General features: G+C 38.0%; 2 protein-coding genes across 3 annotated transcripts in view; both read right to left on the bottom strand.

Moving 5' to 3' along the window:
- Positions 1-17,696, bottom strand: part of LOC308242002 (uncharacterized protein) — a gene marked incomplete at its 3' end in the record, with an annotated part of 37,782 nt that extends 20,086 nt beyond the window's left edge. Inside the window, exons 1-6 of the mRNA XM_080655762.1 lie at positions 16,931-17,696; positions 9,858-10,006; positions 6,291-6,422; positions 5,805-5,892; positions 5,128-5,347; positions 3,331-3,604 (exon numbers count right to left, since the gene is read on the bottom strand). Coding sequence (XP_080511888.1) covers positions 3,331-3,604; positions 5,128-5,347; positions 5,805-5,892; positions 6,291-6,422; positions 9,858-10,006; positions 16,931-17,654 — 1,587 coding nt within the window. The 5' untranslated portion in view covers positions 17,655-17,696. The remainder of the gene's footprint in view (positions 1-3,330; positions 3,605-5,127; positions 5,348-5,804; positions 5,893-6,290; positions 6,423-9,857; positions 10,007-16,930) is intronic.
- Positions 17,697-67,560: 49,864 nt separating this feature from the next.
- Positions 67,561-124,137, bottom strand: LOC308246326 (sulfotransferase 1B1). Of its 2 annotated transcripts, XM_080664485.1 has the most exons (9): positions 123,838-124,137; positions 123,429-123,557; positions 120,042-120,139; positions 118,468-118,594; positions 117,537-117,631; positions 112,132-112,312; positions 102,545-102,659; positions 80,625-80,670; positions 67,561-68,854 (listed from the first exon to the last, which is right to left on the bottom strand). In XM_080664485.1, the coding sequence occupies exons 1-7, from the start codon at positions 123,983-123,985 to the stop codon at positions 102,547-102,549; spliced, it is 891 nt and encodes a 296-aa protein (XP_080520611.1). In that variant the 5' UTR covers positions 123,986-124,137; the 3' UTR covers positions 67,561-68,854; positions 80,625-80,670; positions 102,545-102,546. The 2 variants fall into 2 exon arrangements, with proteins under 2 accessions (XP_080520611.1, XP_080520612.1); XM_080664486.1 differs by lacking the exons at positions 67,561-68,854; positions 80,625-80,670 and having other exon boundaries at positions 102,428-102,659; positions 112,196-112,312.
- Between the last annotated feature and the right edge of the window lie 20,042 nt (positions 124,138-144,179).

Genomic DNA, 144,179 nt, shown 5'->3' with positions numbered 1-144,179 from the left:
CCCGCTGTCTTGTAGTACTTTCGCCAACCTCATAAACCATGGGTATGAAGTCTTAGTAAAAATCCTGGTATTGATATCAACATGACCAAGAAACATATTTTTAGTCAAAGAAATGAACAAAATCTAATATCCATACAATTTGCTGATTTTACCAAGTTCCCCATTAGCTAATGAAAACTGTTCAGGGTTTTAGCTGAGATAATCCCCTATGTATTTTAAGTGCTATATTAAAGGATGCAGTGTATGCTTAAAATCATGGCCTAATATATGATGCCTTTGGTACTTTAGTTTGAATACATGGGTTCAAGGGATTGAAAGAGAATGGGCCCTCTAACAAGTATGCTTCACCATTCCCCTTAGACAAGTATTTTTCATTTTATTTTTTTTATTACAACTTGGAGTTAGGCAGTTTGGAAGCTGCATTTTTCAAGAGGAATTATTCCACCAACAGACATGGCCATGATTTACTTAGATAGGACCTGTGAATGCTACTTGATTATTTTGAGCTCTTCTGCTGTGTTACTCTACTGGCTGTGGTGATTTATCTAAAATACCAAAGATAAACTAGGCCACTGACACATGATAAAATGTAGGCAAAATTATGTCTCCATATGCAGCACATTATTACTTAATACTCTGATGTCCAATATAAAAGTTAATGGAAAGCTCTGGCAAATCATTCAGACAGTATATATTATCACATTGATTTGGAATGGATGAAGATTTGGATCATTTTGTCAGGTAAAGGACCCTGACCAGAGGTGATGCTGCCATAGGATAAGGGTCACATGGAATGTATATGAACAAAATAAGTAAAAGTATTAAATCCAGGCTCCTGAGCATCTCTGAGTCCTGAGAATGTTAAGAATTGTGCAGAGTACTCTGGGATATGGCACATGGTTTCTGCTTTGTTAGGGATGAGAGTTTCCTCATCTGAACATTTTTATGAATGACTGGTATGGAAAAGTCCATTCTAAGACTTTTCTTCTTTTTAAATATATGCTGAGGTTATACTAACTAATGAAATTGGTATCACCCAGGAATTTTTGGCAGCTGGCTTCTGATGCTATTCAGGAAAAGAAAAAAATCTTCAGATAATCAGAGAAGGGAGGCAGGGAATCATGTGAGCAGTGGATATTGAGCACAGGCAAGTCTCCTATGCAATGGTAGTCTGTATCAGAAACCAAGCAGATGCCTGAATTTGGGTAGAGCTCAGCACTATGGATGACCAGCCCTCTTCTCATTGCTTCTTAGCTATTCACTGCATTCTAATTACAGGAAATAAACTGGGCATAGAGCAAAATAAATAAATAAATAAATAAATAATAAAGTTATTCTCAAAACATAATGAAAATCAAAATACATCAATATAAATCACCCTTTAAAAATGTCAGCTTATAATAAATGCAATTTTAGCATTCACAAATATATTGTAGAATTTATTTGGATTTTCAGTAGTGAACATATTCGAGAATACTTACATGCTTTCATGATACAGTTATTTTTAAATTGAAAGTAATTTTTAATATACCATGTTAAAATGAACAAGTATTTCAAAATTATCAGTAGGCCAGTGGATGTCATTTATCTCCTTAACTATATATCAAACACTGAAATTAAATCTTTAGTTATACATGTAATATATACTAATAAAAGGGTAATATGCCAATTGCTCAGGTTGCCCTCACAGTAACAACTGAACAGCAGGCTGCATGGGGCAACAAAGCCGGCAGGGGGGTTAGTGAGGGATGACCAAAAGACTGAACAGCAGGCTGCATGGAGTGACCAGGCTGGCAGGGGGTTAGTGAGGGATGACCAAACGACTGAACAACAGTCTGTGTGGGGCGACCAGGCTGGCAGGGGGGCAGTTGGGGACAATAAGGCCAGTGGGGGGGCAGTTTGGGGTGACCAGGCCAGCAGGGGGACAGTTGAGGGCAATCAGGCCGGCAGGGGTGCAGTAAGGCATGACCAGGCCAGCGGGGGGGGGGGGCAGTTAGGGGCAATCAGGCTGGCAGGCAGAGGCGGTTAGGGGTGATCAGGCTGGCAGGGGGGGCAGTTAGGGGTGATCAGGCAGGCAGGCAGGCAGGTGAGTAGTTAGGAGCCAGCGGTCCCGGATTGTCAGAGGGGTCCCGAATTGGAGAGGGTGCAGGCTGGGCTGAGGGGACTCTCCCCCCCCCCCCCCCGCCATGCACAAATTTCATGCTCAGGGCCTCTAGTTAAGTTTATAAAGGGTAAAGAAAGTTCAGTCTTTAATCTATTTGTTAAATGAATGCAAAGCCGATTCAAATATGAACATTTGCCTTTAATTAGTTTTTTGCATTGATAAATATCTACTATAACATTTTTGTTCAATGAGATCTTCTAGTATCTTCTTGGCATAACAATTAATTGATGAATTTAAATTTGCAGATGATAGAGACTAAAACATAATATAATGATCTTACATTCCAAGTAAATGTTTGTTTTGTTGACAAAACTAAACCTTTGGTTATAGTAATTATACTAGTAGATTATGAGCATTAGTGATTTTTAAATATAATAAATTGACATTTCACTTGTTTATTAATTGTACTGTTAATTAAAAATTTTATAAAATTATTAAATTATCCATATTTAGTATTAGTATTTCCTCTAAAAGTGATCTGCTTACCTTTAACATATTGCTACATTCTGTCCTTGAGAAAATATGACTAATTGATCTTTTTGAGGCCCTTGCACTAGAAGGTACCTAATATACTTATTGACTAAAGGTGGAATATGAGCCATGATTATGCATGTGTTCAGTGGAAAGTTGTAGAACTATCTTAGCGTGCTGTGCCATCCCAGTTATTATCATTTCATTCTCTGACTCTAGTAACATTGGGAAAGCAGAAAAAAAAATCATACTATTCTTATAACATACTAATCTTCTATGATGTTTCCCTGATTTGTATGTTCTAGGTGAATTTGTGAATTTTATTCTTTCATGTTCCCTATATCCATCAAATTTAGCTCTCATTTTGTGTATTCCCCAGGATTTAGCATATTAGTCATTTAGGATTAAAAAATAAAGATAATATTGTGTATAGAATCTATATAAAACTATTATTGTCCCTATGTCAGGAAAGTGAGAGAAAGAGGATAAAGTAATCTGGCAAAAGACAAAGGAAGAACAGGACATGCTCACTAGTAATGGTATTGTCAAATTCTAGGCTTTATCTGTAGGCTAAGGTAGAGGAATGAAAATTTTTGAAGACATGATGGAGATAATATGTTTTCATGAAGGTCATTGTGGCTAAACTGAACAGCATTGCCCATTCAGACCTTTACCACCCTTAGAATGATCTATTCCCTCTTTTTCTTCTTTCCTGTTCTACCAAATTTTCGACAAGAAAATAAACAACATTTTGTGACCAAAAATATAGCAGTTGCCACACAGGCCAGCAGGAACCCAATCACATCCAGAGAGTGGTACTGGAACCAGGTGAGGTTGTGAGAAGCTGGCCGCAGGTGTTTGGCTCCTTTGTGGCGCATGACAAACTCGATCCAGAAGACCGCGCGATCCAGAGGTTTTACAGGTTGATCGTGATGAATGCTTGATAACCTCATAGCATTCTCTTTGTAACTGGTAGACAAAGACAGACAGAAATTAGAGCTTTGTTTTCATTGAAGTTGTAAGTATATGATACCTTTACATAACATGTTATCCATAGATGTGTTGAGGAAACATTTCATTCTTGTGACACGAACTTTGCTGATTGAATGGTATTTTAAGAGTTGTAAAGGGGAGGGTATGGAAGAAATAAAATTTTGACACAATGTAAATTGTTTTACATTTGGTCAAATGTAAACATATGAAAAAGGAATAAGCCTCATTTTTTTTTTCTCAAGAGGGAAATTTAATATTGTTTGAAGTGTGATTTTTAAGGACTCCTCTAAGGCCAAGATTGTGGCTAAGCCATATTATGGGAAAATATCTATTAAAAATCATAAGCATGGACCCTAATGTCTGACTAGTTAATAAGGACAGGCACAAAAAATTGCCAGTGAACATAGATTAGTTATTTTTGCAGACTCTGAGATTCCTCCATTGCACATACTTGTGTGTTTGTGATGCAAAGGAAATTGTCTCTATTGGCAATGTCAAAATTGGATGAAGGTATTAGGGTCATTTTAGAAATGGCAAGGAGATGGAATTTGAGTTTTCAAGGTAAATAAAAATAACTTGCTAGAATTTGAGCCCCTAACTATTGTGGAATCACAGTAATCAATGTTATAGAGCTAATATCTCTAATGGTTTCTCAGAACAATAATGGGTGTAGATATGTAGTTGAGTGAGAAGTTGTGTTTTCACTTGACATTTGGTGGCTGAGACAGAATTAGTAAATTTAAAACACATAGTTAAAAATTAGCACAAAAATAAATAAAACAAAAAATACAATCAACACTATATATACATATATCAATTCTTAACTTTGATAAAATCTTTCAGAGAAAAAAAACTAAGATATAACTATATGTATCTACAGTTAAATATAGGTAATATATTCATTTTAATTTATCTTTAGCTAAAATAGGTAAAATTTAAAGTTTTGTTTAAAAATTCATATAATCTATATTTATAAAGTTATTAACTATTCTAGCTCTCCTTGCTGTATATATGCATATGCTAATGGTGGTATGCATTCAGTGTTAATGATGGTTATTTTTGAGGGATTAATATTTGGCAAATTGTCACTTCTATTTTTATACTTACTGAACACTTATAATATAAAGAAGATATATTTATAAAGGTAAGCAGATGAGCCCTGTCCAGCGTGGTTCAGTTGGTTGGGTGTTCCTGTGTACCTAAAGGTTGCTGATTCATTTCCTCATCAGGTGCCTCAAAATATCTGATAATTTTTATCATTAACATTTTTTTTGAAAAACACAAGTTGATCAGACATTTGAAATCTGAGGATTTTTTGCAATTTTAGCAAATCACTTCATCAATTTGGGGAATGAAATAGTAAAATGGTGTTTGTATTAGTCATCTTATGGTTATTATTTAAAAGTACATCAATTACAAACACATGGTACATTGGACATTCTTGAATACGATGGGTAATGTAACCAATGGTAAGCCTTTCAAGGCTATATAGTACTTACGAAGGTTCATAAATGACTGTTTTCAAGGCATCACGCAAGTCTGCACTTGTCATTGTGTCTATGTTCACCTCCACAGCTGCTCCTTTGGCCTTCATGTGAGCAATGTTATCATGCTGATCAGCAAACATGGGAACTCCCACCATAGGGACCCCATGATAAATACCTTCATAGATCCCATTTGTTCCACCGTGAGTGATAAAAGCTTTTGCTTTGGGATGACCTAGTTTGAGGGTTGGGTGAGAAGCAGATGAGGATTTCATTATATGTTAACAGAATTTCAGAGAGAGATGGAGAAAAACTACAGGATAAATCAGTGAAGAAGGCAGTATTTTCTATAGAAGCTGAACACAGGGTTTATTGCTATCTCAGAAAACTGTGACCATAGGAAATGGCAAATTCACTCCTTCTGCATTGTCTGGAAAGACTTTAGAAGGAGGTGATATCTGAACTGAGGTTGAAATTTGAGAACTCAGGAGAGTCTTAACTGAAGATTCTCCTTTGTGAACCAGGTGAAGCAGGAATCTCTCAATGGCCAATTGCTTCATTATTTCTACTCTATAATGGGCAGCAAAATGTGAAATTTTTAAATTATTAAATGTTGATTGAATTTAGCTGTTATCAGTTACTTAACTTGTTCGTCATCCAACTGTACAGCTTCCCCCCCCCCTCAATCTTACCAAGAAGATCATTCTGGGGGATCCAGTCATAGAGCCGAGTATTGGCTGCTAATGTGGCTGGCTTCTTTCCTTTGTATCTCCATAATACCTGTGGAAGACAGTGCATTAATTTTATAAGTAAGAATGCACAATTAAGGAATTTTAGGGCTGTAGACTTATTTAAAAATCATGTAGTCCATTTTATGTGATATTTAAGAGGGGTACAAAAGGGGTAGTTTGCAAACATTGATTGTATTTCCTTGAAAATAACTTTACAAAAAGATGTACTGTATTTCCATAGTATTACAAAGGCTCAGTTGGCAAATGATCAAATGGGCCCAAATACAACATTTTAATGTTTTGAGAAATTTGTACTTAAAGATGGTGTCAATTATGCTCAATGTATAATGAGTTTCAGCTTTCACCTGGAAAGAGCACTATTGGTTAGCTACACTTTCTCTCCAATTGGCAAGGTGGCTGCTAACTAGGATCGTGGGTTGTACTAACCTTCTGTGGAATCTGAGCAAGGGCTGAGGCAATGAGATTGGCTTTTTCTTCCGTGAGGTTTTTGACCATTGACCCCAGAGAGAACACTACAATACCATGTTCACCTGAACTTTGGACAAATTCTTCCATTTCCTGTAGAGATAAAGTTCTCTCCATTATGAAAGTACAGGACCACTAGAAAAAAAAAATCACTTACATCTTATATAATAAAAGCATAGTATGCAAATTGTCCCCTCTACTGGGAGTTGTCTGGAAGTTTGACCAGGGGGTGGGGTTGGTCAGGGGAAGGGAGGGAGGCCCCGGCTGGCTGTGGCCACTGCGGGAAGGGAGGGAGACCCTGGCCGGTGGTGGTGGTGGCAGTGGCAGGCAGCAGGGAGAAGGGAGGGAGTACCTAGCCAGCAGCCAGCAGCTGCTTGGGACCCTACCAGTGCATGAATTTTATGCACTGGGTCTCTAGTTTCTAAATAGGCAGGGTCAAGAGCAGCGTCAGAGATATTGTTAGACCGGTTAGGTATTCTACCACATAGAACCATCTAGTCTCTTTAAGAGAAAAACTGTTTCTGAAAACTATGGCTTAAATATATGAGTGATTACAACTAAAGGCATGGAGTCAAACGATTATCCTATAGAATAAAAGGCTAATATGCAAATAGACCAAATGGTGGAACAACCTAACCATCAAACAACTGAACAGCCAGTCGCTATGATGTGTGCTGCAGGGGGCATGCAGAACATGGCGGTCATCAGCTGCAGGGGGTTGGTGAAGCAGGTGAGCTGGGGTGCCAGATCAATGTGGGGCGCCAGTCACTGTCATCGGGGCGAGCCTCTGGTGGTTATTGAAAATTATTTGCTCCCCACGCTGTGGTCCCACTGGGTGCTTGCACCTGCCAGCGCCAGAGGTGCTGCTTGCAGCCTCTGACAGTGCTCGGCGCCAGCCCCCATCGCTCAGCACCATCAACGGGTGTGAGCAGCAGCTGCTGGCCCCGATCACCCCTCAGAGCTTCTCAACCTCCCCCTGCTCTTGAAGGCAATAGGGGCAGCAGTCCCCACTCACACCCGCTGACGGTTTAGGTCCTGCTCCCACCCTCTGCTGGCATTGGCCCCAATTGCTCTGTGCCATCAGTGGTGGGAGCAGGGCCCGTGCTGTCAGTGCATGGGAGCGGTGGTGGGAGAGGGATTGCCGGCAGACAAGGGACCAGGGGCCGCAGCAGGAGAGGCCAGGCGGGGCCTCAGAGGATGGGCTGAGACCCTCCCTTATGCCCACCACAGCCTTATAGCCCACAGTTCCTTTCAAGGTACACCAATTCATGCAATGGGCCCCTAGTACCAAATAAATAGATAATAAGAGGCAAATCTTCCCATGGTATGTGAAACTGTTACTCCCAAAACTTAATTTTATGAACCAACAGAGTTGTTTGCAAACTCATAAAAATATTTCTTGGAGGGAAGCCCCTAAAAAGGGGTTTAGAACTAAGCTTTAAAATTTTTCAGCATGCCAGTTTACAGGCAATAAATTATTAATGACTTCATTGAACTTTCTGTTAGTTTAGGATATTTGTCTGATATTTATTCTTTCCCTAATTTGTAGGGCTAAATAGAACTTTTAAAAAAGGGATATATAATAATTTGTTTAAAAAGTGACAACACAGTCAAACACCTGCTATAATCATGATAAATTTATGAAACAGTGATTCACTCTCTTTCTATAAGAATTTGACACTAACTGCATGCCATTAATTTGAGCCTTAGCACAGAAGTAAAATATAAATTTCTCTGCAAAATAGAATTCATTGCTTACAGCTGTTCAGATTGAACACTGCAATGTCTTGGATTGGGGTTTTGCACATTGTAATCTATGTGAATGTCATCCTCTAGAGATGATCATGCATTTTCTTTGTAATTATTTGTGGTTGTCCTGTGATCACTGATGTTTCTCAGTATCAGGCTAGTAAAATTACCAGGGGAAAGATGATGCCACAAAAGTAGATTGCTATTTTTAGCTTAGGTAAACTTAGGAGAATATCTCTGAAGTCCCAAGAATTGGTGTTTTAACATTTTGATTCATCTTCCTAAACATATGATTGAATAAAAAATATATATACAGTACACACACACAAGCACACACACAAGCACACACACAAACACACACACAAACACACACACATATTAAGACTTACATAGCTAACTGTCTGATTTGGATTCTTGATTTTACTGTCTCTCATTGCTTTTTTATTCTGTGTATTCAGTGATTGGTTTAATTCTTTTTTTCAGAGATATAAGCCATAATTGGTATTCATGTTGCTCAAATATCTATATTAATAATTGGGTTTGAAATGGAAAAATTCTTCCCTCTTGTAAAACATATCTGAGTTGGTTTTATGAAATTGTAATAAACAAAATAGTGTGTCAAGGTGTAATGCAGTAAGCCACAGAATGTGTCATGTCTCTTACTCTACTTTTATTTAGATATTGGTTAACTCTCTCCTGTAATAACACTCAATAGAGTTTTCCTGAAGCTGTAACTGGTTGGTAAGAAAACCATATTCAGAATCCGGAAATGATATTTTAAAGTTAAATATGCACCTTAGCCGAAGCAGAAATCAAGAACTCCACTGGGAACACCATTTCACCTGCAGCCTTCAGCAGAGATTGTTTTGTTTACCTACAACCCAAGCAAATGAGTGTTTCCTCACTCCCTATTGATAAAGATAGTTAAATACAAGATAGTCATTACTCTGCTTACCTATTATTCTCCTTTGTTTCCCACTATTGTTTTCTTCCAACATTTCTGGCAGTCCAGATTTATTCTTGTATAACTTTGGAATGTGTTACACAATTTCCTTTTTTACTCAAAAAACAAATGACCAAAACACTGACATCATGGTCTTAAAAAACCAAACCAACATTTGACTTCTACTTAATGTTGATGACTTCCAATCTATTTCTAATGCTCTCTGCTGGGACAGAAACCTTGTGTTACTCATACAACTTCTAGAAATCTACATCTGAAAATTACTTTGGCTCCTTAAAGTGAATTTGAACTCATAATTGTCATCTCAAAATAGTGTTTCATTAATTGTTTCTTATTTCAGCAAAGGCCACTGCTATCCAAGAAGCCATGTTTTCTGGCAATATTTACTTCTACTGACCAAATCCTGTGGAATCTACCCAACAGTTCTCACAAAAGCCTATTTATCACTCAAACAACCATAGTAAGTGTCCCTATTCATAATTCCATCGTGCCTGTTAGGAAGACTACAGCAGTCTCCTTAGTGACTTTCAAGTCTTTAGTTTCCTGTTTCTTCAATCTAGTACCCACGCTATAGACCCACTGATATTTTTAACATGCTCTTTAAATTACTTCATTCTTCAGCTTAAATATCAAAGTAAAGTCCAAACCAAAAAGTAATATCACTCATAAGGGATCCCTATGACTTGGAAAATTGATTTTGAGTAGCAAACGGAAGATACCCAGCAGCACATCTCTGTTATTTAGACTGTGAACTTTAGAGGGAAATCAGAATTTTTATCATATGGTACACAAAATCCTCACTATAATAGACATACCTTAGGTAACGGTTTGGCAGGTTTACAATGCAATCCTCCTACAAACTCAAAATTAGGTAAGTATGGACGAGGAAATTCAAAATCCCAATATGTCCTCATTAGCCAAATTTCTGCTTTCCCCATAGTTTCACATAATGTAGTGGGTCTTCCTGGAGAAAATAAAGTTAGGAGGATGTTATTAGCATATATGTTTGTTAGGAAAATAAATGTACCACTACTTTTCTGATGTGCTATTACGGAAGAAAGAGAAATCTAGGCCCTCTAGATTACTTATTATGTCTAAATTTTAAAAGGAAAGGTAATTTAAAGTAATATGGAAGGGAGGGAGAGAAGGAGGAAGAGATATTTGGATAGTGAAAGAACAATAATGTGTAAAATAATACATTCAATAAAATAAATTTCATAAAATCAAATAAGAATTAATAAAATAAATACACAAAAATTAAATTCATAAAAAATTTAACCACAACTCCAAGTACTAATGAATTTTATATTCACTGTTTCCCTCCAATTAAATGGCAGATGATACATTAACCCCATCATATTAGTACCAAATCACATCTCAATAGTTTTCTAATTTTCTGTCAGGAATATATTTCCACCTTCTAGATTCTTATACTTTCTTGTTCATTCATACTGTTGAAGAATCCCACCAATATCAGTTTACCTTATCTTCCTGAGACCAATCCAATCAACTTCAATCCATTCATCCTTTTTTTCTCGGTAGGAATTCCCTGAGTAATTCATACCCAGTATGACTCCTTTTAGAATGTGAAGTATACATTACACATTACCAATATCACACGTTTATTTTAGTGTTGCCTTTAAATGGGACAGAGTCTAAGTATTAATTTTAGAAGATTTGTTGGAGGAGTATTGGAAAATTACCAACTCAACCATTTTTATACACAGAAAACATCTTTTGTATCTAAGGAAAGAAAATTCTCCTTTCAGATGACAATCCTCATTTCTTGAGGATTCTAATAGAAATTAGTGATCATATACACCCCAGGTTAGGTAGCCCCTTTTAAGTCATTATTTTGTAGTATCTGAATATGTGTCTCAGGTTGTATAATCAGATGCTCTAATTTGATAATGAAGAAGCATTGCACAAAGACACTCAGCTTGAAGTTGGCAGAAATTAGATGAGAATACCACCTCAAAGCTTCTATGCTAAAATGTTAAGCCCTTTAGAAGTCTTGTTCCATTTGTGTGATATCCTGCCTTGATTATCAACTCTCTAGATAAAATTATTGTGCATACTCTATAGACCACATTTTAAGAAAGATATAATTTAAAGTATTCACTGAAATTCTGTATCTGCAGCAGTGATACACAGTATCAAATCTAAAGCCAATCAAAAGCAAAGAGAATGAAATTGAGCAAAAGTATGAAGAAGTTCATAAATAATGTCATAAGACATTTTATATGTCATACTGAGAAATTATGAAACAAAAATATAGAATGAAAATTCACCACCAATCTTTTCCCCATCATTATATTATACAAAATGAGTTATGAACACAGTGGAAAATTGTGAAAATAACATAATTAATAAGTGGGCTGTTAAATTTCAGTTATCATGTCAATATTGTTATTGTTTGAATATATTTTTATTATTTTTAAAATATATTTTTATTGATTTCAGAGAGGAAGGGAGAGGGAGAGGGAGAAAGAGAAACAGCAATGACGAAAGAGAATCATTGATCAGCTGCCTCCTGCACGCTCCCCACTGGGGACAGAGTCTGTAACCCGGGCATGTGCTCTGACTAGGAATTGATCTGGAACTGTGACCTCCTGGTTCATAGGTCAAAGCTCAATCACTTAGCCACACTAGCCAGAAGAATATATTGTTTTAATCCTACATTTGAGTCTACTGAAATGATTTTTTAAAGAATTCTTAGAGGTAGCCTGAATTTATGGCAAAATGGCTCATGTAGATGAGATGTACAGGTGAGAATTTCAGTGGGAGACAGTTACCAATTTCTCAGAAGTAAGTCATGTTAGCTGGGTTGATATTGTGAGAAAACTTTTCCAGGTTCCCTAAGTTATTAATTTGTTTCCAAAAACATGAGAGTAAATTAATGTATATAATTTCTGAATCACTGTTTAAAAATTAATACTTTACATTTATATTTACTTATAAATAAACTAGAGGCCCGGTACACGAAATTCGTGATGGGGTCGGGGGGGGGGGGGGGAGCGGTTGTCCCTCAGCCCAGCCTGCACCCTCTCCAATCTGGGACCCCTAGAGGGGTGTCTGACTGCCCATTTAGGCCCAATCCCAGTTGGACATCCCTCTCACAATCCAGGACTGCTGGCTCCCAACTGCTCACCTGCCTGCCTTCCTGATTGCCCCTAACCGCTTCTGCCTGCCAGCCTGATTGATGCCTAACTGCTCCCCTGCCAGCCTGTTTTCTCCTACCTGCCCTTCCCTGCAGGCCTGGTCACAACTACCTGACCTCCCCTGCTGGCCTGGTACCCCCCAACTGCTCTCCCCTGCAGACCCAGTCACCCCCAACTTCCCTCCTCTGCTGGCCTGGTCACCCCTAACTGCCCTTCCCTGCAGGCTTGATTGCCCCCAACTGCCCTCCCTTGCAGGCCTGGTCCCTCCCAACTGCCCTTCCCTGCTGGCCATCTTGTGGTGGCCATCTTGTGTCCACATGGGGCAGGATCTTTGACCACATGGGGGCAGCCATCTTGTGTGTTGGAGTGATGGTCAATCTGCATATTACTCTTTTATTAGATAGGATAGAGGCCTGGTACATGGGTGGGGGCCAGCTGGTTTGCCCTGAAGAGTGTCCCGGATCAGGGTGGGGGTTCCCTTGGGGTGTGGGGCGGCCTGGGCGAGGGGCCTGTGGTGGTTTGCAGGCTGGCCACACCCCCTGGAGACCCAAGCAGAGGCCCTGGGATCTGGGATTTATTTATCTTCTACAATTGAAACTTTGTAGCCTGGAGTGGAGCCAAGCCTTCTGCTCGCTCTGTGGCGGCAGTCATTTCTGTTGGGCTTTATTTATCTTCTATCATTGAAACTTTGTAGCCTTGAGTGGAGGCCTAGGCAGACAAGGGCAGGCGGAAAGCTTGGCTTCCTCCATTGCCAGGGAAACCCAAGCCTCCCTCCTGCTCTCTGTGGCTGCAGCCGTCTTGGTTGGGTTTATTTGCATATTCCCTCCTGATTGGCTGATGGGTGTGGCTGGTGGGCATGGCTTGTGGGTGTAGCAGAGGTTTGGTCAGTTTGCATATTACTCTTTTATTAGATAGGATAAATTAATCAATATTTATAAAACAATTTTTGTGAAGGTCAAGATATTTCCCATATACCCTTGTTTTGGCAATTATGCATAAGGTTGCTATAACCATACATTTGCTAGTTTTTGTTTGAACATAAGTTTTCAACTCCTTTACGTAAATACAAGGAGCACAGTAGAATGGTAAGAGTATGTTTAATTTTGTAAGAAACCTCCTAAGTGTTGTCTAAAGTGGCTGTACAATTTTGCATTTCTACTCATGAAAAATGAGAGTCTTTGTTCCATAACTCACCAGCATTGGGTGTTATCTGTGTTCTACATTTTGGTCATTCTAAAAATGTGTAGTGGTATCTCATTTAAATTTGCCTCATGAAAAATGATATGGAGCATTTTTAATATGCTTATCTATTTGCCAACTGTATATGTTCTTTAGCGAGGTATCTGTTAATGTATTTGGTCCATTTTAAAATTAGGTTTTCTTATTGTTGAGTTTAAGAAATATTTTGCATAAGAGTCCTTTATCAGACACTAGAGGCCCAGTGCATGAAATTCGTGCATGGGGGAGGGGGTGTCCCTCAGCCCAACCTGCACCCTTTCCAATCTGGGACCCCTCGGGGGATGTCTGACTGCCTGTTTAGGCCCAATCCAGGCAGTTGGACATCCCTTTCACAATCTAGGACTGCTGGCTCCCAACTGCTCACCTGCCTGCCTGATTGCCCCTAACCGCTTCTGCCTGCCAGCCTGATCACCCCCTAACCACTCCCCTGCCAGCCTGATCAACGCCTAACTGCTCCCCTGCCAGCCCGATCATCCCCAACTGCCTGCCCCTAACAACCCGGTCACCCCCAAATGCCCTCCCCTGCATATTCCCTCTTTATTAGATAGGATTTTTTCTTTAGCATATTGGACAGCCCTAACTGGTTTGGCTCAGTGGATGGAGCATTGGCCTGCAGACTCAAGGGTCCCAGGTTTGATTCAGACTCAAGGGTCCCAGGTTTGATTCCGGTCAAGGGCATGTACCTTGGTTGGGGGCACATACCCAGTGGGGAGTGTGCAGGAGGCAGCCGATCGATGTTTCTCTCTCATAGATGTTTCTAGCTCTCTATCCCTTTCCCTTCCTCTCTGTAAAAAATCAATAAAATATATATTTTTAAAAAAGAAACATTTAAGATTCCTCCATATCTGCCTGGCTGGTGTGACTCAGTGGTTGAGACCCCAGGCTACCACTGCTGGAAGGGGATTGCACCCTGGCCAGGCTGAGACCCCAGCCCTGGCTGCCATCTCAGCCCAGCCAGGCTGAGACCCCAGCCCAAGCTGCTGCCGCTGGCTAGGGATCACAACGCGGGGGTGTGCACCCCGGTCAGGCTGAGACCCCACCCAGGCTGCCACTGCGGCCAGGGAATCGTGTGGCTTGGGCGTGAGGCCCTGCCGGCCAGAGACCCCAGCCCAGCCTGTGGCCGGGGATCACGCTTGGTTTCTGGCGCCTCCCGGCCAGACACCCCGGGCTGCCACGGCTGGGCAGGGATAGCCACTTGGGGGCGGGCGCCTCCCAGCCGGACACCCCAGACTGCCACCACTGGGCAGACTGGGGACTCCGGCGGGGCTAAGAGGACTGGGCACCGCCATCTTGTGGCTATGGGCGCTGCCATTTTGTCACAGATTGACGGTTAATTTGCCTATTACTCTTTTATTAGATAGGATGTTTTTTGCAAATATTATCTCCCAGTTTGTGTCTTATCTTTTCATTTTCTTGTCATTGACTTTCACAAAATAGAACTTTTAAATTTTAACAAAGTCCAGCTTATTCATTGTCTTTGATGTTGTATCTAAAAGTCCTTGCCATACCCAAGATCATCTAGGTTTTCTCCTATGTTTTCTAGGAGTTTTATAGTTTTGAATTTTACATTTCTATAGATACTACATTTTTGAGTTAAATTTTGTGAGGCTTAAAAGGTTTGTGTTTAGATTTATTTATTTTTGCATGTGGATGTCCAGTTGTTCCAGCATTGCTTTTAAAAAGACTATCTGTCTATTTCATTGCCTTTGTTTCTTTGACAATAATTAATTGACTGTCTTGTGTGTTTTTCTATTCCATAGATCTCTTCTGTTTCATTGATCTTTTTTGTCTATTTTTTTGCTAATACCACACTGTCTTGATTACTCTAGTTTTATAGTATGTCTTGAAATTGGATAGTGATCTCCTCCAACTTTGTTTTTCTCTTTAAATATTGTGTTGGCTATTTGGAATATTTTGCCTTGCCATTAAACTTTAGAGTCAATTTGTTAATATCCATGTAATAACTTGCTGGAATTTTTATCAGGATTTTATTGATTTTTGGATCAAGTTGGGAGGAACTGACAATATTGAGTCTTTCTATCCATGGACATGGAATATCTGTCCATTTATTTAGTGTTTTAATTTTGCTCATCAGAGTTTTATAATTTTCCTCATATAGATCTTTATTTTATTTTGGGGGGTACTATTATAAATGATAGTGTTTTTAACTTCAAATTCCAGTTGTTCATTACTGGTGTATAAGAAAGTGGTTGAGTTTTCCATATTAATCTCATATACTGTAACCCTGCTATGATTTCTTATTAGTTCCAGGAAGGTTTTTTTGGTCCATTCTTTTATATTTTCTATATAAAGTCATGTGTCTCTTAATGATGGGAATATGTTCTGAGAAATGTATAGTTAGGCTATTGCTCATTGTGCGAACATCATGGAGCATACTTACACAAATCTAGATGGTATAGCCTCCTACACACTTAGACTACATGGCATAGTTTATTGCTCCTAGGGTACAAACCTGTAAAGCATATGTCCATAATTTATTTATATGCACAAATACTGTAGGCAGTTGTAACAAAATGGCAGGTATTTGTGCATCTAAATAAATCTAAACATACAAAAGGTAATGCATTCATATGGCATAAAATATTAAAAGATGGTATACCTGTTTAGGGTTCTTACCATGAAAGGAGCTTGCAGGACTGGAAATTGCTCATTGAGCCAGTGGTGAGTGAATGTGAAGGCCCGAGGCATTACTGTACACTATTGTAGACTTTATAAACACTGTACACTTAACCTATGCTAAATGTATGAAAATATTTTTCTTTAATAATACATTTACCTTACTTTAACTGCTTTACTTTATAAACTTTTTAATGTTTTCAACTTCTTTATTCTTTTGTAATAACAGCTTAAAACAAATACTTTGTACAGCTATAGAAAAATAATCTTTTTTATATACTTATTCTGTAAGCTTTTTATATTTAAGTTTGTTTTAACTTTCTAAGCTTTCTTGTTATAAACTAAGACAAACACATACATTAGCTTAGGCCTACAAGGGGCAAGATGATGAATATCACTATCTTCCATCTTCACATCTTGTCTGACTGGAAGTTCTTCAAGGGCAATACATGTATGGAACATTGTCTTGGAAATTTTATGTCTACCACCTAAATGTGATTCCCTTAACACTTTAGTATTTAGTTTTTTTAAATGTTATATAAATACAAGTATAGATTTGGAGTGACATTAATTATTATGTTTCATATTTTATTTTGTTTCTATAGCAATCTACTCAATATCAAAGTATCTTACAAAATGACTAGATGACTGTAAAGAAAAAAGTAACCGTACCAAAATATTTCTCACTTCCCCTTCCCCATTAATACTGATAACAGTTTATTGCTATAAATTATAGACTTTTAAATAGAAACTAAAGTTTTAAAATATAGTCCTTTCATTTTCCTAGACTATTCTTAAACTTCCCAAGTTTCTTTTAATAACTACTTTAGAATGAAAAGCACACCTCTTACCTAATGCTTCACTGTAAAACTGGTTCCAAAGCTGAGTGTCATATGGCTCGAGCCAGAAGTCAAAGAAAAGGGAAAGCATTACATTTTTTATTCTTTCCAGGAAGGTCATTCTGTCTGTAAGTCCTCCCATAACAACAGGGACATAGGAAGGTGGAACTGGAAGTTTCCCACAGTATTTCTCCACAGTGCCACCCATAAAGAACCTCAGCGTGTACACAAAAGGGACTTCCAGCAACTCAGCAATCAGCTCTCCACAGGGCATCACAGGGTCTATAACCATTACATCGTAGTTGGTTTCCCGGAGTTTCTTCATGATTGACTGGTTGTAGACTACACTCTCACACAGAAATTTTAAATGTCCAGTTACTTGAAGAAGAAATTCTTGCAGTTTTCTTGCTGACTGCCAGCGTGACAATGTTGGCATGACGTTAGTAGCTAAGTCTAAGAAGTCATTTAGTGTATTTGTAGTAAAATCTCCCTTCTGAGGTATAGGGATCACCTCGAAGTTCAGTGTGGAAGGCTTACGGTAGTCAATGATGAGAGAATCTGGAGAAACCAACACAGTCACCTCATGTCCCCTGTCTGTGAGGGTCTCCAGAATGATCTTTAGATTGAGCCAATGGCTCATGTCACAGGGCCACACCAGGACCTTCCCACAGGATCCAGAGCCAGTGCAGTAGAGCTGCAGCAGCAGAACCGCTGAAATCCATTTCTCAGACAGCATGGCAGAGTTCTTTCACCCACTGCGCTGCTGCTGTTGAATATTTGCTGGGCACAGAGGTGAAGTGCCAATTTAAACATAAAGTTAAAAATTAATTGCTCTGGTGACTGACAGATGCACAGAACTTTGCCAGTGTTGTTGACTGGGCCCAGTACTACATGATACTTGTTCAGGAGAAGATCTGAAATATTTAAATATTTTGTAGGATATGTTTGCAGTATTCTAGCAGTTTGTTTTAAATATGTTAAAATAGAAAAATATTTTTAATTGGCAATTTTTAAAATATAGTAGAATAATCCATGTGAGTGGATCTAGTAAATAACGTGGTATATCTTATGGAACAAGATGATTGGTAATTTGGGGAAACATACAGTATAGGTTTTGTCATAAAGATGATTACATGCTGATATTACTAGTATGTGGATAAGACATATATAATATAACTAGAGGCCTGGTGCACAAATTCATGCACATTGAAAGGAAATTAATTAGAAGAAATATTTTAGAGGCTGGGGAGGGGCCATGGGAGGGCTCCTGATTGGACAGACCCCAGCAGCAAGCTAACCTACCACTTGGAGCGTCTGCCCCCTGGTGGTCAGTGTGCATAATAGTGACTGGTTGAGCGAACGGTTGACCGACCAGTTGGACACTTAGCATATTAGGCTTTTATATATATAGGTAACAGGAAGAATATACTAAATATTATACAAAGGTATAGTGTTTCAAGGCACCAGAAGATGCTGTCACTCCAATGTGAAGAAAATTAGAGGTTCAGGTTGGAAAAGGCATTTCAGCTGAGCCCAGATGCCAGGGTGAGAGGAGGGTTCTGAAGGTAAATGGAGGAAGAAGAATGACTATTTGGAAATCATGGCCACTTAAGTAAACATCACTTCAGTATGTTTACAGGTGAGGTTAACACAGAGCAGTGCAGAAAAAAACAAACATTAATTTTTTTCATATTGAATTTATTAGGGTGACACTGGTTCTTAAAATTATATAGGTTTGCGGCATATGATTCTGTAGCACAGCATCTGTGTATTGTATTATGTGTTCACCACCCTAAGTCAAATCTCCTTCCATCAACATTTATCCCCTTTTTACCCTCTTCTACCTCCCTCCACCTACCTTTCCCTATGATAATCACCATACTGTGAGCTTTCTCTTTTTTTGCTTAATCCCTTTACCTTTATCATCCAGTCCCTCAAAACCCTTTCCCTCTGAGAGCTGTTAGTATGTTCTCTGTATCTATAAGCCTCTTTCTATTTTGTTTGTTAGGTTATTTTGTTCATTGGATTTCAATGTAAGTAAAATCATATGGTACTTGTCTTTTTCTGACTGGCTTATTTCACTGAGCATAATATTCTTCAGGTACATCCATACTGTTACAAAAGGTAAGATTTCCTCCTTTTTTTTTTTTTTTTTTTTTTTTTTTTTTTTTTTTTTTTTACAGCTGAGTAATGTTGCATTGTGTAAATGCACCACAGATTTTTATCTACTTATCTGATGGGCACTTGGGCTGTTTCCAAATCTTGGCTATTGAAATAATACTGGAATGAACATAGGGATGCATATATTCTTTCAAATTAGTGTTTCTGGATTCTTTGGATATACACTGAGTGGCCAGATTATTATGATCTCTGAATGCATAATAATCTGGCCACTCAGTGTGTGTGTGTGTGTGTGTGTGTGTGTGTGTGTGTGTGTGTGTGTATGAATTCGTGCATGGGTGGGGTCCGGCCAGCCTGGCCAGGGGGAGGGGACATGGGCAGTTGCCTGGCCTGCCTGCTGGTCAAACTCCTGGTCGATTGGACAATTTGCATATTAGCCTTTTATTATATAGGCTATACACTGAGTGGCCAGGTTATTATGCGTTCAGAGATCATAATAATCTGGCCACTCAGTGTATACCTAGAAGTGAATCACTGGGTCATAAGTTCAATTTTTAATGTTTTGGAGGAAACTCCATATTGCTTTCCACAGTAGCTGTACCAATCTGCATTCCCACCAACAGTCACGAGGGCTCCCTTTTCTTCACATGCTCGCCAACACGCTGTTTGTTGATTTATTGAAGATAGCTATTCTGACAGGTGTGAGGTGATATTTCATTGTGGTTTTAATTTGCATTTGCTTGATGATTACTGATGTTGAGCATATGTTGGCCATTTGTATGTCATCTTTGGAGAAGTTTCTCTTCAGGTCCTTTGCACATTTTCTAATTGGATTGTTTGTTTTTTAGTGTTGAGTTTTATAGGTTCTTTATAAATTTTTATGGTAATGACTCTAGCAAAATTATGAAACTCTAAAAAAGGAATAGCTATGGGAAGAGTTTTTGACCTGCAGTGTGTGAGTTAGTGATTGCACAAGTCTGTGGAGATAACAATCCGGCCCATGAACACTTCAATCTCGGGAGAGAGGGAGGGTGGTTAATTTAGAAATATAGATTTTTGTGTCCATCCATCCATCCATTCAACCCAATTTGTCTCCAAATCCTTGAATATGTTATACCTTCAAGAACAATTTTAGCATAAGTATGTGCCAGATTCTATACAATGCACAGGATATAAAGAGATAAGTAAGATACAATTCCAATTCAAAAGGAGTTTACAGATTATTGCAAAAAATGTCAGTTAAACCAACACTTACTGTACACCTATAAGGGAGGTGGATCATAGATGGTAAGGATGAACTAAGGAGGGACAAAGCTTATGAAGAAAGTTGTTTGGTGGAGGAAGGAAATGAAGAAATAATACTTTTAAGTCTCTAAGAATGATATTTAGCTGGTTGAAAAGTATCGTTTGGAAGTAAAGGATAATATTAATGTTTCTGTGTTCTAAGTGCGACATATTATATCTAGGGTTATAAAATCATATTCAAATCATATTCAATTTGAAAGTGACATATTATTGAAATTTCAAATTCCTTGAGAATGTTTCTATTATGCTGAAAAACAAAAATCCAGAGTAGATTTGTTTAGAAGTTGCAAAGATAAATCTAGGGTCAGTAACCGGAGAGATTTACTCTTTTGCATAATAAGGCATTGCATAAGTTCTGGTGGTAACTGATAGAAAGCAGAGTTCAAACAAGCCTCAGAAACAGAAAGATACAACAGGGCCATAAATCCACTAGAAGAAAGTTGAGGTAATGTTATAATCTTAGAGGATGAAAGTCCGTTTGTTCAAGATAAGTAACCCAGAAATGATAAGAAAAAAAAAAGACTGATAAACTTATCTACTCACTATAAAACAAGGTGCATGATACATTAGAAATAGCACAAACAAAGCTGGAGAACAATGACATATAAATACAGCTCAGATATTGACCTCAAAATGAATGTATTATTGGATAAATATCTCTAAGTTATTTTATTATATAAGGAAACTAAGAACTCAGGTTTCATAGAGAATTCCTTTGCATAAATTTAGAGCTATAGACATGTTTTTATTTATGTCCAATGGAAATATTTAAAATTCTGGATGAAATATAAAATTGTAAGAAAGTAAAAAATCAGACTTATTAAACAAAGTAAAAACAGGAATTCTCAAGTACATACTTTTACCAAAAGTGGACTTGTTTCATTGAATAATACACAGTATGTGTCAGGAGTGAGAAAGTAGGGAAATCTGAACACTTGCCAGTCTCCCCAGCCCACACATGCTAGATTCATGTAATGCTAGATTCCCAAGATCTGTCCTCGCCTGTACAAATGAATTCCTTAACACAGAAGTTACAGCAAGGAAAATTGCTGGGTTTCACTTGGCATTCTTTCCTTAGAATTCTTAACACAGTCAGCCATCATATGGATTTCCAATTTACAGTCAAACTAGAAAAGCCTCTTTGAAGAAATTCTGACCCTGGGCTTCAAAGGCTTCTCCCAGAAAAAGTTCCAAGTTGAATAAGCAGCTCCCTTTTACAAGGAAACAGGGCTTCATAACTGAGAACCAACATAGCGACAGGCACCAGAAATATTGACACAACCATTTGAAATATTATTTGCAAGGTTCAGCCTTGGGCAAACTATGGCCCGCGGGCTGGATCCGGCTGTTCTATCCGGTTCTCTTGCTCTCCCCTCCACTCCTTTACTTTGAATTTATATTTGTTCACACAAACACTCCATCCATGCTTTTGTTCTGGCCCTCTGGTCCAGTTTAAGAACCCATTGTGGCCCTCGAGTCAAAAAGTTTGCCCACCCCTGGATAGTCAGTGGTTGAAGTAGTTCATTACTGGAGTATTATTAGATAACATAATATTTTTTCCTAGAAAAATATTTTTCTAGAAGGTAATCTTTTAAATGGCGCTTTGAAAGATGTTGGGAATATAGATATTTGATCCGTTTGACTTTTCAGAAAAGTAACAGTTTCTTGAAGACTGAAAAATGATGTATATTGAAAGTGCATATATATAATAATAAAAGTATAATGTGCTAATTAGACCAATCTGGACAACCTTCCTGATGAAGCTGGGGCTGCAAGGAAAGCCCAGGTCCTGGGTGCCAGTGGCCAGAGGGAAGCCTGGGTCCCGGGTGCCAGAGGGAAGCTGGTGCCGGCAGCCGGAGGAAGGAAGGCCTACTCTTACATGAATTTCGTGCATTGGGCCTCTAGTGTTGGTAATGGGACATGCTACACCTATAAAAATGAACTACAGAGGAAAGCATTTATTTATTACTCAAGAGAAGTCTTGGGGAATAAATGTCTCCAAAAAAAGAAGCTTCTTCTTTGCTAAGCAGAGAATTTTTATATGCTTATATTTGTTATGTTAAGAAATATCTGGGTCTAATATTTATAGGCAAAATGTGTTGGAGAGAACATTTTTCTGTATAATAAGACTGGTGCCCAACAACTTTGACATATAATGAATCAAGGCTGATGTTATAAATGGATTTGCCAGAGGTTTTCTGATCTGGCTAGCCACATTAATACTGAGAAGTTTTTCCAAACTGGATGTTATATCATCCAGTAGCTTGATATTAGTCCTGGTGGGAGAGTTTACACCACAGGTAGAGGTAAATGCTACCAAAGTGTTATTTCATTCTCTTGTTAGACATTGATAGCATGTCACTGGATACTAACATGCAGAAAAGAGAGTGCATAAATAGAAGACAAAGCAAGGTAGAGTCCTAGGACTTAACAAATAGAGTAAATCAAAACTAGAAGTCTTTTTATTAGTTTTCCATCATTGAATGGCAGATTACCCAAAATCTTAGTGTCTTAAAACAATACATTCCTATTGAGCTCATAGTTCTGCTCACAATTCTGACGTACATTAAGCAGAGCTGTTCTGTGCTGATCTAGTTCATGGTCAGATAAATATGGGCCAGCTGATCATAGAGGACAGCAGTTAGCAAAAGGCTAGCTGATCTTAGAGGACATCATTTATATGTTTTGCAGTAATCTGGTTAATATCTTTGTGGGTGAATATCTTGGGATTATGTGTCCCTCACCATTTATCATGCCACTTAAGTTAAATCACAAGACAAAAGGTTCACAAAGCAGTGAGAATAAGATTATATATTCCCAGAACATCAAATTATACATTCTTCTCCAGTGTGTATGGAACATTCTCAAGGATAGACCACATATTGGGTCACAAAATTAGCCTTACCACTCTTATTCAATATAGTCGGGAAGTCCTAGCCAGTGCAATCAGACAAAAGAAATAAATAAAAGATATCCAAATTGGGAAGTAAAAGTGTTACCTTTTGCAGATGACATGATTCTATATATAGAAAACCCTAAACACCAAAAATCTATTAGTAACGATAAACAAATACGGTAAAGTTGCAGGATACAAAATCAATACACAAAAATCCACTGCTTTCCTATATACTAACAACAAAACTTGAGAAAAATAAATGAAAAACAGCAACCGCTTTTGCAATTGACTTTTCAGAAATATTTTTAAAAGTAAGTTTCCCTGAAGACTGAAAAATGATGTATATTGAAAGTGCATATCTATAATAATAAAAGTATAATATGCTAATTAGACTGGTCTGGACAACCTTTCTGATGAAGCTGGGGCTGCAAGACACACAGATCAATGGAATATAATTGAGAGCCCAGAACCAAAAGAATAAAATACCTGGGAATAAATTTAACAAAAGATGTGAAAGATCTGCTATATACTGAAGGCTACAAAGTATTATTAAAAGAGGTTGAAAAAGACACAACAAAATAAGATATTTCATATTCATTCTTAAAATGGCCATATTACCCAAAGCAATATACAGATTTAATGCAATCTCCATCAAAATTCCAGTGTCATTTTTTAAAGAAATAGAACAAAAAGTCATCAGATTTGTATGGAACCACAAAAGACCCCAAATAAACAAAGAAATCCTGAGAAAAAAGAATAAAGCTGGAGGTATCATACTACCTGGCTTCAAATTATACTACAAAGCTATAGTAATAAAACAACATGGTATCGGCAGAAAAACAGACACACAGATCAGTGGAATAGAATTGAGAGCCCAGAAATAAAATCACATGTATATGGGAAAATAATTTTTGACAACTATCCAAAAACACACAATGGAGAAAAGAAAGCCTCTTCAATAACTGGTGCTAGGAAAATTTGAAAGCCAAATGCAAAAGAATGAAATTATTACAGTTTGTATCCATGTACAAAAATTAATTCAAAATGGATCAAAGATGTAAATATAGGATCTGAAATAATAAAGTGCATAGAAAAAAACATAGGTACTAAACTTATGGACCTTGGTCATAGAGAACATTTTATGAATTTTACCCCAAAGGGAAGTAAAGGCAAAAATGAATAAATGGGATTATATCAAACTTAAAAGCTTCTGCACAGCAAAAGAAACTGACAACAAAACAAAAAGATAACTGATCAAATGGGAGATGATACTTGCAAACAATAGCTTTGACAAAGGGTTAATATCCAAAATATATACAGTTAAATAAGTCCTCTCTTAACATCATCAGTAGGTTCTTGGAAACAGTGAGTTTAATTTCAATGACATATAATAAAACCAATTTACCATAGGCTAATTGACATAAATAGTAGTTCTGTGCATATTTCTGGTCACAGAAGCATCAAAAACTTCCAAATGAAGACCCAAAATGCTTCTAATCCTATAGAATAAAGAAGTAATATGCAAATTGACTGTCACACCCTCACAAGATGGCTGCCTACGACCAGGCTGGCAGGGGGGTAGTGAGGGATGACCAAATGACTGAACAAGCAGGCTGCGTGGGGTGACCAGGTCAGCAGGGGGTGGGGGGAGTAAGGGCAACCAGGCTGGCAGGGGGGTGCAGTTGGGGGCGACCAGCCTGGCAGGGTGGGCAGTTGGGGGTGATTAGGCTGGCAGAGGGGCAGTTGGGGGCAACCAGGCCTGCAGGGGAAGGGCAGTTAGGAGTGACCAGGCCCGCGGGGGGGTGCAAGCAGGCCAGAAGGGGGGCAGTTGGGGCAGTTGGGGACAAATAGGCAGGCAGGCAGGTGAGCGATTAGGAGCCAGCGGTCCAGGATTGTGAGAGGGATGTCTGACTTCCAGTTTAGGCCCAATCCCCTAAACTGGAAGTTGGACATCCCCCAAGGGGTCCCGGATTGGAGAGGGTGTAGGCTGGGCTGAGGGGACCCCCCTGCCCTGTGCACGAATTTCATGCACCAGGCCTCTAGTATTACATATTGAGTTAAATGTGAGCTATATGTATATTTAAGAAATATTAATAAAAGCAAGTAAGATAATTATTTCAACCTACTTATTCCAGCTCAGGCTCATGGTGGCTGGTGCTCACCCCAGCAGCTCAGGGCATAGGGCAGGAACCCATTCTGGACAAAGGAGGTCACTCCATCAGAGGATGCACACACACACACACACACACACACACACACACACACACACACACACACACATCTACCTCTCTTAGACTGGGACAATTCACCTAATGTGCACATCTTTGGTGCAAACAGCAACCCCTGCTGGGAATGTATAATTTTTCTCTCATTGATTATGACAAAACAAAATTGAAGGAAACAACATTATTCAAGAACCTGCTGTATTTCTAAATTGCTATGGCAACGTAAACAGGCAGGAGAGGCCAAAAGCACCTGGGCCTGGGCCTTTCATGCTTTTCCTGAGGATGCAACCTTGTATAAGGCAGAGCAAAGTTCTGCACCCAGGACCAACCATGCACTCCTCTATGAGAACTCAGACAGCTTGTACCAAATATTTTAAAAGATTTTAAATGTGCAAAACAAACTGTGTCACAAGGATGTCACAGCAGTATCCTCAGGAAAGTTGGATGAGAGAATTCTCACAGGACACACTAGAGTACCACACAAAGGGCGGGCAGCCTTGCTTCTTTCTCTTCCTTATGTGTGACTTCTAAAATTAAAATTCTGGACATTCTGGAGCGGCTTACTCCTGGGAACCATACATTTCTTTATGTAGAAGATGAACTATTCTCGGTTCTTATCTTGTTCAATGACATATTTCATGAGCACAGCAATTAATCTTTGAGTTTCTAATGCATTGTGTCTAAAAGGCAGATAATGATCATTCTTGGATGTTTTTGTTGTGGATTAGCAACATCTGCAATGTACCTATCAAAGTGCTTGGTACCAAGCAGGTGTTTTTATTAAGAGTGTCTATTTATTGTTAACAATAAAGATGGCACAGTTAGCAAAGGCATTAATTACCTGCAGAATCACTAAAGAGAGAACTATATCAGAGATTCTTGATGGTTCACAAACTGAACATGAATGACAATGTAATTATGTCACTTTTACAATTAAATTGATGAAAGGATGCATTAAAAAGCCAACAAAATAAAAATAGAAATGAATAAGAATGAAAACTAAGATATTAGTTTTCAGGAGTTACTCAGTATCTGAAAAAGTCTGGAGAGTAGTTTTGTCAGAGAGGGATCCAAGAGATTGATAGTCACAGAGGTATATACCTTTGTCAAAATAAACCACACTGTAAACTTTATGTACTTTTTTTTAGCCATAGGTCAATTATCCCTTAATAATAAAAAATGGGATGCCACTATACATCAACAGTGTGGTTACATTTTATAAAAAGGAAAAAATATCTAAGTTTTAGTAAGAATGGAGAAAAAGTGGAATTCCAGTGGATCACTGGTAGGGTTATTAATTGATACAAGCACTTGTGAAACTAGATGTTAGCAGTACCTACTAAAGCTAAACATTGGCATATGCTATGGCCTAGAAATTTCACTCTTATAAATAAACCCAACAGTATGGCACACGTATATTTACCAAAAGACATGTACAAGAATGTTTTTAGCATTGTTTATCATAAATAGCTAACACCAGATAGTTTACATGGCCATCAACAGTAGAATGTATAAGTAAAATGTGGTGTATTAATTCAATAGAATCTATATAATTGTGTGAATTAACAAATTATAATTATATGCAACAGATATAATAAACAAATATATTATTATATTTACTATAATTAGACAAATATTGTAAACATGATGTTAAAAGAAGCAAGATGGGACTTATAATGGGAGTACACAATGTGTGGTTCATTAATGCAAAATTTAAAATCAGGCAAAAATACTCTGTGGTGTTAGAAGTCAAGAAAGTGTTCACACCTAGATGTAGGGGTTGGTATGAACAATGAAGAGGAGTTATGGGTTGTAAAATATTTTGTTTCTGGATTTGGATGCTGGTTGCATGGGTGGGTTCACATTGTAAAACTTCAATGAGCTGTAAATGTTCAATTTATGTTTTACTTCAAAAGAAAGTTTACAGAAAATTTAAGAACACCTCACAGCACTGACCACAGGAAAGCTTTATATGAGAAGAAATTAGAAGACTCATATGACAGAAGATGAACAGAGAGATCCAAGTTTTCCAGAAAAAAAAGATGGGAGGTCGGGAATGGGGCTTAGAATGGGAGTGGAACACATTAAAAACTAAGAAACAAATACTGGGCTCCAAAGGGAAGCGAGAGGTCACATATAAATAACGTTGGGCGTAATCTAGCCCAGTTCCAGGCAAATGGGTTCAGGGGAAAATGTTTAGAGGCTTTTTTGTTTCCATGGGCTGGAACAGGCAGCATTACGTCTAGGAAACTTATCTAACACAGATGGAAAGAGGGGGCAGCACAGAGCCAACATGGTACTGACAGGTAAAAGTAGGCTACGCTGGCCAAGTGCTGGGCTTTCTGCTCTCCTGATCTGTAGTGCACCTGGAAAGAGAGAAGACTGGGAAACCAAGACACAGGCAAAGTGGGGCCATCCAAGTTGCCTTACCTGTTTAGCTATTTTCACTACAGTGTTCAAGCCCTTGCCTTACTGTAGGCACAGCACAGGCTAGTCCCAAATCCTATGCACATAAGAATTATCTGTATGTTGTATGGGATATCTCTCAATTCAAGGGTCAGGGGAGAGATCAGTGCAATCTGAAAGTGCCCCATGGAACACTGCACCTGGGTGAGCTTTATCAATAGATTCATTCCTGAAAATGAATAGCAGTGATTGTCATATTTTCCATACATGCCTGTTCCATTAAATGTTAGAAGCATATTTAAAATTGAATTGATGATGATTTTTATTTGCTTCACCAATAACATTTAGGACTTCCTCCCTGGTAAATAAAACAGGATTTTTAACTAGTGCAGTTAGATATTTCCTTATTATTTCTTTCTCTTTCCTTCAATATAGATATTTGGGGTTTTTCTTTACCACTGTTAATCATACTGTTTTTATGGTTTATTTTCTCCATAGAAGTGAAGCACAACTATTGAAATGGAAACTGCACAGAAATTTTCCATGTTATTAAATCTCTTGTATTCAAAGATAATATTAAATATCAGGTACCCCTCCTATTTCATGATCAATTTACAGTTATCAGGTGTCATTAATAATTTAAAAATATAATTAAAAACAAAAGACAAATTGGATTATACCAGTTCTTCCTGACAATATATTTCAAATAGGTTTAGTAACATGAGGAGCATGAAGGATTTAAGTAAATAATATACTGAACTTCTCAACCTGTGGGATTTCTGAAATAGATTATCCTGTGAAAATGAGAAGTTGGGAACATGCTTTCTCACGCATTATATAATTTGTCCTGGTCTTGCCTGAGATCACACAGTTAGCAGGTTGAACTTGAACTAAGAATCTTATGTGCTTTTCAAGACCCTTCACAATTTTACCTTTTTTTATATATATATTTTATTGATTTTTTACAGAGAGGAAGGGAGAAGGAGAGGGAGAGGAATAGAGAGTTAGAAACATCAATGAGAGAGAAACATCGATCAGCTGCCTCCTGCACACTCCCTACTGGGGGTGTGCCCGCAACCAAGGTACATGCCCTTGACTGGAATCGAACCTGGGACCCTTCAGTCCATAGGCTGATGCTCTATCCACTGAGCCAAACCAGTTAGGGCCACAATCTTACCTTTTGTAATCCCATTATTTAAGGTATCTAGACCATTAGCTTATTCAGTACCTGCAATAGTCAGTATGTGATATATATATATAGGTGGTGATAATTATTATTGAACACATTTTGGATGTCTTAGAAAATAATCATGTGACTAACATCTAAATTTACAGAAAAATACATTTTTGAGGCATATGAAATTTGGAATTAAGAAATAAAGAAAATATAGTTAAGTTGCATTATAAAGAATATTAAAACAAAATTTTACTTTCAAAATTCTAATTACCATATATTCAAAAGTATATGCAGATTTTAGTTAACTTGCATATGTCTTATTTATATGTGTGATATGTTCAATATTCTCCCTCTAGACCAATTCTGTGAAGAATTTCAAAAGTTTAAGTGATGGAAAATTGGATGAAGTATATTCTAACATCAAGGAAAGAAAAAAATACACATATGCAAATCCTACTTGTGAAGGACACGATTAATGTTAAATTACAGTAAAAATGTTACTGCATCTATAGCTTGCACAGGTCTTTGTACTTGTTCTTATCTATGCCTGAGAGCTTTTCCTCCAGGGAGCCTTTGGCTGTCACCCTCACTGCCCTAGGGTCTTTGTTCAAAAACCCTTTCATTTGAGACCTTTCCTGACCATCCTATTTAAAAGTGTAATCCTGCTCCTAGAATAATCCAGTTTTTCAGGTCTACCATAGAGCATATATTACACTTTAACTTTCTATATATTTTTTCATATTTATTTTATTTATAATTTGTCTCCTCTTATTAGAATGTAAGCTTATGGGAATAGAGATTTTGATTTGTTTGCTAACTCTTGTATTCCCAGTACACAGAAGAGTTTTAAATACTGGGATGTTGTTCAATAAATACTTTTTTACACAAAGAAAGCAAGGTAGAAAGGAAGAAAAGATGGAAAGAAGGATGGAAGGAAGAATGGAAGGAAGGAAGGAAGGAAGGAAGGAAAGAGGAAGAACAAGGAAGGAAGGAAGGAAGGAAAAAAATGAAGAAAGAGAGGGAGAAAGGAAAAGAAATCGAGGGAGAGAGGAAGGCCAAAAGTTGTATAACATAACAATATTCAAATATGGCCTTTGTAAGAAAGTACCATTGATTGAATCAACTATTAATTCCTGCTGTTAATTAACACTTGGAATACTGTTGATAGATCTAGAGGGAAAATATGCAGGGAAGAATAAATTGGAAAAATAAAGGGAAGAAGGCTCATAAAGAACAGAAAGAGAAGTAAATAAGCAGTCAGAACTGGCCTTGGCAGTTTGCATTACTTTGCTTGATCCTCATAAGGAATCTGCGAAGCAAGGAAAGTTGAGACTTGCCAAAGTAAACTGAAAAATTAAGTTGAAGACACCTTTATCCCCAAAACTCAGGGGAGTCTAAGGATGGAGAAATAGTGAGAGGCAGAGAAGGGTATAAACCCAAGTTTTAAAAGTTTTCTGCAAAGAAAAGAATGACGAACCAGGAAGGGAAAATAAATCACGTATCACTTCAAAATGTTTGCCAAAGTATTTTCTTGCAGTGTCATAATTTATCCTAGTAAAGGTATTTCCATTGATATTTGAAGATTGATTTACACATTGAAAAGCTGTTTCTTAAATAGGCACAATATTATTTGCATATACATATTAATACCACCATTTCATTTTTAAGGAATGTACCCAAAAATAATGACCAGTTATTTGTATGAAGATATCACACTAATAAAAGAGTAAGATGCTAATTGACCGTACCTTTGCAACACCCACCAGCCAATCAGGAGTGAGTATGCAAACTAACCCAACAAAGATGGCGGGTTAATTTGCACACGCAGGTGCCGAGTGGCCAGGGGCAGGGTGGGATGCTTGCGTTCTGCACCACCCCAGCCTCTCCGGGCCTCTGGGCAGCATGGGAAGGCGGAAAGGCGTCTCTGGGCCTGAGCGAAAAGGCTGCTCTGGCCAGAGTGAAGGCTATGCCAGCAGCCAGGGGAAGGAAGGCCCATTCTTGCACCAATCTTCGTGCATGGGGCCTCTAGTAATAAGTATATTTTCTTCAGTTTGGTATATGCAGTGTGATGAAAACCTTTTACTGTATTTACAAAAAGAATAAATAAGGTATGAAGAGTCATTAATAAGAGGACATTGTAGAGACTTACCTAGAACTTTGCTGTAATACACATTCCATTCTCCCCAGTAGGACTGAAATATATAGTCTTGCAGAGGATAAGATATGGCATTTTTAACCCTTTCAACAAAGGTCATCTGGTCGGTGAGCTCTGACAAGGCTGCAGGTACATAGGAGGCAGGTGCAGGGATTTTCCCACAGTGTCTCTCTACTGTTGAGGCTGGAGAGAACCTCAATGTGTACATAAATGGGATTCCTAATTTGAGAGCAACCAGGTCCCCACAGATGGTTACTGGGTCGGCTACTAACACATCAAAACTACCTTTCTGAAGTCTTGACATTAACTTGGGGTTATTTAATACTCCATCACAGATTTGTATGTTAATTTGAAAAAAAGTATCTAGGAGTTTTCCTAGTTCTTTGTAGAAAGTCCAGAGTGTGAGAGGAGTTGGTCTATGGTTTAGCCACAGCATGATCATATGTTCAATTAAGGAATCTATATTGTTCTTCGTGAAGGAAACAGGTATCACCTCAAAATTCAAAGGAGAATCAGGATTGGAGTTGATGAATAAAGTTGCTGATGAAGCCAGTACGGTCACACTGTGATTTCTTTGAATTAACTCTTCTAGAATGATCTTAATATTTAACCAATGGCTACCATCCGTTGGCCAAATTAACACATTTCCACTTAAAACAATTTCAGTCAAAGTCAAATTAAAAACCAGCAGGAAGCCAAACTTCTTAGGCATGGTGATAGCCATTATGGAAACCAATCTACTGTAGTCCTTTCCAGGTGAAAATAAATTTTGAAAGTATATTTATGTAAGTTTTTTTCAAATAAAATAATATCTTATGTAACAGCTACACTTATTCAAAGGTCAATTGATCTACAGATGAAAAGGAAAACAATGTAATTAAAATTCTTATATGCATTAATATGATTATTTCAACAACAAAAACAAAATATGGTCCTATTTTAAAGAAAAAAAAAGGCAAGCAGGTTATAAACCTAGTATCTGTATACTCTGTGATAATAACTATTATTTATAAAATGTATCTCCAATTTAATATATCCTTCCAAAATCAGGTTAAATGAAAAGTAGCACTTCTTATTGCTAAAGCCACTTGGTCAAAACATATAGCACCTTCAAATTGTATGTCTTTATTATAAGATATTTTTACATACAAAACAGATTAGCCATAGAAAATTTGCACCAATTAGAATATTGTCCTTATTCTTTAAATCAAGTTTTCATTTTAATTTCTGTCTGTTTACTTTAAAGGGAATAAAATAGAAATAACTCATATTTAATCATATTTGGTATATAACACTGAAGAACATTTAGTTCATCTATATAAAATCACCTTAGAACAAAATTTCTTAAACTGCTTATAATGCTATTAGTTTGAATCAAGAATCCCTAAAATAACATTTTTGTATGGAAGTTCTTTCTTACATACTTTCCACCCAAAGACATGCTCTGACTTCAAGGTCTCTTCCTCCTGTGCTTCCGAAGCATTGCACAGGACGGCTAGGATTTCCTCGCGCTGATTTTTGTCTCATTGCCTCTCAGATTTGGAGGTGGCCCTAGAGGTCACAAAAGCTTGGAAATCAGCCTTCATACTGTTTTAGGAATATGAGTTGTCAACTCCTTAGTGACTTCAGAGTTTTAGCCTCACATCAGTACTTCAATTTTATTTGGCTTGATTGGCATTTATTTAATTCTTTTGAATGCTTAAATTTATATATATATATATATATATATATATATATATATATATATATATATATATATAGAGAGAGAGAGAGAGAGAGAGAGAGAGAGAGAGAGAGAAAGAAAGAGAGAGAGAATCTTTCTAGAGCTTTCATTTTAGCCCCAGGTGTGCCATCAAATGCTTCACCACCTTCTTGATTATAACATCAAGCAAGTTACTCAGCTTTCTTATTACAAAATGGGAGGGAATGATGGTGCCTATTTTCCTATAGTTGTGAAGACTGAATGAAATAATGCATACAAATTATTCAAAACAGCATCTGTGTGCCATAAATGTTAGTAATATAGAATATTGTAGGAAGAGAATTTTACATTACAAATCAACAATTTAACCCGATCTCATCACCTCCTTTCATTCCTCTCACTGGAGTACCCAAGTTTTGGTGCCAAGGGGAAGCAGAGTTTGCCACCCTAAAATATGCCTTCTGGGATATGAATAATTTTAAGCTGGATATTTTCAAGAAATGAAAGACTGAAGAAAAAACTTTGATTTTCTTCCCAAGTGCCTAAAGAATTAGATAGAGGACCTGTTCCAGGCAGGGAGGCATCATCACCAATAACTATGTAGTTTAATATGACTAGTGTTTGGTAGACAGGGAGGAACCTAGCAAGGCACCTTTGATCAAAGTCTTCTCTGTGTCTTATTGTTCAAGATGGCCCAGCAAACATTTATTTACCAAAAATTTGCTTTTCTATCTCCATGTGAATTGCCTCCTACTCTTTGAAGTCCCAAACTACACAACCCTTTTTACCTTAGCTCAACATGGCATGTATGCCCAACTGCCTGATCTGTCCTGGGTTTCATATTCTATGGAACCCCCATATGTTTGTACATAATAATTTTGGTCATTTTCTACTGTTAATCTGTCTTGTGTTAATTTGATTATTAGTCCACTCTTTTATTTAGGTCACTTTGACCTTTTATTTTTAGGTTAATAATAAGAAATTCAAGATTATACCCACAAAAATTATAACCTCCATTCTCTTTCATTAAGTGGGAGAGGAAAAAAAAAAAGAGTGACAGTTCTCTCTGGGAATTGTGCATGACCCAGAACAAATTCCGTCTTGGATGTCATGCCTGTGGCGGTTATCCAGCTCATGGATCATTGTGGAAAAGGTAATGCTACCAACACTTACTTGAAAAGTTCTGAAAAAATCAAGATTAAGTTAAATTTAAAAATAGAGGAAGAAAGGAAAGAAGGAAGGAAGGAGGAGCACAATGGAAAAACTAGAAGGAAAGGGGGAAAAAAAGAAAGAAAAAGGAAGATCCAAGCCAAAATATATTATTCTTTAGGGAAAAAGACTCCAATACATTTTTTCTCCTTTAATATGTTCAGTATAGTCCTGGCCAGGTGGTTCAGTTGGTTGGAGCATCTTCCTGTACTCCAAAAGGTGGCAGGTTCGAGACCCCATCAGGGCGCATGCTGGAGGCTAAAGATTGGTGTTTCTCTCTTACATTGGTGTTCTCTCTCTCTCTATCCCTTTCTCTCTCTAAAAAAAAAAAATCAATAACATTTTAAATAAATAAATAAAATGTTCACTCTACTGTAAATAAAGATACATATACACACTCAAATTTGTTTAATTTCTATCACTTTATTTTATGTTAATTACCTGTGGTCTATGACTATTTAGTTCATGCAAAGATCTAAATATTATGGTCAAAATTTTTTTCTTTTTTGAAGATCTGTTTTTTTCCCTATTTAAATTAATATATTTGCAAGATAATTTATTGTTATTAAAAATGATATTGTTCTCAGAAATCATTTAATTATTTATAATACTACATTAGGTATTTATAAAATTTTAACATATAGAGATTACTCAAACAAATAAAAACCTGTTTGTTTTTATAGAGGACAAAGTATAAAACTGTTGGTAGCAAAAGGTAATGTTTATGGATTATAAATATTTTTTACTGTCATTAAAATGCTACATTATTCTTCCTTAAATGTTCCCCTAATTTTTGTGGCTTTTTTTTTGTTGTTAATACAAACATAGAAATAAAATTTACCTGGTTCAACTTTAAACAAATATGTTGAAATCTGCAGCAGGTTTTTCTTTCTTTTAAAGAAAAGCTTACTTAAGACTCAAAATCTATCCTCAGGCAAATTTCTCCAGGCAACAGAATCACCTGGAGACCTGTGGTTAAGGGAATAGCAAGTTCCCTAGTGATAACATGGCCCAATTAAATTCCATTCAGCAAAATAAAGTAGATGAGAAATAGAACTGCCGATTTCAAAGGCTAAATACACTGAAAGGAAGAAGAAAGTACCCAAGAAAGTTTAAACCAAAAATATTCTAAATAATTGTTAGATTTGTACCTGAAATTTTAAAAGGAGAGAAAAAATTTTCTAGAAGCTTTGGTGTCAGAAAGACTTCAGTTTGAAAACTATTTTCTCAAACTGGTAGCTATATACTTTTATTTTAACATGTTTGATATTTCTAAGCCTCAACATTTTTATCTGTAATAGTAGTTTTTTCTTCACAAATTTATTGTAAGGATAAAGAGATATAATACACATGAAGCACTTATTACGATGTCTGTGGCACAGGATGCAATCAACAAATATTAACTGCTATTGCTATAATGATATCCAGGAGTCTGAGCCTAATACCCATGACTTGAAATAAAAAGTAATTTGACATTATAGTATCCAATTCCTAGCAATTAGCAAAGATTAAGGACTCATTTTGAGGTTCTCATTGCATTGCACTGCAGAAACGTTCTGTTTATTTACTCAAGTGTGACAACCTGAGACCTGAGTGCATATGGATTCTTTGCAATGAATTTGATTAGCGCAGTCAAGCTAAAGTAAAAGTAAATTCATATTACAAATTGGAAATGTTATTTTTACACATGAGTTCTATTTATCATTCACATTTATCACATGTACAAAGACTTGCACAAAAATAAATTACTCTGCCAAGTCAGTACTACTGCTTCTTACCTGGTGTTTTGAGTATGAGTGTTCATATCCCTGGGCATCAATAAGAATGTGTTTTAGTAAAACGAACTTAAATAGTCATGCTAAGTCAGAAAAGTATAATTTGATTAGAAACATGATATTATCAAAATCAGAGTGTTAGGAACATTTTTAGAAATCTTCATTACATTCCCATGAACAAATTGTTAAGGAGTATTAGTCTCGTGTGAAGGTGTGAAGACTTGAAGAACAGTGGGACCCAGTGGTTTTATTACCAGCATTAACTCACAAGCACAATACAATGGAACCTGTGATACTGAGACTGCCAGCATGGGGAAGGTTTATCTGGGTATAATCTCACCAGAATGAATAGGAGCAGTGTAATCATGATAGTCATTACTTCAAGGTTGAGAAGGAGCAATTGATAAAAGTTTAGATAATGAGATAAAAATGGGGACATATCTAGTGAGCAAGGAAGTCTCCACTTACCTTCCTCTATTTTATGAACTGAGACACTGCACAGACTCAGATGTCACTGTTAGTTTACTGCATGCATGAGGAAATTCAAGGGTTTTTGAAATACTAACAACTTCATTGCCTCATAAAATGACAATTTCGCCATCCTCTATTTTTCACTTTTAGCCTCATAATGTTAACTATTTACTGCTATCATCATAGGATAGTTTATAACCCTCATAGTAGCTATGCTTATTCTCTCTGATTGACAGGATAAATAGGTCTCTGTTTACATTTCCAAGAGAAAATTAATTTTTTAATTTGGGGCCAACTATTTAACATATCCAGAGAAGGTGATGCAGCAACTATAACTAACACTAAGACACTCCTTACCAATAAACTCATGCCTATATGGTCAATTCATTTATGAAAACGAATCCAAGAATATACAATGGGTAAAGGAAGTTTCTTTAATAAATGGTGTTGGGAAAACTGGACAACCATATGCCAAAGAATAAAACTGAACACTATCTTACACCAAACACAAAAATTAACTCAAAATGGATAAAGACCTAATTATAAGTCCTGAAACCATAAAATCCCTTGAAGAAAACATAGGCAGTAAGCTTCTTGACATTGGTCTTAATGATGACTTTTATGGGATTTGAAACCAAGAGCAAAGACAATAAAAGCAAATATAAACAGTGGGACGACATAAAACTTAAAAAGCATCAGCACAACAAAGGAAACCATCAACAAATGAAAAGGCAACCTACTGAATGGGAGAAAATATTTGCCAATCATAAGGTGTTAATATGCAAAACATATAAACACTCATTAACAAAAATATGTGATTAAAAATGGGCAGAAGATTTGATACTTTTCTAAAGAAGATATACAAATGGCCAACTGGTACATGAAAAGGTGCTCAACATCACTAATCATCAGGAAAATGCAAATTAAAACCACATGAGATATCACCTCACACCTGTTATAAAATAGGTAAGTGTTGATGAGAATATGGAGAAAAGGGAACCCTTGTGCACTGTTGGTGGGGGATGTATATGGGTATAGCACCTTTGGAAGACAGTACAATCGTGTATCACTTAAGGATGGGTATACATTCTGAAAAATGCACTGTAGGCAATTTTGTTGTTATGCAAACACCATAAGGTACATTTAAACAAACATAGATGGTGTAGCCTACTACACACCTAGGTTATACAGTACAACCTATTGCTCCTAGGCTACAAGCATATACAGCATGTTACAGACTGAATATTGTAGGTAATTATAAAACAATGGTAAGTATTTGTGTAGCTAAATATATATCTAAACAGAAAAGGTACAGTGAAAACACAGAAGGAAAGATTAAAAAAGATGATACACTGGTATAGGGCACTCACAATTAATGGAGCTTGCAGCTCTGGAAGCTCTTCTGGGTGACTCAGTGAGTGAGTGGTTAGTGAGTGTGAAGGCCTAGGAAATTTCTGTACACTACTGTGAATTTTTAGATGCTACACTTTGGCTACACTAAATTTATTAAAAAAAAAAGTGAGATTAAATCAAGCATAAGAGAAAATGATGCAATCAAGAGACACAGTAACATAAGGTGTATGAGGCTGCTGCTAGTGTAACATGGCATACTGTTTTACAGCAAGCTTTTTTAAAAAATTCATTTTTTTTTAGAGAGAGAGAGAAACATCCATTTGTTGTTCCACTTATTTCTGCATTCATTGGTTGCTTCTTGTATGTCCCTGATGTGGATCTGAACTCGCAAGCTTGGCTTATCAAGTCCATGCCCTAACCCAGTGGTTGGCAAACTGTGGCTCACGAGCCACATGCAGCTCTTTGGCTCCTTGAGTGTGGCTCTTCCACAAAATACCACGTGCGGGCATGCACGTACAGTGTGATTAAAACTTCGTGGCCCATGCGTGAAAGTCGGTTTTCGGCTCTCAAAAGAGATTTCAATCATTGTACTGTTGATATTTGGCTCTGTTGACTAATGAGTTTGCCTACCACTTCCCTAACCACCTGAACTACCTGACCAGGGCACAAGCTTTTTAAAAAATAAGTAGAAAGAGTACACTCTAAAATAACAATTAAAAGTAATAGTTGTGTAAATGTATAAACCAGTAACAGAGTTCATTATTATCAAGTATCATGAATTGTACATGATTTTCTGTGCTATACTTTTACATGACTATCAGCACAGTAGGCTTGTTTACACCAGCATGACCACAAACACAGGAGTATTGCATTGTGCTGCAACATTACAGTATCTACTACTGTCATCACTAGGTGATAGAAAATGTTCAGCTCCGTTATAATCTAATGAGACCACACTCATATATGTGGTTCATTTTTGATTAAAACATTATTATGTACTGCACTTTAAAGAGATTACTGAAAAAGTTAAAAATAGCAATTTATAACAATCCATCAATTCCACTTCTAGAGTATACTTCCAAAAAAAAGAAAATAACTGTTTCAAAGAAATGTCTGGACCACTATGATCACAGCCTATTATTTACAATAGCCAAGACATGGAAACAACCCAATGTCCAATGATGGGTGAATAGATAATGAAAATGTGGTTTATATATACAGTGAGATATTCAGCCCTAAAAAAAGAAAATCCTATCATTTGCAACAACATGGATGGAACTTGAGGGCATTATGCTAAGTGAAATAAATCAAACAATGAAAGACAAATACCATGTGATTTCACTTATTTGTGGAAGCTTCAAAAAAAAAAAAAACACAAAACAAAACAAAAAAAAAAACCCATAAAAACAAAAATACCCAAATTCATAGATACAGAGAACAGATTGGTATTTGCCAGAGGTGGGAGTAGGGGGTGGACAAAATGGGTGAAAGGAGTCAAAACATACAAACTTGCAGTTATAAAATAAATAAGTTATGGGAATATAATGTATAGCATGGTTACTAGTTAGTAATACTGTATTGTATATTTGAAAGTTGCTAAGAGAGTAAATCTTAAAAGTTCTCATCTTAAGGGAAAAACTTATAACTATGTGTGGTAATGAATGTTAACTAGACTTATTTTGGTGATCATTTTTTTTTGCAATATATACGAACTAGAGGCCCGATGCATGAAATTCATGAAAGAGTAGGCCTTCCTTCCGTAGGCTGCTGGCACTGGCTTCTTTCTGGCACCCGGGACCCGGGCTTCTTTCCCAGCCCTGGCTTCATCTGGAAGGTCATCCAGAAGGACCCCCACTCTAATTAGCATATTACACTTTTATTATTGTAGATATCAAATTATTATGTTATATACCTGACACTACTACATGTCAATTATATCTCAATTTAAAAATAAATAATTCAATCTCCTTCTCATCCCTTATAACACTCTCACCAATTAGTTATCAGTTTGTTTTAATTTTACCTGATAAACAACAAATACTAATTGAACAGTTTTTTCTTCTAAAAATCTTTTTGGTTAACTAATATAGTACTTTCAATAGTAGCCTTGTTTGAGATGGGATAAATAAGTGTAGGTACAAAGAACCTTAATTACTTTTTATGGTCACACATGTAAGCAGAAATTGTTTTTCAAGAGCCTGCTATGTATTCCCATCTACATAATTTTTCTAGTTCATAAGCTACTTCAGTAGTACATGCTTTCCCCAGATGTTTCCTGGAGTGATGCAGTAGCCTACAGTCTAATATTTGTCCACTCTAGGTCCACATCTGTCCATGTGTTTTATATAAGACTAGAGGACTGGTGCATTAATTCGTGCACCAGTGGGGTCCCTCAGGTTGGCCTGTGGGATCAGGCCGAAACCGGCTCTCCAACATCCCCCAAGGGGTCCAAGGATTGCGAGAGGGTGCAGGCCAGGCCAAGCAACCCCACCGGTGCATGATCAGGGCCAGGGAGGGATGCGGAAGGTTGGCCAGCTGGGGAGGGACCACGGGAGGGCTCCAGGGTGTGTCCAGCCCATCTTGCTCAGTCCTGGTGGGCCAGACCCCAGCAGCAAGCTAACCTACTAGTTGGAGCATCTGCCCCCTGGTGGTCAGTGCACGTCATAGTGAGCGGTTGAGTGGCCTTAGCATATCATTAGCATGTTATGCTTTGATTGGTTGAATGGACGACTGGACACTTAGCATATTAGGCTTTTATTATATAGGATGCAATCTAGTCATAAAACATCCCTTCAGATTATTCCCAGTTACTTGTTGGATACAAATCAAGATGCTCAGCATGACATACAAGATGCTTTGAAAAGCATCATGTCATATTAGATCCAGAGACATAGCAGTATCGAACAGACTGTCAAACCTCAGAAGAAAGGTAGGGGAGGGTGGACGGGTGGGAAGAGATCAAACAATTAACTTGTATGCATATAAGAATAACCAATGGACACAGACAATAAGGGGGTAAAGGCCTGGGCTGGGGGGCAGGGACAGGCTGGGAGAGGTCAATGGGGGAAAAAGGGGGACATATGTAATACTTTCAACAATAAAGAATTTTTAAAAAGGAAAATATTTATGTAATTCATTCATTCTTGTCATCTTCAAAGTTTTTTCCCATACCTCTGCACCTTATACTTTGACCTTCCTAAATACAGACTCGTTAATAATACCCACCACACATGTGCTATTTCTAGATTCCACAATATTAGGCACACTGTTTTTATCCCCACAGACTTCATTTTCAGAAAAATTCATATTTACTGTTTAAAAATTTCCTTGTGTATCATCTCAACTCTGAAGTTTTTCAGAGTACCACTCTGTCCGGTCATATACTGCCTAGCTCCTTTATACCGTTACTGTTATTTATATATATTTTCATTATCCATGCCATTCATATTGTAAATATTCCCTTTCATGTCTAATTTCTCTGTTTGACTGTGAAATCCTTTAAGCCAGGAACTTCATGTTAGTCTTTGTTGTAGCTCCCTATCCAAGAGAGTGCCTGCTAAGCAGTAGGAAGTCTATGAGCAATGATCAAAGATTATTCATATACATATGTGTTTTTATTTTTTTAAAATATATTTTATTGATTTTTTAACAGAGAGGAAGGGAGAAGGATAGAGAGTTAGAAACATCGATGAGAGAGAAACATCGATCAGCTGCCTCCTGCACACCCCTACTGGGGATGTGCCCGCAACCAAGGTACATGCCCTTGACCCGAATTGAACTTGGGACCTTTCAGTCCGCAGGCCAACGCTCTATCCACTGAGCCAAACCGGTTAGGGCTACATGTGTGTTTTTAAACACACACACAGACACAAAGGTCTATTTAATAATGGGCTTGCAGAAAGTTTAATCTTTTTCAGCTCCCTCCTCCCCCCTACACACACCACTGAAGTTTCTAGGTGATTTCTATTTTCAATGTAATATGTAAATGGAATCAAGTCCTAATTTAAAAATTGTATTTGTCTCTGGATGTTATGCATAAAAATATGTAGTTGGTATCTTCACATCCATAAAATCAGAAAACAACAAACTATAGTTCCAAATCATATTGCATTTTATGTCCTTTCCTGTTATCAAATGGTAATAGTAGATAGTTATCAATATGTATGACTAAAAATTATCATGGGAAATAAAAAAGAGCTCCGTTTGTTTTAATTTAAATAATACAAACAAAGTTACTTACCCAAAGCTTCACTATAATAGGCATCCCATGATTTCCAAAGAATATCAAACATGTAGTCCTGTAGATGGTAGGAGATGAAATTTCTTATTCTCTCAGTAAAAGACATCTGGTCGGTGAGTTCTGATAAAACAGCAGGAACATAGGAAGGAGGGTATGGTGTCTTCCCACAGCGTTTTTCCACTGTCGATGCTGGAGAAAACCTCAAGGAGTACATAAATGGAATGCCAAGTTTTAAAGCTATTATATCACCACAAGGAAATACTGGATCTGATACCAGGACCTCAAATTTGCTTTTCTTCAGCTTTTCCATCAGCTTTTGGTTTTTGAGAACACCATCACACATTTCTCTATTCAGCACAAGAAAGCTCTTGAAGCTTAAGTCAATCTCCTGATAGAATCTCCAAATGGTTGAAGGAGTTGGTTTATTTCCCATCCATGCAAAAATAAAATTCTTGACTACTTCTTCCATTTTTTCTTTCTCAAAGGACACCTTATATATTTCATATGTCAAAGATGGGTTAGAGGTGGGCTTGATGTAAAGTGCACCAGAAGAAACTAGGACAGTCACATTATGCTGTTTGTTAATCAGCTCATCTATAATTATCTTGATATTTAGCCAATGACTACCTTCCATCGGCCAAATCAGAACATTCCCACCAAGAGTGATTCCCAGAAGACTTATCTGAAGAGACAACAGCAGAATGGATTTTTCTAACATGATGTGGCTTGACATAGAAAATTTGATGTAGGTGTAACGCAGACAAATTTTTCTGCTTCTAAAACAAAAAGGAAAGACAAATTATTTTTCAACTTGATTCAAACCAGTGATACCCTTAAAATCTTTCTCTCTACCAAATGTTACTTGTCATGGTAGCTTCATATTTTATGATAATTGCAGGTTTAGGGGAAACATGTGTTGTACCTGTCAACTTGTTGCTTTAGCTTCAGTTATGATTCTTTTTCTTAAACTTGATCCTTCAACCCTTTCTTTGCATCTCATAATTGTTAAATTCTTACTATTCTATTTCTTGAAGCCACTGTATATCTGAACTCTACACTCAGACCTGGGAACTAATACTTCAGATGTGACATGAAATATAGAGATGCAAACTCTATAGTTAGCTTAGAACATAGAGATGCTAATACATTTAATACATTTTATATCATGGCATTAGCAAAAATTATTATTTTTTAAATATATCTTTATTGTTGAAAGAATTACAGATGTCCCTTTTGTCCCCCCAATTGACCCCCTCCCCTCTACTCCTGCCCCTTCCCCCCAGGCCTACCACAGTATTGCCTGTGTCTATGGGTTATGCATAAATGCATATAAGTTCTTTGGTTAATTTCTACTCCCTTTCCCTGCCCCCCTGCCCCCCACCCCGTCCCTTCCCTCTGACATTTGTCAGTCTGTTCCATGCTTCATGTCTCTGAATCTATTTTGTTCATCAATTTATTTTGTTCATTTATTTCATTCACTAGAGGCCTGGTATATGAAATTCGTGCACGGGGGAGGGGGAGGGGGGGTGGTCCCTCAGCCCAGCCTGCACCCTCTCCAATCTGGGATATCCCTCTCACAATCCAGGATTTCTGGCTCCCAACCGTTCACCTGCCTGCCTGCCTGATTGCCCCTAACCACTTCTGCCTGCCAGCCTGATCACCCCCTAACCACTCCCCTGCCAACCTGATCGATGCCTAACTGCTCCCCTGCAGGCCCAATTGCCCCTAACTGCCCACTCCTGCTGGCCCGGTCACCCCTAATTGCCCTCCCTTGCCAGCCTGGTCATCCCTAACTGCCCTCTCCTGCTGGCCTGGATGTCCCCAATGGCCCTCTCCTGCAGGTCTGGTCCCCCCAACTGCCCTCCCCTGCAGGCCTGGTCCTGCCAACTGCCCTCCCCTGCAGGCCTGGTCCCCCCAACTGCCCTCCCCTGCAGGCCTGGTTGCCCCTAACTGCCCTCCCCTGCCAGCCCGATCACCCCTAACTACCCTTCCCTGCTGGCCTGTTCACCCCTAACTGACCTCCCCTGCAGGCCTGGTCCCCCCCCGCAACTGCCCTCCCCTGCAGTCCTGGTCCCTCCCAACTGCCCTCCCCTGCTGGCCATCTTGTGGTGGCCATCTTGTGTCCATATGGGGGCGGCCATCTCGTGTGTTGGAGTGATGGTCAATTTGCATATTACCTCTTTATTATATAAGATAAGTGATATCATGTGATTGCTGTCTTTCTCTGGCTTATTTTGCTTAGCATAATACTCTCCAGGTCCTATTATTGTATTTACCAGTTATTAATAGATAAGATTATTACAAAGAGAAGACTTAAAATGTGAAGTACAAACACAGTAAGTATAATATTTATTACTACTTTATCTTAATAAATCACTGAGAAAAAATGGCAACTAAGCAAATAAATTGTACGAGTACTTATGCCTGAGATGATGGGTAATGTTACTAGTAAATAAGAGTTCTTAGAAGAGAATTGCTAAGTCAAGCATGCTTCTGTGGGAAGTGATGCTCAAAAGGCTAGCTAGACTGTGTGAATAACAACATCTTTACATTTAGACCCAGCCTTTCATAATTGCTAATATTTGTTAATTCTCACTACCTATCAGGCATTGTGCAACGTGTTGTACATATGTTAATGTCATTTACTTTGCATTTAAAAAAAGATCCAATAAGCTACAAACGATAATTATTTCCACATCAAAGAAGAAAACATTGGTCAGAAAAGCTGAGTAACTTGGCAAGTTCATAGAACAAAATAAGAAAGGAACTGATGGTAGCTGCCTTAAGGCTCTTTGGCTCCAAAGCCTATTGTGTTGAGAAAATTTATACAAATGTAGCCATTTCAAAAACAGAGCCCACCATCCCTTGCACATCTTGTTCCTTGTACATTTCAAATGATTGAACTTAGCAAAATAACCTTTGGACTTGAGCCAAACCAACATTGTCTTAAAAAGAATTGTTTATAAAGTTAACTGGAAAGCAGATCTCCTCACCACAAGCACTGATGATTTTGACATTTTTAATCAGCAACCAGTCATGTATAATTAAAAAGTAATTTAGCTTGTTAGCATCAATAGAAATTCCTTTACTCTATTTATGTAATTATTTCCCTTCCCTTTCTCATAAAAACCGTTTTCCTTCACCCCCATAATTGGGACACAATTTGGGTTCCTTCCTGAATATATCCCCATGAATTTCAGTTTGTTTTGACCTCAGATAAATGCTTTTTGCCTCACTTTGGCCTTTATTTTTCAAGTTATCAGCGTTAACCACCAGGACAGAGTGCCCCATTAGAGTGTATCATGTCACGTTATCAACTACAAGGCAAATCTTCATTAGAGACATGGTATTTGATACTCATCTAGGTTCCTTTCTATCTGCTAGATGGGATGCTGCCCGAATCATGAATTGTTGAATAAAGCCAGTAAGACCTTTAAAATTTACACAGTTGAAGTTTGTTTTTTAACAGAAGTATCTGGACATGAGTGATAAGCAGTGTGTACAAAGGAAACTTTGTACAGTGTGTTACACAAACTTTTTGATTTAAAAATAAATCTCAGTAATTGTGACTTTGAGAAAAACAACTTTGGAGAAAAAGTCACTTTGCTTTTTTTCAGTTACTGCTTAGGCAATTTATAGTATGACTGGAGGCCCGGTGCATGAAATTTGTGCATGTGGGGGGGTGTCCCTCAACCCGGCCTGCACCCTCTCCAATCTGGGACACCTTGGGGGAATGTCTGACTGCTGGTTTAGGCTTGATCCCTGCCTGATTGCCCCTAACCACTTCTGCCTGCCAGTCTGATCATCCCCTAATCTCTCCCTTGCTGGCCTGATTGCCCCCAACTGCCCTCCCCTGCCAGCCTGATTGCCCACAACTGCCCTCCCCTGCCACAACCCATCTCCACCACACGAGGCAGTAGAGACGCCGGGACTGACCTCCTCCATGCCGTGCAGACCCCCAGGCCTCACCGCGTGGAGCGGCCACCAGGCCCCACCTCCACTATGCACGTGGCCATCTTGTGGTGGCCATCTTGTGACGACGTTGAGTGAGGGCGTGATGCCACCTAAGCTTTTATTATATAGGAGTAGAGGCCCGGTGCATGAAATTAGTGCACTCGGGAGGGTGTCCTTCATCCTGGCCTGCACCCTCTTGCAGTGCAGGAGCCCTCGGAGATGTCCGACTGATGGCTTAGGCCTGCTCCACATCAGCTGTCAGTCGGACATCCTTAGTGCTGCTTGGAGGAAGGAGAGGCTCCCACCACCACCACTGCACTCACCAGCCGTTAGCCTGGCTTCTGGCTGAGCAGTGCTCCCCCTGTGGGAGCACACTGACCACCAGGGGACAGCTCCTGCATTGAGCGTCTGTCCCCTGGTGGTCAGTGAGAGTCATAGTGACCAGTCATTCTGCCATTGGGCCCAAACTGGCTCTCCGACATCCCCTGAGGGGTCCTGGATTGTGAGAGGGCACAGGCCAGGCTGAGGAACCCCACCGGTGCATGATTGGGGCGGCTGGGGAGGGATGCGGGAGGTTGGCCAGCCGGGAGGGACTATGGGAGGGCTCCAGGGTGTGTCTGGCCCTTCTTGCTCAGTCCCAATTGGCTGGACCCCAGCAGCAAGCTAACCTACCAGTTGGAGCGTCTGCCCCCTGGTAGTCAGTGCACATCATAGCTAGCGGTTGAGCGACCTTTGCATATCATTAGCATATTATGCTTTGATTGGTTGAATGGATGACTGGACAACCCAACACTTAGCATATTAGGCTTTTATTATATAGGATAACCCTACTTACACCTAGAGTATGGACATCTAGATACGAAGTTGAGCTTAAGATACCCACCATAAGTTCCACTTTATTTTTCACAGGGTATCTTTAAAAATGACCAGTTCAAGCTAAGCCTGGGAAAAATTAGTGACCTCCACCGTAACCATTTTATAAGTTGTATGTGCTTCTTACCCTGTCCTCTATCTCCTGCTGGTTTGTAACCTAGGACTGGAGACTGTCCTTCCCCTAGCTTAAGTGTGCACCTTTACTTCTGGGATCTGTAAGTAATAAATCTTGTGACTCTATTTCCATTGTGTGGAAATTTCTATTGAAACTGCACCTTCAATCAAAACAACTCCTAGGATTTTAATTCCCACGCACACACTCACCCCACTGTGCCTCCTCATTCAGCAAGTCATCATCTTCATATTTAATTCTATACATCAACTCTGGCTTCACAACACAATTGGTGGCCAGGAGGGTGGGATTGTGGGCACAGATTGTACCCTTATACAATGCCTTTGACCTGCATGTGACTTACTACCTTTCTGGGAAGGAACCATTGCTTTCTGGAGATCTGTGGCATTGCATTACACTCTGCTTATTGCTGCTTCCAATGTTGCCCTGAATGTCCACCCTAATATGTGGGTGCTGTTAAAGACTCCCTTGCAACCAAAATGCCACCAGGTGTGGATACTATCCAGGCAATTCAAGCCCTCTATCTTAAATGGGAGCAATGTCATGATTGCTTAAAAACCATCCATCCTGCCCAACAGTCACCAATATCCTGACCTCTGAGCACTGGCCATTACATTATCCTAATTTCAACTCTATTTGTCTCATAGCCTTAGGCAGTTCAAACCCATCCCTGCTGATACAGGGCCAAGCATTAAAGCAGGGGTCCTCAAACTACGGCCCGTGGGCCACATGCGGCCCACCGAGGACATTTATCTAGCCCGCCGGGTATTTTTGCCACCACTGTCTGTCCTGCTTAGCAGCCGACTCGTCCCGGGCCCGCAGTGCGCATGTGTGGAATGTGCGCCGCACTCTCCGACTCCCCTCCTTCTCTCTGTCTCTCTACTCTTCCTCTCAGTCTCGGGCATGATTGGACGAGTCACGAGCTTGCCTGTGCAGAGCCTGCTGCTGCCTGAGGACCGAGGTAAGAACAAGTTAGGATTTATTTATTTTTTTTTGAAGTTAGGAGGTCTATTTTTTTATTTTTTTTATTTTGCAGTTAGTAGGGCCTTTTTTTTGAGGTTAAGGGGGGCCTTTTTTTCTGAAGTTAGGAGGTCTTTTTTTTTTGTTTTTGCAGATGGGGGCGCCTTTTTTTGAAGTTAGGAGAGCCTTTTTTTTAAAGTTGGTTAGTTGGTTGGGGGTGGTTTCTATGGGGGCTGCATCACAGTGATAACACAAATAGTCAGCACTCAGTGCTAATGCAAATTGTCAGTGCTCAGAGGTAATGCAAATTGTCAGTGCTCAGAGGTAATGCAAAAGGTCAGTGCTCAGTGGTAATGATAATTGTAAGTGCTCAGTGTTAATGCAAATGGTCAGCGCTCAGTATTAATGTAAATTGTCAGCGGTCAGTGTTATCACAAATGGTCAGTGCTCAGTGTTATCGCATGGGGGCTCCAAACTGGTAATCTGCCTAGGGCCCCATGGGAACTTAATCCGGCTCTGCAGACAGCAGAGGAGTAGGAAACCCAATTTAATTGACAGTAAGTGCATTTATATTTTGATCGCTATTCAGTTGTGTATGATGTTGTATGTTGTGTGCTGTGTAAGCCCCGGTTCACACTGTTGCGATCTCTGAGCAGTGCAAGTTCAGCCATATGCTTGTATGGCTGAACTCGCATTAGATTCGGAAGAAAAAAGGCATACGTGCCTTCTTTTTTCCTGCAGTGGAATTTGATTGCATGGGTCTTCTCACCCATGCGATCAGATTCCTGTGCGAGTTCACAGATCGCAGTGCGGTTCGCACAGGGTAGTGTGAACTGGAAAGGTGGTGGAGGAACCGGCTCTGTAATCGTGCCGGTTCCTGCACCGCACCAGTGTGAGCCTGAGGTAAAAGTGGAGTTCCACCAATATGGGCACTGGTGAGGCTGAAATGATGTGGACTGGCAAGGCTGCATTGATGGACACTGATCAGACTGCATTGATGGTCAGTGCAGTCTATATGTCTCTGTGTGGGCAAAGTTATTGCTGGTATATTGTTTTTGTAGCGCTGTATATGTATATTGGTATTTTACTAATAGCAATTTGGAATCCCTAGGAAACAATGATATCAAGAAAGAGAAAAATTGACTCGGAGTGTAGGATATTCAAAGAACAGTGGACTTATGATTACTTTTTCATGCAGTACAAGGAAAGAGCTGTGTGTTTGATATGCCAGAATATAGTGTCTGTGTTCAAAGAATACAATTTGCATCGACACTATCAAACTCAACATAAAGATAAATATGATTGTTTGGCCGGAGAAGTGAGAAAAGATAAAATATTAAAACTGAAAAGCACATTGACAACTTAGCAAAATACTTTTGTGAAGCAGAAACAGCTAAATATTTCATCACTGTGAGCAAGTTTTCAAGTTGCCAAGCTAATAGTGTGCACTGGCAGACCATTTGTGGAGGGAGAATTTGTTAAAGAATGCCTTCTTTCTGTTGCCAAAGAGATGTGTCCAGAGAAGGCCAATTTATTTAGTACAGTGAGTCTTTCAGGACCTATAATTACACGAAGGATTGAAGAAGTGGGAGACAATTTGCATCAGCATTTGCAAAACTCCACAAAAAAAACTTTCCTGTTTTTCCTTGGCACTTGACGAAAGTAATGATGTTTGTGATTCTGCACAACTTCTAATTTTTATTCGTGGGACGAATGACTATTTTGAAGTCACAGAAGAGCTTGCTGCACTGCAAAGCATCAAAGGAACAACTACAGGAGAGGAAATCTATGAAAAGGTTTGCCAAACTGTGAATGGTTTGGAGCTGGACTGGGCTAAACTAGCCAGTTGGACAACTGATGGTGCTCCTAGCATGGTGGGGTCTAAGAAAGGAGTAATTGCTCGCATTAACCAAGAGATGGACAAACATAACCATTCTCATCCAATAGCCATACACTGCCTCATCCACCAACAAGCGCTGTGTAGTAAATGACTGAAGTGGGACTCTGTTATGAAAATTGTGGTATCTTGTGTTAACTTCCTTAAGCTAATGCACTAAACCACAGACAATTTCAGGAATTTCTGCTGAGGCTAAATGTTGCCTATGAAGATGTTCTGTACCACAAAGAAGTCCGTTGGCTGAGTCGAGGGAGAGTTTTGAAACATTTCTTTTATTTATTTATTTATTTATTTATTTATTTATTTATTTATTTATTTTTTAAATAAATCTTTATTCAGATTATTACAATTGTTTCTCCTTTTCCCCCCCATAGCTCCCCTCCACCCGGTTCCCACCCCACCTTCTGCCCTTACCTCCACCCCACTGTCCTCATCCATAGGTGTATGATTTTTGTCCAGTCTCTTCCTGAACCCCCCCATACCCCTTTCCCCCTGAGAATTATCAGTCCACTCCCTTTCTATGCCCCTGATTCTATTATATTCACCAGATTATTCTGTTCCTCAGGTTTTTAATTCACTTGATTTTTAGGTTCACTTGTTGATAGATAGGTATTTGTTGTTCATAATTTTTCCCTTTACTTTTTTTTCTTCCTCTTCTTTAAGAATACCTTTCAGCATTTAATATAATACTGGTTTGGTGGTGATGAACTCCTTTAGCTTTTTCTTATCTGTGAAGATCTTTATCTGCCCTTCAATTCTGAATGATAGCTTTGCTGGGTAGAGTAATCTTGGTTGTAGGTTCTTGCTATTCATCACTTTGAATATTTCTTGCCACTCCCGTCTGGCCTGCATAGTTTCTGTTGAGAAATCAGCTGACAATCGTATGGGTGTTCCCTTGTAGGTAATTAACTGTTTTTTTCTTGCTGCTTTTAATATTCTCTCTTTGTCTTTTGCTCTTGGCATTTTAATTATGATGTGTCTTGGTGTGGTCCTCTTTGAATTCCTTTTGTTTGGGGTTCTATGCACTTCCTGGACTTGTAAGTCTATTTCTTTCACCAGGTGGGGGAAGTTTTCGGTCATTATTTCTTCAAATAGGTTTTCAGTATCTTGCTCTCTCTCTTCTTCTGGCACCCCCATAATTCTGATATTGGTACGCTTGAAGTTGTCCCAGAGTCTTCTTACACTATCTTCAACTTTTTGGATTTTTTTTTCTTTTTGCTTTTTCGGTTGAGTGTTTTTTGCTTCTTTGCATTTCAATTCTTTGACTTGATTCTTGTGTTCCTCTAGTCTGTTGTTGGGTCTCCGTATAATATTTTTTATTTCAGTCAGTGTATGTTTAATTTCTAGTTGGTCCTTTTTCATATCTTTGAGGGTATCGTTATATTTATCGGCCTTTTCTAGGATATTCTTGAAAAGCCTTATAACCGTGGTTTTGAATTCTATATCCAGTCATTTGCTTTCCTCCATTTCTTTCGTTTGTGATCTGTTTCTTTGATGCCGCATTTTCATTGCTTCCCTGAGTTGGTAGGGTAGATTTGTGTGCTAGGTTTCCTATATGGCCCAGTGGGTCGGCCTCCTCAGTTAACCTGAGGTGGACACTCTTGGTGCACCCCTTTGTGGACTGTGTGTAGTTAAGTCTTGATTGTTGTTGGTATCACTGGGAGGAATTGACCTCCAGGCCAGTTGGCTGTAAGGATCAACTGTATCTACGCTGGGAGAAGTTCAGTGCTGGAGACAGCCTTATAGGATTAGACTTGCCAAATTGCAATAGCCTTGCTCAGCTTGGATGGGGTGGAGTCTCAGGGCGAAGCAGACAGTCTTGGCTTCCAGTCAGCCTTGCCCTTGCGCGAGTGTGCGCCTGCAGACCTCTGCCTTCCCCGGCTCCCGAGTCTCCGCCCGAGAGTCCAGATTCTCCCCACAAGAGCATGGGTCCCCAGGGGCTCGCCTGGAACTGGGGTTCAGTGCAGTCAGAACTGGGGCTCAGTGCAGCCAGGAGCTCCTGACTCCCTTCCACTAGGGAAAGCCTATGGCAACCTCCGCAGCCTTTGTGCACACTGGCATGCGCGTGCCTGCAGACCTCTGCCTTCCCCAGCTCCCGAGTCTCTGCCCAAGAGTCCAGATTCCCCCCTGTAAGAGCGCGGGTCCCCAGGGGCTCACCTGGAACTGGGGTTCAGTGCAGTCAGAATTGGGGTTCAGTGCAGTCAGGAGCTTCGGACTCCCTTCTGCTAGGGAAAGCCTGTGGCAACCTCCACAGCCTTTGTGCACACTGGCGCGTGCGCCTCCAGAACCCTGCCTGCTGGGGCTCCCCCGGGTCTCCCCTGGGTATCCAAGTCTCCTGGTGCCTTTCTCTCTACCTGACAGTCCAGACTCCCCCTGTGTGAGCCTGGGTCCACGGGGTTTCGCCCGGGACTGGGGTTCAGTGCAGTCAGAACTGGGGTTCAGTGCGGTCAGGGGCTTCCTTTCCCCTTCTGCCAGAGAAAGTCAGCCAGGCTCTCAGCCACCCTTCCTCTCTACGCGCACAAAGACCCTTTGCCGTACCTCCAATTCTCTGTGAGCTTTTCTCTTTCCTTCTAGTTGTAGAATTTTCACTCAGCCAGCTTTCCTGTGGTTCTGGATGGTGTCCGTTCTGTCTTTTAGTTGTAGTTTTGAAATTGTTGTGTGAGGCAGCAGTTTAGGTGCTTACCTATGCCGCCATCTTGGTTTCTCCTCAGTTTTGAAACATTTCTATGACTTACTTCCACAGATTACAGCTTTTCTGCTTTCAAAAAACAAAGAAGTACCAGAGCTCAATGATGCAGAATGGAAATGGCACCTTGCCTTTCTGACAGATGTAACAGAGCTACTCAACAGTTTCAATGTGCAACTTCAAGGAAAGGGGAAGCTCATCTGTGATATGCAATCGCATGTGAAAGCATTTGAAGTAAAATTAGGCCTCCTCATCAAACAAGTGAAGGAGGAAAATTTCTGCCATCTCCCCACAACTCAAAATCTGTTAGCGGAAAAACCATTGGTTGCATTCCCAAACAAAACGTGTGGATTCACTGGAAAAGTTGTAAAAGGAGTTCCAATTTAGATTTAAAGAGCTTCATCTCCATGAACAGGACATAAAGCTTTTCTGTAACCCATATTCTATTGACATTGAAAATGTGGATACAATTTACCAAATGGAACTGGCTGAACTGCAGAATTATGGCTCTCTGAAAGACGCATTCAAGTCAAGCAGCCTTCCTAATTTCTATGCATCTCTCCCCTCTGAGACATATCCTAATCTCAGGAACCATGCACTCAAAATGGCAACCATCTTTGGCAGCACTTATGTCTGTGAACAGACTTTTTCTAGAATGAAACATCTGAAATCTCCAACCAGATCTAGACTAACTGATCCACACTTGCATCACTTGTTACGACTAGCAGTGACAAATATGGAACCGGACATTGACCATCTCATTTGCCAAAAGCAGGCCCATAGTTCGCATTGAAATACTGGTAACTTTGTTGACTTAACTTTACTTGTTCTTCATTTTAAATATTGTATTTGTTCCCGTTTTTTTTTTTTTTTACTTCAAAATAAGATATGTGCAGTGTGCATAGGAATTTGTTCATAGTTTTTTTTTTTTAAACTATAGTCTGGCCCTCCAACGGTCTGAGGGACAGTGAACTGGCCCCCTGTTTAAAAAGTTTGAGGACCCCTGCATTAAAGTGTCAGGAGCACAGAATTACATTTGTTTTAAACCAAAGATGCACATGTGTCTCCAACCAGAACTATTTATGGATAGAGATCTCCTATGCCTTGGAGGAAGGCATCACCCAATTATTTGCAAGGTGCACCTTTGAGGACCCCAAAATTTACTGAAGCTTTTGGGATACCAGTAAATGATGTCAAAATTCAAGCAAACCTAATGAGAGCGTCCCAAATCTATTAGATCCCATTAGACCGCTTGGGCCTTCAGTTGCCCTCCTGGGATGGCTCTCACCACCTACAGCAACACTGGAGATGGCAATGCCCCAGCCCATGACATCAGGGGACAACCTCATCCTAAATGCTGCCTCGAAAACCTTTGACAGAGGTGTCAGCAAGGAAGACTAAATTCCCTGCTGATGACCCTGTGAGTGGCATTTTGTGGAGTTAACTATGTGTTTACCCCAGAGCTCCCTTGCCTACTATAATGCGTGCTGCTGCTCGAGTCTGAGGTTATCTGCCAAGCTGTTTTCCATTTCACCTTTGAGCTCTGGAAAGCCAGGATATGTGTCAAGTCTCACAACTTTAAGGGGCCCCAAAACACTTAGTTGCTTGCTTCATCACACCCGTTGGATTGGCCCGCATTATGCATCCTCCTGGGAGTTTGTGAATTTAATTTTTGTTGGGAAAACCCTTCCCTGACTGTGGATGCTGCTACCACAAAGCCCTCCACCTACAACTCTCCAGGACTATACCACCTCACGGCACCCTTCCCCCCAATCACTGCTCAGCGCTCCACAATCTTTGCTTCTGTTTAAGACTTCAATAGGTGTTGTTTTTTTAAATTGATTTCAGAGAGGAAGGGAGATGGGGAGAGAGATAGAAACATCAATGATAGGAGAGAATCTTTGATCAGCTGCCTCCTACACACCCCACACTGGGGATTAAGCCCATAACCCGTGCCCTGACCAGGAATTGAACCTGTGACCTCCTGGTTCAATCATTGAGCCACACTAACTGGGGGAGACTCCAATAGTCTTAATAAGTTTATACAATGGGCAGAAACCAGAGCTTATTTTGGGGTGCCTATTCAATTGCTGGGATCAATAAAAGCTGTTTCCCAAGTTAGTGGCCTACCTTGCTGATTTATTTTATTTATTTATTTTTTAAATTTTATTTTTTTAAAATACATTTTTATTGATTTCAGAGAGGAAGGAAGAGGGAGAGAGAGATAGAAACATCAATGATGAGAGAGAATCATTGATTGGCTGGCTCCTGCATGCCCCCCACAGGGGATTGAGCCCGCAACCCGGGCATGAGCCCTTGACTGAAATCAAACCTGGGACCCTTCAGTCCACAGGCCGATGCTCTATCCACCGAGCCAAACTGGCTAGGGCCCAGCTGATTTATTGACCCTGTCCCCATTTGCCCAATAGAAAGCACCCACGTTACCCTGTAATTTGCCTTATGCTCTCTATGGTGTTCAATAGTTTCCATGCAGGACACTTGTCGTACAATAAGTGGCACCTGGCAGGAGCCTCAAGATGCCCTTAAGAATCCTCCATATCTGCCCAGGCACCAACAGCACATGAATATGACCTACACCTTGACCAAAAAAGCACAATTCCTGTGGACTTGGGCCCTGTGGCCCAGCCACCTGGAGAGAACCCTAATTTATTCTGGCTTCCCTGAGCACACAGTTGATGTCCATCCTGAGCCCAGTGCCTTGGGGCCACACACATACCTGGCTCTCCAAATGTGCACTTCTAACCTCAACCAATGCCTTTTACTCTGTGCTGGCCCCTTGGGAAGTACTGTCTGTCCAAACTATGTACTTTAGTCTCCCTGGGACTACCCTTACAAATCACTGAGCAGGACACACAATTGTCTCCCTTTCTGCCCTCTCAAGTCAAAATTATGCAGTATCCATCCCTGTTATTTTGGGACTAGAGTAGGTGCTAACACACTTGGAATGCAGCCACAAATCATTAAAGCAAGCATCATTCTGTCAGCCATCCTGGCTGAACACATTGGGCTGTTACATAAGAGTGTTAATGCAACGATAACATGATTTTTTAGTATAAATAGTTCGGGATAACTGTTTAGATTTAGATTACTTATTAGATAAAACAAAAAGTGTATGTGCTTATAAAGGGAACCACCTATTACATGGATATTAATAGTTCTGACAAATGTATACACATATACAAAAGTTGGCCCCATAAGTACAAGTGCTACATAATCTCACCCATATTTTAAATTAAATATCTACCTTACCATAACCCAAGGGCTTTGATTTAATTTATTGGCTGAACCCCAACAAAAAGGATGCGGCTGATGGCTAAGAACAGGTTTTCAAACTCTCATTTGCCTATGGATAGTGGTGATTGTTATTTTTGCTTTTTTCACATATTGCAAAACCTTGTCCCTGGCTTTAATATCCCCACTGTCCAGACTGTGAGTTTCCCTGAAGATTAGTGGCTAGGCATCATGGAGTCAATTGCCATGAAAGTCATCTTTTGAGAAAGAACAACTTTCTTTTTTTGCCTAGGCATTTTACAGTCTGAACCCAACTCACCTCCAGAATCTGGACATTTAGATAAGTGCTCGCCATAAATTCCATTTTACTTTTCCCGGGGCACCTTCTAAAATAAATGCTCAGAGTTAAGCCTGGGAAAAGTTAGGGATCTCCACCCCAGCCACCTTATAACTCATAGGTGCTTGCTAGCCTGGTTCTGTCTCCTGCTGGCGTGTGATCTGGAATGGAGGACTACCTTTCCCTGGCTCACTTGTGACCTCCACTTCTGGTATCTGTAAGTAATAAATCATATGGCTCTATTTCCACTGTGTCAGTGTGTTAAACATGCACCTTCAATCCAAATTACCCAATGGATTTCATCTCCCCAAAGTGGGAGTTTGAATGCTGAAGGTGCTAGCTGCCAGCCCTGTGGGTGGCTTGTGTTTCCTCATTCGGCAGGGAGGGCATGATTTGCATTCTTGATTCAGTGCACCAGCTCCAGCTTCCCAGCACAGTAATGTGACCAGTCTTAAGCGATTTCTCAAACTGCTCAGGTAAATTTTAGATCTGTGTTCCTAAATTTAAAATTAAATTAAAATAAATAAATTATAAAATTAAATGAAGAGATTGTTGACCATAAAGATTTAAAAAGGTTGTAAACAAAAGACTTATCCAAAATGAAGGCCCAAAGTTGTGATTTTACTTATTCTGAGCTTAACATCAGTGAAAGACTAATTTCTTTCTGGAAAATTTTGAGAAACTACACCTAAAATTACACCTAAAGGTGTGTTCAAAGAAAAATGAATATATTTGAAAAGAAGCTAGTATATACAAATGTTTTTATCACAGATGATAGTAAAATATGTGCTGTAATTAATTGTACAAAAAGGCAGCAAGCTTAGTTCTTATTAATACCACAATAGGTTATTGATGCTACAACAGTATTTTCTTGAGAAACTTTAAATTTCCTATTTTTAATAAATAAATTTAATTTTGAATAAAACTCATTTATATATAAAACATATACATTTAAAATATATAAAGTTAAAAATATAAATATAAATAATCCATTACAGAATATTAAAGAAAGAAAATATCCAGAAAGGACATCTTGCTTCCTGTACTTGTGCTCTTTTGAAGACCATTGTTACTTGTAAGAATCATTTTTGCCTTCACCATACATTAGTATAAGTCTTATTTCCTATTTCATGTGTGCCTAGTGAAGGAACAAATGATCTTTCCACTAGTAGGAAATAGAGGCAATAGATAAACTTTTAAAGGGTCCAATGAACTCACACTTAGAAAAACTCTCAATTTATTCCTCTATAATACTTCCCTCAATATCTATACAGTCATTATGAAGTGTAACTCCTGGGAGGAAAAATCCCCCAAATTATTTCAAAATAGAACTAACAACTTTTCGAAGGGAAGTAATAAAAAAACCCAAAAGTTAACCCACAACCTTGTAATGGTTGATATTGCTATTAGAAGAAAATATAAAATACATCCAAATGTTTATTACACAGTGCTTTTATATAGCTTATACACTGATTTAAATTTCTTACCTCGAGTTTACAGCTGGACCTTTAAAAGCAATCGTTTGCCATTAGGTACCTGAGCATAAATAACCCCTGGCTGGGCAAGTGTGGTATAAGAAATATGATCTTAAGTAAACAGACTTGTTTACTCTTAGCATTCCTCGTGAATTACAGTATTAAGCAGATTAAGCTTTGTTAAAGGTATATCCTTCAACGGCTTTCCTGGCAAGTATTTGCATTAAATATTGCCTTTGCTATCATGGTCTCCGCTGCTCCCATCAACCAAGAATGTCAGATGTATCTGAAATAAAGACTGGTAATGATTAATAATCTTGGCTTATTATTAAGAAATATGTAAACTTAATATATCTCAAACTAATACAACATAAATTATTATTATTATTGATTATAAAAATAAATTTTAAAAAATCAAAGTGTCTTTTTTTCTGAGTCCTATAATGATGAGAGTTGGTTGTGTTAATTCAAATGTAGACACCACAGCAGCATTGAATTGCACTGAATAATGAAGAAATATCTCTGAAAAATCTTGTTTTTTAAAAAATTTTAATGTATTTTAAAAGATACTAATTTAGATAATTAAATATGTGTTTTAAAGTTTTATATTTTCATTATGCAACATCTCCATGAATGATAATTATCATTATGTTTCTTTGTACAACCATTTTAAAGGCGGAAAAAAGAAATAAAGTTAGTATGTCTTTTGCCATAGAGTTCCCAAACTGTCATATTTAGTAATAACTAAGTACTGGAATAGAACATAACCATTTATTGTATTAACTGGCAAACAAATGTGACAATAATTTCAGACAGATTTTAAGTGGTGGCTGAGAATCTTGAGGGACATCTCAGCAGCAAAGGTCCCCCTTAAGTAGTGTGGGGCCTCAACCCAGTGCTGGACTCCCAAGTCTGGAGCACTGGAGCCAGGAAGAGGAGCATACATAACATCTGGCTGTGAAAATCAGTGGAGATTCTGCTTGTCACAGAGAGACAGGAGTCTGCTAAAAACCCAGGCACCTTCTATAAGGGCCAACACACAAAATCTGTTTTGTAGCCACTTACCCTGGACTCCATCAGAGGGAGCATGGCTTAGAGTGGACAAAGATTGTGCAAAGAGAGACTGGGTTGTGTGGCTCCGATGAGAGAGCTGAAGGGACAGTGGCCAGGGTTCCTGTGCTGAGTCCCTCACACACTGCCCACAGCCACCATATTTTCTGGGTCAAGCACTCCCCTCCATATTGCATCAGCCTGGAGGAACTCCTGACTCCCTGTTGCTCTGCCTAGCCAAGATCATGCACTGTGGGGGGAGTCTGATGCCTGAGCCCACAGTATAGACTTTTTTGAAAGGCTCTTGAGGGTGAACGCAGAGGGTATCAAAGACTAAGTTTTATGGTTCTGGGGTGGGACCATTTCCCCCCCACTTACCTGCCAGAGCAGCAGCGACCCAGTCTGTATACCACAGCAGCACTGTCTCACCACAAGATAAACACTAGCTTCACTCTCTTGACTCCCGGTGGCCCCTCCCTGCTAGACTTGCACTCAGAAATATTATTAGCTGGCTGTGGCCAGCCTAAGCCCACAGTGCAAAATCGTTTGGAAGACTCTTGAGCAGATCTGTGCAGACTCTGGGAAAGACAAAGTTGTGTGGCTCTTGGGTAAGGGTCATATTTCCCTCACATGTCCAATCAACACCCCATTTCTGTGCAAAGCCCTCCCTTCACATGGTTAAATCTTGGTCTGTTTGTGATTGATAAACACTGCTGGCCTCTTCCTGATGACTTTCTGAGACCCAGTCCAACCACAGAGGTCTGTGGGCACCCAACTGGTGGCAGCTGGCCTTGGTGTGCCCTTAGACTATTGCTGAGTATCTGCAGACTCAGGACTGGCAGGGATCTGTATCAATCTGGTGAACACAATTCACACCTACTTGGTGACTCATTGAGAACCTGTCCTCACTTAACTTGTGTACTACCACCAGAGGCTCTTTCAATGATGGAGCCTGTCAGCTAATAGATAGAGGCGGATTTTGGGGGCCTTGGGCCTTTTGTTGACCTGCCCCCATGCTCAGTGCTGGTGGAAACTGGCCTCGGTGTATAACTTGGCCATTGCCATGCATACCCATGCCCAGCAGAAGCACCCACAAACTGTGGATCACTTAGTAGCTCCAAACAGGTGGCCCAGGGCCAGACACAGGCAATGCCTGACATTGAATACACTAGAGTTCCTTTCAAATGGCCCCAGAACCAACACACTGGTGGCAGGATTCAGACCACATCAGAGCATGACCCAAATAGATCTATAAGCTGCACAAACAAAAGTAGATCTCAGCAGGCACCAGAACCTGCTGGAGTGAATTCTGATTTCTTGGATTAGCCTCTGCACAACAACTCACAGTGTGGTTAGGGTTGATTCTCATATTCAGCTAGTCAGAGAGGCAACCTCATCCATGGATAGGCCAGCAGATAAAACTACAACAGGAGGGTTCACATAACCCACACAAGGGACATTCCAGGAGACTATGCCACCAAAGCCCACAGACACATACTACATAAAGACAACACCAAGACTGGAGACATAGCATATCTACCCAATACACAGAAGCAAATATAGAGAAGCAATCAAAAATAAGAAGACAAAGAAAATTCTCCAAATAAAAGAACAGGAGAAAGACCCCAAAATAAACAAAATAAAATGTAGGCAAGCAAGCTACCAGACATAAGAGTTCAAAAAATTGTTATAAGGATGCTCAAGGAAATTAAAAGAAGGATGGATGAAATCAGTGAGAATTTAAACAAAGAGAAAGTAAATATAAAAAGCACATAAAATCCATAAAAGAGAACCAGTCAGACATGAAGAATAGAATATCTAAAATGAAGAACACAGTAGAAGGACTCAACAGCAAGCTAGATGAAAGAGAGGATCCAATTAGTGATTTTGAAGACAAGGTAGAAGAAAACACCCAATCAGAATAACAAAAAGAAAAAAATATTTTTTAAAAAAAATGAGAATAGTCTAGGGACATTTGGGACAACATGAAGCATAACAGGCACATCATAGGAGTAACAGAATGAGAAATGAGAGAGCAAGAGATGGAGAACCTATTTGAAAAAATAATGATTGAAAACTTTACAAACCTGGTGAAGGAAAAGAACACAAAAATCCAAGAAGAGCAAAGAGTTCCAAACAAGAATCCAAAGAGCCCACATCAAGATACATCATGAGGCAAAGAAGCATTGAACAGACTGTCAAACTACAGTGGGAAGGCGGGGGAGGGGGGTGGGCTGTAAGAGATCAACCAAAGGACTTGTATGCATGCATATAAGCATAACCAATGGATACAAGACACTGGGGGTGGGGCAGGTAAAGGCATGTACTGGGGACTAGGGGAGGCCGGGGGGAGGTCAATGGGGAAAAAAAAGGAGACATATGTACTACTATTTGTAATACTTTAAACAATAAAAAAAATAAAATGCTCCATAATCAATAGGAAATAAATAATTAAATAAATGTATTCACCACCACCCCCCCCCCCCAAAAAAAAGATACATCATGATTTGCAGGAAGTCACTGCTTTCCCAATATTGTCATAAGAGTGCACCAAGGAACACGGAAGGCTGCTGGACCTTGGGCATTAGCAGGCTGTTACTAAGCACTGATTGTTCTGTGTTGAGATAGTGGTGGCTCGAAGCAGTTTCCTGACCTAATAGCCTCAAAGTAAATGTTTACTGGACCTTAATGATATTTACTGATCTTTATTGACCTTAGAGATGGTCTGTCTGCTACCTGTTTGCTGTGCTTTATTGAGGGCAAGATGTGTCTCTAAAACTGAATAAAAAGCAGATAAGACCAGGTTTCAGTGTACCTCTCCAAGAGAGAGGTCTCCACCTGGCCCCCTATGCCTTCTAAATTCATGCCTTCTTCAGATCCTGAACCCCTGCCGCAAAAGGTTGTGGCATTCTGGCACCATGAACAGGAATCTGGAGGAGAAGATTTACCTGAGAGAAAAACAAAGTAAAGAAGGAAAAGTGGAAATTCACTGGAAAGGTGGGAAGTTGACCATGCACAAAGTCTGTGCCAGCTTCAGAGTCATGACAGTAAGTGGATGAGGAATGTTTTGATTCAGCCAGGTTATTATGGGGAAGAATTTGACTAAAAGGCAAAAATATCATTGTAAATTTTTAGCTTGCATACTCAAGGATAAAGAAATTAAGGTCTCAAAAGGTACTCTCTTAAATCAGGCTCAAGGAAAACGAGTTCCCTTGTCATTTTTAACTATGTGGGCTCTTGTTCGAACTGCATTATGCCCACTTCGTATTGAGGATCAAAAGTCTGTAATACCTAAGGCCCCGGATCCTTCACCTCTAGTGTGGGAAGGCTCAACAGCTAGTGAAAATGGGGCTAACAGTCCTTTTACAAAAGGACTCTTCAATGCTTTGTCTGAAAATTACCATATGATGCCTTGGGACTGGCATATTTTAGCTAAAACGACTTTAGATACCAGTCAGTGCTATGGAGAGCAGAATAGGATAAGATCTGTGAACAACAGGCAGAGATCTAGGCCACATTCTTGCTGTAAGTCCCAGACAATGTAAAACATCTGAAAGATCCATGAAAAGAATTCTGATTTATTAAGTCTTGTCTATGTTTTATGCACGCTTGTCTGTTGATTGTTGTTTTATCTGTGTTTTTTTTTTTGTTTGGTTTAATTTGTTTATTAAACATGCCTTTAATTTAATTTAGTAGAAAAGAAACAGTAGATGGCCAGACCATTACTAAATTTCCCCAGAGCAAATAGAATGTGGGGGTGCGGAGAAAGAATATGAGCGGTACATGTGGCCGATAACACAGGTTCTAGGAAAATTCCCTAGACAAAGGGAAGTATCTAAAAAAGGCCCCAGACCATTAATTACTAGGTCTTTTGGTGATCCTATAAAATGGATGCCCACTCTTGGGAATGTTACTAAGTCTCATTTTCGCCATATTTTTATTTCCCAGTCCGTCATTTGAAATTTGGATAGATGAGACATTTATCACAATTTAGGGATGCATCTGGGATTTCTATACCCATGAAGAGAAAAAGGCTAGCTTAAGAGAAGGCGTGCCCCACCTGATTTTAGGTGGCCTCTTGGCCTAAGCCCCATCTCTTCACAGATGCAATGGAATAAACCCAAGACTGTTTTTATTTAAAAGATGGCAAAAATGACAGAAGGAAAATATACAGGTTGGGTTTGGGCAACAAAAATTAATGTTTCCATGATAAAAGGCAGTTCTTTTTTTATTATTCTTATTTTTACTGTTTAAAGTATTACATATAGTAGTACATATATCTCCTTTCCCCCCCCCCCCATTTACCTTCCCCCAGCCTCCCCTACCCCCTGTCGAATGCCCTTATCCCACCCACCCCCAGTATCTGGTGTCCATTGGTTGTGTTTATATGCATGCATACAAGTCCTTTGGTTGATCTCTTTCCCCCTCTCCCCAACACTCCCAGCCTTCCTGCTGTAATTTGACAATCTGTTCGGTGCTTTACTGCATCTGTATCTATTTTTTTGTTCATCAGGTTATAATGTTCTTTATTTTCCATAAATGAGTGAGTTCATGTGGTATTTTTCTTTCATTGACTGGCTTATTTCACTTAACATAATGCTCTCCAGGTCCATCCATGCTGCTGCAAATGGTAAGAATTCCTTCTTTTTTATAGCAGCGTAGTATTCCATTGTGTAGATGTACCATAGTTTACTAATCCACTCATCTGCTGATGGGCATTTAGGCTGTTTCCAAATCTTAGCTATGGTGAATTGTGCTGCTATGAACATAGGGGTGCATATATCCTTTCTGATTGATGTTTCTAGTTTCTTGGGATATATTCCTAGAAGCGGGATTACTGGGTCAAATGGGAGTTCCATTTTTAGTTTTTTAAGGAAACTCCATACTGTTTTCACAGTGGCTGCACCAGTCTGCATTCCCACCAGCAGTGCACGAGAGTTCCTTTTTCTCCACATCCTTGCCAGCACTTGTCATTTGTTGATTTGTTGATGATAGTCATTCTGACAGGTGTGAGATGGTACTGCATTGTCATTTTGATTTGCATCTCTTGGATAATTAGTGACTTTGAGCATGTTTTCATATGTCTCTTGGTCGTTCTTCTGTCTTCTTTCAAAAAGATTCTATTTAGGTCTGTTGCCCATTTTTTTTTTATTGGATCATTTATCTTCCTTTTGTTAAGTTGTATAAGTTCCCTGTAGATGTTGGAGATTAAACCTTTATCAGTAATAACATTTGAAAATATGTTCTCCCATGCAGTGGGCTTTCTTGTTGTTTTGTTAATGCTTTCTTTTGCTGTGAAAAAGCTTTTTATTTTGATACTAGAGGCCCAGTGCACAAAATTTGTGCACAGGGGGGTGTGTCCCTCAGCCCAATCTGCACCCTCTCCAATCTGGAACCCCTAGAGGGATGTCCGACTGCCCGTTTAGGCCCGATCCCGGTAGGATCCCGGTAGGATCGGGCCTAAACGGGCAGTCGGACATCCCTCTCACAATCCAGGACTGCTGACTCCCAACTGCTAGCCTACCTGCCTTCCTAATTGCCCCTAACCACTTCTGCCTACCAGCCTGATCACCCCCTAACCACTCCCCTGCCAGCCTGATTGATGCCTAACTGCTCCCCTGCCAGCCTGTTTGCCCCTAACTGCCCTCCCCTGCAGGCCTGGTTCCCCCCAACTGCTCTCCCTTGCAGGCCTGGTCCCTCCCAACACCCCTCCCCTGCTGGCCATTTTGTGGCGGCCATCTTGTGTCCACATGGGGGCAGGATCTTTGACCACATGGGGGCAGCCATCTTGTGTGTTGGAGTGATGGTCAATTTGCATATTACTCTTTTATTAGATAGGATAGTCCCATTTGTTTATTTTCTCTTTAGTTTCTATTGCCCTAGGAGTGGTATCAGTGAAGAAATTGCTTCAGCATATGTCTGAGATTTCCTCCAGTATTTTTATGGTTTCCCATCTTATGTTTAAGTCCTTTATCCATTTTGAGTATAATTTTGTGTACGGTGTAAGTTGGTGGTCTAGTTTCATTTTTTTTTGCATGTATCTGTCCAATTTTCCCAACACCATTTATTGAAGAGACTATCTTGACTCCATTGTACGTTCATGCCTCCTCTGTCAAATATTAATTGAGCAAGTGATTTGGGTTGATATCTCGGTTCTCTATTCTATTCTATTGGTCTATATGTCTGTTCTTGTGCCAGTACCAGGCAGTTTTGAGAACAGTGGATTTGTAATACAGCTTGAAATCTGGTATTGAGATCCCACCTACTTTGTTCTTCTTTCTCAGGATTGCTGTGGCTATTCGGGGTCTTTTTTTATTCCAGATGAATTTTTGGAGAGTTCTTTCTAAGTCTGTGAAATATGCTGTTGGTATTTTAATGGGGAGTACATTAATTCTATAGATTGCTTTGGGTAGTATGGACATTTTAATGATGTTGATTCTATCAATTCATGAACATGGTATGTTCTTCCATCTGTTTATGTCTTCCTCTATCTCTTTTTTTCAGTGTCATGTAGTTTTCCGCGTATAGGTGTTTTACTTTCTTAGTTAAGTTTATTCCTAGGTAACTTAATTTTTTTGGTGCGATGGTAAATGGGATTGCTTTTTTAGTCTCTCTTTCTGTAAGTTCACTATTGGTGTATAGAAATGCCATAGATTTTTTGGCGTTAATTTTGTATCCTTCTACATTGCCAAATTCATTTAATAAGTCTAATAGTTTTTTGATGGAGTCTTTCGGGTTTTTTAAGTACAATATCATGTCATCTGCAAATAAAGACAGCTTTAATTCTTCTTTTCCAATTTGGATGCCTTTTATTTCTTCTTCTTGTCTAATTGCAATGGCTAATACTTCCAGTACTATGTCAAACAGGAGTGGTGAGAGTGGGCATCCCTGTCTTTTCCTGTTCTTAGGGGAAATGGTTTTAATTTTTGCTCATTGAGTATGATGTTGGCTGTGGGTTTATCATATATGGCTTTTATTATGTTCAGGTATGATCCTTTTATTCCTACCTTGCTGAGAGTTTTTCTCAAGAAAGGGTGTTGGATTTTGTCAAATGCTTTTTCTGCATCAATTGATATGACTATGTGATTTTCATCTCTCAATTTGTTTATGTGATGTATCACATTTATTGATTTGTGGATATTGTATCATCCTTGCATCCCTGGGATAAATCCTACTTGGTCATGGTGTATGATCTTTCTGATGTACTGCTGAATCCAATTAGCTAGAATTTTGTTGAGGATTTTGGCATCTACATTCATGAGGGATATTGGACTGTAATTCTCTTTCATTGTGTTGTTTTTATCTGGTTTTGGTATTAGGGTGATGCTGGCTTCATAGAAGGAGCTTGGAAGTGTTCCTTTCTCTTGAATTTTTTGGAATAGTCTGAGGAGGATAGGTTTTAGTTCTTCCTTGAATGTTTGGTAAAACTTCCCTGTGAAGCTTCTGGCCCCGGGCTTTTTTTTGCTGGAAGCTTTTTGATGACTGCTTCAATTTCTTCCATATTTATTGGCCTATTGAGATGTTTAGATTCTTCCTGATTGAGTTTTGGAAGGTTGTATTTTTCTAGGAATATGTCCATTTCTTCCAGGTTGTCCCGTTTGTTGGAACAGAGTGGTTCATAGTATTTTTTTAACAATCCTTTGTATTTCAGTGTGTTCTGTTGTTATTTCTCCTCTTTCATTTCTGATTTTGTTTATTTGGGTCCTCTCTCTTTGCTTCTTGGTGAGCCTGGCTAGAGGTTCATCAGTCTTGTTTATCCTTTCAAAGAACCTACTCTTGGTTTTGTAGATCTTTTGTACTTTTTTTTTTTTTTTGGTCTCTATATCATTTATCTCCACTCTGATCTTTATTATTTCCTTCCTTCTGTTTACACTGGGCTTTTCTTGTTGCTCTCTTTCTAACTCTTTGAGTTGTAGGGTTATTATTTTATTACCATTGTTTCTTGTTTTTTGCAGCAGGCTTGTAGAGCTATGAACTTCCCTCTCAAGACTGCTTTTGCTGTGTCCCATAGATTTTGGATTGTTGTGTTTTCATTGTCATTTGTTGCCATAATGTTTTTTTATTTCTTCTTTGATCTCTCTGGTCACCCAGTCATTGTTTAATAGCATGCTATTTAGTCTCCATATATTTGTTTTTTTGGGGGGATTGTTTTTATTGTAGTTGATTTCCAGTTTTATGCCACTGTGATCTGAGAAGATGCTTGATATGATTTCTATCTTCTTGAATTTGAAGAGACTTTGCCTGTGACCCAATATATGGTCTATCTTTGAAAATGACACATGTGCACTTGAGATGAATGTATGTTCTGTGGCTTTGGGGTGAAATGTTCTGAAGATGTCAATTAATTCCATCTGGTCTAGTGAGTCTTTTAGGATTGATGTTTCTTTGCTGACTTTTTGTTTAAAGGATTTGTCCAATGGTGATAGTGGGGTATTAAAGTCTCCTACTATGATTGTATTGCTGTCAATCTCTCCCTTGATATCCTCCAGGAGTTTTTTTTATGTCTTTGGGTGCTCCTGTATTGGGGGTGTATATGTTTACCAGAGTTATTTCTTCTTGTTGGATTGCTCCCTTTAGTATTATGAAGTGGCCTTCCTTATCTCTTGTTATGTCCTTCAGTTTGAGATCTAATTTGTCAGATATAAATATTGCTACCCCAGCTTTTTTTTTCATTTCCATTTGCCTGATAAAACCTTTTTCCATCCCTTCACCCTCAGTCTGTGTGCATCTTTTTTTCTGAGGTGGGTTTCTTGTAGACAGCAGATATATGAGTTGTGTTTTCTTATCCAATTCGTTACCCTATGTCTTTTGATTGGGACATTTAATCCATTTACAGTTAAAGTTATTACTGATAGGTACTTGTTTGTTGCCATTTTTATTCTTTATGCCTGTGTTCCTTGTTCACTTCCTATTTCTTTTTTTTACAGCAGACCCTTTAGCATTTCATGCATTGCTGGCTTGGTGGTAATAAACTCTCTTAGTCCTTTTTTGTCTATGAAGCTCCTGATTTCATCTTCAATTTTGATTGATAGCCTTGCTGGGTACAGTATTCTTGGATTCAGACCCTTCATTTGCATGACTTTATATATTTCATTCCATTCCCTTCTGGCCTGATGTGTTTCTGTTGAGAAATCAGTCGCTAGTCTGATGGGGGATCCTTTGTAGGAAACTTTCTGTCTCTCTCTCTGGCTGCTTTTAAGATTCTTACTTTGTCGTTGGTGTTTGGCAATTTAATTATAAGGTGCCTTGGCGTCGGTGTTTTGGGGTTCATTTTGCTTGGGACTCTGAGCTTCTTGGATTTGTGTGGGTTTTTTCTTCCCTATATCAGGGAAGTTTTCTGTGATTATTTCTTCAAACAGGTTATCTATTCCTTGCTCAGTTTCCTCTCCTTCTGGCACTCCTATTATGCGGATGTTGTTTTGTTTCGTGTTTTCCCAAAGTTCCCTTAGGCTCTCCCCCTGCTATTTAATTTTTTTTTCTAGAAGCTGCCCTACTTGTGTATTTTTACCTACCTTGTCTTCTAGCTCACTGATGCAGTCCTCTGTTTCTTCTAGTCTACTATTGATGCTTTCTATTGAGTTCTTTACAGCAGCGATGTCATTTTTCATTTCTTCTTGGTTCTTCATTTCCTCTTGGTTCTTACACATATTATTGAATTTGTCTTCCATTCTTTTCATCTACCTTATGACCATTTCTCTGAATTCTTTCTCTGACAGGTGGCTCGCCTCCATTTCGTTTACTTCCTTTTCTGGTGATGCCTGCTTTTCTTTTATATGAGGGCTGTTTTTTTGTCTTCCCATGATCTTTCTTCTCCGGGTGTCTGGTTATGTAGTTCTCTTTCTCCTTTCCATGAGGGAGTGTAGAGCTCCTCTGAATCTGTGCTTGTGTCACTTGGGGACCAGTGTTCTCAGGTTCGCAGCTGTTCAGTGGGTGCCATAGTTGTAGATTCCCCAGGCTTTTCAGGCTTCCGATAACATCCACTTTCCCCTTCAAGATGGCGTGGTCTCTGTGTCTAAGCTGCTCGCTCTGGGTGGGAACCCAGCAGCAGTGGGGGCTGCCCGGTCAAGGGAGCATCATTCAGCTGTCCCTCACAGTCTCCTGGAGTATAGCTGTCACTCAACTCACCAACAAACACTCCCTGTGTGACCACACACTCTCTTTTTGTTTTCTCACTCACACATTATCTTGCAGCCTGCCTTCCCGTCGGCAGCCATCTTCTCAGGGCAGTTCTTGAATAATAATAGACTGCATTCCAAGGTGTCCTCACAGGTCCCAGGGACACTCCTGTTTTTATAAAGAAAAATAAAATAATACTTTAACATTAAAGCCACTGAAAGTCAGTAAGTTATCTCTGTTACAGAATTTGCCAAAGAAAATGCCTTGGATAATAATAATTGGTCTTAAAATCTCAAAGTTGTTAAGGCAAAATATACATAACTAAAATGAAAGGTATATAGTAAATATTTTTCAGTGGTAATTACATATGACTAAACATAGTTTTCCAAAGTCTTTGGTAACTTAAAACTTTGGAGTTTGTTGAATTAAATAATAAAAATTATTAAATACCTAGGAATTTTAAAATGACAAAATACTAAAATATCAATCTGAGTTTGCCTCAGATGAAAAATACAGAGGATAGATTTGAATCTATTAATTGAATATGTCTTGTATTATATTTGAAATACTAGAGGCCCGGTGCATGAAAATTCATGCACTCAAGGGGGGGGGGGGAAGGTGTCCCTCAACCCAGCCTACACCCTCTCAGAGTCCGGGATCCCTCAGGGGCAGGAGGTGACCCAGCAATAGGGGAAGGCAACGTCCCATCACACCTCTGCTCCTACCACTGCCGGCAGCACAAGCCTCAGCTGGCCCTGGTTACCTGAGCCTCAGGCGGCCCTGGGTGGCTGGGCAGCCGCTATCCGAGGCTTGCCTGCACCTTGGGTGTTAGCTGGGCAGCTGCCATCTGAGGCTTGTTTGGGCCTCGGGCCAGCCCTGGGAGGCTGGGCGGCTGAAGGGACTGGGGGATTCTGGAGGCAGACGCGGAGCAGCCTTGCCACACACCTGCCACCCCAGTGGGGCTGATTAGACTGGGCACCACCATCTTGTGCGTGTGGACGCCACCATCTTTTAGGGTGTGGCAGTCAATTAGCATATTCCCTCCTTATTGGCTGTGGGCACTACCATCTTTGACGGTGGGGCAGCAATTAGCATATTCCCTCCTTATTTGCTGTGGGCGCCCCCATCTTTGCAATGGCATGAGGGTCAATTAGCATATTCCCTCTTTATTAGATAGGATATTCTTAAAAATGTAAATATATTACTAATCTAAGAAGTGCTAAGTATTTACTTACCACCTAAAATTTGAAGCTTCCAAAGGTTAAAAATTCAAATTAAATTGGGAAAAATTATATTATTGTAATAATAAAATGCATAAAGTATGGAAATTCATTTTTAAGAAAAATAATTCTTGCATTTTCTCTGGAGAAATTAGTAGTTCAAAATATATTGTAGTCCTTGTGTGTACTACATATGGTAAAATTTCAACCTAGGATATAATATTTTATTGGCCTGATTAAAAAAGAGGATTAATTCTATGGTCTGAACCAAATTTTTAATATTAAAACCAGTTTAAATGTAATTGATATCTTTTAGAACAATTACAAAAAGTGTATAATATAATCTTTTGGTTATGTATATTTGATAGTCTTTCCAAGTTAAATTTCAAGACTTTAACCAAGAGATAGCTTTCAGACATTTCAAGGGCTCTGTAATGGTTCAAGGATTTATTCTCTCTTCTTAAAAAAATGTTTTTGAACTAAATCAGGCAAATCTAATATACTTGAAATTATGTGGGAAGCTTTATCAAATAAAAATTAATAACAATATTCTATTTATATACATATATTTTAAATGTTATAAAGATTTCTACCTCTAAGCTTGGCAGGACAACGTTGCTGAATACTTAGCTTTTCACAATACAATCAAGGTCTCATATAAACTCATTTATATGAGAAGCCAATATTTTATGAGCAATTGGTTCTAGTAAAGTCCAAAGTAAAATTTGCATACATATGCAAATGAGCACTAACCAAAAAGAATGCTGTTTAAAAGTAAATTTAAGCTTAATAAAAAGGAAAAATTTTTAAATCTCTTATGCAACTATTTACAAAGTAAACTAAAAGTTATTATTCAAGCATTAAATCTCACCATTAATGAGACACCATAAGTAAAAAGAAAGTTACTTTTACTTGAAATGTATGCATTGCAGTATTGGCCAGCATGTCTTGCTCCTACCTGTTTTTCTGAAAGGCAACCAAATTGGTTGCTGTGTAAAATAAAGTAAAAATTTTTAAAAGAAACTCCCTAAATGTAGTTTAGAGATTGCTTTGGGAGAAAATACAGAGGGAAATGCCCTTCAAGTATCTAGGAACTGTAATTAAAAATCAATGTATTAGGCCTTAAAATGTAGAAATATGAAAGGATTGCCTTAAAACCATTAAATGACTTTCAAAAATTATTAGGGGACATTAATTGGTTAAGGTCTTATCTTAAAATCTCTATGGGAGAAATGACAAATTTATTCAATATATTTAGGGGTGACTCTAATCTTTCCTTGCCCTGAACATTAACAGATGAAGCTAGGAAGGAGTTACTAAGAATTGAGCAGGCAATCTCCTCAGCCCAAGTAGCACGGGTACAGCCTGAATTGCCTTTATTAGGACAGATTAATCCTACTGCAAATAGTCCCACTGGAGTCATCTTCCAAAATAAAAACTCTCCTACTATTATTGAGTGGGTCCCCTTAGGGCAGTGGTCGGCAAACTCGTTAGTCAACAGAGCCAAATATCAACAGTACAACAATTGAAATTTTTTTCGAGAGCCAAATTTTTTAAACTTAAACTTCTTCTAACGCCACTTCTTCAAAATAGACTCGCCCAGGTCGTGGTATTTTGTGGAAGAGCCACACTCAAGGGGCCAAAGAGCCCCATAGGGCTTGCGAGCCACAGTTTGCCGACCACAGCCCTAGGGCATCAATCCTCTAAAACTATGGTTACATATATAGAGCTCATGGTTCAATTAATATCTCAATTCAGGAAGTGCTGCAGGCAGCTTAGAGGAGAAAAACCCCAATGCATCTATTTTCCCCTCACTGGGAAGCAATTAGAAATGTTATTTCAGACTGATTTGAATTGGCAAATTGAAATAAGTGAATATTTAGGGGAACTTAGTTGTCACCTACTAAAAAACAAATTACTACAATTTTTATATTACACCCCTATTATTACACCAAAAAATACTAGATAGGAACCTATTTCTGGAGCATTAACTGTTTTTACTGATGGTTCATCTAATAGTAAAGCTGCTTATCATACAATGGACTCAGACTGAGTCATCCAGACTAGTTACACTTCAATACAAAGATTGAATTAGAAGCTATCAAGCCTGCATTGCAGGATTTCCAAAAGCCTCTTAATATTATTTATGATTCTGCCTATGCTACTGGCCTGGTAAACAGAATTGAGACTGCTCAATTAAAATGACTTAGTGATTAAAGTCTAATGATACTATTTAAACAGATACAGCAAATTGTACAGCAAAGACAATATCCCTTTTATATTACTCATGTCAGGGCTCATACCACGCTGCCTGGTTCTTTAACAAAAGGAAATGCATACTTTATTACAACAGGCACATTACGGGAATACAATTCCCAAGGACAGGAAATTATAGAACACCAACATCAGCAGCTAAAATCCCAACTTGAAAAACAAAAAGCGGGAATAGTGGTGCTGGAGAAATCTCCTATAGGTAAACTACATCAAGCCTTAATTACTTTAAATTTTTTCATTTGTAATGCTGATGGCAAGACACTTAGGGAATTACACTGGTGTCAGAATAAACCAAAAGAAAATGGTTTGGTTAAATGGAAAGATCCTGACTCTGGTTTGTGGAAGGGTCCCTTTGTTAACCTTTGGTTGAGGATATGCTTATGTATTTCCAGAAAACTCCTCCAAGCCAGTGTGGATTCCTGCAAGGAATATTAAACTTCAACATGGATCCAAGAGAGGAACTGACCAGACTAATGAGGACATTGCACCTGGAGCCTCATCCTGTAACTGCAGCTGCAGACAAATGACTACAGATAGCAGTAGCCCCAAGCCACAGACAGCAGTAGCCCCAAGCAACACGCTGAAGATAAGGAGTGGGAGGACAGCTGAGACAGACAACAAACAGTCTGGAGATGACCTGGGGGATGGTGAAGAAGATGGTCCAGAAAGCTGAGTGAATTTGTGAGGAGACCAAAACCCCAAGAACCCCTGAGAATGTTTTCCTTGTCAAGCTAGCAGCCATCAGTTGTGCGGTAATACTACCAGGGGCAAATGGGGAAGTGTATTGGACTTATGTTCCTTACCCTCCATGGGTAAGACCCCTTACTTGGACTGATCCCCTGCCTAGTGTAGTCACCAATAATACCAAGTACCTTGGTCATCCAGGGGGACCACAGGTGGGACAAGGAAGTATCTGTGCAAAATACAGCTTCCCTTTTGTATGACACAGAATCCAACTACTGCTCTTTCATGTGTAGAATTAAAGAGAGGTTTCTGGCTAGCATGAACACCAAAGGAGAGGGAAGTAAAAGCCCAAATACATCTACTATCACTACTTGCTCCTGGGAGATGTACAGAAAATGTAACATTACTAAGACATCCCCCCACTAAGCCATTATGTAAAAAGTCTAATGAATGGCACCCCACCGAGGAAGAAATTAATTGGCCAGACTGTTATAGTGACCCCCCCACCAGCAGCAAACTTAATAACAGATTTTCCTTTGTGGATTAGAGCCCCTATGGGTCTGCGTATAGTAATAATCACACCCTAAAATGGAAGAGGACCGCATCCTATCTATATGTTGAAGCTAATCACTCCATCTGATGGTATGGAGGAGGATTTGTTGGATCTCAATTACAACATGATAATTGGCCCTTACAAAACACACAGTGGAAATTAGCTGCTGCACTTACACCTATAAAATGGTATCATTTTAACTATAGCTTAAAAATTCTATTCATACCTTATGGGGAACTTCCAATAAGACAATATTTGCCACTGCTTGTATATTTGATCCTTTTGCACTCCTCTCAGGCCCCATCCAGATGTGCCTTAATGCAACAAGCCATTTGTATGAGGTGTCATGCACAGGCTGCATACTATCCCATTGTATTAATTCTACATTCCAAAAAGATTCCCTCATGATTTTAGAGCAACCTGCTTTCGCTTGGGTTCCTACCAACCTAACCAAGCCCTGGGAATCTCATCAAACCTACCAACTGTTACATGACCTGGTAAAAATCTTAAAATGACAAAAAAGATTTCTTGGAATGTTAATTGCAGGACTCTGCTCTAGTATCATTACTTATTTCTGTGGGAATTGCTGCTTCATCCATGGTACAAACTGTTCAAACTTCTCAGTTTGTACAACAAGTTAAGGAAAATGTAACTAAGACCTTGTCTATACAAAAAGGAATTGACAGCCATTTTGAGATAGAATTATCAGCACTAAAATCTACAGTTGGATGGGTGATAAAATCCACAGCTTAGAGCAAAGAATGTCTTTACAGTGTCATTATAATTTTTCCCAGATTTATGTTACCCCTGTTCCCTATAACAGTACCTTACACCCTTGGGAATCAATAAAAAGTCAACTTCTTGGTGCTTGGGGTAAAGGTAACACAACCCTTGATATTTTAGAATTACAACAGCATATTGTACAATTATCCCAGGCAAACTTACAAACTAGTTCCTTAGATGCCTGGCAACAATTTAAAAAGGACATAAAAGAGTTTAATCCCTTTCCCTGAATCTCCTTACATTTGCCTCTTAGCATAACCACTATTGTCTGTCTCATTCTTGTTCTTATATGTTTATTTCTAGTCTGCAGATGCAGAATGAAGAGTCTTAAAAGGACTCAAGCCCTACAGACAGCATACACTTTTCAAGATTTATTAAGAAAATAAAAAGGGGGAGATACAGGAAGCCACTGCTTTCCCAATACTGTCATAAGAGTGCACCAAGGATCGCGAAAGGCCGATAGACCTTGGGAGTTAGCAGGCTGACGCTAAGCACTGATTGTTCCGTGTTGAGATAGTGGTGGCTCGAAGAAATTTCCTGACCTAATAGCCTCAAAGTAAATGTTTACTGGACCTTACTGATCTTTATTGACTTTACAGTCTGTCTGCTACCTGTTTGCTGTGCTTTACTGAGGGCAAGATGTTTATCTAAAACTGAATAAAAAGCATATAAGGCCAGGTTTCAGTGTGCCTCTCCAAGAGACAGGTCTCCACCTGGCCCCCCCATGCCTTCTAAATTCATATTTATTGTATAGTATTTTCATTTGTGCATCGGCCCCTCCTTCAGATCCTGAACTCCCATAGCAAATAATTAAAATTCCAAAGGTAAAAGACAAAGGAAGAATCTTAAATGCAGCAAGAGAAAGATATTTATCTACTACCTACAAGGGACTTCCCATAATGCTGTCTGCTGATTTCTCAACAGAAACACTTCAGGTCAGAAGGGATTGGCATGAAATATTCCAAGTGATGAAAAACAAGGAACTACAACCACTAGAGGAAGTTAATATTATAATACATTTTTTATAGCTTGCCTGCTCATTTGTTTCTCATATGTGTGTATTCAATGTTTTGCATTCTCCTGAATTTCTATGTACTATTATTATTTATGTATTTATCATTAAATAACATTGGTATTATTTTATATTTTTCAATATTTAGATAATTATTGTTAATTTTATTATATGTGTGCAAATATGTATACATATATTTAATACTTAGAGCAAAGAAAATGGTTAATATGTGGTTAAATCTTACCATTAATTTAATACAACATTTAAAAACTCATAAAATTGAAAAACATAACAGAAAAAAAAATATATGATAGCATGTAAATCATGAGGGGTAAGTGGAATTAAAGTGCCATAGGATATTATATTGAGTAGGAGAAAAGTGAAAATAACCAATTGATAAATAAATTCCCACAAAAGCAAATGGGTTCCTGATAAATAAATTCCCAGGTCCAGAACAGATGGGTTCCTGAACACATTTTACCAAATATTCAAGAATATGTCATTTTAGATGTTCTCCTATGGAGCTAGGTAACCATGACCCCAAAATATTATTTGGAAAGTACAATAAAGAAATCACAGGAAAAATCACATTGATATCTATAAGGCAAATAATAAATATTAGCACAGCCTTTTCAGTTATGTATAATAAGCTTCATGTATAAATCAGGATTATTCCAGGAATTCAAGTTTAACATTTAAAAATCCATTAATATAATCTACAATATTAGCAAGTTAAAGGAAGTTAAAGGAAGAAAAATATGATAGTTTTAATAAATGTAGAAAAAGCCATTAGTAAAATTCAACATCATTTTATGATATTTAGAAACTACAGAATACTAGGATTAAAAGGACTTTTCTTAAACTAATGAAAGCTACAAAAAACAAACTCTTCAAAGAATAGCTTCTTAAAGATGTAAAAATAAGCAAAATTAAATTTGTCTAGTAATGAATACATATCTGGTAAAACTATGAAAATAAAATAAAAGGTTTTATTATAAAAAAGTGAGGATAGTGGTTAAATCTGAAATAAAATGAGGAGAAAGTGGTTGGTGATGATGTGATCTTCTAAGTTATCAGAGGTGTTCTAGTTACAAAATGAAGGATGGTTGCAGGATATACACTTTAAAAATTATTATTTAAAGTATTAGAGACGTTTTTACCCTGTTCTCATGTACCAATGCCCTTTGCCTACCTTTACAGTGGAACCTCCCACTAGATCGATTAATTTGATTTTGTAGAGTCTCTGGCTCTATTTACTTTCATGGCCCCAATATATTTTCAAAAGAACTACAACTACTCCCATCAAATTCATGCCCCTCCCCCCTCCACATCCACACACAATTCCTTGCAGGCCCATTTCTATATTTATGTAGCTGTCTAATAGTAAAAGAGAATCTTGCCTTTAATTTGACTGTACCACAGTGTAATGGAAAGAATAATATGTTATAGTCAGTTGATAAATTTCAAGTTTTAGCTTTATTACATACACACATGCAGGAAGCCAATTCCAGCATGTCATAATTGCAAGAGTTTCATTGAAAGGTTGATGGAACTTGGGGACTCAACAAGTGCTGAGTCACATATGTTATCACCTGTTGGAATGGCTAAAGGCATTTTCCCAAACCTGAAAAGGATGATTGCTTGCTGCCAGACAGCTCAGGGCATCTTAATCTACATGTTATTGCCTCCTCCTGGCCAAACACCTGAACAGCCAAAGGCAATTCCCCATTCTGACAATAGACTCTGTAGATGAAACCCTACCTTTGATGTGTATATCTCTACCTTGCCTTAGGACAATTTGTGTTAATAAAAAGCAAGGGGTCCTGAGATGAGGAGAACTTGGTTTTCTTCAGCCAAGCTCCTCTGCCCCCCTCAAATGCCTTTCAAAATTATGTTTCATCTTTGGACTCTTTATTTATGCACAGCTCTTCTCCAGATCGCTGAACCTTCTCAATGACGGATCAAGACCCCGGTGTTACACACACACACACACACACACACACACACACACACACACCCTTTGACAAGGTCTTAACATAAGAGTTTTAGTTTCCTTACATGAGAAATATTTTTTCATAGAATTATAAAGTTTATGTAAGATGTATATTAAATTAAGATACAAAAACATCCAATCCAGATTTTCTGCAATTTGAATCTATTTGAACTCGTAATTGAAAATAATAAATTTCTAAGGCCTGGAAAATTTCTCTCTTCCTAAACTGCAAATGTGAATGATTTCCAAAAAAAGATATTAAAACACAAAAATCTTACAAAAATGACACCTTGCTTATCAGGTTGTTTTGTTATTATTATTGGTTTTGTTAATTTCTTATGGAATCAGGGAATGAAATTTTGTTGGTGAGGTAAAACTATTTTCCAATTCTGTTATAAAACCTAACTATATTTTATTTCAATAGTCTTGAAAACTATGTCAGATAAAATTAGCTATTAAAATGATAGTATTTTTTAGAAATGTTAATAGCTAATAATATATAATAAGTTGTACGTTTTTACTGTTTTAAATTATTTTAAACAGCATGTCAATGGCTTCCATAGGCTACTAATATAATCTGTAGTTTTTGTTAGATTTGAAGGAAACTAGCGAATGGAGCATAGCCATGAAATTTCCTAATATGTGCTGTGTGTGTTCATATTGGTTTTGTATATCTGTGTATTCATATGTACACATAACATGCTTTATATCATATATTTGTTTTATATTAGCTATACCCATACATTTATGTGTGTATATATATATATGTATGTATGTGTGTGTGTATATATATATATACATATATATATATATATATATATATATATATATATATATATATATATACTATATGTACAACAAAGTATGTAGAGGAACTTTATTTTTACCTCATTAACAAAATTATGAAAATCCTAATAATTTTGACTCATCATACCTCATCAGCATTATCTGCTACCATCCACTTGGGGGCAGCACTTCCTAAAGCCAGATAAACTACTTGAAGGAAAGGAAGTCCTGAGTGAGATCAGGGTTTCACATTTACAGCTGTCACAGGATACACAGATATTTGTATATTATAGTTTTGAAAATGCTTTTACAAACAATTTCTTGTTGAATTCTCATAAATTTATTATACCTTAACTTTATTTTATAAATGAAGAAATCAAGGTCAGAGAAGTTGAAAATTTTCTGACAATTAAAAGCTTTGTAATTATATCTCATTTCCATGAATTATATATTTCTCATTCCACTACATTTTGGCTACAAAATTATGGTAATAAAATCATTGGCAGAGATGCTATCTATACAGAAAGCAGTTTACAGGTGAAATTTAGAAAGTGCTATTAAAAATTATTTTTTTAAAAAAACACTGGCAGAGAAATCCCAAATATCATTAGCTTTTGATTTCTGCTTCAACTGGTATCTACCATCTCAGCTAAATGGAGGAATTTGTGTCTTTCACTCTTCCATTCCTTACCCCGCATAATAAACTGTTTCTTGTCTCACTTAGGAGATAAAAAGATAAGTTTTCTGGCTTTCTGTCTCTCCTAAATTCACTTGCATGGACACAGTACTTTTCAAGAAATTTAAGTTGGAAGTACCAAACTTTTGAATCTCAAAAATGCTCCTGAGCATTTTTGCCATCTTTTGGTTAAAAATATCACAAATAAATAGTCCTTCTATTCAGGCCCTCAACTGTAGAGGCATTATGGATGTTGAGGTAAAAAATCAAGATATAATGATTACTGCCATTAATTCTAATTAAAAGAGCCCTAAAATATTCAAATTTTTTTCTATGTAGGGATAATGTGTATAGGAGTAGTTTTCTTATGGAACTTGAGGTTTGGAAGACAATCTGCCGGTAATCCTATCTAATAAAAGAGTAATATGCAAATTGACCATCACCCCAACACACAAGATGGCTGCCCCCATGTGGTCAAAGATGGCTGCCCCCATGTGGACACAAGATGGCTGCCACAAGATGGCCAGCAGGGGAGGGCAGTTGGGAGGGACCAGGCTTGCAAGGGAGGGCAGTTGGTGGTGATCAGGCCAGCAGGGGAGGGAAGTTAGGGGCAACCAGGCCTGCAGGGGAGAGAAGTTGGAGAGGACCAGGCCTGCAGGGGAGGAAAGTTGGGGGTGACCAGGCTGTGAAGGGAGGACAGTTAGGGGTGACCATGCCTGCAGGGGACGGCAGTTATGGGGGACCAGGCCTACAGGCGAGGGCAGTTGGTGATGACCAGGCTAGCAGGGGAGGGCAGTTGTGGGGGACCAGGCCAGCAGGGGAGGGCAGTTGGGGGCAACCAAGGCCTGCAGGAGAGGACAGTTAGGGGTGACCAGTGGCAGGGGAGGGCAGTTAGGGTCAATCAGACCGGCAGTGGAGCAGTTAGGCGTTGATCAGGCTGGCAGGGGAGTGGTTAGGGGGTGATCAGGCTGGCAGGCAGAAGCGGTTAGGGGCAATCAGGCAGGTGAGTGATTGGGAGCCAGCATTCCTGGATTGTAAGAGGGATGTCCGACTGCCCGTTTAGGCCCAGGATCGAGCCTAAACAGGCAGTTGAACATCCCTCGAGGTGTCCTAGATTGGAGAGGTGCAGGCTGGGCTGAGGGACACACCTCCCTCCCCGCTCCCCCCCACACACACAAATTTTGTGCACTGGGCCTCTAGTTTAAGATAAAATAAGAAACTTCTATACTAATAAAAGGGTAATATGCTAATTAGGTCAGATGTCTTCCGGACGACCTTCTGGATGTCCTTTGGGACAAAGTCGCAGCAGCTGTGAAGGGCTGAGGTGCAGCTGCAAAGGGCCAAGGCGTGGCTGTGAAGGGCCCAGGCTCAGGCCGGCAGTGGTAGCAGCAGCCGGGTAATGGGGGCAGCGCCTTTCCCTGATATGCCAGGTCGCCTTCTGCAGAGGGAGGCCAGACTGAGGCTTAGGCCAGGGGCAGGGGCAGAGGCGGTTAGGAGCGATCAGGCCGGCAGGGGAGCAAGTTAGGGGTGATCAGGCTGGCAGGGGAGCAAGTTAGGGTCAATCAGTCTGGCATGGGGGCAAGGTAGAAGTGATCAGGCAGGCATGCAAAGGCAGTTAGGGGCGACCAGACAGGTAGGCAGAGGGATTAGGGGTGATCAGGCATGCAGGCAGAGGGGATAGGAGCCAGCGGTCCCAGATTGCGAGAGGGATGTCCAACTGCTGGTTTAGGCCCACAGGGATCGGGCCTAAACTGGTAGTGGACATCCCCCGAGGGATCCCAGATTGGAAAGGGTGCAGGCTGGGCTGAGGTACCCGCCCCCCTCCCCCCCCCCCCCGGTGCACAAATTTCATGCACCAGGCCTCTAGTCTATTCATAATATTCTTATTTCCTATGTAATAATGAAATAAATCTTATTTCACTTTTCCTATGCATATAATTATAGCTATTATACTTACCAAATCTTGAACCCATTTTCTTATATGATCCAGAAAAAAATTTCATCTGGGAGAATTTTGGAGAAAAAGAATGACATTTTAAAGTTAGTACTTTGAGATTTGCATATCTGAAAAATACATTTGGGGAGAGTAATTGCTTAATTGCAAGGTGACAGTGGTATTGTGTTCACTTTTAATAATGCAATTCAGGTGTTGTACTTGATCAGAAAAACATTAACTTGTACCATTTCTTAATTCAGAATGTACTTACATTTTATTGTATTTTGGGGTTATAGGGTGATCAACTTGTAAATGTTTTATGAATAAATGAAAGGACTATGCATTAATAGAAAGTTTTATATCACTCAATTGTGTCATGCATAATAATAATAATAATATTATTAATAATAATATTAAGATCCCCAATCTCTTTGTTTTTATCTATTTTACACTATAATTTTAGACTCAAAATTTTGTTCATTATTTCTTCTATATGACATGTCATTTAGACATGCCATTCTGTCTTCTGTCATTTTATGTATTTTTGCTAGTCTTTTCCTTCCTTCCTTCCTTTCTTCCTTCTTCCTTCTTCCTTCTCTTTTACTTCTTTCTTTCTTTCTTTCTTTCTTTCTTTCTTTCTTTCTTTCTTTCTTTCTTTCTTTCTTTCTTTCTTCTGTTTTCTTCCTGCCTGGTCCACTTTTCTTATTTTTTTAGATTGCTTACGCTTTTTAACATTTTATTTCATTTTAAAAAATACTATTGTTATTTTAATTTATTTTGTTCAGCCATGTCAGTTGTAAATTCTAATATATTTTTTATTTTTGCTTATATATTTCTATAAAGTAAACGTTTATAAATTATTCAGAGATATATAATTCCACACATCAAATAAAATATTATCCTTCACAAAAGGAAATCTTTAGTAGGACTTTATTCTTTTGTTCATAGCCTTCTCTTTCACACAACATGTACAATGAAAACTTTAATAAGGTTTTTTATTCCCACTCTCCCCTCTTTCAATTCCTAAGTTTTAGTAGAAAGCTTGGGAATGCCTGGTCCTAGGTTATAATTAAATTGTTCCTTAGACTTTTCAATTGTTCTTTTTCTTTTGTCTTCAAATTTTATTAGCTTTCACATTCAGATTTATAACTATTACATATACATGACCATTGCAACCAATAAAGGACTTCAAAGTTATTTAACAAAAAATTTGATAATTTTGTTTTTCCCCTCACAAGCTTTTCTTACTTATCCTGACCCCTGGCTAATGTTAATCAATTGTATATTTTTCTGTACTCCTACATATATATACCCACATATACTCTAATATGTATGTGTGTATGGGCTTTTGGTGAACTTGACAAGAGCATCTGATGAGATGATAGAGGTGAAAAATCCCACTGGATTTTTCAAGGAGGAGAGAATCTGGAGATTTTGAATATACGGTAGTCAACACCTTCTAAGAGTTTGTTGTAAAGGAGCAGAGAAATGTGCATGCTGGAGACTTAGGAAGAATAAAGAAATTTTTCTATTTTGTTTTTAACATGGAAGAAATAACATTCATGAAACGAGGGAATGATTGTGAAAAAAGATGGGAAAGAGAGCAAGTGGGCATGGGAGACAGTACATTCAGAGAAAAAGGTGCATATGAAGCGCATGAGGGATCAGACTCACATAGGCTGATTGACAAAAGTTTGTGGTAATTCTCTTCTGATTACCTTTGTCATGAAGTGGAAGGTGGTTTTGGGGGCTTGAGAACAGCAGAGAAAGTATGAAATTATTTTAGGAGAGTGGAAAGTGAATGAAAACAGAATGCCGGAGAGGCGATGACTATAAAATGATGATTATGAATATAAATATTACTATTCAGCATGATTACATGGATTTCCCAGCCACCTTTACTAGTAGCTGTTAACATTAGGATTTTGCCAGACCAATATGAGGATGGGGTAAAGGAGCTAAGATGTATGATTGGTACAACAATGATTGATGTATCATAAAATCTCAGCTGGGTAAAGTGGAAAATCAGAATGTGAGAGGAAATGGGGGAATGTGACAAGCAGCAAAATCAATGGATTGTTTGTCCCAATGTATTGAAATATTGCTGGAAGACAAATACCATAAGATTTCATTTGTATGTGGAATCTAATGAACAAAATAAAAAAATAGAAACAAACTCATAGATTCAGAGAACAGACTGAAAGCTGTCAGAGGGGAGAGGAGTTGGGAGGCTCGGTGAAATCTGTGAGGAGATTAAGCAAAAACAACAACAACTTATGTACACAGGCCATACATAGTATGGTGATTACCAGAGGGAAGGTGGGGGTGGGGGCAGGTGGAAGAGAGTAAATGAGATAAATGGTGACAGAAGGACACTAGACTTCGGATAGTGAGTGCACAGTGGTGCTGTTGATGTATTATAGAATTGTACACTTGAAACCTATATAATTTTATTGACCAATGCAACTCTAATTAATTCAATTTTAAAAAGGTTGCTGGACCTGCAATAATATAAAGAGTGAGTTTAATGAATATTTGGATATCTCCTTCTGAAAAATTTTCTACTTAACAACTTCACACATTTTTATAAAAACTTGTTTTGTCAATTTTTATATTTTGGGTAATAGTATATCTCTCATATGTGTTATAAATATTTTTATGAATAGGTTATACTTACCTTTCCTATTTACAAAATCATTTTCAAGCATATTAACAGTGTGTTTATTTTTCTACTCATTTTATTAGTTTCTCCTCAACACTGTTCAGGTCCATTTCATCTTATTTTGAGATCTTTATACTAGTTGTACTATTTTTTGGTATAAATACTTCTAATAATTTTCTCAAAATGTAAGTGAATGGAATACTGTTTGAACTATTAAATGTTCTCAAAATATTTTACTTTGGTATTGCTACATGAGTAATATTTTGGCAGGAGTTTCTTAGGGCACAAACACTTTTCTCAAAAGCTATAGACATTATACTTTCCATTATTACAAAGGGGAAACCCAATAGTGGTCCTATTTTCCTCCCTTTGAAATAAAACAAACCAATTTATTCTGACAGAGCATAAACTTCTTTCTCTTCAAATGTTGAAATCTTTCCAGTGTGAGTTTTCATTTCTTAAAGCTTGCCTTGGATTTATTGGACACATTTCATCTAAAATTTTAATTTATTCTTCAGCATAGTAAAACACTTTTTTAAAAATTATTTTTTTGATTATTGAATTTGTTTTCCCAATTTTTGTCTTTGTAAATCCTTTATTGTTCTCTACAGAGTATTCATCTCTCTCCCATTTCTCTAACCCTTAATCTTGTCACTTATATTTTTCACTTTTCTGTATATTATTTATAGGATCATTCTTTCATCTAACTTTTAAGATAACTCAGTTTTCATGAGTATCTATTTCTGTTCCACTATTGATTTTTTCAAATTTGGAAAGTACAATTTAAAAAAAAATGTTTGTTGTTCACATTTCTAATTTTTTTATTACATTTAAAAATCTCCTGCTTTTTTCATTGAGTCTATTTAAATAGGATCTTCCTGTCCTGTGGGTTCTTTTTAATATTACTCAAATAAGATCTTCCTGTTGGTGTATTTTCATGTAGCCTTCCTGCTTAAAGAGACTAAATCTCCAAAAGTGTTCTTTCATGGCCATTTACTTATTCTGGCCAGGCTGTCCATTTTCTTCTAGTCTCTCAATAATCATTGGTTAACCAATTCCAAAAATATTTTGCTCTATTTTAGTTTTGTACTCTAAGTACTGTACTGCTGTATTTCCTATATTCTACAGAAAGATCTGTTTTTTCCAATCCCAAAATATTATACTAATTTATTTATTTATTTTAAAATTTTACACAGTCTTAAATTCATCCTAGTTGTATTTCCTATAGGTTTTTTTGACTGTGTCATACTTAATATCTAAGTAAGTGAGCTATCTGACTCAAAGCATTTAATCACTCAGTCCCTCCATTTATAAAATAAAGCTAATAATAGTGCTTATTTAAAAGAGAGTTTTTCAGATTAAATGAAATGATACAAGATCAGCCCTGATCATAGAAAATAATCCATGCTAGTTTTTAGGGTTTTATTTGTGGTTTTTAATAACTGTGTCCTAGAGAAATTACTCAATAAATACTTGATGATAACTCATTCTAGTCACCCCCTGTACTAACTCCTCATCTTACCGGCTTTGCAAATTCCCACCCTTATTAAGTTAAACATTCCACCTACTTTGCGCCCAAACAAAGCTTGAGAAAAACACTACTGTGGTAATTGGTCTCACTTTAAATTCAAGTTCATGACCATGCCCCCAGGTTTCTTTCTCTATTTCTTTCTCACTCTCCTACTCTCCTAGAAAACCCTCTGACATCTCCTTTCCTGTTTTCCTTTGCTCTATTTTCTGTTTTATTTTTTAGGCTACCACTGCTGAGCTTCCTTTTTGTTGAAATGTTTTAACCTATGCTATTCAGAATATGGTGGGAGAAGTGTCCTAAACAATGTGCTTAATCAACTCAGACAAATGGCAAATATATTTACACTAGGGGCCCAGTGCACAAATTTGTGCACCTTGAAAGGAACTGTGGGACGTGACGCTGTGGTGGGCACAGGGGTGGGTCTCGGCCCATCCTCCGCACTCCCACCTGGCACCTCTTGCCGTGGTCCCCCCAGGTTCCCTGTCTGCTGGCAGCCCTGCTCCCACCGCCATGGCTCCCATGTAATAACGGTGCAGAGTGAAAGGGGCTGGTGCCAGCAGTGGGTGCGAGCAGGGTTGGCTGCTCACTCTGTCAGCAGGTGTGAGTGCCCGGCTGGACCACGGTGCATGGGAGCAAAGAATTTTCAGTAACCACCAGAGGCTCGTCCCGATGACAGTGACTGACCACCTGCCTTGGTCTGGCGCCCCCCCCACCTACTCCACCATCCTGCTGCCTGCCATGTTCCACGCTCTGCTGCCTGCTGCCAATGCCCACCAGGTTCTGTGTGTGCCCCCTGCTGATCAGCACATGTTATAGCAACCGGTTGTTCAGTTGTTTGATTGTTCTGCCGTTTGGTCTATTTGCATATTAGGGTTTTATATATATAGATGGTCAGCCTGTCCAGGTTTCATTTGTGAGGGCTTCATGATAACATAAAATGATTGTATGCACTGAAGCTGCATGTCAGCCCTTTAAGTAAGACTTCTCCATCAGTGACAAAAACACCTTTTAATACTAGATATATACATTATCTAGTACTCAGCTATTATGGTAGCAAATAAAAATGTCAAAGTTTTCTCAGCATTCTCAGGGGACTGTTGAGGGTAACTTGTGGCAGATATTAAGACCCATTCCCTTGAATAAGCTCTGGAGTACTAAAGAAAGATAGTTAAAATAAAATAATTATAAAAGTAGAAAGTTACACCATATGCCCTATAACAAAGTTATTTTATCCAGGGGCATTGTATTTTTTAAAATATATTTTTTATTGATTTTTTACAGAAAGGAAGGGAGAGGGATAGAGAGTTAGAAACATCGATGAGAGAGAAACATCGATCAGCTGCCTCCTGTACTTCTCCTACTGGGGATGTGCCCGCAACCAAGGTACATGCCCTTGATCGGAATCAAACCTGGGACCTTTCAGTCCACAGGCCGATGCTCTATCCACTGAGCCAAACCAGCTAGGGCCAGGGGCATTGTATTTTATGAATAAACATTTCTTTCTCAAACAGCTCTAGCCTTTTGTACTAACTATATGATTTGAGGTGACACAAAGGAAAGAGTTTCAACAATTTCATAAAAACAAGAAGCAATCAGTGACAATAAAGGTTTTGAAAGCCTCAGGTGTTCAGCCTTTAGAATTTGGTCTCCCATAGAGAACACCCAAAGAGCTCAGAGGCATCCAGAACCAGACTTAAAATAGCTGGCTTACTCTGAACATCACTGTTCTTCATTTTTGTACTCTAGTCTTATGAAAAGTTTCTATGTGTAGATTCATTCCATGTGTAAGTACTATTTTAATGAGAAAAATTGTAAGTGGGAAACTTCTTTACCTCTCTATTACAGTGTAACTGACCATTTATAAGTCAATTGTAATTAAGAAATTCATTTGTAAATCACATATTTTGGAACACATTTTTTCTGGTTTTACTTATTCTATAGTTCAAAACCAGCCTAAACCAAACACTTCCTTTAGAAATAATTAACTTGAAATACTGTACACAATAAACTGTTCTATATGCATTAATCACGGTCCAACAATAACCTTGTGGAATGTGTGCTCAGAGTGCAAACTTGGAGTGCCGAAAGAGGTGCCCCTGCTGGGGACTGTACACCCTGTACCTTTCATTCAAACAAATGATAATACATAGAGGTTAAAATATCTTAACATTTTCATCTCTACTGACTCACATGCCAGGAAAATAAAATGTCAGTGTGAAGAGATATTAGGGAGAAAGAGTCATTTTATAGATTAATATATATTTTTTATTTTTACCAAATAAAAAACATCCTGGAACTTGCCCACTCCTGGCATTTGTGAGGTCAAGAATACAAATGAAAGCCCACAGCCTTTCCCAGCTCCATTTACCACCCAAAAGGGTCTTATATAAATGTATTTGGACAAACTAAGCAGCCACATAGCTATTTTGGCAGAATTAGAAATCAGGTTCCCGTCTGAATGCCTTTGCTCAATTCACGCTGCTTATTATTGTCACTTAGACTTTTTAACTAGACTGTGTAACCAGAAATATACATTTTTTCCTTTTCACAGAACAGAAGTCCCTACTGGTATTATTTTTAAATTAAATTTCATGTATGGATTTCTAAGTTACCAAATCTGTATATAGCACCATGTGTCCACAACTCAAAGTCAAATCTTCTCCTGTTACTTCATATTAGGACTCCCTTCTCCCTTATGAACACAAACAGCAGTGTGGTGGTTGCCAGAGAGAGGGGCATAGTGGTATTGTATCTCAAGTTACTACATATCAGTTAAACTCCAAAAATGCATTTTTAAAAAATTGAATAAGCATTTTTAAAAGATAGAAACCAATTGTCCAACTTATTGCCTATAAAATTGTTATTCTAAACTAGAAGCCTGGTGCATGAATTTGTGCACGGGTGGGGTCTGGCAGGCTCACCCTGATTGGGGCTGATCGGGGCCAGGCCAGGAGGGGGGAGGGGCTGAGGGAGGTTGGCCAGCAGGCCTCACCCCTGATCAGGCAGGTTGGCCAGCTGCAATGGGCATCATATCGACCGGTCGTTCTGGTCGTCTCAGCATTCCAGTCGCTGGCTTTCTATATATATAGATTCAAAATTATATAGAAATGTGGTAAAATCATTGAGGTTATTTTTATTATATGTGTAGTGAGATGGAAGGGACAACCATACTTTAATGCTGTGGGAAAAAGGAAATTTGAGAGGGTAATAAAAAAGAGAAACTTCCTTTTCATTTTAGAGTTTTTACAAAAACTCTTTATTGAGCTGTATTATGACCTTAAACATTTTTATATGTTTTTTGAATATCAGGACAAAGTACAAAAATATGCATGAAATTTGTGTGAAAATCATTCATACCACATTAATGACATTGTATTTAGCAAGATTATTTTCACTTCAGAAAAAGAATAGCCAATGTCTCTATTGACTTTCAGGATCCAAGAGTTCTTTTGTCTTTAATAAACAAGCCATGAAACATAAAATTAGACTTTTGCTTATTTCTTTGGATTTTACTTACGCTTAAAGGATCCACATGGGAGTGTTAAAGCTGGCTTGTATAACATTGTTTTTGGCAACCACATCACATAGTATCTCATTATTACTCATGTCAAATTGTTCTCATTCTCTGGGAAATTGTATTGGATAAATGCTTTGAATTAAACACACCTGTGATTGCTGAATGGGGCTGATCTATAGCTATAAAACAAAGTTTTGTCTAAGGCAGTTCATAACTGCCTCCCAGTTCTGGCATGCCTGTGTCCTTTCTTTCTTTCTTTCTTTCTTTCTTTCTTTCTTTCTTTCTTTCTTTCTTTCTTTCTTTCTTTCTTCTTTCTTTCTTTCATGTGTTTTTAAGTATATCTCTATTCAAGGTTAATCATATTTAATTTCTCATTTCATGGTATACATGTGACATATGGATTTAACAGAACAATTTTGAAGCAATATTCTCTGTAAGTTTATTCCATCTATATTCATTTGTTCCTACCTTCTTTTTCAAAATGAATCATCTGGACACAATTTTATGGTAATGATTTTGGAATTCTAACATATATTAAATTTAAAAGTTGTAAATATAATTCTTTCCATTAACATTTAGTAAGAATTTATTGGTGTTCAATAATATATCATTTTCAAATGTGTGTGTTTTTTTCACAGACAGAATAGTAGCTTGGAGATTAATATTCCTAGTCTTTCTCTCCATGAGAATCCTCTGGTTCGTTCTCTCTCTCTTTCTCTCTTTCGTGTGTGTGTGTGTGCGCGTGTGTGTGTGTGTGTGTGTGTGTGTATGTGTGTGTGTGTGAGAGAGAGAGAGAGAGAGAGAGAGAGAGAGAGAGAGAGAGAGAGAACAGGGAAGACTTTGGATAGGTTAATACAACAATAGATTTCAGCTTCAAATAAAACATTACATTTGATACCAAATTGTGCAAACAGAAAATATTGCTTTGAGGGGGAACCATGTATCTTAGGAAAGAACGAGATGAGACATTCCTGGACAAGCAAAAAAATAAAATGTCTTTTGGGAATCAGGCAAGTCACTTAAATGCATAAATCAGCAAGAGGCAGTAGTGAAGCTTATGCTGAACTGGGTGAAGACTGTATGTCCTAGCTAAAGATACTCAGGTTCTTTAAAGAGTAAAGTTAAAACAAAATCCACAGCACTAAAAATACTACTGGCTGAACAGGAACTTCAGTTGCCTTAGATTCCCCCACATTTTTCCTGGAAGTCATCAGGGGCTGTCTCAGGGCTAGTCCCAGGCTCCTGGGGTGGTCTCTAACTTCCTCTCTTCTGTCCCAGCTCATGAAGACGGATCTCCTCTGCTGCCAGTGCCCGCACAATAAGCAGAGGATGTATCCACCTAAAAGTCATCACTCTGGAATTATCAATACTAGCTGGTCTTCTTCAGTATACTGATGGGTGAGAGCAAGAAGAGAAGGAGCTTTCTCAGTTTTATCCACCCTGGCGTTGTGAAACTCCAAATGATAGGGATAGAGGGATAGTTCCCACACAGCATGAAAAATTACTTCACCCCTCAAATGCTGGTCTACTGTGTGTGAACCCAATTTTGTGCTTTGATTGTCTTCCCCTCCTTGGTAAGCTACATGCACCCACACATGGGAAGGGATATTTAAATCCTTCACTGCCAATGCAGATGTAGCTAGACAAACTACATTATCAGTCTAAATTCACTGTCTACCTATATAACCATTTGATAGAGGCCCCTTTTAGTAGAAAGATGTGGGGAGATATTAGTATCATCATCTTACCTTAAAAAAAACTATTAATAAACTCAGGAGATAAAACTTCCAACCTGCAAGTTATAAGCAGACCCATTTATCACCCGCATTGATATAAAGTTTGAAAATATTTGTATCCCAAAAAGCAGCAATTGTCTTACATTCTAAAATTTTTAAAAAAAGTTACCAATACCCATAATCACTTCTACAATTTATATTTGCATAGAGCATTACAGTTTACATGAATATGTTCAACAACACTTCAGAGAACACATAGTTTGTGACTTTACTGGGTAGGAACTGGAAAAATGGATAAGATATATTGTCATTTATAGGCAATTAAATTACTTATGTATCAGTACATAATTCAGAGTGGTAAGAAATAACAAGAAGTTAATAAAAGTGCTTTGTGTTTCAACAGAGAAAAATCACATAATAAATATAATAAACACATTATGTATATATGTAAACTATTTCATGGCTTAAGACTTCAACTTCCTTTGTATTTTCACTATCAATCCAGAAATGTGTGTGTATGTGTATATTTTCATAATAGAATACAGGGTTGTTAAATCAATGGGGGAAAGATGATCCAATCAATAAAATGCTACTGAGAGAACTAGTTAGCTAGCTTCATTGCTCTGATATAAATTTTGTGCATTAGATATGTAACTGTAAATTCTATTTAGGGAAAGAGGACAGTAGAGAATGTGGGGATTGTAGTTTAACAGTTGTGCTTGGCAAAATTTGGAAAACAGATATTAAGGTCTTTGAATAGATCTCAATAAAGAGAACCCCCATTTTTCCATCCATGTTCTGAGAAAGGGCATAAAAGGTAAAGATAAAAGCCAAATTAATTTTATTACTAATTGAAACCATTCAGTGAATTTAATTTTATGTTTGTTGGACAGATCAGCTTGTTAATACTGACCTCAAAATTAGGTAGACTTAGATCTAAGTAATTCCGAACTGGGGTAGTTTACATGTCTATATGTGGGGTCTACACCTGGAGGAGTGAAGTAGAATATTTTAGTGGCCAGAAAAGCTGTCAGTTGGTATAAAAGCACAGCTGAACAGAGCGTGCCCAGTTATTTTTTTCAAATTTGCTAATTGGTTACTGACTTAACCTCACTGGTGTTAGAGTCAGTAAAGTAGAGGAAGAAGCCTGGAGTAATAACAGAGTTTTTTTCAAGAAAAGGAAACAAAGTAGGTGGAAGAAGCATTCCTCACTAACACACTTTCAATATGTGTTTTCTTTATTCACTGGCTTAACCATTAAACTGTGATTAACCAGGGATAAGGTCATTACCCTTGAGGAATGAGATCATTAGTTTAAATCAGAACTATCTGGGCACCAACTTTGCCATTTCACTCTTCCAATACCAGTCTATCCTTCTGGGACTGCTGGTGGGTAGTCAGATTTTTCCCATAAAATGACTCAAAACAGCACATTAGTTAAGTCAACTTAAAAGCCATTCTATAATTTACTCCCTATTCATTTCTCAATCAAATTATGTCTAGCCCTGCTGATCAAAATAGATTATCAGAGATTATGCAATGAAATTAAATAGTATTATTGGAATAAAATGCAAAAAAAAGTTCTAATCATTAAATGCTAACAGCATAAAGATATCCTAAAGTTGTCTGTGTTCTCACTTTCTTTATCAAGTTCCTAAGGGAAGTTAAAAATTAAATTTTATTGCAACTCTAAGTTCAAAGAAACCAAAAACCCAAATAAAAATGTCTTGCCTTTGCGAAATAGAAGTGCATAATGCAGAGTATTTCAATTTCTAATTTTCACCAGTCACAGCCAAATGGAGTTTTAGTAATTTAGTAGAGTCAAGGCTTTTTTTTTTTTTTTGCATTGTAGCCTAAATTTTTAGTCATTAGAATGGAACCTATTTCAGAGTCTCAGAAAACCTAAGGAAAGTTTCTGATATGGATTACATTAAAAAGGTCAAAGAATTTGTAAGCCCAGTCGGCTTGGCTGTAAGAACAGAATAAGATTGGGTTAATGGTTCTACTGCTGTCTAGATCCTACTAATAGAACCTACTACACCTGGTATCTGTAATACACAGGAAACTCAACTGCTTTGCAGTTTAGAAGCAGCCAGTAATGTTTTGCCTACCAGTGATTAAAAGGCCTTAAGGACTCTTTTCACTATATGGAACGTTGCCTCGGCTACTCCAGTTGAGAATAAACAGGGCCTGCGAAAGGGCCTCAACGCCATGCTTTGATGAGTTCTGTTTTTGGTGCTCTTGTGTATCTGTGCTTATAATAGAATCCCTGACTTTAACAAGGCAAAGGAGAAAATTCTACTGGTATCTGCAAACTGTTTTGCAGACACCTTTGCATTCTCTAAGACTATTCATTTAGTTACCTTTTGGCTGGGTCTTCTCCAAGCTCTTATCAAGGCCATTCTGATGAACTACACCACCTTTTCTATGACTCTATTTAAAAAACTCCACTCATGTACAGTTAAATCATACATAAGTTGAAGTTACATCCATGGCCACTACCATATGATTGATATAAAGCCTCTTACCAAGGCTGCAGGGATCAAGACTGGCCCAATATAATCCTTATTAAAGCACCAAGGTAAAAAAATCTCTCCCTACATACTAAAGTTTAAGGAGCAGACTAAACGCTTTCCCATGGCAAAAGTCTCTCCTTGTGTATGAGTTACCTAAAAATTTTTTACCTATTTCATTTTTCAGTGCTCTCAGCCCAAGCATACATGGGTCCTTTGGGGACCCATTAGCCTTACTCCTTCTGGCCCAGCTTCTCTATAAAATTACAAAATAAAAATGGAGTCAAATTATTACCATCATTATTGTCAGAGGCCAAGCTGGAAAATATGACTTCAGGTCTCAGCCAAAGAGAGCTATTCTAAAGCCCAGAGTTAGAAGGGAGTTATCCCTCAAGAAAGAGCTCATGCCACTCCCAGGAGAAGAGTAGTGATGAGCAGAGCATGCCAGCCAGTTGCTCAAATTTACTGGTTAGCTAAGACACTTCAACTCTCCAGGGACAGAGTGAGCAAAGGAGAAAATAGGAATTCAGAATTAAAACAACCAAGCCACCTTCACTTTGAGGAAATCCCAGGAGAAGCGTCTTCACTACCACTGGGCAATGCTCATCTGCTTACTGCCCGCCAAACCCACCCCAGAACTCAGTTTTATCATTTTGAGATTTGTGACTAAACCTAAAGATGGCAAAGCCCAGCCTGAGAAGATGTCCTCTGGAGCTCAGTGAGAAAGCATCAGAAGCATTGTTGTACTGGGAATCAGGCAGTGTGTGTGTGGTGGTGGTGCGAGGGGGAGCGGGGGGTGGGGGGAGGTCTGCAGATACAGGCTTTATTATGGGTCTGTTTCAGTTTTCCTTTTAACTATATGGCATAGCTCTTAGTCTTGGGAACGTTTTTTTACTTCTAGAAAAGCATTCATTTTTTGGCATTTTATTTATTGCTTTCCATTTGGGTTTTTTGGAGTCTTGCCATGGTGAGATTTACTTCTTTCAAAGGTTGAATGGTTGGATATAAAGAAAATGTCAGTAAACACCAAAGGAATAAAACCAGACAGAGTGAGTATGGTCTTCGATGACAGTGGAATTAAGTTAGAAACCTAATAAAACATTCCAGTGAACATTAAACTATATATTTTAACTAAATGGTAATAAACTATGGCACTTCAAAAGCTGTAGGGTACAGATAAAGAAGTTTTCAAGTGAATTGTATTTAAATACACATATTAGAAAACTAGTGGAAAATTAATGATCAAAGCTTCCATCTTAAGAATTACTTGATGGGTGGAAGGAAAGAGTGATCGAGTCCCAGACAACAATGACTCTGAAAATGGCTTTAATTTGCCTGAAAAGAAAAAAAAAAGGGGGGGGGGCAAAGGTAAGATATGTACACATATAATACCTTAATAAAAATTTGAAAAAAAAAATAAAAAAATAAAAATAAAAATGAATGAAAAAAGAAAAAGAAAAAAAATCAAAAGTAAATAAGCAAGAGTAAAAGGCAGAAAAGAACATGAGTGATCAATTGATTATTTTTATTCAATATTGTATTAGAAGTCCTAGACAGCACACTAAGAGATAAAGAAAAATACATAAAGTTTATAAAGAAAGAATCAAATGCTGATATCACTCATAGATAACATGATAGTGTAAAAAATATTTGACAGAATCTACAGAGAAATTATTAAAATTAAGAAATTAATTCAGTAAGGCCTCTGCATATAAGGTTAAAAACAAAAATCAGTTGCATTTCTCTGTACCAGCAACAAAAATTATTAAATAAATTTCAAAGCCCTGACCAGTTTTCTCAGTGGTTAGAGCACAGGCTCAAGGACTGAAAGGTCCAGGGTTCGATCTGATCAAGGGTATGTACCTAGGTTGCAGGCTCCATCCCAACCCTGGTCAGAGCGGGTGCGGGAGGCATCCAATCAATGTGTCTCTCTCACATCAGTGTTTCTCTCTCTCTCACATCAGTGTTTCTCTCTTTTCTCTCCCTCTCCCTTTCACTCTCTCTGTTTGTGGAGTATAATGAATGATGTAAACTGATGAAAAAAAAAAAAAAGAAACATAGAGACAAACCTCAGAGGGAAGGCAGGGGAGAGTGGAAGGGGGAGGGGAGTAAGAGATCAACCAAAGGACATGTATGCATGCATGTAAGCATAACCAATGGACACAGACAGTAGAGGGGTAAGGGCATGTGCTGGCGGGTGGGAGAGGGTCAATGGAGGAAAAAAGGAAACATATGTAATACTTTCAATAATAAAGAATTTAAATTAAAAAATTAATAAATAAATAAAAATCAATGGAAAAAATATCCTTGGGTGAGTATTAAATAAACAAACTAATTAATTAAAAATAAAATTTAAAGAAGACATTATTTAAATGATATCAGATAGATACAATATATAAAAATTCTGACAAAAATTATGTAATATTTTCACATTGATAAAATTATTAAAGTAAAAAAATTGGAGAAATCCCCAATAAAACAGTGTGTTGTACACATGTCACATCTTGATTAATATATTACATGTAATCCCCAAACAATTCATAGAATTTTTAAAAACAGAAATTGACAAGCTGAAATGTATATGGAAATGCAAAAGGCCAATAATTGACAAAGAAACCTTGAAGAAAAAGTGTAACTGGAGATGTTATACTATCAGATTCTCAGTTATATTTTAAGTTATATTAATTAAAGCAGTACATTGTTGATGCATGAATAGAAAAATAGACCTACAGAATAAAATGGAGGAATCCATTTTATATGGGTTTCTTTCGCATATATGAACAACTGATTTATACCAAAGCTGGCTACAGCACAGTGAGGAAAGGACTTGTTTTTAGTAAATTGTACAGTTTCAACTGGGTATCTCTATGGGAGTACAAGGGAGGGGAAGACTGGTATTAACCTGTTTCTTAAGATATGGATCTGGTTACCCAGATATGTTTACTTGGGAAGATTTATCGGGTTACTTAAGGTTTGTACACAAGTCTGTGTGTGTGCTATACTTAAAAAAAAAATTGTAAAAGTGCATTAGAAAAGAAAATTCAGGTATTGGGATAGAAGTTTTGTACCACTCAAATACTATGCCTTCACTAACAGGCTGCTTTGACAAGATTTTACTCTATATGTAATTACTGTATATTCTATTTCTGCCTTTTCCTGGTTTATTCTTTTTGTGTTTTGGCTTTGTTGCACAGACCCAGTGTGCTTCGAACCTAAGAGCCCAAAATATGTCAATAAGAATTCGGGCAAAACAATGGCAGAATATAGTTTCCCCACATACTAATCTATTTAAAGGCTTAGCTTTAATTCAATGGAAGGTATAATTACTAGGAATTAAGCAAAAAAGTTCTCAATGAAATTAAATCTACACCAGTTCTTTAAGCTAACAAATAGTTTGCAAACTGTACTGGAAAAGTCACCCACTTCTTTTATTTTAAAACAGTGCATGTTGGACAAAGGCCCAGAGTTGAGCTCTATAATTCCCTGGACTTCCTTCCTCTTTTTAAATTAAGTTTTATTTGATTAATGTTTTTTTTTGCATTTCTAAAGATAAATTCAAATACAAAAGAAGTGTATTGGGAGTCATTATATGTGTTTATTATCTATCATCTATCTATCTATCTATCTATCTATCTATCTATCTATCTATCTATCATCTATCCATCCATCCATCTACCTGGCAGTTACTTTTAAAATAAGAATAGTTAACCTTCATCACTTGGAAATAGCAACAGATAATATAGTCATTGAATTAGCTTTGATGTTTATGTAAAATGCATAATTTGGAGCATCCTGTCCCAGGCTATCTTATCAGAATCTCCAAGGAGAACCACAAGAATCTTGTTTTCTTGATATAAGCTTTCAGTAAACTCAGGAAGTTTGGTACTCCTGCTAATAAGACTGGAGGAAGGGAATAGAGACAACACAAGTTGTGAGAAAATATTTTGTTCTATCTCCTTCCCCCTCCCTACCCCTATTTAAAGTTGCATGAGAAGTTTCTCCACAATATTTATGGCAGCTTGTTCTCTCCCTCCCTGAATAAGAGAGAACAGAACAGAGTACAGTCAGTCCTCATCTTATAAATATGGTGCATTACACAAGCTGTCTTATTAGTCATTTACTTGAACTTAATGCATTTCAACAGACTTTTTTTTTTAGATATTTCTTTCAAATTAGTAGTGTTTAAGTCAACACTCAAAAATTACATTACCCCATATGAGCTTGAACTATGGAATTGTCATCTTTATTTAAACATGGCAAGGAACAACATGACATAGCTTATAGAAGGAAAGCATTAATAAATTTAATCTTCACAAGTTTATAGGCAATGTCCCTTCAACAGCTGGGCTGTGAGAGTGGATGGAGCTTGAAACCTTTACATCGTCATCTTGGACACCATTACCTAATTATGTTTATGGTAGTGTTTTAAGAAGTGATCTAATATCTAATATTTGAAGGATATTATTTACATATAATTAGATACAGGGTCATACAGCAGTTGAGAATGACATTTTGGAGTTAAATAGGCTTAGATTTAAAGCTTAGCGAAAAGTTTGAGTTTCCTCACTGTATAACAGGTATACTTGTACTTCTATAAGATTGCCTGGCATCTAATAAACGATCAATGCAAATGTTAACAAGATATAAAATATAATAATTATTTCACATACATTATTTAATTTTATACTATACAATTGATATATGGTATATATGTTAATGAAATCGGAAACTTCTTTGACTCTTAGTAATTTGCAAAATATATGTACATTTTGAAGCCAGCTAACAACATCGAACAAGAAATTAAAGAGTTCTCAATGGACAAAACTGGAAAAATTTGAGCAAGAAAATACAGTATTACTGAATTATAACAAAAAGTATAAAATACCTATCCATAAGTCCTTACTAATATAAATAAATCAATTATAAATAAATAGCAGGAGAATTTTAAAACATATCCCAAGCATAATAATTCTAAATAATGTCCACCTTTCAGAAGGTAAACCATCACTCCATGCTTCTTAAGTTTAAGCTACAGACTGTGATTTTCTTCCAAAGTGAATAATATGGAAAGAAAAACAAAGAATAACATTAATAAACAGTACTTCAAATAGGTGATCAAGATCAACATCAACAGTGGTAAGTCATATAGTTAGTATATATTCTTGATGTCATGTGATGAGAATGGTATTTTAACTCTATGGTCTTTTTCCCAAAAACACATTATCCTATTATAGCCATGATAAAAGTATCACATATATCCATATAAAGGACATTCTACAAAATAGCTAACTCAAAAAAGTATCAAGATTATAAAAAAAAAAGAACAAAAACAGAAAAGTTTGAGAAACTTTCACACCTAAGAGAAAACTAAGAAGACAAGATGGTTAAACGTAACATGTTGCCCTGAATGGGGTCCTGGGATAGAAAATGACATTATAAAATAACAAAGCAAATCTAAACAATGTCGGACTATAGGTAATAGTAATGTACAAATATTTGTTTATTAAATGTGACAAATATATCATATTAACGTAAAATATTACTAGTAGGGGAGATTGGGTGTGGGGTACCCAAGAATCCTCTGTACTATCTTGAGAATAATTCTACAATTCTAAAACTGTTCTAGATAAAAGCTTTGTTAAAAAAACAAAAAAGTACAACTGGTGTATCTGGAACCAGAGGGTGGGGGGCAAATGCCCAACACCTCTATTCCACATCTCCAGTCCCTTGGCAGCCTCTGAAGCAACCTTTACAGACCCCAGGAATTCCTTGCAGTATGACCCATAAACCTTTGCACTTAAATGCCACTAAGACTAGACAATAAAAATACAAGTATTACTGAGGTCTAGTAAATGGCAAATCTATTCATTTCTCTTTTTCTTCAAGGTCTGTTCATCTATTAAGATAACAAATTTTTTTGTATAATCTTTTCTTTAAAGGGTCAAGTTGAATGCTGACCAATACACTGTCCTTAGAATTTGAGAGCACTTGATATTTTCTCCAATGTATGTAAAAAGTACTAAGTCAATTGGCTTATAATTCTGCATATTCTGCAAAGGAGAAGCTATGATATTGATGATGGATTATTAATATTGTAGAGTCCTACATCTTATCTGAATTTACATGATGTTATTTTCCATAAAATAATAAAATGCTAATAAAAATAAATCTGATGTAACTCATGTGATAATATGACTGGCATTACAAATAAGTGGAAGTGTCAGATGGAACATGTTATTATAAATCCCAAAGTTTTAATGAAAATTTATTTAAAGCACACAATAAAAAAAACTTTATCAGAAATAATGAATTGGAAGCAGTATATATTAATTAATAGCATTTTCCAACTTTTGAAATGTTTATAAGGTTAAATAATTTGCTTTAAGCAAATATGTAGCATTGGTAATTAAAGATTAGATGATAAGTCTTGGTAGAGTCATTTTGCCATTCTTTTAAAGGCACTACAGCTAAACCTTTAAGATCACCAGACAATTAGAATGATGCCCTACCAGTAGAATTCTGACCTGGTCACCAGATTCTCACTACTCTTAAGTACAGTTTTCCATCTCACTCAGGAGCATCTTTCATGACAAGTATTTTAGAGTGTTTAATAGGGCAGAGAACAAGGAGATATGGCTATATTTTGGCCTCCTTGCTAATAGATGTTGGCATATAAGTTTGAATGCTTTGTGTTTCACACTATCTGATAGAAAAGTTATGGGGAAGGACTCTTATAGCTTTAAATACTTCTAATCCATTGGAAGTTCACAATACTTATCCAATAACTGTGAATGATCAAATGACTTGGTCTAAAACTTTAATGAAAACATAGAACAGCGATAAAGTTTAGAATATGTACTGTATTCATCAAAGAAACAGAACCAATGGGATATGTGTATACATTTACATATAAACATGTATTTGCATATATACATGTACACATGTTAACACATGTGAAAACTATTTAATTACTATTGTCAGGATGCAGAAAGCAAATGTAGTCAGGCAATTTTAGGATGTGGAAGAAATACAAACCAATTACTTAATTTTACAGATGAGAAAACTAAAACGTTATTTACTTGGTTTTCTAAAGTTTAAGTATCTCACTAAAGAATGATCCAAGATACTGTTCCCTTAAGCATCTTTTTGCCTTTTTCCCTTTTACCAATAATGACAAAGATTCATAATAGGTACCTATTACAATAGGTTCTCTAAACAAGTTCCAATACTTGCTTTGAATGTCACCATGAAAAGATTTTTTAAGCCATACTTTGGCTTCTTAAAAAAACAATTCCTTGAATTGATTAGTGAGGTGCCATGAAAGAGGGAGTAATCACATCATTGCCACATATTTGCTATTACTGTCCTCATATCAGGTGCCATGGGTTAGAGAGAAATAGAATGAGGTTAATCTAAGTGTTGTTGTTTTTTAATTATAGCAATGATTACTAGGAGGGGGGAATAATGACAAATTCACTGTTTCAGGGAAATTAATTTGGTGGCAGTTCTCTGAATAGTTACAAAAGATATTCAGTACTTTTAAAGCTGGAATTCTAATGGGAGTTCTACTGTGCAGTGTAACCTGAGGAGTGAGTGAACCCGGATGTTGCCGTCTGAATCAGAGATTAAAACATGGATAAGAGAAAGGATATAGGCACCCCTATGTTCATAGCGGCACAATTTACCATAACTAAGATTTGGAAACAGCAGATTAGTGGTTTAAAAAACTGTGGTACATCTACACAATGGAATACTTACCATTTGCAACAGCATGGATGGAACTGGAGAGCATTATGCTAAGTGAAATAAGCCAGTCAGAAAAAGATAAATATCACATGATCTCACTCATTTATGGAATATAATGAACAACATAAACTGATGAACAAAAACAGATCCAGAGACAGAGAAGCATTGATCAGACTGTCAAACCTCAAAGGCAAGGTAGGGGAGGGTTGGGGTAAGGAGGGGAGAACAACCAAAGGACTTGTATGCATGCATATAAGCCTAACCAATGGACACAGGCAACAGGGGAGTGAGGGCATGAGTGAGGGGGTAGGGGGCAATGGGGTGATAAGGACATATATGTAATACCTTAAGCAATAAAGAAAAGAAAAGAAAAAACATGAATAAGAGGCAGCGACCTGTAAGAAATGTAAGGACAATTTATATTCTACTGTTTTCTCCACTCTATCCACCATGCCTAGAAAACTACCTGGAGCAGAGCTAAAGATCACTCAGTTTTTTTGAGTAAAGTCCAGTTACAGAGACATATTTCCACAAAGGACAACTAGGAAAAGTGGAAATTATTTTATCCTGCTAGTGGAGGCAGTTAGTGCAGCCAATCTATTACACAGATTAAAGGCTAGTTCATATATATATATATATATATATATATATATATATATATATATATATATATATCATAGCATCAGAAGTCCATACCACATTAGCTTATTATTAATAAAGATAATAAAGCAAATGGATACATGATTGGCTTTACCTCCTTGTTGGCAAGAATATTCTAGAAAGTTGGAACTGTTCCACAATACCCTTAGCTATTCAAGATTAATTAAACATGTTTTTAAGGAACTTGCACACACATTTCATTCCCTGAAATAATTTATAATACATAAGATAGGTAATAAATGTCAAAACAATTATCTCTAAGATCATAGCTATACCACTCCTAGAAGCTTTGCAGTTGGCATTAGATCAGTCCCCTACTGGGGTTGAGAAAGACAAGTTACAAGCTTGAGAGCTATTCCAGGTGCAGTGGCTGACAGCAGAGATTTGGCTATAAAGGCAAAATATTGTACCCAAGTTATTGTAGCCATCTCAGTTGTGGCTCAGGGTGTCTGTCATGTGTCAGAACTCCTCCCAAAAACAAATAAGTGCCCAGGGCATTTGAACCAAGCTTGAGTTTGGGAACTTGGGCTTGGCATTTAACTTGGCACATGAAATATGACTTGCAGGCAAAAAATCTTGCTGCACAGAAAGATAGAAATAATTACTTCCAAGGCAAAGGAGGAACAAATAAATGTTCCTAGGAAACATATTGAAGAGCCCAAACTGAGAGGTATAGTGAGAGATAGTAGAAAGAAGGGACGTTGGGTATGGCATAGTGGATATTCAGCCTAGAGAACATCCCTTAGACACCAGATTGGGAAATTTTAGCCTTAGTTATGATCTTTTCTGACGTAATAAGGGATCCAAACCTGTTCAGAAACAAGAGGAAATAAACTGAAGTTCCCAAATGGAGATCAGAGCCCAACAATAGGCAATTCTCAGAAGTTAAGAAGAGGCTGATAAGATCTAGGAAGGTTTTCCCCCAGAAAACAGGTTTCAGACCCCAGTCAGGGTCTCAGAGTAGATGCCCAGTTCTCAGGAAAGAGCCCAAGGGAGACTAATGACCTTTCACCTTCGTAAACTCAGAAATTAGAAACTTGGATGTGTACTTAGATTAGGGACACACACATTTCCAAAATCTAAACTACATGATCTGGGGCATTAAATATGTTATCAAAATAGAGACACTGCAAGGCCATGAGCAGTGACTCAGGGAACATCTTGAAACCCAGAAAACAGTGTGCCCAGAATCAAGTTTTCAACAAAGGGAAACAGGGGCAGAGCTAGGAAAGATGGTGTCAGTGTGCAAACAACATTTCTTGGACCATGTTAATAGGGAGGGAAACGTAATTTTTAGACCAAATATATGGAGATTGAGTAGGATAAATATTTTCTTGGCAGTACTAGGAAAAGGCAAGAATAGTCTACAAAAAAGGTAATTATTGATCTTAACTTTACAAAATTCGGAAGCTCAGAATCAGGAGCAAAACTGGGAACTGATTAATGACACTGGAAAATCAAAGTTTTAAAAGCACATTTTTTCCTTTTAAACCCCATTTGATTGCCCACATCAAATCACAACTATCCTTGTTTCAACAAATTACAGGTCAGTTCTTTCAGATTTGCAGTGTACAACCTTCAAAGCTCTGTGCGGAACTGAAGTGTACTTCCAGACATTTCCTTCCTATAAATGGCATTGAATTTCTCATTTTGGGACACTGTGAAGTAATTCTTCCAGTCACCTGTAATCCCTAAAAACAAGAAATACAAAAACATGTGAAGGAATAAAATATTTCCATTATGAAGGTAAAGCTAGCATATACCAAAAGAAAAGGTAAGAAAAGTTGAAGAAAGACTTTCCTTGTATCTGAATACTTTAAAATGTCATTTCTCTTTTTCTTTAAAGAAATTACATTACTTTAAAATGTAATTTCTCCCTCCTAGAAAGTGGCTTATAACTATAGAGTCCGACATTAAAAGACACATTCTGAGGAGGGTTAATTTTCTTGTCCAAATTTATGGGCTGTACAATGTGGAGTTACCTGAAAGAAATCCTCTTAGAGTTTATAAATTTCCCAAGTCATGGATTTAACTGGACACTGGTCAGGCATATTTTAGTCTATGAGTTACTTTTGGAAACTGCACAAAGGAGTGTTCATCAGCCCAACCAAACCATAAAACAGAGAGCTAATCAGTATCAGTTCATACTTATGCATAAATGAGGATGGTATGATACTTGTTATTTCTCAGTTCAGTAGATTATATCATATTTGCATTTTAGATGAGAAGAATAGCATCAGACATAACATTCCTGAATTATCTTTTCAAAAGTAAACTTTTGTGATATAAATTTATTTAGTTTCTTAAACTTGGATTCTTATATTTATTTGAAAAATAAAATTTAATGTACTGTCAATGTGCTTGGGGGGAAACATTTACTTTGCTATATTATGAAATATGAAATATGTCCTATTGCATTGTATCTATATTAACTTGTGATGGTTTGATGAAGATTTCAAGTCCTTTTAATGAAAAACACCCCCTTAAGTTGTTTCCCTGGTTATAATTCTTTGTTCTATGTGTACCTGATGGCAAGAGCTGTTAGGAATGTATATGAGGGTAGTGTATATTCAAGATAGTACATATGTGAAGATGTCATAAAAAAATAGAAAGCACAGATTTAAACAGTAAAGACTCACATATGAAGTACTCCAATGATCTTCTATTTTCAATATAAATTAAGACATATAAATATATTTCTGTTATAAGAGTAAGGAGTGTGTAACTTTTTTTTCTGATACAAAAAATGCTGGCCAAAGCCCAGATTTTTCCGCTTTGTTGCAATTTGGGACACAGGTATAAATATTGGACATCATTTATCCTGCCCCTACTACCTTTACCACTGTGTGGCTAAATTACAACATTGATTTATCCAACATAGAATTCTTCAAGACTTGAATGGCCCTTTGGTCATATCATTTTGAGCCCTTTCACATCCATTTACGTGCATGTCTCTTGCGTTGCATTATGAGCCTCCTGAAGCAGATGCATGTGCCATTCAACCTTGTATGTTGTATAGAATATGTGCTAACTACAGGTTTTTCCTACATATAACTTAATGAATGAGTGTGTATTCTTTAAATGTATATTGAATGCATGAGTGAATAAATGGATAGAGGAATCTTGAATTGTTTAAAGTAATAAGACTTGTTACCTCTTTGTGTATTATTTATAATCAGAAAAATATTCCAAATGCTTACATATCATTTACCTTAATCTTCCCCCAAACCTGTGCTATAGATGCTAGTACTTTCTCCATTTTTACTGATGTAATCAGTTTTGGCAGATTAATTAATGTATTCCAAGTCATAAATTTGGGGGGTGGCAGTCTGGATAAATTCCAGATCAATCTGACCATAAAGGACATGTTCTTTACCACTTCTGGAGGACATGTAAAAACTGTCTCTCTTATTAAGCCAGCATGCACTCTTTGAGGTTGAAGTCGAAGAAACCATATGATTCAGATACTGAACTTATCTCCTCTACCTCTATACTCTAATGAGGATCATGCAATGGTATCAATTATCATATTATTGGGGATAAAACTGTTCTAGAAATTTCAGTCAATCACCTGGCATAAAATATTTGCCTTGTTTCATAAAGTTTTTCTTCTTAGTCTCCCATCAGAAAATGTGTGTGTATTATTAGTTTTTTTATGTACAAATTTGTAATGCACTATTTACGATGAAACATTTGCTTTGCCTTCTTATACCAGAAGTCGTTTTTGTTTTTGTTTTTTTCTTTTTTTTATTCCCCCATTACCCTCCACCTCCCATTCATGCCCCTACCCCCCCTGTTGTCTGTGTCCATTGATTAGGCTTATATGCATGCATATAAGTCCTTTGGTTGATCTCTCCCCCTTACCCCCACTGTCCCCTACCTTCCCTGAGGTTTGACGTTCTGATTGATGTTTCTCTGTCTCTGGATCTATTTTTGTTCATCAGTTTATGTTGTTCATTATATTCCACAAATGAGTAAGATCATGTGATATTTATCTTTCTCTGCCTGGCTTATTTCACTTAGCATAATACTCTCCATCTCCATCCATGTTGTTGCAAATGGTAAGAACTCATTTTTTACCGCAGCGTAGTATTCCATTGTGTAGACATACAACAGTTTTTTAATCCACTCATCTGCTGATGGGCACTTAGGCTGTTTCCAAATCTTAGCTATGGTGAATTGTGCTGCTATGAACATACGGGTGCATATATCCTTTCTTATTCGTGTTTCTATTTTCTTGGGATATTCTCCTAGAAGTGGGATCACTGGGTGAAATGGGAGTTCCATTTTTAGTTTTTGAGGAAACTCCATATTATTCTCCACAGTGGCTGCACCAGTCTGCATTCCTACCAGCAGTGCACGAGGGTTCCTTTTTCTCCGCATCCTCACCAACATTTGTCATTTGTTGACTTGTTGATAATAGCCATTCTGACAGGTGTGAGATGGTACCTCATTGTTGTTTTGATTTGCATTTCTCTGATAATTAGTGACTTTGAGCAGGATTTTATGTCTCTTGGCCTTCCTTCTGTCTTCTTTTGAAAAGTGTCTATTTAGATCAGTTGCCCATTTTTTGATTGGGTTGTTTATCTTCTTTTTGTTAAGCTGCATGAGTTCCCTGTAAATGTTGGAGATTAAACCCTTATCATTTATATCATTGGCAAATATGTTCTCCCATGTAGTGGGCTTTCTTATTCTTTAATTGATTGTTTCATTTGTTGTGCAAAAGCTTTTTATTTTGATGTAGTCCCATTTGTTTATTTTCTCTTTAGTTTCCATTTCCCTAGGAGCAGTATCAGTGAAGAAATTGGTTTGGCATATGTCAGAGATTTTTCTGCCTGTGAATTCCTCTAGTATTTTTATGGTTTCCCGTCGTATGTTTAAATCCTTGATCCATTTTGAGTTTATTTTTGTGTATGGTGTAAGTTGGTGGTCTAGTTTTATTTTTTTGCATGTATCTGTCCAATTTTCCCAACACCATTTATTGAAGAGACTGTCTTGACTCCATTGTACGTTCATGCCTCCTTTGTCAAATATTAATTGAGCACAGTGATCTGGGTCGATTTCTGGGTTCTCTATTCTATTCCATTGATCTATATGTCTGTTCTTGTGCCAGTACCAGGCTGTTTTGAGAACAGTGGCTTTGTAATACAGCTTGATATCTGGTTTTGAGATCCCACCTACTTTGTTCTTCTTTCTCAGGATTGCTTCAGCTATTCAGGGTCTTTTTTTAATACAGATGAATTTTTTGGAGAGTTTGTTCTAGGTCTGTGAAATATGCCATTGGTATTTTAATGGGGATTGCATTGAATTTATAGATTGCTTTGGGTAGTGTGGACATTTTAATGATGTTGATTCTACCAATCCATGAACATTGTATGTTCTTCCATCTGTTTATGTCTTCCTCTATCTCTTTTTTCAGTGTCCTGTAGTTTTTCACATATAAGTGTTTTACCTCCTTGGTTAAGTTTATTCCTAGATATCTTAATTTTTTTGGTGCGATGGTAAATGGGATTGCTTTTTTAGTCTCTCTTTCTGTAAGTTCATTATTGGTGTATAGAAATGCCATAGATTTCTTGGCATTAATTTTGTATCCTGCTACATTGCCGAATTCATTTATTAAGTTTAATAATTTTTTGATGGCGTCTTTAGGGTTTTCTATGTACAGTATTATGTCATCTGCAGATAAGGACAGTTTTACTTCTTCTTTTCCAATTTGTATGCCTTTTATTTCTTCTTCTTGTCTAATTGCAATGGCTAGTACTTCAAGCACTATGTTGAACAGGAGTGGTGAGAGAGGGCATCCCTGTCTTGTTCTTGTTCTTAGGGGAAATGGTTTTAGTTTTTACCCATTGAGTATGATGTTGGCTGTGGGTTTGTCATATATGGCTTTTATTATGTTGCGGTATGATCCTTCTATTCCCACCTTGCTGAGAGTTTTTATCAAGAAAGGGTGTTGGATTTTGTCAAATGCTTTTTCTGCATCAATTGATATGACTATGTGATTTTTATCTCTCAATTTGTTTATGTGATGTATCACGTTTATTGATTTGTGAATATTGTACAATCCTTGCATCCCTGGTATAAATCCTACTCGGTCATGGTGTATGATCTTTCTGATGTACTGCTGGATCCGATTTGCTAGGATTTTGTTGAGGATTTTGGCATTTATGTTCATGAGAGATATTGGCTTGTAATTCTCTTTCATTGTGTTATCTTTATCTGGTTTTGGTATTAGGTTGATGCTGGCTTTGTAGAAAGAGCTTGGAAGTGTTCCTTTCTCTTGAATTTTTTGGAATAGTCTGAGGAGGATAGGTTTTAGTTCTTCCTTGAATGTTTGGTAAAACTCCCCGGAAGCCAGCTGGCCCCGGGCTTTTGTTTGCTGGAAGCTTTTTGATGACTGCTTCAATTTCTTCCATAGTTATCAGCCTATTGAGATTTTTAGTATCTTCCTGAGTAAGTTTTGGAAGGTTGTATTTTTCTAGGAATATGTCCATTTCCTCCAGGTTGTCTAGTTTGTTAGAATAGAGTTGTTCATAGTATTTTTTAATAATCCTTTGTATTTCTGTGGGGTCTGTTGTTATTTCTCCTCTTTCATTTCTGATTTTGTTTATCTGGGTCCTCTCTCTTTGCTTCTTGGTGAGCCTGGCTAGAGGTTCATCAATCTTGTTTATCCTTTCAAGGATCCAGCTCTTGGTTTCATTGATCTTTTGTATTGTTTTTTTGGTCTCTCTGTCATTCATTTCTGCTCTGATCTTTAATATTTTCTTCCTTCTGCTCACTGTGGCCTTTTCTTGTTGCTCTCTTTCTAATTCTTTGAGTTGTTGAGTTAGATGACTTATTATCATTTTTTTTTTCTTGTTTTTTGAGGTAGGCCTGTAGAGCTATAAACTTCCCGCTCAGGACTGCTTTCATTGTGTCCCATAGTATTTGCATTATTGTGTTTTTATTGTCATTAGTCTCTAGGATGTTTTTAATTTCTTCTTTGATCTCATTGATAACCCAATCATTGTTTAATAGCATGCTATTCAACTTCCAAGTGTTTGAATTTTTTGGAATCTTTTTATTGTAGTTTATTTCTACTATTATGCCATTGTGGTCTGAGAAAATGCTTGATATGATTTCAATCTTTTTGAATTTGGGGAGACTTTGTTTGTGACCCAATATGTGGTCTATTTTTGAAAATGTCCCATATGTGCTTGAGAAGAACGTATATTCCGTGGCTTTGGGGTGAAAAGCTCTGAAGATGTCAATTAGGTCCATCTGATCTAGTGAGTCATTTAGAATTGCTATTTCTTTACTGATTTTTGTCCAGAGGATATATCCAGTGATGTTAGTGGTGTATTAAAGTCCCTTACTATGATTGTATTGTTGTCTATCTCTCCCTTGATATCTTCCAGGAGTTTTTTTTATGTATTTGGGTGCTCCTGCTTTGGGTGCATATATGTTTATCAGGGTTATATCCTGTTGTTGTATTGATCCCTTTAGTATTATGAAGTGGCCTTCCTTATCTCTTGTTATGGCCTTTACTTTGAGGTCTATTTTGTCAGAAATAAGTACTGCTACCCCAGCTTTTTTTTCATTTCCATTTGCCTGAAAGATGTTTTTCCATTCCTTCACTTTCAGTCTGTATGAGTCCCTTTTTCTGAGGTGGGTCTCTTGTAGACAGCATATGGGTCGTTTTTTTTAATCCATTCAGCCACTCAATGTCTTTTGATTGGAGCATTTAGTCCGTTTATGTTTAAAGTTATTGAAAAGAACTTATTTGTAGCCATTTTTATTTTTTGTGTTTGTGTTCCTTCTTACCTTTTTATTTCTTCTTTTTACACCAGTCCCTTTAGCATTTCTTGCATTGCTGGCTTGGTAGTGATAAACTCCCTTAGCATTCTTTTGTCTGTGAAGCTCCTTATGTCCCCTTCTATTTTGAATGATAACCTTGCTGGATAGAATATTCTTGGATTCAGCTCCTTGTTTTACATCACTTTGTAAATTTCCTTCTATTCTTTTCTGGCCTGATGTGTTTCTGTTGAGAAATCATTTGATAATCTAATGGGAGCTCCCTTGTATATAACTTTCTGTCTCTCTCTTGCAGCCTTTAAGATTCTCTCTTTGTCCTGAATATTTGCCATCATAATTATGATGTGTCTTGGTGTGGGTCTTTTTGGGTTTATCCTGTTTGGGACTCTCTATGCTTGTGTGACTTTTTTCTTTGCCACATCAGGGAAGTTTTCTGACATTATTTCTTCAAATAGTTCTTCTAACCCTTGTTCCTCTTCCTGTTGTTCTGGCACCCCTATTATTCGTATGTTACTTTGTTTCATGTTGTCCCATAGCTCCCTTAGGCTCTCCTCCTGTCTTTTAATTTTTGTCTCTAGTTGCAATTCAGTTTGGCTGTGTTTTGCTTCCCTGTTTTCTAATTTGTTAATCCGGTCTCTGCTTCTCCTACTCTACTGTTCAAACTTTCCATGGTGTTTTTTATTGCAGCTATATCACTCTTCATTTCTTCTTGATTCTTACATAAGGTGTTGATTTTTTCTTCCATCAGTTTATGAACTATATGACCCTTATTCTGAATTCTTTTTCTGACATATTGCATGCTCCTGTTTCACTTAGCTGCTTTTCTGGCGATTCCTCCTTTTTTTTCCTTTGGGGGTATCTTTGTCTACCCATTTTTGGTCTCACCGATTGATCTAGATGTCGAGCTGTGCAGGGGCTGCTCCTTGGGTGGCAGTGGCTTCTCTGGCAGCAGTTGCTCCTCGGGCGGTTACGGTAGTGCTGCTTCTCAGTTGGCAGTGGCTCCTCTGGTGGGTGCTGTTTGCAGCAGTGGTGCCTCCTCTGGCTGGTGGGGGAGGCTGCTCATATAGCTGCTGTTCCTTGGATGGGGGTGGGCTGATTATGAGGTTGCTGCTCCTCAGATGGGGATGGGTTGCTCGTGTCTGCTGCTCCTTGGATGGGTCCAGCTGCTCACGTGGCTGCTGCTCCTCAGACAGGGGCGGACTGCTCGTGTGGCTGCTGTTCTTTAGATGGGGGTTGGCTGCGTGCTGCTGCTGTTCCTCAGATGGGATGGGCTACTCGTGATGCCGCCGGTCCTTGGACAGGGGCAGATTGCTTGCAGGGCTGCTGCTCCTTGTATGGGTGCAGGTTGCTCATGCAGCTGCTTCTCCTCGGATGGGGGGGCGGTCGCTCATGTGGCTGCTGCTCCTCACATAGGTGTGAGTTGCTTGTGCTGTTGATGCTCCTCGGACAGGGACAGGCCTCTCACCCGGCTCCTTCTTGTCAGACAGGTGCAGGCTGTGTGTGGGTGCTGCTCCTTGGACCAGTGCGGACTGCACAGGGCTGCTGCTCCTTGGACATGGGCAGTCTGCTTATGTGGCTGCTGCTCTTCAGATGGGGCAAGCTGCTCGCGTGGTTCCTGCTCCTCAGATGGGGGAACTGGCTGCTCATACAGCTGCTGCTCCTTGGACAGGGGCAGGCCACGTGAAGCTATTGCTCTTAGGTCTGTGGTAGGTTGCTTGCAGGGCTGCTGCTCCTTGGACAGGAACGGGCTGCTCACGTGTCTGCTGTTCACATGGTTGCAGTGCCCTGGGCTAAAGCATTGGTCTGGTCAGAGGGGACCCTGCTTCTGAGGTCACAGGAGCCTGCGCCCAGGGTGGCTGTAGCCTCGTTGACTGTGGGATCACAGCCTAGGTAGCATGTCCCTGGCAGGGGTGGCTGTAGTGTCCCAGGTATTATCTGAGGGCACTCTGGGTGGAGTTGAGGCTGGGAACCCAGTTACAGCAGCTCTCCCCTTCAAAAAGGCTAGGCCTCTAAGGACAAGCTGGCCTCCCGGTACTGTTTGCAATGGTAGCAGAAGCTGCCTAATTAGGCGAGCCTGATTAGCCTGCCCCTGAAGGTCCTGTGGGATCTAACTGTGCCTCACTCACTCTCTCTCTGTCACACACACACACACACACACACACACACACACACACCACCTAACCACACGCTCCTCTTTTACTCCCTCACTCACTCATGCTCTTTCCCTCACTGCTGCTGCATTCTTCCTGCCTCTATAGTTGGGTCTGGGGTGTTATTGACCCGTTCGTGGATGGAGTTTACTCTCCAGGTGTATGGTTATGTGACTTGCTCTCAAGACCCTTGACCAGACAGGATAAAATTCAGCTCAACAAGACACAACACAGAGGGAACTAAGCACAAATGTACACATGACACCAATAACCCCAATATAAGTAACCACCTGAGCAAAGAGAGTTGGGGCAGAGAAAAGAGAGCACAAATGCTATCAAAGAGAAGTCGTTTTTGAAAAGTTAAATATAGCTTTTTTAAAAATCAAACACAATTTTAAAACACTGAAACTATTTTCCATTTTAATAAGTTCTGGAGGAAAATGTTTTATAAAAAATGTAACCATATACTCTTTCAAAATTAAGTGTTTTCTTCTACACATTCCTATCCCCAATACATTCCCAGGGTTATGTTTACTTCCCAGTGAACCAACTGAAATCCTACCCTTTCCCTCCAATTCAGTAAAGAATATTGAAAACAGAGGGTGGCATTATTAGGTGAATAACTTCTTAAATTTGGTTAAGCTAATAATTTGTTAAATGCATTATTTTTATCATTAATAAAACATTTTAATACAAATCATATACAACAAGCCAAAATGGAAGTAAGTTTTAGGTAGCAGAACTTCCCATAGTGTAAAAAAAAGTCTTTTTTCTTGGTGAATCCCTTTTAACAAAGTTTCCTAAATAATATGGGGACGTTAAAGAACATGTTACTATACTGAATGACATTAGTTTATCACTGAGAAGGAGGTCTATGCCAATTTAGACAAAGATTGAGGATTTAGATATAACAAATTTGGAATGACTCAGAATTAACAAGACCAGTCCCATGTAGCAGAATAGCAAATACAAGGAGAAATATGTACCAAATACTCAAGGTATTCTGACAATAGGTTTATAAGCATTATTTCCTTTAATAATTTCTAATCTGATTCAGCAATGTTGTGTGGTTATTATTTTTGGTGTCCTTATTTTACAGATGAGGAAACTGATACCCAAACTGGTTAAGTAATTTGGCAGAGATCACAAAGTTAATCCTCATTTCAGAATAATATATAATAAAGTAAAAATGAAACTTAAACTTAGAAAAAATATTCACCTTTACGCATAAAAGGGGATTTACTCTGATCCATCACTGTACTTGGTATATGTGTATAATTTACCAGAGGGTTGTCCTTCATCATTCCAAATGAGGTGTGATAGATGATCTTATTCAAGATCTCATCATTTAGGTTTTTCTCTAGAAATGTAGCAATCTTCTTGATTTCCTTCATTGGATTCTATTAGTGGATAAAGAGACATATCTAAGAAATGGTAAAATTAATGTAAAAACTATAATATTTATAAAATGTGTTCATAAATGTTTATTTTGAATACTGAATCAATATTTTATGTTTAGCAAAAATAAAGTAGAAATGTTTTGTTTGTTACAAATCTTATATTTTTAGTTTACATTAAAAATACAGTAAGAATAAACCTTGAGTTAGATAGTAACAATACTTATAGAAAATAATATTAAAACCCATTTTAAGCTCAATTTGTAATCAGATTTGAATTGTGCATGTTTTAGAGACCCAGTATCTTTTTATTCTTTCCACCTCTCTTTTTCTGCTTTTAATAAAAACTTATTTTGCCCAACCAGTGTGACTCAGGGGTTTAACGTCAACCAAGAGGTCACTGGTTCAATTCCTGGTCAGGGCACATGCTGGGTTGTGGGCTCAATCCTCAGTAGGGGGCATGCAGGAGGCAGTCAATCTATGATGTTTCTCTCTTATTGATTTTCTATCTCTGTATCCTTCTCCTTTCTTCTCTCTCTAAAAAAATTAATAAAAACATATTTAAAAATTTTTCTTTCTTGTTTTTAGTAACAGTATTTAAAAACAAAAATAATAAATTCATGGACAACTTCAAGTATATTTCCTTTACGATATACTGATTAGACCTTGCTTAGACATAAATTATTAAAAATAAACTAATAGGAGAAACCAAGATGGTGGCATAGGTAAACACCTAAACTGCTGCCTTACACAATAATTTCAAAACTACAACTAAAAGACAAAACAAACATCATCCAGAACCACAGGAAAGCTGGCTGAGTGGAAATTCTACAACTACAAGGAAAGAGAAAAGCACATGGAGACTCAGAGGAGCTGTAAAAGGCTGAGGTACGGAGACGCGCATGGAGAGGACTGGCAGCTGAGTGTGTGGCTGGCTTTCTCAAGCGGGAGGGAGATGGAAGCTCCTGACTGTGCTGAACTCCAGTTCAGGGCGAGACCCTGGGAACCCAGACTCATATGGGGGGAATCTGGACTGTCAGGAAAAGAGAAAAGCACACTGAGACTCAGGGGAGCTGCGAAAGGCAGAGGTCTGGAGGCACGAGGGTGCCAAGAGGACTGACTGCTGAGTGCGTGGCTGGCTTTCTCAAGTGGGAGGGAGACAGAAGCTCCCGACTGTGCTGAACTCCAGTTCCAGGTGAGACTCTGGGAATCCAGACTCATTCGGGAAGAAACTGGACTGTCTGGCAGCAGGCAAAACTCGAGGGCGGCTTTCTCTTAGAGGTGCTTGAAGGAATTACCGAGGGACACTGAAACCCAGAAGCCTCATAAGGCAGGGCTGATGGGAAGCCAAGGCTGTCTGCTCTGCCCTGAGACTCCGCCCCATCCAAGCTGAGCACAGAGGCTTTTCTAATTTTGCAAATCTTGTCTCATAAGGGTGTCCCCAGCACAGAAGTTCTCCCAGCGTAGACACAGCTGATCCTCACAGCCAATTGGCCTGGAGGCCAATTCCTCCCATTGATACCAACAACAATCAAGACTTAACTACAACAAGACTGTGCACACAGCCCACAAAGGGGTGCACCAAGAGTGTCCACCTCAGGTAACTGGGGAGGCTGAGCCACTGGGCCCTATAGGACACCTAGGACACAAAGCTACTCTACCAACTCAGGGAAGCAACGAAAATGCGGAGACAAAGAAACAGATCACAAATGATAGAAATGGAGGAAAGCAAACTATTGGATATAGCGTTCAAAACCATGGTTATAAGGTTTTTCAAGAATTTCCTAGAAAAGGCTAATAAATTTAACGAGACCCTCAAGGATATGAAAAAGGACCAACTAGAAATTAAACATACACTGACTGAAATAAAAAATATTATACATAGACCTAACAGCAGACTAGAGGACCGCAAGACTTAAGTCAAAGATTTGAAATACAAAGAAGCAAAAAACACTCAACCAGAAAAGCAAAAAGAAAAAATAATCCAAAAATTTGAAGATAGTGTAAGGAGCCTCTGGGACAACCTCAAGGGTACCAACATCTAAATTATGGGGGTGCCAGAAGAAGAGAGAGAGCAAGATACTGAAAACATATTGGAAGAAATAATGACTGAAAACTTCCCCCACCTGGTGAAAGAAATAGACTTACAAGTCCAGGAAGCACACAGGAACAAAAGGAATCCAAAGAGGACCACACCAAGACACATCATAATTAAAATGCCAAGAGCAAAAGACAAAGAGAGAATATTAAAAGCAGCAAGAGAAAAACAGTTAATTACATACAAGGGAGCACCCATACGACTGTCAGCTGATTTCTCAACAGAAACCATGCAGGCCAGATAGGAGTGGCAAGAAATTTTCAAAGTGATGAATAGCAAGAACCTACAACCAAGATTACTCTACCCAGCAAAGCTATCATTCAGAATTGAAGGGCAGATAAAGAGCTTCACAGATAAGTAAAAGCTAAAGGAGTTCATTACCACCAAACCAGTATTATATGAAATGCTGAAAGGTTTTCTTAAAGAAGAGGAAGAAGAAAAAAGTAAAGATAAAAATTATATATAAAATAATAAATGAGCAAAGTCATTGAGACCTAAATTATTCATTTGCCATTGAGGATAATAAGAATAAAATATGAGAAATGGGTCATTTTCCAGATTCTAATGACATAAACTTAATTTTTGTAACTTTTTAGGATACCAAACTAAAATCTGCATGGATATGTCTAGAAAGATTTTGAGGAAGTGATATCTATGCTGAGTTTAAAAAGATGAATCTAATTTAGCAACATGTGTGGTCTTTTGAGGTGTTGGACAGTGAATTTTCAATAATGAAAAAGTTAAAAATCTTGGAGGTATTAGTGTCTCATAGTTCAAGGGAGAAAAAGCACACAAAATGGTTGGAATTAGATCTGAGTTTTTGTAGGAGTGAAAGAGGCTATAAAACTGCAAAGACAAGTTGGGTTTAAATTAGGAACATCCTTAGATATCTTGTTGAAGGATTTGGACTGTATCTGTAATGCCAAAGGAAAGAAACAGCTTTTAATAACGTGTCTTATTAACTCTGTGCCTGTGTGTGTGCACATGCATGTTTACACATGTGTATGTTTTGGCAGGGAGGTCTCTAGAAGGGAAGTTATGATAATATTTTATGTGTGAGGCCTTGATGAGAGAAAAATAAAATGGCTAATTAAGGGGTGTCAATGCTTAGAATGAGTAAAAAGTCAGAAATGATGATAGTGAAGGAAAAAACAAAAGTTAGTAGTACTAGGAAAACACATAGATGAACAGGCAAATAGAGAGAAATTTCTCTTAGGGATTCAATGTGTTTGGAGAATAATCTGGCCATCATCAAAGTATCTCTGGTGATTTAACTTTATAAACCAGCAGAAGTTCAAATACAGGGTGTTGACTCCTATTGAATCTCCCTCTCCTGCATTTCTCTTTCACCTCATTGAGAATTTATGCAGACACTCATAAACTAGATGCAACTAATTAGGCTTCTCTCTGAATTTTATTCTTGATATGTAAATATAATTTTGCTCTGATATTGTTACATTATACCTCTTTATATAACATGTCTAGGAACATCTGTATGGTAATAGAAAAACATTATATTTTAATTATTATCTGTATAGAAGATCTGAGTGGGATTCAAGTATCTGGATATGCTTACAAAGCTGATTAAGCTACACTGCAAATCAATCAATATAAATAAGTTGATTAGAATAAGGCATGTTAACTGAATAAAGAGAAAAGGTTGACACCAGAGTCTCATGTGGGAAACAGCATGATGTGTGAGGCAGAATTTGGATGCCAGCCCAGATCAGGAAATGTATTTCTCCATTCTATGGAGAAAGGGAACTATATTAAGAAGCTAAAACTGCTCTTTTCATAAAGGTAACAAATGCTACTCACGTGTACAGGAAGAGAGATACTTGGAACAAAAGAACAATTTTCTCTCTTATAAAGAATAGGTAATTGAATCTGATTAATCAAAACCACCTTAGTTTTACAGCTGTGTATGCCACCAAGTTGACATTAATTGCCTCAAACACTGGTAAGATTTAGACCACAGATTCTCTATGGGCTGCAAACAACTGTGACAGGTGGGATCCTGTGCAGAACAGAAAGACCGAGGACTCTTTTTGATAAGCTGTGAGAAAGAACCTGGAGGTTAATCAGAAATACGTGGAGCAAGGAAGACTTTAACTCATTCAAGCAATCCATTATTCACACAATATAGGTGCTATATTAGGTATTGTGGATGCAATCACAAGACTAGTAGATATGGTATCTTCCATCATGAACCTGAAAACCTAAAAGTATTCTCATTTGTATGCCCAAGCTTTTAAGAACTAGATAAACTTGGTTTCCACATATTCCCCATATGTGTGCGTGCACACACCTACACATTTGCTTAATTTGAGTAAAATAACCCCAGAATAGGCCTGGAGCTTTGCAGTAGTATTTGAATACTGGTTCATAAAGAGACTAGGTGAATAATTATGAGACCCTGACTAAGAGGGAGGTAGTAAGAAAATAAAGGAGGAGAGCACATTTGAAGGATATAATAGGGCATGTGAACCCATGGGATGTTCATCTAGTTGAACTATATTCACTATATTCACTATATGGAAGCTAATGAGGACAATTTACTTTCAAGTTTTGAAAACTGAATGGAAATATAACATCATTAGCCAATAGAGAATAAGAAAAGAAAAGGAGTACATGTTGGAGAGAGAGAAGCAAGATAAGTTTAGTTTTAAACATGTTAAATTTGATGTTCATGTTAATAAAAGCATGGGTTTGAATTCAGTGTAGAAATTAAAATAAAGTTTGGGGGGCATCAATAGCACATAAGTAGTTTTGGCAATAGTGGGCATGGACATGAACACCAAAATATATCAAGCAGCTTAAAAAGAAAAATGACAAGTGATAGAGATACACTAAAAAACCATGAGAGTGTGATAATGTGTTAGATGGAGGAGAGACTTTGAAAAAGAAAAAGTACTCAAAATAAATAGGATCAGAGGAATAAAAATGTTAAAGGTTTCACAATTAGAAGGTCAGTAATGATCTTAACAAGATTTGGGTAAGTAGGCATGAAGATTTGGAAAAGCAATCATATCATTTTGAAAATTAATTTTATAATTTATCATTTTATATTAATCCCTTTACCCCAGGATGTAGTGAGGAATTATTCAGAATGAATTTTTGCCATTTTACCTCTTTCATATCTTCATAGTGCAAGAAAAGTATTGGGTGTTCTTCTTTTTTCTTCCACCAGCTCTTAACATGATTAAACCAGGAACCATAGGCCACTAAAACAAAACAAAAAAATCTATTTCCATAAGCATTCATAAAATTAAAGATTTGTTTCTGAAAAATAAGTCAAATTGTACAAACATTTTGTGGATGTTAATAATCAAGGGAACTGAGAATGTAAGTCTAATTTAACCATGCATTTACAAAATCATATTTTAAAATATAAGGTACAAGGAAGCATTTCAATTGAAAATACATTGACCTTCAATAGGTTCCACTTAGCCTCACATGGAAGGATACTATTCTTTTTATGAAGTACTCATATCAAATATTTATCTAAGTACTATAAATATGTGTATAACAGATTTTACTAAGAGTTTGGACAAGGTAAACAATTTCAATCATGAACAGAAACTGAGAATGGATTTCTAGCAACTAAAAAGAGGTTAGAGAATATTTTAATTAAGCCAATGTTTTTGTTTTTCTTTTAAAAAATATTTTTATTGATTTCAAAGAGGAAGGGAGAGGAAGAGAGAGACATAGAAACATCAAAAGATGAGAGAGAATCATTGATCCAGCTGCATCCTGCAAGGCTCCTACTGGGATTGAACTCCCAAGCCAGATATGTGCCCTAACCTGGAATTGAACCATGACACTCAACTACTGAACCATACCAGCCGAGCAAGCCAATGTTTAACACCAAGTTTATATAATGAATATCACAGTAAAATATTAGACATATTTGATTTAATTTTTTAAATAGTATTTGAATATACTTGTTACTGACTTGGGAAAAATAAGTGTTTTAAAAGAAAAAGTCGTAGTAGTAATAGTTAATAGTATTATTGAAAATTAAAAATTACTTATTAATTTTAGACCAAGGCCTACCTACCATTTCCAGTCACGAATCTCTCTAGATATTCATCCCAGGTGCCAGGAAGAGGTTGCAAATTATTCATTAAGTCAAAATGGTAATATGAGACTGCAACATCCTTGGCATTTCGAGCCAGATAAATCATCTGCAGGAGGAGAAGGAAGAAATGAATGGTATTTTTTTAAGAGAAAAATTAACATACAGGCAAGGAAAGCAACATATTTGAAGTCCATGAAATGTCTACAAATAAATTTTAAAAAATTTAAAAAATAAACATACTCAAACCATACAATTTAACAATTGCAGTACTTGGTATTTACCCAAAAGAGTTAAAAAAATAAGGTACCCAGAAAAATGTGCACATGATTATTTGTAGCAGCTTTATTAATAACTGCCAAAACTTGGAAGCAACCAATACGTCCTTCAGTAGGTGAGTGTTAAAAAAAACTGTGGTACCCCCAGATAATAGAATATTATTCAACACTAAAAAGAAATGACCTATTAAGCCATGAAAAGACAAAGAAGAATGTTAAATGCATGATAGAAAGAATAAAATCTGTAAAGGCTACATACTGTGTAATTCCAATTCCATACTGTGTATTTCTCCAAATCCATAGGATGTACAATACCAAGAACCCTAATTATGATAATGATGTGTCAATGTAGGTTCATCAATTGTAACAAATGTACCATCTAGTGGGAGATGATAATAGAGAATCTAAATGTGTGTGAGGGCAAGGGATGTATGGGAAATTGCGTTGACTTCCACTCAATTTTGCTGTGAACCTAAAATTGGTCTAACAATAAATAAAATTGCTATAAAATAACATCTGTTTAAAAAAAGAATAAGAAGGGAATATTATGAATAGCCTTTCATTACAAAATTCAACAACTTAGAATTCCTCACACATCACAAACTAGCAAAAGTCATCTAAGATAAAATAGATAATCTGAATAGCTCCACAATTATTGAAGAAAAAGAATTTAAATTTTCTCCAAAACAAATATCCAGTCATAAATGTTTCACCAGAGAACTTTACCAATCAAATAAGAACTGACATCCTATGTTGAATTTTCAGAGAAGACCAGACTACCCAGAGACACCTGGGAAATAATAGCACCAATATTTGTTGAGATGAGAATTCTGTTGCTATATAATGTTGGAAACCTTTAGTATGTAGGATTAGACTACAATAATTGAGCCCTAGGCCAGGGGGCTCAATTGGTTTGGATATTGTTTCATACACCAAAAAGTTGCAGGTTCAATTCCCAGTCAGGGCAATTACCTAGGTGGAGGGTTCAGTCCCCAGTCGGGGCATGTAAAGTAGGCAATCTCTCTCTCTCTCTCTCTCTCTCTCTCTCTCTCTCTCTCTCTCTCTCTCTCTCTCTCTCTCTTCTCCCCCCCCCCTTCCTCTCTGTCTAAAATCAATAAAAAACATAACCTTGGGTAAGGATAAAAATATACTTGAAGCACGTTCATTGAAACACTTTCTTATGCAGCTCAGTTCTCAAGGTAACAAATAAATAAAACATCTGAGCAATTATTTACTATGTGAGTGACTCCAGGGTCACATTAAAAAATTGACTGGCACCTTGCAGTTGTTCTTCCAAAAAGACTCAGGAAGGAGATCAATCGGTAGATGTGTCTTCACAAGCCGGGGTGATGGATTCTTCTCTAATTGTTCTACACCTGGGAAAATTTAGTTTGGTATATAGAGATATTAATGTCTCAAGGACACTGCATTTCCTGATTTTCTTAACCAGCCTTTCAAAATATTTCTGAACAGTATATAATGTTACTAAATTTTAAACTAATCATAGACATTATTTACCCAGATTCTAAGAGGCAATATTGTATGATGGTTAAGAGCATAGGATATGTGATTAGCCTCCTTGGATTCAAATTCTAACTCTATCGCTGACTCACTGAGACATGTGAAAGTATCACAGTTTCTATGCTTCACTTTCTGCATCTCCAAAATGAGGAGTAATAATACCAATCTTAGCACTTTGGTTTTATCATACCTGTGTATATTATAAATAATTATAAAAATGTTTTCTCTGTGTCAAAGAGATATTAACATCTAGTAAGTCTCACATCAACTATAGTTTTATATCAGCTGTTATAGTAATGGAGATGTCATTTTTGTGTAGCATCAGCTTTTTTCTGCATTTTCATTATTTCCTTTATGTGTCAGATGTATATGCAAAATAAAAATATTGTGTAACTTTTATGTGTTAGCTGAATTCCTCAAAGTCATACAACTAATATGTGATAGATTCTGGTTTCACATGAAGTCTTTGGACAAGGGATATATAAACTCTCTTGAGGCAGAAAGTATCCATTTATTTTCCATGTTGAGAATCAGGAGGATCTCACTACATAAGTGACTTGGCCAGTCTGAAGGCACTTGTGGAGTAAAGACATAGAGAATTTGTGACATAGGCTGGGAAGAGCTGTGCTAACCCTTTTCACTTACTATTCTCTTAATGGACGTGTGGCCTTTATCATATTCCAGATATAGCTGTTACAGATGTCATCTCCTATAGAGTCATCAAGATCTCATTAATTGTCGTCTCCTCTTTCAGGTTTCACAGCCAATAAATCATAAAGTCCTCTTCACAATATTACTTATATCCAGTCTAACATCTAGATTACCTATAAATCCTACATTATCTTCCCACCTTTTGTATATGAAGACATACCTGCCCCAAATTTTATCTCACTCACTCATTCACAGCAATCCTATGTTTCAACTGTTTACAAAATTTTATTGCAGATGCTAAAAGTCACTCAGTATCTCTCTACTAAAACATCCTTTTAAAATGTTCTTTATAGCACTTATTTTTATTCATCATTCATTTATCATTTGTTTAATGTCAGTTCTCATGTGTCTACCTTGTCACCATCCCCAAACACACAGGGATAGTGTTTGTTTTGTTTACCAACAAATGCTTTCTAGAGAGTAGTGCAAAGCACATGGTTGTATTAAGAAAACCCATTAATATCATTGAAGATAGAGTTGGAAGACTTAGAAAATAAAGATGCAGAAATTCTGATTAAATTTGAATTTCAGATTAACAATAGATGCCTTTTATTATAAATATCTCCCATGTAATATTTGGGATATGCTTATCTATAATAATAAAAGTGTAATATGCAAATTGACCAAATGGCCGAACTGTGGAACAACTGTCCTGACAGGGCCTACTCTTGCATGAATTTCATGCATCAGGCCTCTAGTACTAAATAAAATTGTTATCTGAATTTCAGATTCAATTGGGTATCCTGAATTTTATAAGAAAAAATTAATTGTTTATCTATAAAATTCCTATTTTATTATGCTTCTACCCATCTGGTAGTTACAGCCTCTTTACTCAGCATATAGAAATGAGAGATCAAAACATTCCACAACTCACTCTTCCTCAGTGCCATGACATGAACTCTTATGTCTATTTCTTTTGTGAAGTTTTCCCACATTGTTGTTCCTTTTCCCACCCTCAACTTTCTTCTGTCTTGTAATTGTTTTGCCATTGATATCCTTTAAATGAACCCTTTGCATGCATAAATATAAATGTTGGGAATATGTAATAATACCACAAGTATTCACATTCAGGCTCCAGACTAAATATGAGTGCCAGTTTTATCCTCCTTTACCTGGTGTACCTCACCTACTCACTCTCTGGCAATGCTACACAGCCTTACTAACCACCTCCAATCCCTGTCTCCCACTAATAATCCCCAACTCCTATTCCTGATTACTTTGATTCTACCACTTTTTTATTTCATACTTTTCTATGGGCCTGGAGTCTTAGGTCACTCTAACACTCATTTGGTTGCTTGGCCTTTAGTTCCAAGCTTTAGCATTTACCCTCTGGCTTTAGGCAACCACACAGGAAGAAGGACACATGCCCAGTTGGTCCTTCTCTGCCTGTGTAAGCAACTAGCTCCAATAGGCAAGAGCATTTGGATTCTGCTCTTTAAATTGATATACAATTTCTTCACTGAACTTATTCCAGGCTTCCAGCAGCACTAGAGAGCCAGGCCTCACTTCTTAACACCTCTCACTTGCCTTTAGGACATCATACTTTTCTGATTCTCTCTCAGCTCATTTCTTAAAAATTACAAGTCCTACATGATCTGTCCCCAGCAAGCCTCCAATTGTTTTGCATTTCATTCTTCCCTTCTTTCATTATTGTTGTCGTTTGTTTTTTTTTTTTTTTGGTGTTTTTTTTTAAATCCCAGGACTATGCCAATGCCTTTTCTGCATCTAGGTCTTTATAGCTAATACTTCACCTTCCTGAAATATGCTTCCTCCAACCATATGATGGTTTTAGGTCTCAATTCAGGAGAGATATCCCTAATCATCCAGTCTAAAGTAAACTTTCCTGTTGTTCTCTTTCATAGAATCCTATTCTCTGGATACATAAGACCAATAATATGCACATATTGGTAGTTTACTTATTTAATGTCCCATTATTACCATTAGCTCCTTGAGGTTAGGACAGCCAATTTACTAATCATTTTGTATCTAGCTCATATAACGGTACATAATTATTTAGAAGCATTCAATAAATATTTGTGAAATAATAAATGACTTTTATTAATAATACATTTTATTTTTAAAAGGTATTGGTACTTCTTTATTTATTTAACTACAGCAAAGTTCTAATTAGGAACTTATTACTCTACTCCATCTACACAATAAAAGTCAATAAAATATAAGGAGTTTTTTATGTTATCAACTAAATTTTTAATTGTTTTCTACAACAAAATTCATTTATTTTTGGTTACCATACCCAAATATGTTATAGACTAAAACTGCAGTTTCTCTATATGCCTCAGTTATTGTATTGCTTTCAAACTTCCATTTTAAATTACCAAATTTACTACATTTTTAGTGGAAATCATAAACACAATAATTAATGTTAGATAAATAATATTACAAAATTATAATTCCCAAATGGTTTAAAATTACCTGATATTCTTAGTCCAGGGACAGCCACTTCCAACATTGGAACTTTCACAGTTATAAAATCTCGCTTACATTTTTCAACATCTCCATCATTTAAAAACATGTCCACAATTTCACTTAACCAAGTGGTACCTGTGGCAAAAAGCAACATTTTTTATAAACCATAACCTGAATCTGAGGGGAAAACTACCCATTGGAAGCCTGCCATCCTAATATATTTTATTAGAAACTTAATTCTGCAGTTTCATTTTCTATGCACCAAATGCCCATTTTAATATAGTTGAAGTAGGTTGCTAGACTGACCGATAGGCATATTCATTTTATTTAGGATGATAATGATTTTACAGAGAGGTTGATTTTCAGAAAACAAAGGTTGATATGAGACCTGCATTTTTCAGGCCACAGAACTCACCTGATTTGGGGTAAGTGGCTATCACAATGTCATCTGGCCTGCTGTGGAACTGTTCAATCCTTTCCCAGTTGTCCACAAAAGCATAGATCATGGGATAGCCATGAACCATCTTCAAATTTTTTCTCAGGACGTCTTTGGGAGTAGTCATTTTTGTACCAAATTGTACAGATTTTTAATAGAATATTTACTGACAGTCAAATCCTGGAGAAATAGAGAGAATAAAAATCAGAAGCTGAGTAACTGATGTTATTTATAAGACACTGCAACATGGCACAAAGTAAAATTGGCCTCTAACACACTGAGCACACAGAGATCTAAATACAAAGGTCGTTTTCGTGGGTATACAGCTGTAGATTGCAAGAGCAGCGATTGGCTCAGTGACAAGCAGAACAAAGGTCTTTGGTGGAAGCTTTGGAAAGAAAGGGAACTGTATATCTTACTTTGAATTAAAAAAATCAGACTTCAGAGACTTTTGTTAAAAAGTATCTAGGCTTAATGCAAAATAAATGTATCACTCATAATTATAATTTAGTTTACCTCATTTTTCCTTATAGAAATCTGTTTTCTTTCCTACCATTCTTTTCCTGTCCAGAATGCATCTGTTTTCTCTGTCTGCTTATAAGATTATGTTCTTTGTCACTGATTTTGAGCAATTAAATGATGATGTGCCCTGGTGTGGTTGTTTTCATGGGCGTGTGTCTGTGCTCATGCGTGCACACTTCAGGTTTATCAAGCTTCTTAGAAATGTGGGTTTTATAGTCATTATTCAAATCTTTTTTCTGTTTCTTCTTCCTCTGGGACTCAAGACCCCATACAGTTTTTCACAGCTCACTGATGTCCTATTCATTTTTTAAAATCCTTTTCTCTTTTTGTGTTTTAATTTGGATGACATCTATTGCTATGCCTTTATGTTCACTAACCCTTTCTTCTACAATGTGTAATCTGATGTTAATTCCATCCAGTGCTTTTTTTTTTTTTTCAGACATTGTGGTTTTCATCTCTAGAAAATTATTTTGGGAATGATTACATATTCCCTGTCTCAACTTTTCAAACATATTGAATACAGTTATCCTGACTGTATGCAGAGTCTGCTTAAAGACACAAAACAAGTTAGCGGCAACCCAGAAATAGACTTAGTTTTCCCAGCTTTGCTCCCTTTGTCACAGTGCAAATCTACCATGGGTGGGATCTACCCAAAGTCAACAAACGTTCGTGATTTATCTTATTCAAATAAGAGGTTTACAGTTTATAAGGAAATCTTTCTTTGACAAAGCAAACTTCCCCAGACAAAAAGCACAAGCTCTCCACACTGTGAAAATGTCAGAGAATAATGGTATGAGTAACAAGATGAAAATAAGGCAGCTAATCTGAATACACCCTGGTCACATCTGAGATGTGGGTGTAACCAATTCAGAAACCTAGGAGGATTAATCCTGAATTAACATTGCTCATTGTGACTAATGGCTGACGATGATTTCAGAATAATGTTGGGAAATGGATCCAGGGGGTAGGACTGGAAAACATAAGAATACTAATCTTATTGAACCAGATACATTGGAAGATGGTTCATTATGATATTTACTTTCAAATATAAAGTTAGTTCATAAAAAGTCTTTCAATTACAAGCATGCTCAAAATGGAAATCATTCAAAGAATGATTAGCTATGGGTGCAACACAAAAACTTAAAGAAGAGAGGTTTAAAAAGTAAACTTTGCCTCACAATTTAATCCCCTATTTTAGTTTTCATTGTTGGTCAATGGTGCTGCTGTTGAAAGAAACCCTGGGAGCCTGAAGTAGTCCAGGAAGGGCAGGGCTAGGGAGTCCGGGGAGGGGGAAAGAAAGCAGTTTCAGGATATGATCTGAATATAGTAGTCAGTGATTTTACAGGCAGTTAAGATATGAAACAGAGGCAAGTCCTGCTGTTTCAACAGCTGGCAAAGCCAGGAAGCACTGAGAAGGAAATGGATCAGGGTGGTGGCCAGAACTGAGCGAAGTAAAAAATTGTATAGATTTGAAGGTTTCCACAAGGCTTCAAAGGATCGGAGAGGAATGCATAGGCCAAGAACCAGAAGGGTCAGTGGATGAAAGACTGTTGCTTCTCTACCACATATAAGAATGTCTTCTAATTTTGGTTGTGATGAAAAGTCGTGATGTTTGTGTGTATGTGTTTTCATCTGGAAGAAGCATGAGTTCCCAATATCATGGAAAGAGCAAACATATGCTGAAGATGAAGTAACAATTTTGGCAGCAGAAACAGAGAGGCTAGAGCTAATTGTTTAAGAATTGGCAGACACATAGTGAAGGAGTGAACAAGAAGCTTGTGTGTGGAGGGGTAGAAATGTGCTCCTGCCCTCTATCTCCACTACCTCAACCACTCTATTAGATTCCCTTATGGTCTAGTTCAGCCTTGGGCAAACTACGGCCCGCGGGCCGGATCCGGCTGTTCTATCCGGTTCTCTTACTCTCCCCTCCGCTCCTTTACTTTGAATTTATATTAGTTCACACAAACACTCCATCCATGCTTTTGTTCCGGCCCTCCGGTCCAGTTTAAGAACCCATTGTGGCCCTCGAGTCAAAAAGTTTGCCCACCCCTGGCTGGTATCAATCCTTTTGTTAAGAGCATTTGTTTCAAACTCAAATATAACTACAACCACCAGCCCCTTGCCCTGGTAATTATACCGATCAATGTAGGCTTGGTGTAGTCAAAAGGCCCAGTAAGAAAGTAGCACATTCTTTTATATCTCCCATTTTACTTACAGATTTTTAAAAAATATTCTAGACATAGCTGTGTTTCTAAAAGACCTTGCCATTAACAACAGATTTCTAACTTTTTTCAGCCAGTGTTTAATTTTTAATTTGTGTGGAGGGCAGAAGTGTGTGTGTAAGGGAGAGAACCTGGTTTATTTATATTTTGCTGCAATTATGGAGAACCATAATCCTTCTCAGTGCATGTGCAGTACAAATCTAGAGAACATTGAGACCCATTAAGTTACATCAATGTGGCTCTCTTTGAGGATTTGGAACATATGATTTTTCTGTGATATTCTCTAAGCTAGTTTGTTCATGTTTTGTATGACTTTGTGACTCTGTATGAAGTAGGTAGCAACCATACTTGGGTAAAAATTGCTGTTTAATATTTTAACCTTGCTGTTTTGGGTTCTGTACTCATTTAAAAGTTATTTTGATTTTCTGAACTTATGTATAATTGAAAACTCCATTGATGGTGGTTTGAATATCCCATTGATTGTGATCTCACTGGTCATTGAAGCACATTCCTCTGGGACCCAGGACAGATAGTGATCCTAAATTGTCTCAGTAGCTACAGATAATTGAGTTTCGGTTGACTCAGTGGTCCCAGAATCTGGACAGCACAATTATTCTAAATTGCCCTGGTGGTCCCGGATAATGCATTTCTGTTGATTCAGTGATTTGTAGATACTTTAGATAACTAAGTTGCTCAAATTCTGCTTCTGTAAAAATGCTTTTTCACGAAACAAGTTCCTCATTCCAGACCCAAAGATGTAATCAATACTTTTGTGATATTCTGCCAATATAAGCCTGATGTGGCAAGTAGTTCAGGGCTGTAAGGTCTGGAGCACTTTTGCTCCCTCGTATGCCGCCGGCTTTTAATAAATGATTCCATAATTCAACCTTTTTTGAGGCGTCCTTTGTAAGATGGGGGTTACACTACAGGTAGTCTGAGGAATTTTCTTTTCTTTTGATGACACATGCAGATATTGGCTTCCACAAACCATCACCTTCCTGCTCACTATGCAATCAAATGACATGTCCCAAAAACACAGGGTCAATATAGTCCTACCAAAGTTTGGGAAATAATATTTTTAATTGGATATACAGATTTGCTATTAAGTATTAACTTTTTCAGTGTTTGTTTAGAAATCAGTTGATATAGGCAAGACAATAATGGACATCTAGACAACGTGACATCAGACAGAGATTGGAGACCTCGTAAATAAACTCATCAGTATAATAGATGATTGGACTATCCCAGCCACAACTAGTGAAGCCATGCAAAATAACAGCAGGCACACTGAAGTCAATGGGGGGAGCCTATGGGCAAGAGGGTGACCTCTATAACCAGACCCCCTGAGCTTTTAAATTCCAAACTCAAGTTTCGCCTTTCTGTACCTCTACAAGAAAAAGAAAATTCTAACAAAAATATTTAAAACTTGTTTATCTTAGTTGAAGTTAAGTTTAAAATTATATTGTAATATAAGTTCATGCATCATAGGATGATAAGGGGAAAAATGATGACACCCCATGCTGTAGATTTAGGCCAGACTGTGGGGTAGTAAAGAGAAAGGTGTGTCAATTAGGTCAACTTGTGTCAAATCTATGAAGGGTAAGGAAGCCCTAATAATGAAATTTTCCATATAATAATTAGGCTTTTGTTATTCTTTTTTGTTTGTTTTTGTTTTTTTATTGTTTAAAGTATTACATGTCTCCTTTTTTGCTTTTGTTATTCTTGTTTGCTTATTTTTTCTCATAAAAATGTACACACTGATAAATGTGTGTGTACATATGCACTGACCACCTTCTTATACACCACACAAGAATAAACTCAAAATGGATTAAAGACTACATGTTAGACTGAAACCCATAAAAATTCTAGAAGAAAACATAGGTAGTAAAATCTCAGACATTTCTCATAGCAATATTTTTTCTAATATATATCTCCTTGGGCAAGGGAAACCAAAGAAAATGAATAGGATTACATCAAACTAAAGAGTTTTTGCACAGCAAAGGAAACAATGAAAAGACACCCCACTGAATGAGGAACATATTTACCAATGATTTATAAAGAATTTATAGAACTCAATACCAAAAATACAAATGATCCAATTAAAAAATGGGCATAGAACCTGAATAGACACTTCTCAAAAGATGACATAGAGATGGACAATAGACATATGAAAAGATATTCAACATCACTAGTCATCAGAGACATGCAAACTAAAACCACAATGAGATATAATCTCACACCTCTCAGAATGGTATCATCCATAAATCAAAAAATACGTGCTGGCAAAGATGTGGAGAAAGGGGAACCCTAATGCAGATTAGTGCAGCCACTGGGGAAAGCAGTATGAGTTACCTCAAAAATTTAAAAAATGGAATTGCCTCATGACCCTGTGATTCCTCTCCTGGGAATTTAGCTGAAGAAACCCAAAACACAAATTTGAAAGAATGTATGTACCCCTATGTTCCCTGCAGTATTGTTTATAAATAGCCAAAATCTGGAAACAGCTCAAGGTCCATCAGTAGGTGAATGGATAAAAAACTGCTGTACATTTTCACAATGGAATACTACTCTGCTGTAAAATGGAAGAAAATTTTACCCTTTGTGACAGCATGGATGGACCTGGAGAACATTATGCTAAGTGAAATAAGCCAGCCAGAGAAAGACAAGTACCATATGATTTCACTCATATGTGGAACTTAATGAACAAACTGAACTACCAAGCAAAATAGAAACAGACTCCTAGATAGAGAGCAGGCAGACAGAAGGGGTATTGGGGGTGGTGGAGGGATTGAGAAAAAAAAAAGATAGAGAACTCATGGACATGGACAACAGTGTGGTGATTGTGGGGTGGAGGTGGATAGGTGGAGGTAGTAGAGGGCATAAAGGGGATAACATATGGTGGAGCCCTGGCCTGTGTTTCTCAGAGGTTATAGCTTTGGCACATGTACCAATGGTTGCAGGTTGGATTCCTGGTCATGGGCACATACCTGGGTGGCAGGATCAATCCCAAACCCTGGTGGAGGTGCATGAGGATGACAACCAATTGACGTGTCTTTCTTACATCAATGTTTCTCCTTTCTCTCTCTCTCTCTCTCTCTTCCCGCCCCCCTCTCTTCCTTTTACTCTCTCAATAAAAAAAAAAATCAATGGAAAAAATATCCTCCAGTGAGGATTAACAACAAAATGGTGATGGAAAAAATAAAACAAATTAAAATAATAAATAAATAAATAAACTCCTGAGCACTGGGCCATCTTTTACCACCTGTGATAGAAATAGTAGTAAGCGTCACCTTCTTGAAATTCTTGGTGTCTTCATACCTCACCTACCTGAGAAGGCAGGGATTAGCAGGGAGATGAATCTACTTCCTTCTCTGAAGGAGGGTTACACTGACAGTAGTCACCAGAATGCTTTTTCCTCACTTCCCTCTTTAGAATTGGGGAAGTCCCTCATCTGAATATTGACATCCCATATACATTATTTATGAGAAAGCAGGATAATAACAATGAAGGAACATTACTGGATAAAGAAATATCCACAAGAAATAAAAATTATTTACATTAGGAAATAAAAAATATCCAAATAAAGCCATACAGAATCTGGATATTCTTTCCTTAAATGTCTTCAAAACCAAAGGAATCCACTATTCAATACTAGTTTAAAGTTTCTTGATGGCAAAACTTGGGGCTTATTACTCTTTATAAAGTAGCTGTCCTTCAAAGTCCAGGCTGTGACTCTGGGTTGTGTGGGGCAATATGAATGGTACCTTTTGGAATTGAAGAATGTACAACATGGACAACTGTAGTTGATGGTGCCATAGATTGACAATATAATCCTGACCCTTAGAATACACTTGGTCAATATTTTGGTGAATGAAAGGCATTAGATTTATGTTAATAATCATGGTTTTATGATAATTAATGAGTTTTAGTCCTAGATATAGAAAACAGCTTAATCTTATTTAGTCAGTTGTGCTTGGCAAATATTAGAATTATTCTCATTATTGTTTTATCTCTAATTATTAGTTTGACACAAAGTCCAAGTAATCTGCCTTCAATGAGAACAGAGTACAGTGATAAGATCATGAATTTCAGTAACTGAAAGATAAGTTTGAGTTTAAACCCAGATTCTCTCACTTGTTCCTTTTGGGTAAACACTACTGAAATAAAAATGAGCACAAAAGTAAGTTCTTATATACAACTGCCACCAATCAGATGTAGGCTCTTCTTCCTCAGGCAAGGGAGGTTTGTTTGGTTAGGCAAGATCAGGTTCTTGGGGCTATGGCTATGGATACTTTTTTCTTTCCTTCTCAGTAGTAAACTGAATTTACAGAACAATAGACGGTGACCATCTTAGCACCGAAGTTGTCATCTTGGGTGCTATGACAGTACTTATTTTCTTATCTGCCTGGAAAGAAGCCCTGTTTGACAGCTGTGGGTTTTGTATGCACAGTTATCCCCCATGTTTTCAAAGTTCACTGTAGCCATTTGTCTTTTACAAAAGACCTGCATTCGCACCTGTTTTTACTAATTGAAAGATATCTGAAGAGGATTTTTGCTTCTGTGAAAAAAGGTGAAAATCAAAAATAGCATGAAGCATTTGTTTTGTGCCTTTAGAGAGGCAGCCAGCACCCTGAGCAACAAGAGTTCCCTGCCAAACTCCTTCCCTGGGTACTACACTCAACTAACTGCATCAAGCCGTCAGAGCTTTGAGCTATGTCTGTCAACATCTGGGCTTTATTTCGATTTATTTTGTGCATTTGTTAGCAAATTGCTTGTTTGCTTTATACCATTTCAGCTTATGAAAGCTTTAACGGGAAGACTCTACATTTTAGTGTGGGAAACCTCTACTCCTGACCTCATCTTGTCACTGGAGAAGAAAACAATAACAAAATTTGTCCAGTCTCCATTTACTAGTATATATACCTCACCCACTTCCAACACACCACACACACACACACACACACACACACACACACACACAGCCTTTCTAGGAAGAAATAGAGGACAAGAGTTGCTTTCCTGGGAACCAGACCAACACACACACACTCTGACTCAAAAAATACAGGAAAATACAGGAAGGGTATAACTCCACTCTTGTTGTCCATAGAGGAAAAGGGCTTGAGCCGAAGCATTCCTTCTCTCTTCCAATGCAAGTTAGTGCTTTCTTTCCTTTAGTAGCCTTGGGAACGGTAAGCAACTGCCTGTACTACCCCATACTTCTGCCAGTGGTTTCCATTTCCTGAAAAAAACAAATCCACGAACTTTAAGGAAGGTTGAGACCTCATAAATTGCCTCAGCAAAACATTAAAATGATACATTCTATTAACATGTAATTTGCTCTTTAGTAACCCAAATTTATCTCCTCATTCCTCTCTTCCTGACCTGTATAGCTTTGAAGATACCCCCACCCCATATCTGAACCTCCTTCATTCTCAGCCTGACAAAGTTTATGGTTGGGCAAGAGTCCCTGTTGACTACATTGCTTGGCCTAAGTCTTAAAAATTGAATATTTAATAGTTTGTATTTTAGATTGAATGGTAGCTATTGCGAATATATCAACAATTGAGTCAAAACAGTATATAAGCAATTAAGAAATATATCTTGCCCTGGCTTGTTTTGCTCAGTGGTTAGAGTGTCAGCCCATGGACTGAAGGGTCATGGGTTTGATTCCTGGTCAAGGGCACTCACCTGGATTGCTGGTTTGATATCTGGCTCTGGTCACTAGAGGCAACCAATAGCTGTGTCTCTCTCACATTGATGTTTCTCTCCCCTCCCTCTCCTCCCTCGGTTCCAATCTCTCAAAAAAATCAATAGAAAAATATCCTAAGGTGAGGATATTTTATTAATCCTCACCTGAGGATTGATTATATATATATATATATATATATATATATATATATATATATATATATATATAATTTCAGAGAGTAAGGGAGAGGGAGAGAGAGAGAAACATCAATAATGAGAGAGAATTGTTAATTGGCTGCCCTGGTTCATAGGTTCACACTCAACCACTGAGCCAGGCATGCTGGGCTATATCTTTATCATAAAAGGCCTGTGGTCAGGACACTTTAACGGCAGAACGGCCCAAACAACCGGTCACCCAGCCCCTCCCCCGGCCTCACCCCAGATCAGCCTCTCCCACCCTGATTAAGGGTGGGGCGGCTAAGTACCCCCCCACCTCTCTGCGGCCCCTCACCCAGACCAGACCAGCACCCCAGAGGGGAGCCCCGCCATGATCGGGGCATGGTCCGCCTGCAAACCACCAAAGGCCCCTTGCCCAGGCCCAAGCCGCACTGAGGCCTGGTGTGTGTGGCGCAGTGTTTTTAAAATAAAGCAAGACAGCAGGCGCTCCAAGGCGCCTCCAGGCACTGGCCACCCCACTCCCACCCCCACACCCCTAGGAGCCCCAGGCGGAGCGGCTAGGGTGGGTGTAGGCTGCACCGCCCCAGGCCCCAGGCCCTGTGGGGTGGATAGGTTTGCACCGCAGCCAGTGTAGCGCGCTGGTTAATTTTGCTGGGGAGGCTGGCCGGGCTCCGCGTGTTCCAGTGCTGAGAGCGCGGCGCAGGCATCATATGGACATTTGTGCATAAAAAGGTGTTCACACACCTTTGTGTGCATAAATACATCTGTTTCTCAGAAGCGTACCTAGAAAGATGCTTTATCTGTAATAGGCAGTTTTCAAATTGTAATCCAGAGCAAGGGATCTGTAGCAAACACACACACACACACACACACACACACACACACACACACGAGAAAAGGTTTTTGATACTAAACACAAAGCTGTAATTGAAGTGTTTATGCCCAAGTGTACTGTGAATCAAACATATGGTGATATTTATCGTCTGGTGGGTCTGTTTGAAAGTTTTGGTCGATCAGTTCTCATTTCACAAAAATAAAATAATGTAACTAAGTGATTACTAAATACATACTTCTAAGGCAAAGTAGTTTACCCACTTTGTGTACTTTTTGCACGTGTGTAGCACATCAAGGCTGTTCATAAAGTATAACTTGGATGATGTGACAATATAGTTGAGGAAGGGGGTGTGGCCGGTTGTTTTTAAAAATTAGGCACCTCACAGTTTTTAAGACAAACGTGTTAACCTAAAATCTTCAGAAGGCAGGGTCAGGGGTCTTTTAAGACCTTTGTATAGGCCTAAGACATAAAAAAGCAGCTACCTTTTTAGGATATGGCCTGAAATAAACCTGTTATTTTCAGTTATTTCTGTCTTCAAAGTAAAATAACATTTTTGCAGCCTTTTTATGTGAGGGTTTTTTTTTTTTTTATACCTTCATTACAATATTTGAAATAGGTGTCATTATTTTAAAGCAATAGTTTTTTCCTCTCAATATCATCAGAGACCTAAACTTTCACACACACCCCAAAAATGTTTTATTTGAAGTAACTTATGCATCTGGACTCCGGGGGGCATAATAAGCTCAGTGATTAGACAGGTGCTTTTATAGCCAAGGTCAAAGGCTCTTTCCCTGATTAGCCCTTGAGGGGGGAGCAGCCAGAGGCTCTCAGCATAGGGAAAGGGGGGAGGGGCAGGAAAACCATTAGAGGGAAAGGAGTGGGATTGGAAACTCCCTCCCAACCACCCTTAAGAGAGTTCAAACGCTGTGAGCAGCTGCAGGCAGGTGGGCAGGGCTGCCAGCACGCTGAGGCGTGCGCGCAATGGCGGACTACCACACGGTTTTGTACACTGGGCCTCTAATATATATATATTTAGATATTGAGAATTCATAGCTATATTAGTCCTTAGAATTTTCTGCTGTCTTTTAACTGTCTACCTTTTAAGTTTTTGTGCAAATTACTCTTTGCAGATAATTGTTACATTTACTGCTTTAGAAGAAGTGCTGCTTTTCATATTCCTGAGAATTTTGACTTTCAGAGTTGGATGACGTGAACATGTATTAAATGGTTGTTTTACCACTGTGTGAAATGCTAATGATTGGTCTGATGTTATTTGTAGGAAATAGAATGGATCTTTTTCTTTTAAAGAGAATAATAACATTTTAATCTTGGTTTTAGTAAAATTAAGGTGATATTATATATTACAGCTGTTAAACTTTCCAGAGTTTATGTTAACTTGAGAACTGTGAGACCCTTTAAGTTTTGTATATTTTTAAATAAATAAAGAGCTGAATTTAGGGTTTAATTTCATGTCACTTGGATATACAGTATTTTAACTGACATGGTTGGGTTAATATACATGTTACAACTATCTCAACATACTCAAAAATAATAAAGGACTTTAACCAGGAAATAAATATAAAATGGTGATTCAGACTTCTATAAATATAGGTGGCTCAGGAATTTGCTTTTCTGGGTATCATTTTTAACTTTCTAGAAGAACTATAACTTTCTCAGACAGGATTATTACACGGAAAATTCCTAAGGGGTAAAGCTAGAGGAAGCACAGGATGGTATATTACAACATACCCTTACCTCATGCACTGTTATGCATCATTTGCCCAGGATGTAGTTAACAGTTTTATTTTTCACTTACTTTATTTTAAAATCCCCTTCACTTTCTGGTCTATACCATTTTCAGACAATTATGTTAGAAATTTAGGACTGAAGGTCAGAACTGAAGATACTTTCTAACCTGATCTCTTCCACTCTGCTATCAGTAGTAGGCTGGGAAATATTCTTTCATTTCTTCAGTGTCAATTTTCTAATTTATAAAGCACTGACTGATTAGGATGAGATAGGATTTTATAGCAAAGCAGAATTGCCTAGATTCAAATGCCAGTTCTGCTGGACCCTGGGGAGTTTATATACCATCTCTGCACTTCACTTTTATACTCTGGAAAATGAGGATAATACTGTATCAAATTCATACAGACAGTAGGCACATTGAAAAAGGTGTTTGTGAAGGACTCATTACAATGCACCACTGGTAGTCAGCACTATGCAAGTGTGAACTTTTATCATTATTATTAGAGGCCCGGTGCATGAAATTAGTGCACTGGGGGGTGTCCCTCAGCCCAGCCTGCACCCTCTCCAATCTGCGACCCCTTGGGAGATGTCTGATTGCCGGTTTAGGCCCGATTCCTGAGGACAGTCGGACATCCCTCTCACAATCTGGGACTGATGGCTCCCAACCGCTCACCTGCCTGCCTGCCTGGTTGCCCCTAACCACTTCTGCCTGCCAGCCTGATCACCTCCTAATCACTCCCCTGCCAGCCAGATCGATGCCTAACTGCTCCCCTGCCGGCCCGATTGCCCCCAACTGCCCTCCCCTGCAGGCCTGGTTCCCCCCAACTGCCCTCCCTCTCCTGCCAGCCCAGTCACCCCCAACTGCCCTCCCCTACCAGTCTGGTCGCCCCTAACTGCCCTCCCCTACTGGCCTGGTCACCCCTAACTACCCTCCCCTGCCAGCCTGGTTGCCCCCAACTGCCCTCCCCTGACAGCCCGGTCACCCCTAACTGCCCTCCCTTGCTGGCCTGGTCACCCCTCACTGCCCTCCCCTGACGGCCATCTTGTGGGGGCCATCTTGTGACCACATGGGGGCAGCCATCTTGTGTGAGGGCATGATGTCAATTTGCATATTACCTCTTTATTATATAGGATTCCTGCATTCACTTTCTAATTCAATAGCAGAAAAGGTTAGTACAATGGATATGGCTTATGAGCAGTGATTAGGCAGAAATGAGCTATTTAGTTGAATTCTTAATGAGCCAGAGGCAGTAAAGCTTACAATTTTGTAAGTATAACAGTCATGACTTTACCCCCTAAGAAGTGCTATTGAGAGCTGGCTATGCTTAGTCTACTTTTCTTTAGAGGACATTCCTAGAAATTATGTTTAAGTTTTCCTTTCCATTGTCTCAGAAAGCTCCATCAGGACCAGCTGGTGTGGTTCAGTGGTTGAGCACTGACCTATGAACCAGGGGGTCTTGGTTTGAATCCCTGACAGAGCATATGCCGGGGTTGTGGCTTAATCCCCAGGGTGGGTGTGCAGGAGGCAGTAGATCAATGATTCTCTCTCATCATTGATGTTTCTATCTCCCTCTCCCTCTCCCTCCCTCTCTAAAATCAATAAAAAAGTATATTAAAAAAAAGAAAGTTCCATCAGGATGCCCACTACTGCCACTATACACCTACCTATAGGTACATGTAAATCTTCAGTGCATGTCTGCATTTGTCCTCTTCTCTAGCTGTCTTACTATCCTATATAATAAAAGTCTAATATGCAAATTGTCCCCTCGATCAGGAGTTTGACCTCTCACTATGACATGCTCTGACCACCAGGGGGCAGTGAGGAACATGGCAGGCATCAGTGACGCGGCGCTGGCAGAGGGTGGCAGTGGAGGCGCTGGGCCCCAATAGGCCCTGATGAGAGCAAGACCATGGCGCAATGATGGAGCAGGGGGCACCAGGACAAGGTACGTGCAAGTGGGGCCCGATCACCCCACTGATTGCCCCACAGACTGCGACCGGTGGTGGTGGCGGGGGGGGGGGCACTGCCTGGCTCCCAGGCACTGAGGGAGCCAGGTGGGGGCCCAATGACTCAGGCAGAGGGGGGTGTGTGGGGGGTTGGGGGCCAGGTGCTGCCCAGGGCCCAGAGTTCAGCTGGGACCTGCCCTTCCATGCCACACACTAGCACTTCGATCTCCGTCCAGGCCTAAGGACTGCACCCATGCACGAATTTCGTGCACCAGGCCTCTAGTTCTCTTATAACACTGCAACACCCAGAGTTCCCACAGACTCTATTGCTTATTACACTGTTTACATTCGCTTTTACCAAATTTGCTCTCAGGAATTTTGAAGCTGTTCTAGTGCCTTGGACATAGAAGCTTTTACCACAAACGCAGCTGAAGAAATTATAACTTCTGTTCTATTGAGAATTTATTTGCTTTCCCCAAAAAAGCATACCATGGATTGCTGAGTTAAAAGCTGGTTTTGATTTATTAGGCCTCATGTTGTAATCTTTAGCAGATATCTAACAAGGGGATGTAAGTAGGACACACATATCATTGCAAATTGTTTGACTGTCAGAACCATATAGGCGCAGATGTTCTTTTCTGAAACTGTTGTAAATGAGGAGTGTTGGTGGTCTGAGAGTGAAGCCGAACATCTGGCTTCAGAATTAGAATTATTTTATTCAAGTTTGCTTAATGTAAAACTGTTTCTTTTTACTTTTCCCAGTTTTGTTCCAGCTGAACACTAACTGAGTCTGTTTTCATGGGCACATTTTAGGGAGTGTTGCTTGCAATAAAAACCAGCACAATTCATCAGAAAACTCCACAATATTGAAGACAATGCCATTTCCTATTTCATTTATAAACTTTTGTGTGGTTTCTGCTTTATAAATTTTGGTAAAATATGCATTAAATCTTTTATTTTGTGCCATTATGTAGTAATTTCACCATCAGTTCCTAGAAGTCAGAAAGAAAAAGTGAAAACAAGGTTTTTAAATGTGACAAACAAAATTTAAGAAATTCATTCCATGATGAAATAGAATTTATTATAGCACATATTACAGAGCTAATGAAATCAAGGTGACCTTAGAATGAAAGCTGTCTGTCCTTGATAATATTAATAATAACACTGCATTTGAATTTGTACCCACAAGCTTGTGGCATGTGGGTCTGTGATTAAATGTACTCTCTACATAGGTTTGAGAATTGGAACCCAGATATTAAAGCTACAGTAAAATTATTCCAGGTTGGTATAAATACTGATATCTGAGAGATACAAATACAAATATTTACTAAAGAAAAGTATTTTAAATATGGGTCTTTAAAAATTCCAACATTTACATATTTACACAATTATTACCTTACAATAAAATTACATGACACACAAGGAAAATGTCCACTATAAAAAAAGAGATTTTTAGAAGCAAAGATAATAGATGTAAATCTTCCAATGTGTCAGTTGTTAGATGTATCAGACAATTGAAATTATCCTATATAATAAAAGCCTAATATGCTGTGTCTGACCCTTCATTCCACACTTGACCAGTCTCTATAATGTGCACTGACCACCAGGGGACAGACGTTTCGACTGGTAGGTAAGCTTGCTGCTGGGGTCCGGCCTATCAGGACTGGGTGAGATGGGCTGGACATGCCCTGGAGCCCTCCCGTGGTCCCTCCCCGGCCGGCTGGCCCCAATCATCCCTGATCGGGACCAGGCGAGACAGCCCTGATTGGCCCCAATTGGCCCCAATCAGGACTGGGTGAGAGGGGCCGGGCATGCCCTGGACAAATTCAAGCACCGGGCCTCTAGTATTAAAATATTTTCAGAAGTAAAATATAAGAAATCAAGCTGTCAAATTGATTATCTATGTAGCTATAAGAAAACACTAAAATAAAATTATTAAAATAAAAAATTCAATAAACTGGCCAATAGCAAAATAGTAAAACTAAGGAGCAATAAAAAACTGAACAGTTTTTAAAAAAGGACTACAAACAGAGAATATGAAAGAAAAGAGTAAGCGATGTAGACAGTAAGATAAAATGAGAAATTCTAATAGAATTTTTATCCCTCCTGTCTATGCCTTACTAATTCTTTAATTTTTTAAAGAATATTTCTTTTAATTTTGCAATTTAATATTTAACATATAAATTCTGATCTTTGTCTAGTTATGGCTTTGATTCTAATAATTTTCTTTACATCTTCTCAGTCCCTATATAGAGCAGTCAAAGTTTAATTGTTTAGAAAATTAATTTATATAACCCTAAAGAAAAAAGTCCACCTCTTTTCTTTTAGAGACAAAAGACAATGTCAACAGGCAATATGTACTCTGTCTCTTCCAGCTGAAATACATAACATATCAGAATTCCACAGCTATTTCATATCTGAAGAAGACAATTTAGCACACAATATGCAGTCCTGCATTTCTCTTTGTTTTATTCATTTGTGAGCTCCCCAAAGACAGACAGAAGCCACCTGCTCTCCTTTTATGTTTTGTGTGTTTTCTTTTGTTTTTAACTTTGACTAATATAGTGATAGAAATATAGATCCACATATTCATTAATTAATTGAGGGTAACAAGAGAACCAACTATAGAAAAGCGTGGTTTAGAAAAACAGTCTCTTTTAATGATTCTTTAAGGATTCTATTTATTTATATGTTTTAATATTTTTAAGTGTTGCCATTCTAAATAGAATATGTATAAATTTAAATCATATATGTTTTAATTTATATTCTTCTTCCTTATAAGCAACTCTAATTTTTGCTCTTCTTTCTTTGGGTTCTTTATAAGCAATAAATATCCTAAGATATTTCACCTACACTTGGTTTACTTGTGTGTATATATATGTGTATATATATATATGTACATATATATATATACACATATATATGTATATGTACATAATTTAAAATATTATATGGTTACTGAATTTATCAAACATTTTGTATACTTTATAAAATTGTTTACTAAATTAGAAATGGGTCATTTAAAATAATGCATCATTAGGCCATTGGTTTGCTAAATTAATTACTACTACAAGAAAAGTGACTACACATTATTTGTTGTAACATAAGACTGTTGCTTTGAGAAACCACCTACAGTCTTAATCTTGAATACCTATTCCTATTTCTTCATTTTAGTTTTAAAAGTGTCATATAGCTGTATTTATCTGAGCAACTGTCTCATAGTTTGTTTTAGGTGAGCGTGAGATACTCAAAACTACCACATTTTCTCATAAATATTGAGAATATGTCAAATTCAATTATTCAACTGCTAATTTCAATAAATTGAGATTTCCTAGTTTCAAGTCAGAGCTTTTGATGGTTATTATAAAAGTAGAATAGTTGAGAGTTGAATAGGACCTGGTTGTCAAAATCACATGAGATTACAGTATTTATCAATAACTTTCACATCATTTGTACATCAAATGTTTTACATCAATTCTACATTTCAGATAAGTCCATGTGAACTCTTCCATGTCAACTGTGTGCTACAGGCAATATTTAATATTTTTAAAGCCCAAAGTATTATTTTTATGCTGATTAAGTCAAGAATTACAAGTGCAGTGCCAATGCTTTCTGAATCAAAACACTGGTAACATGATTTGAAAATTATATATATATAAGAGAAAAAGAATAAAGCATATTAATTCACTCATTAATTGGCTGTGAAATTTCTTTATTGTAGAAAAACATAAGATAGCTTTCTCGTTGAACAAATCAAAGACAATAAAAAATTACAATGAAAGCAATTATACTAAGATAGATAGAGAACGAATCTATTTTTTAAATTTCTTTATTGATTAAGGTATTACATATGTGTCCTTATCCCCCCATTACCCTCCCACTCCCCACCCCCCACTCATGCCCTCATCCCCCTGTTGTCTGTGTCCATTGGTTAGGCTTATATGCATGCATACAAGTCTTTTGGTTGATCTCTCCCCCTTACCCCTCCCCTCCCCTACCTTCCCTTTGAGGTTTGAAGGTCTGATCGATGTGTCTCTGTCTCTGGATCTGTTTTTGTTCATCAGTTTATGTTGTTCATTATATTCCATAAATGAGTGGGAACTAATCTAAATTATTTTTTAAATTTTATACTTAAAATATGGCATTCTAAAATTTTAGAAGTTGATGCACGAACAGCACTTTTGAAATATGTAGAATATTTTATTTCACTTTGGAGAATGCCTTGAGAACCTGAGAAGCATTTATCTAATGTATGGTACAGGTGTGTGTAATTGAGAAAAACAAATAAACAATGAACTTTGGCCCAGGAAAAAAAGGAAAAGATTTACTCCATCTGGCTTAAAAGACTCAGTTTCAATTCTGTAGCATGGATATATTCTTTTCCTTTTGGAACAGTTGAAGTGTAGATTTTCTTCTTGGAAACTCAATCTCTTTAATCAGCTTGCATTAAACTGCTTTTCAGTTAAGAGATTAATGAATAAATAATTCAGTCACTAGATAACATACAATTGAATGATGTGAGGCCATTATTAAAGGACCACCAGAGTGCTAACAGGTATTATTTCCTGTACTAGTATTTTCCATTCTATAAACAATAATTGAAAACTCAAACTATTGAGAAAAAAATTTGATCCAACCTTCCTTCAGTCAAGGTAATCAGAGCAGTTTGAGCAAATTTCTATGTTTGTTTTTTAAATATTTGTCTGTTGATATCACAAGACTATTAATCTTAAATACAAGGGCATATTCATCTCTGTGTCTCCAGGTCTCAGAGCAAACTGAGCCCTATAAACAGGTAGCCACGTGCCCCATAACTGAAGGTGCCTTCCTCATTGGAACTTCCCTTTATCATGCCCCCTTAATCAAGCCTTAGAATCCTCTTAAACTGCAAGTTGATTTTCTCTAACTGGGTTTTTTATCAGGTATAGTTACATGACTTTCTCAAAACTGTTCTTTTCTTATTTAAATGTTAAGATACTTATAGATTTGTATAAAATTATAAGAAGTAATACAAGATCCTAAATGCCCTTTACCTAGTTTTCTCCAATGGTAACATCTTGCAAAACTGTGGTATAATATTAACACCAGAATATTAATATCTAGGATACAGAATATTTCTAACACCACAAGATCCCTCCAGTTGTCCTTTTATAGCTTCACCTACTTCACTACAGTCCCTTCCTTAAATCTAAATTCTAAGGAATGTTCATAATCATTAATCCTCGTGGTCAGGATGTCTGCTTTTTCCTGTTAGCTTTACAGTTGTTTATAAGATAATGCTGGTTTAGCTCAGTCCAAAGACTATTTTTCCCCAGTTAAACATTCCAAAGGGTTCAAGGAGTAAGACGTGCAAAGCATTTCCTCTGAAATGATGTCTCCAACTGCATTTTGAAATGGTTGTTTATTTAATAATTTTTTACATTATACTAGTAAATGAAATAATATAGCCTTTCACTTTGGGGATTTACTGTTTTTACTCCACATAAATCTCTGGACATTTTTCAAAATGGTTTGATGTATCAATAGCCTGTTTCTTTTTATTGCTCTGCAGTGAATCTTGGATAAAAGGTGTGTTCTTTTTCCATAACTAAGAATGGTTAATGCCAGAGGGAGAAGTGCTGTAGCAAGTGCTCTGATGTAGAGTAGACCAGATGCCAGGTAAAGAGAAGAGGTCTAACTGAAAGGTGATTCAGTATACTTAAAAATTCTGACTGAAGCCACCCAAATCTAACTAAATACTGCAACAAAAGATTGGTCATTGCTGGGAATATTTTGAGCAAATATCACCAGCCACAGCAGCAGAATTTTACAACAGCTTCAATATGTGATATAAAAGGTAAAAGTAATTGGGTCATCCTAACCTTCTTTGCTTCAGATTATACAGAATTAGTAGTGTTGACTCATTTTTTAAAAAATGTAATGTATCTAAAATGAGGTATTCTGACATCATGATTGATAAAATTGTCTGTGTCAAAGTCACGATGTCTAAGATATGAGATAACTTCACAGTAAGTCAATGAGTTGATTGTAATCTCTGTCTAGAACAGGGGTGGGGAACATCGGGCCCGAGGGCTGAACAAGGCTTGCAAAATCATTTGGTCTGACTCTGCCAAGGCATTAGGGGTGAGTTCATTAAATGTTTGACCAAATATCTAATTTTTAAGTTGATAATTTTGTATGACCTATGAATGATGTTATAAATATCTAAATGACCCTTGGCAGAAGAAAGGTTCCCCATCCCTGATCTAGATGGTGACCTAAATGCTGGATTCAAATTACATTTTTCAGAAACTTGGGTTCTAAGAGCATGAGGAACTAAGTATAGAGTTATGGGAAATCCTTAGTCAGTGAAAGGTAGTGGAGCCTTTGAAATTAATACATTGGTGGTAAAAAAAAAAAGTGTGGAAACTAGTTAACTCTTCTTTTATGGCAGAGAATAAGTCAAGGATTATTATCACTGATTTATGAGATTGGTCTCCAGTAGCATGCATGCACTCCACAGAGCAGCAAAGTCAATAAAATGTGACTCAAGAAAAACAATTATTATTTGTATTTCTCTCTGTGTGTCTCTGTCTCTCTCTTCATTTATATGGGTATATACTAGAGGCCTGGTGCATGAAATTCATGCAGGAGGGGTGGGGTCTATCAGCCCGGCCTGCACCCTCTAGCAATCCAGGACTGCTTGGGGGATGTCCAACTGCCAGACATCCCTCTCACAATCCATGACTGCTGGCTCCTAACCACTTGCCTGCCTGCTTGCCTGATCGCCCCTAACCCCTCTGCCTCCCTGCCTGATTGCCCCTAACCACCTCTGCCTGCCTGCCTGATCACCCCTAACCACCTCTGCCTCGGCCCCCACTGCCACTGTGGCTTTGTCCAGAAGGAAGTCCAGAATGTCGTCCAAAAGGTCATTTGGCTGTCCAGTCTAATTAGCATATTATGCTTTTATTATTATAGACTGAAGGCACAATGCACGGATTCATGTACCAGTGGGGGCCCTTGGCCTGGCCTGTGCCCTCTCGCAATCTGGGACCCCTCGGGGATGTCAGAGAGCTGGTTTCAGCCCAATCCCTGCAGGCCAGGCGAGGGACCCACCCGTGCCCGAATCAGTGCACCGGGCCTCTAGTATATATATAAGATCTTTGGTTAATCTCTTTCTGCCCTCTCCCCCTTCATCAGTT

This window comes from Plecotus auritus (assembly GCF_963455305.1).
Source record: "Plecotus auritus genome assembly, chromosome: 1".
NCBI lineage: Eukaryota > Metazoa > Chordata > Mammalia > Chiroptera > Vespertilionidae > Plecotus > Plecotus auritus.
The sequence above is the reverse complement of the archived record's forward strand: the minus strand, read 5'-3'. Positions and strand labels throughout refer to the sequence as shown.

What these genes read in the sequence shown, in the direction of transcription:
- LOC308246326 (XM_080664485.1), bottom strand. Translation starts at nt 123,985, where the DNA reads ATGACTACTCCCAAAGACGTCCTGAGAAAAAATTTGAAGATGGTTCAT. An exon ending in TTTGGAAGAACAACTGCAAG is followed by an intron (nt 118,595 to 120,041) that starts GTGCCAGTCAAT and finishes CTCCTCCTGCAG; the next exon opens with ATGATTTATCTGGCTCGAAA. An exon ending in GAGATTCGTGACTGGAAATG is followed by an intron (nt 117,632 to 118,467) that starts GTAGGTAGGCCT and finishes GTTTTGTTTTAG; the next exon opens with TGGCCTATGGTTCCTGGTTT.